This window comes from Salmo salar, chromosome 27, assembly GCF_965601325.2.
Source record: "Salmo salar chromosome 27, fSalSal1, whole genome shotgun sequence".
NCBI classification, from domain to species: Eukaryota; Metazoa; Chordata; class Actinopteri; order Salmoniformes; family Salmonidae; genus Salmo; species Salmo salar.
The window spans coordinates 38426345-38570523 of record NC_138317.1 but is presented as its reverse complement, the minus strand read 5'-3'; the positions used below and the strand labels follow the sequence as shown (position 1 = coordinate 38570523).

General features: G+C 43.2%; 8 protein-coding genes across 19 annotated transcripts in view; 3 read left to right on the top strand and 5 right to left on the bottom strand.

Annotated features, from left to right (window-relative positions):
* Positions 1-2922, bottom strand: part of LOC106589016 (uncharacterized) — a 94480-nt gene extending 91558 nt beyond the window's left edge. For 3 of the 5 annotated variants that reach the window (XM_014178647.3, XM_014178650.3, XM_014178649.3), the window contains exon 1: positions 2512-2922. In XM_014178647.3, coding sequence (XP_014034122.3) covers positions 2512-2566 — 55 coding nt within the window. In that variant the 5' untranslated portion in view covers positions 2567-2922. The remainder of the gene's footprint in view (positions 1-2511) is intronic. The other 2 variants (XM_014178648.3, XM_014178651.3) reach the window with 1 other exon arrangement.
* A 15080-nt stretch (positions 2923-18002) lies between these two features.
* On the top strand, positions 18003-23587 carry LOC106589015 (chromatin modification-related protein MEAF6). 2 transcript variants are annotated; one of them, XM_014178645.3, is made up of 8 exons: positions 18003-18273; positions 18780-18895; positions 19000-19087; positions 20836-20881; positions 21016-21205; positions 22163-22192; positions 22989-23022; positions 23122-23587. In XM_014178645.3, the coding sequence occupies exons 1-8, from the start codon at positions 18184-18186 to the stop codon at positions 23134-23136; spliced, it is 609 nt and encodes a 202-aa protein (XP_014034120.1). In that variant the 5' UTR covers positions 18003-18183; the 3' UTR covers positions 23137-23587. The 2 variants fall into 2 exon arrangements, with proteins under 2 accessions (XP_014034120.1, XP_014034121.1); XM_014178646.3 differs by lacking the exon at positions 22163-22192.
* An 8907-nt stretch (positions 23588-32494) lies between these two features.
* Positions 32495-82963, bottom strand: LOC106589012 (four and a half LIM domains protein 3). 4 transcript variants are annotated; one of them, XM_014178638.3, is made up of 6 exons: positions 82759-82963; positions 40592-40771; positions 38757-38931; positions 35915-36084; positions 35592-35778; positions 32495-35106 (listed from the first exon to the last, which is right to left on the bottom strand). In XM_014178638.3, the coding sequence occupies exons 2-6, from the start codon at positions 40745-40747 to the stop codon at positions 34946-34948; spliced, it is 849 nt and encodes a 282-aa protein (XP_014034113.1). In that variant the 5' UTR covers positions 40748-40771; positions 82759-82963; the 3' UTR covers positions 32495-34945. The 4 variants fall into 4 exon arrangements, with proteins under 4 accessions (XP_014034113.1, XP_014034112.1, XP_014034111.1 ...); XM_014178637.3 differs by lacking the exon at positions 82759-82963 and adding an exon at positions 67477-67656 and having other exon boundaries at positions 40592-40839; XM_014178636.3 differs by lacking the exon at positions 82759-82963 and adding an exon at positions 67477-67656.
* Positions 82964-84181: 1218 nt separating this feature from the next.
* Positions 84182-87369, top strand: LOC106589014 (c-Myc-binding protein). Of its 3 annotated transcripts, none has more exons than XM_014178639.2 (6): positions 84182-84281; positions 84389-84531; positions 84882-84954; positions 85991-86039; positions 86763-86892; positions 87092-87369. In XM_014178639.2, exons 2-6 carry the CDS (start codon positions 84517-84519, stop codon positions 87134-87136), a joined length of 312 nt encoding a protein of 103 aa, XP_014034114.1. In that variant the 5' UTR covers positions 84182-84281; positions 84389-84516; the 3' UTR covers positions 87137-87369. The 3 variants fall into 3 exon arrangements, with proteins under 3 accessions (XP_014034114.1, XP_014034116.1, XP_014034115.1); XM_014178641.3 differs by having other exon boundaries at positions 84193-84293; XM_014178640.3 differs by having other exon boundaries at positions 84212-84531.
* A 1475-nt stretch (positions 87370-88844) lies between these two features.
* On the bottom strand, positions 88845-90507 carry LOC106589002 (gap junction alpha-9 protein). Its single transcript, XM_014178619.3, has one exon. The coding sequence runs from the start codon at positions 90505-90507 to the stop codon at positions 88954-88956; it is 1554 nt and encodes a 517-aa protein (XP_014034094.1). The 3' UTR covers positions 88845-88953.
* A 5753-nt stretch (positions 90508-96260) lies between these two features.
* On the bottom strand, positions 96261-102521 carry LOC100379101 (akirin 1(2a)). Its single transcript, NM_001172484.1, is given in 5 exon segments — positions 96261-96330; positions 96419-96490; positions 96754-96885; positions 98494-98640; positions 102260-102521. Coding segments are annotated over 5 exon segments (564 nt in total). The 5' UTR covers positions 102462-102521; the 3' UTR covers positions 96261-96319.
* Positions 102522-108508: 5987 nt separating this feature from the next.
* On the bottom strand, positions 108509-115912 carry fusip (FUS-interacting serine-arginine-rich protein 1). 2 transcript variants are annotated; one of them, XM_082969946.1, is made up of 6 exons: positions 115731-115912; positions 111558-111661; positions 110517-110621; positions 110120-110297; positions 109924-109980; positions 108509-109643 (listed from the first exon to the last, which is right to left on the bottom strand). In XM_082969946.1, exons 1-6 carry the CDS (start codon positions 115793-115795, stop codon positions 109337-109339), a joined length of 816 nt encoding a protein of 271 aa, XP_082826072.1. In that variant the 5' UTR covers positions 115796-115912; the 3' UTR covers positions 108509-109336.
* Positions 115913-123908: 7996 nt separating this feature from the next.
* Positions 123909-127501, top strand: LOC123730990 (MAM domain-containing glycosylphosphatidylinositol anchor protein 2-like). The gene has a single exon (XM_045709844.2). The coding sequence runs from the start codon at positions 123923-123925 to the stop codon at positions 126170-126172; it is 2250 nt and encodes a 749-aa protein (XP_045565800.2). The 5' UTR covers positions 123909-123922; the 3' UTR covers positions 126173-127501.
* Positions 127502-144179: the final 16678 nt, after the last annotated feature.

The window sequence follows — 144179 nt, the reverse complement described above, 5'->3', positions numbered from 1 at the left end:
CCTGTCACAGTGCTGGGGATCAAATCAACGCCTAGCCACAGGATAAGAGAAACAGGGTTCTCCTGTCACAGTGCTGGAGGTCAAAACAACACCTAGCCACAGGATAAGAGAAACAGGGTTCTCCTGTCACAGTGCTGGGGATCAAATCAACGCCTAGCCACAGGATAAGAGAAACAGGGTTCTCCTGTCACAGTGCTGGGGATCAAATCAACGCCTAGCCACAGGATAAGAGAAACAGGGTTCTCCTGTCACAGTGCTGGGGATCAAAACAACGCCTAGCCACAGGATAAGAGAAACAGGGTTCTCCTGTCACAGTGCTGGAGGTCAAATCAACGCCTAGCCACAGGATAAGAGAAACAGGGTTCTCCTGTCACAGTGCTGGGGATCAAATCAACGCCTAGCCACAGGATAAGAGAAACAGGGTTCTCCTGTCACAGTGCTGGGGATCAAATCAACGCCTAGCCACAGGATAAGAGAAACAGGGTTCTCCTGTCACAGTGCTGGGGATCAAATCAACGCCTAGCCACAGGATAAGAGAAACAGGGTTCTCCTGTCACAGTGCTGGAGGTCAAATCAACGCCTAGCCACAGGATAAGAGAAACAGGGTTCTCCTGTCACAGTGCTGGGGATCAAATCAACGCCTAGCCACAGGATAAGAGAAACAGGGTTCTCCTGTCACAGTGCTGGGGATCAAATCAACGCCTAGCCACAGGATAAGAGAAACAGGGTTCTCCTGTCACAGTGCTGGAGGTCAAAACAACGCCTAGCCACAGGATAAGAGAAACAGGGTTCTCCTGTCACAGTGCTGGAGGTCAAATCAACACCTAGCCACAGGATAAGAGAAACAGGGTTCTCCTGTCACAGTGCTGGAGGTCAAAACAACACCTAGCCACAGGATAAGAGAAAGTCTGTGACAATGACGATGACGCAAGCATTCTCTCCTGAATCTCAGCGTCCGGACAGTGTTGACCACAGTACCGTGCTTCTGGAATGATGAAGAGCTGAATCTCAGCGGTTCTGCCTCCATCAAGTGCCTGCCTTCCTCATCAAGAGGAAGAGCAGGGTTACCCTTACCAGCCTCCAGAGACCAAACCATCCACAAGGCTGGTGGAGGGGTAGACTAGAGGAATACAACAGTGGATTACTGTACATCTCAATATGTTAGCCTATTGTTCACACCATCAAATCACCAGTCAAACACAAATATTATTTCAAGGCATTATGATGGCCAAGATAACAGCCCTCACTGCTAGCTCTGGTCCATGACTAGAGGGTTTAATCAGACCAGGCCAGACCACTGCTAGCTCTGGTCCATGACTAGAGGGTGTAACCAGACCAGACCACTGCTAGCTCTGGTCCATGACTAGAGGGTTTAATCAGACCAGACCACTGCTAGCTCTGGTCCATGACTAGAGGGTTTAATCAGACCAGGCCACTGCTAGCTCTGGTCCATGACTAGAGGGTTTAATCAGACCAGACCACTGCTAGCTCTGGTCCATGACTAGAGGGTTTAATCAGACCAGGCCACTGCTAGCTCTGGTCCATGACTAGAGGGTTTAATCAGACCAGACCACTGCTAGCTCTGGTCCATGACTAGAGGGTTTAATCAGACCAGACCACTGCTAGCTCTGGTCCATGACTAGAGGGTTTAATCAGACCAGACCACTGCTAGCTCTGGTCCATGACTAGAGGGTTTAATCAGACCAGACCACTGCTAGCTCTGGTCCATGACTAGAGGGTTTAATCAGACCAGGCCAGACCACTGCTAGCTCTGGTCCATGACTAGAGGGTTTAATCAGACCAGGCCAGACCACTCCTAGCTCTGGTCCAGGGTGAACGTGCACTACGCCTTGGACCAGAGCTAACTGACTGCATGGGCCAGGTTTGCTGGTGGAATATTATTGTTTGTTACCAAGGTGCTGGTCTGCTATGGTAATCTATTTTGAGGTATAGGGTTTGACGCTGACAGCAACTGGACACTGTAGAGACACCAGCAGATTTCCAAAGTCAGGTTCATTTGATAACGGCATTGTTTGTGGTGGCTGGTGCTGGATTGGTTCATTGGTAATGGATGGTAATAAAACATACACATAGTTTGCAGTATTGAAAGCTGTCAGGGCATTTTGCACTATTATGAACATGCATCTTTCTGGTCATTTAATCGGGATAGCAGGTGGCCAAATGGCAACAAAAAAAACAGCATTGCTGCTTTGGTGAAAAAAATGTCTGTTAGGAATAGTAGGCTATCAATCAATAAGATATCAATTACGTTGTTTTTTAAAAATTCATGTTTATGTTAATGCCTAATCAAATGGTGGCCTGTTGATTTGATTGAACAGATCAAACAGAATGCTTTGGCATGCGCAGGCATACCTATCTTATCAACACGTCCATGAATACCAACACATTTACTCCCCACTGTTGAAATATATTTGATTGTTAATTTGATCCTTTAGCACCGCATTAAGTGTGGCTAATGTGTCCTATGTAGGCTAGTATAAAATAACTTACATGTATCTGTTATTGTCCGTTTCTCCTCAAGATCGTTGTATTCCATTTTTTCCATTCAAGCGATTGTCAGTCCCTTTCCAGTTGCAGTCATTCCTCAAATATATCGAAGGACAGGAGGGAAAAAAACTCTCTGTATACTCAGATCACCAACATGCTCTTCGTAAATCCAAGAGGGAACGGTAGGAGAATAAAATAATAGAACTAGACAGAAAAACGGGTGATAAAAATCACGATGACAAGTAGTCTATGTACGTCTCTATAATTTACTCTTGAACTACAGACCCTGTCACTGTCAGATCATATTGTATGACAAATGAATATCAACAGAGTTGACCAACGAAAAAGTCCGAGCTAGGCAGACTTAATCGTAGCAATAGGACTGCTTGTCGAAGATCTGTGCCGGTCAGCCGCCGCCTGCCTCTCTGATTGACTGGACCATCTATCTTACCGGGGGTAAGCACAACCCGGTGCACCTACTCATCAAAATCATTTAACCGACAAAATGTTACCAACTGTTAAACACGTCTCGATAATTGATTTACAGTTGCATTTTTGTATACTTGCAGTATATGGGTTTTTACGGGGGAAATGGGAGAATATATCGAGCTTGCATAACAATGATCCCCCTGTTAGAAATGGTTGCAGCCATCAGATATACACGCTGAACACTCAAAGCAACGTATCTATCCAAGGAGCCCACAGAAGTCTGCTATAGCCATAATAACAGTTTAGTGCAGCATTATAAACATGTCATTCATCAAAAGAGGGTTCTTAACATGATCTCTTGATTTCAGATAAGCTGACCGTTGCAGTTGGACCTGCATGTTTTCTCATTTGGGTTGCTCTTTATTTTTTATGTGAGGCAATCAATGGATGGAACGAATAGCCTGACGTGAATCATTTCTGTTTTAATTCATTCAGTCTGTAGTTTGACACTGTGACAAGGTCATTTATCCTGCAGGCAGAGGTTGGAGTTTGGTGTCTATTTTCCTAATAGGTAAGGCAGGGTGAGTGAGTTAGGCCTGGAACAGCCCTGTTACACAAAAACACAATACAAAGAGTGGAACTTCTACTGGATTCACTTACTTTTGCGACTATGTTTAGACCTACTAAAGCACTCTGAAGAATAGCCTATTATACATTTTTGGATGGGATGGAAAATTACAGTACATCACATGACCAAAGTAAGTAATCATCAGTATTGTAACACCATAAAACAATGGCCTACTTCAATGTCTCCATTATAGATTGTTAGTCCAATGATATTTGCCCTATATTCTGAAAACAATCTCCCCGTGTGGTTTGGTCCCTTGTGTAAAAACTATTAGTCTGTGTATGGAGGACTTAAAACAATTTTTTTGTTCCAACCACTTGCCCTTTTACAACGCTTTTAATTCAAAATGAGGTAAATTACAGATGTTTCAAGATAATCTTCATAAAGTATGTCTCTGTACATCCATGTCTCATACAGTAATATAATAAATAATACTATATGTCATTTACCAGAGGCTTTTATCCAAAGCGACTCAGTCGTGCATGCATACATTTTACGTAGAGTGGCCCCAGCATCATTGGTAGGATTTGTCTTATAAACTGTAAAGATTGATATTAACAACTGCCTGTTAGATGTACATGATGTATGGCAGTATTCTAGTGTAAAATCATAAACCAGTACACAGGATTGCTATTACTAATAGTATAGAGATTCACCTTCTCTTCGCCTTTGTAAAACATTCTGCATTTTGCATCAACACCATGCAGCAGTAGACTCTGCTAAACCCCTGCAGACTCGGAGAATAGGGACAGTTCATGTAACATGTCAGAGTGTTGAGGTGTTGAGACACAAATAAAAAATGCATGACCCACTTAGCGCAGTACAGCAATACAAATATTCCAGAAAGTGTTTACAAGCTTGAGAATCGGAACTAAGGGCAACATCTCAACAAACTATCATGGTCTAAGCGCACCAAGACAGTCGTGAAGAGGGCACAACAACACCTTTTCCCCCTCAGGAGACTGAAAAGATTTGGCATGGGTCCCCAGATCTTCAAAAAGTTCTACACCATCGAGAGCATCCCGACCGGTTACATCACCGTCTGGTATGGCAACTGGTCGGCATCTGACTGTAAGGCGCTTCAGAGGGTAGTGCGTACGGCCCAGTACATGACTGGGGCCAAGCTTCCTGCCGTCCAGGACCTATATACTCGGTGGTGTCAGAGGAAGGCCCAAAAAATTGTCAAAGACTCCAGTCACCCAAGTCATAAACTGTTCTCTCTGCTACTGCATGGCAAGCGGTACCGGAGCACCAAGTCTAGGTCCAAAAGGCTCCTTAACAGCTTCTACCCCCAAGCCATAAGACTGGTGAACAATTAATCAAACCCAACAATGCAGTAATCAATATCAATAATATAAATTAATTGTGTTCGGGGAGGATGTTGCTGATCCATCTACTGAGTACTAGCCATAGAAATATAATTACAAGAAAGGGCAAAGCCCATCAGACTGCAGCAATTTACTTTTGTAGTGATTACATGTCTATGGTACTGCCTCTCTCAAACCCATCAACAGCCTATCTTAAACCCAAGGCTAGCAGCACCGGCATCCATAATGGAATTGGTTTTATTAGTATGAATTAAACCACAGTGCCTGTGAGGGAGAAATACATGATTTAGTGGCGCAGTAATGAGCTTTTGAGAAGCAGCAAGGGCTAGAAGTAGGAGCTGGGGGAATGGTCAGTCAATCACCCACGCCCATCCAGGATGAGGTAGGACCAGGCTCGATTGTTAAATAGTCTCTCTCTCCCTTTCTCTCCCAATTCAATTCAAGGGGATTTATTGGCATGGGAAACACATGTTAACATTGCCAAAGCAAGTGAAGTAGATAATATACAAAAGGGAAAATAAATAAACATAAATATGGATTGTATTTACAATGCTGTTTGTTCTTCACTGGTTGCACTTTTGTTGTGGCAACAGGTCACACATCTTGCTGCTGTGATGGCACACTGTGGTATTTCACCCAGTAGATAAGGGAGTTTATCAAAATCGAGTTTGTTTTCAAATTCTTTGTGGATCTGTGTAATCTGAGGGAAATATGTGTCTCTAATATGGTCATACATTTGGCAGGAGGTTAGGAAGTGCAGCTCAGTTTCCACCTCATTTTGTGGGCAGTGTGCACATAGCCTGTCTTCTCTTGAGAGCCAGGTCTGCCTACGGCGGCCTTTCTCAATAGCAAGGCTATGCTCACTGAGTCTGTACATAGTCAAAGCTTTCCTTAAGTTTGGTTCAGTCACAGTGGTCAGATATTCTGCCACTGTGTACTCTCTGTTTAGGGCCAAAAAGCATTCTAGTTTGCTCTGTTTTTGTCAAGACTTCCGCCGAAGTTGTACCCTCTCCTTGTTCGGGGGGTGTTTGGCGGTCGATGTCACCGACCTTCTAGCCATCACTGATCCATTTTTCATTTTCCATTGGTTTTGTGTTGTCTTCCATCACACCTGGTTCCAATCCCATCAATTACATGTTGTGTATTTAAACCTCTGTTTCCCCTCATGTCCTTGTCGGTGATTGTTTATTGTAAGTGTTTGTGTATGTCTGTACTGGTGTGCGTCGGGTTATGTTACCCATTGATTTTTATTATTATGTTTTCCGGTGGGTTTTTTGTAAATAAACTGCGCCGTTGGAAACAGTTATTTCTCTCCTGCGTCTGACTTCTCTGCCGCCAGTTAAACACCCTCACAGTTTTTAAAAAATTCTTTCCAATGTGTCAAGTAATTATCTTTTTGTTTTCTCATGATTTGGTTTGGGTCTAATTGTGTTACTATCCTGGGGCTCTGTGGAGTCTGTTTGTGAACAGGGCCCCAGTACCAGAATCTTCTCCAAGTTCATCTCTCTGTAGGTGATGGCTTTGTTATGGAATGTTTGGGAATTGCTTCCTTTTAGGTGGTTGTAGAATTTAACATCTCTTTTCTGGATTATGATAATTAGAGGGTATCAGCCTAATTCTGCTCTGCATGCATTATTTGGTGTCTTTCTCTTTCTCTCTCTGTCTCTATCTCTCTCTCATACACTACAAGGCACTTATACATATGTACGGCTAGTTAAAACATTATGCGGCCGTGTTTTCAGGTTAATTAATACATTCCATAATTTCCTTCATTCTTCTCTTATTTATTGCTCCCTGAAAGTTCCTGTTTGAGAATACTGTATATTCATAGAATACTGTATATTCAACAATGCAGTGCATTAAACCACGCTCCAATTCATGTTTGTGCTGTCTTCAGTATGAAAATAGAATTGATAAGTCATGATTCCTGAGGACTTGTGTCCCCTGCTGATACAAACAGCCATTACGTAGCCAAATCTTCCTCAAATCATCCCATTTATGTTTTAACAGCTATACAAAAGGAAGATGGATACATGAATGGGTTCTTTGTTGAGCTGATGATGATTTTAAGACACTGACGACGATGTTAAGTCACTGAGGATGATGTTACGTCACTGATGACCATGTTAAGCCGCTGATGACCATGTTAAGCCGCTAATGACCGTGTTAAGACACTTATGACCATGTTAAGACACTTATGACCATGTTAAGACACTTATGACCATGTTAAGACACTGATGACCATTTTAAGTCTCTGATGACCATGTTAAGACACTTATGACCATGTTAACCCACTAATGACCGTGTTAAGTCACTGATGACCATGTTAAGTCACTGTTGACAGTGTTAAGTCACTGATGACCATTCTAATACACTGATGACGATGTTAACCCACTAATGACCGTGTTAAGTCACTGATGACCATGTTAAGTCACTGTTGATGGTGTTAAGTCACTGATGACCATTCTAATACACTGATGACGATGTTAACCCACTAATGACCGTGTTAAGACACTGATGACCATGTTAAGACACTGATGACCATGTTAAGACACTGATGACCATGTTAAGTCATTGATGACGATTTTGAGTCAATGATGACAATGTTAGGTCACAGATGACCATGTTAAGTCATTGATGACCATGTTAAGTCACTGATGACAATGAAAGAATAACCATCCTACATGTAGGTTCCGCTTGTGCTGAATCTCCATCCACTCATCTATCCCTCCAGTCGTCCACCTATCCATCATTTATCCCATCCATCCATCCACCCATCCATCCATCCAGGCTATTGCACATTCATAATTAAAGCACAGCTACCAAACTCAACCAATCAAAGCCTCTCACAATCCCATCAGGAGGCAAATCACAATTAACAATAAAACAGAGGTTGTAATTTTGTTAACCACATCAAAGCACTCTGAGATGGAATAAAATCATGTCTCCACGCTCCAGTAAGTATCTCTGGCACTTCTGAAACGTCTTATGCAAATCGCTATGAAATAATAGCACCATATTGTGCCCGTAATCCACTGATGTACTGCCAAGTCACAGATATAAGATTAGGTTGACGCAATTAGCTCTACCATGAATATGACTGAAGATGCCCTCAGCCACCCCATCACATTAGCACCATTCTGTGGATACTCCAAAATGATGAATCCCACAATACATCTCTCGTTCCTTTTGTTTTAGCTGATAACTATCAGTAACTTCAGAGCCAAATCTAATTAAAGTGATGAATTAAGGGGTTATTGCTCTTTTTATTTTATAAAACCTCGTAAATGTACTTTCCTTCGTTTCAAGAAAGAACGGTTATTGGCTCATGCTGAATATGTATCATGCCTGTCAGTGCTCTCATGTTTATTTATTTATGTTTATTTATTTATTGGCTAAGAAGTATCACAAAAGAGAGTGAGATTACAGATATCGGCGTTAAATTGTAATTAGGTTTAGGGTCAGTAAGGTGTCTCACTGCACACCTACTTACCATACAGTACCAGTACATGCGGATAGATCTCACAAGAATACGCAGACATTCCCAAATGCACACAAGCACAACAAAAGGCTGTCTCAGCAAGGGCCCCTTTGAATGAACATGCTTATACTTGCCCAATTTGACTACAAGCTATAATGGAGCTCAGACAGCTCCGATAAAGCCAGAGGTATGTGTTCCAGTGTCTCCCTTTGGCACTTCAACTATAACACTAGTGGCTTCAGACAACAGCAGTTGGTTCAATAGTTTAAATGTCAGGAAATAAATCCACCGGGGGCAGCTGAAATCAAGGTCAGTCAGAGTAGGTAATGCCTCCTCTCTTGAGACCCCCAGACCTCAAAGCTTCCTAAAGGTCTAAAACCTACTCTCCAAGTTTTTATTTTACAAGATTAATTTGTTTTCCTAAAAGTTTTTCAGACCAGTGGAAGACGAGAGGAGTAACAAAAGCAGGGAGCTCAGACAAAAGCCTTGTTTTGGGAGTGAAAGTCATAAACTGTGGTTTGGTTTTACAGGGAGTGTTTTACGTGGACTGAATATTGAATTGTCTGAATATACAGCATCTGCAGCTGTTCTCCACAGTCTCACCCCTTCATACAGACCCCCTACCAGTGTCTCACCCCTAATACAGACCCCCTCCCCAGTGTCCCACCTCTTATACAGACCCCCTCCCCAGTGTCTCACCTCTTATACAGACCCCCTACCAGTGTCTCACTCCTAATACAGACCCCCTCCCCAGTGTCTCACCTCTTATACAGACCCCCTCCCCAGTGTCTCACCTCTTATACAGACCCCCTCCCCAGTGTCTCACTCCTAATACAGACCCCCTCCCCAGTGTCCCACCTCTTATACAGACCCCCTCCCAGTGTCTCACTCCTAATACAGACCCCCTCCCCAGTGTCCCACCTCTTATACAGACCCCCTCACCAGTGTCTCACCTCCTAATACAGACCCCCTCCCCAGTGTCCCACCTCTTATACAGACCCCCTCCCCAGTGTCCCACCTCTTATACAGACCCCCTCCCCAGTGTCTCACCTCTTATACAGACCCCCTCCCCAGTGTCCCACCTCTTATACAGACCCCCCCCCGTGCCACCCCGACCCCCTCCCCGTGTCTCACCTCTTATACAGACCCCCTCCCCAGTGTCTCACTCCTAATACAGACCCCCTCCCCAGTGTCCCACCTCTTATACAGACCCCCTCCCCAGTGTCTCACCTCTTATACAGACCCCCTCCCAGTGTCCACCCTATACAGACCCCCTCCCCAGTGTCCCACCTCTTATACAGACCCCCTCCCCAGTGTCTCACCTCTTATACAGACCCCCTCCCCAGTGTCTCACCTCTTATACAGACCCCCTCCCCAGTGTCTCACCTCTTATACAGACCCCCTAACCAGTGTCTCACCTCTTATACAGACCCCCTCCCCAGTGTCTCACCTCTTATACAGACCCCCTCCCCAGTGTCTCACCTCTTATACAGACCCCCTCCCCAGTGTCCCACCTCTTATACAGACCCCCTCCCCAGTGTCTCACCTCTTATACAGACCCCCTCCCCAATGTCTCACCCCTAATACAGACCGCCTAACCAGTGTCTCACCCCTAATACAGACCTCGTCCCCAGTGTCCCACCCTTTGTACAGACCCCCTCCCCAGTGTCCCACCCTTTGTACAGACCCCCTCCCCAGTGTCCCACCCTTTGTACAGACCCCCTCCCCAGTGTCCCACCCTTTGTACAGACCCCCTCCCCAGTGTCCCACCCCTCAGCACGTCCCTAACAGTTGCTTTGGCTATGTGGTCTCGTGTGCCCAGCTGTTACTGGGGCGTACCGCTGACAGCACGAGGCCTAGCAGTTGTCAAGGACTACTGTACTATTACTGTGAATCCTCTCTACATTACTGGACAAAAAACCTGTGTTTCTTCTTAAGGATATATGGAAATACAATTACTGAATATATGGCTGCATCAAGTGAGTTGTATTTTTGTCTTTAGTCACAGTAAAACACATGCATACATGTAATGCATATAAAACCATTGTACCGAACCTTCCTCACATGCAGACCGAGAAACAAGCTCCCATACCAAGCCACTCAACCGCAATAACATTTTACACGAAGTACACTGATAAATATGCTGTGTTGTGTGAAATATAAGTGTTGTGTGAACACGTGCAAAAAGACCCATAGAAAAGCAATGTGAGTGTCTTCGGGTGCTTCATGTAGGAATCCAGTTCTTGGAGTGATTGTATAAGAAAGACCACTTTGATAACATGTCTGGTTCATAGAAAACCAATGAACAGAAAAGACATGAAGTTCAATCAATATCCTCTTTACTGAGATGTAAGTTAAACATTAGAATATCAATAATAATAGTCAAAACATTGTATAAAACACAAATGTATTATGCTCATACGATATTATTGGTTACAAGCGGATAGGAAAAGTGTCCGTTCTAACTGTGTGGCTTGGTCTGCATCCCAAATAGCACCCTATTCCCTATATAGCGCACTACTTTTGACCACAGCCCTATGGACCCTGGTAAAAAAAAGTAGTGTGCTACATAGGGAATAGGGTGCCATTTAGGACACAATCTAGGAGGATCAATGATGCAGTACCTGGACCTGGAATTCCCTGGCTTCACATGTCCTGGGTCCATCGACTTGTCCCAGAAGCAAACACAGCACTGGACATGAAGTGCTTGGCCGGGCCCCCGTACTTCACTACATCATCCTGCCCAGGGTCAGGCCTGTCTCCTCCTTGGACAGGGGTTAAAAGGCATGGAAAACCATTTAAGACCAGAGAGGTGTTGTCATAGAAACTATTGCTAGTCCTGGATCCGTATTCATAAAGCAAAGTAGGAGTACTGACCTAAGGTCAGGTCCCCCCCCCTGTCCATGCAATCTTATTCATTCTGATCTAAATGAAAAACTGATTCTAGATCAGCCCTCACCCTTATCAGATGTATGGTTTGAATAGCCTTGAATACTGTACATTCAGTGCTTTCGGAAAGTATTCAGACCCCTTGACTTTTTCCAAATGTTACGTTACAGACTTATTCTAAAATTGATTAAATAAATGTTTTTCCTCATCACTCTACACCCAATACCTCATAATGACAAAGTGAAAACAGGTTTATAGAATAGTTTTTTTGTTGGCAAATGGCTAAGGTGTATGTAAATTTGTATATACAGTTGAAGTCGGAAGTTTAAATACACCTTAGCCAAATGCATTTAAACTCAGTTTTTCACAATTCCTGACATTTAATCCTAGTAAAAATTCCCTGTTTTAGGTCAGTTAGGATCACCACTTTATTTTAAGAATGTGAAATGTGAGAATAATTGTAGAGAGAATGATTTAGTTCAGCTTTTATTTCTTTCATCACATTCCCAGTGGGTCAGAAGTTTACATACACTCAATTAGCATTGCCTATAAATTGTTAAACTTGGGTCAAACGTTTCGGGTAGCCTTCCACAAGCTTCCCACAATAAGTTGGGTGAATTTTGGCCCATTCCTCCTGACAGAGCTGGTGTAACTGAGTCAGGTTTGTAGGCCTCCTTGCTCGCACACACTTTTTCAGTTCTGCCCACACATTTTCTATGGGATTGAGGTCAGGGCTTTGTGATGGCCACTCCAATACCTTGACTTTGTTGTCCTTAAGCCATTTTGCCACAACTTTGGAAGTATGCTTGGGGTCATTGTCCATTTGGAAGACCCATTTGCAACCAAGCTTTTACTTCCTGACTGATGTCTTGAGATGTTTCTTCAATATATCCACCAAATCTTTCTTCCTCATGATGCCATCTATTTTGTTAAGTACACCAGTCCCTCCTGCAGCAAAGCACCCACACAACAGGATGCTGCCACCCCGTGCTTCACGGTTGGGATTTTGTTCTTCGGCTTGCAAGCATCCCCCTCTTTCCTCCAAACATAACGATGGTCATTATGGCCAAATAGTTGTATTTTTGTTTCACCAGACCAGAGGACATTTCTCCAAAAAATACAATCAAGCAGTTGCAAACCGTAGTCTGGCTTTTTTATGGCGGTTTTGGAGTAGTGGCTGCTTCCTTCCTTCCTTCCTTCCTTCCTTCCTTCCTTCCTTCCTTCCTTCCTTCCTTCCTTCCTTCCTTCCTTCCTTCCTTCCTTCCTTCCTTCCTTCCTTCCTTCCTTTCAGGTTATGTCGATATAGGACTCGTTTTACTGTGGCTATAGATACTTTTGTACCGGTTTCCTCCAGCAACTTCACAAGGTCTTTTGCTGTTGTTCTGGGATTGATTTGCACTTTTCACACCAAAGTACGTTCATCTCTAGGAGACAGAATGCGTCTCCTTCCTGAGCAGTACGACGGCTGCGTGGTCCCATGGTGTTTATACATACGTACTATTGTTTGTACAGATGAACGTGGTACCTTCAGGCATTTGGAAATTGCTCCCAAGGATGAACCAGACTTGTGGAGGTATACAATTTTTTTTCTGAGGTCTTGGCTGATTTCTTTTGATTTTCCCATGATGTCAAGCAAAGAGGCCTGAGTTTGAAGGTAGGTCTTGAAATACTTCAACAAATACACTTCCAATTGACTCAAATTATGTAAATTAGCCTATAAGAAGCTTCTAAAGCCATGACATAATTTTCTGGAATTTTCCAAGCTGTTTAAAGGCACAGTCAACTTAGTGTATGTAAACTTCTGACCCACTGGAATTGTGATACAGTGAATTATAAGTGAAATAATCTGTCTGTAAACAATTGTTGGAAATATTACTTGTGTCATGCACAAAGTCAATGTCCTAACCGACTTGCCAAAACTATAGTTTGTTAACAAGACATTTGTGGAGTGGTTGAAAAATGAGTTTTAATGACTCCAACCTAAGTGTATGTAAACTTCCTACTTCAACTGTATATATATATATATATATGGGGGATACAACCATCCCAGCTCTGCAGATTTTGCTGCGAAGAGACAGAATCATTAGATCATTTGTTTTGGTACCAGCCATATATAGCTTGTTTTTGGTCACAGGTTCATGAATGGATGAAAGATTGTAACATTTACTTGGAGCTAACTCTGCAGATAGCACTGCTGGTAGATTTAAAAAGTCATAGTCAATCCATTAATAATATATTAATACTGTTAGCAAAAATGTGTATCTTTCTTTTACAATCTGTAGAAACTATGAGAATAGAAAGGTTCAGAATTTTTGTAAAACATCGCAGCACAGTTGAAAATATATGGCAAATATAAATCAAAACTGGATGGTGTTATGAGATGTTTTATTTTTTTATTTAACCTTTATTTAACTAGGCAAGTCAGTTAAGAACAAATTCTTATATACAATGACGTCTACCAATGACGTCTTATATACAATGACGTGTTAACTGCCTTGTTCAGGGGGAGAACGACAGATTTTTACCTTGTCAGCTCGGGGATTTGATCCAGCAACCTTTCGGTTACTGGCCCAATGAACCACTAGGCTATCTGCCGCCCCAGAGATAGATGGGAGGGGTTGAGTGGAGCTGAAGGGTGGGACTAAAAATAACAAGATAACTAATGTAAAATATACTGTGTCCCTAAAATGTATATTGTAGGTATAAGCTGGAAGTAGAAGCCTAAGTGTTGTTGTCCATTAGTTTAATCCAATTAAGGGAGGGGTGGTAGGGTTAGGGGAAAATAATAGATAATCATATATATATATTTACAAAAAACATATATGAGGATTGGAAATAATGCGGACAATTACATAGATGGAAGCCACAATATATCTGCAATATTAAAGCTGATCTACTCCGTAAAAAAAATTAAAAAATAAAAAATAAAGATGGAGGTCGTGATTAGGGTAGCTTTAACATGTCTGACCTGGGATGCAAAGCCTCCTGTTCCTTTCTTTGAGGACGGGCTGCTGATTTCAGCAGGCCTTTGAGAAATATGTGCCTGGCCCTGGGTTTTCATTCTGAAAACTAAATGTAAAAATCACATCTTACTTTCACAATTCATTGGTTGGTTCATGTATTAATTAGCTGGAGGGTAGATTGACTTATTGGTTGACATATCTACCTGACTGTCTTCTGAAAATAACCTCTTCCCTTCTTATCGACCTCATTGATGATCACCAGTGTTTGGTATTTGGTGGGTATTGATGAAATGTATTCTAGATGTTTGCCGCCTAGATTAATGTAAAAAGCGATAGCAGAAGTCTGAGCATCATTTAGATTTACAAGGGATGCAAGGTAAAAAAAGGACACTTACTGTCATTCTCTGTGTATTTTTTCCCATCATTTAGCTAAGAGACTTTCAACACAACTGGAGGGACAGGTGCCTGACATGTATTGCATCGCCTGACAATCCCCAGCTGTGCTCTGGACACCAGTTCACACCATGTGAACTGATTGCCCCCCATCTATCTTCAGAGCTCGTGCTGCTAGGTGACCTAAACTGGGACATGCTTAACACCCCAGCCATCCTACAATCTAAGCTTGATGCCCTCAATCTCACACAAATTATCAATGAACCTACCAGGTACCACCCCAAAGCCATAAACATGGGCACCCTCATAGATATCATCCTAACCAACTTGCCCTCTAAATACACCTCTGCTGTTTTCAACCAAGATCTCAGCGATCACTGCCTCATTGCCTGCACCCGTAATGGGTCAGCGGTCAAACGACCTCCACTCATCACTGTCAAACGCTCCCTGAAACACTTCAGCGAGCAGACCTTTCTAATCGACCTGGCCCGGATATCCTGGAAGGATATTGACCTCATCCCTTCAGTAGAGGATGCCTGGTTATTTTTTTTAAATGCCTTCCTCACCATCTTAAATAAGCATGCCCCATTCAAGAAATTTAGAACCAGGAACAGATATAGCCCTTGGTTCTCTCCAGACCTGACTGCCCTTAACCAACACAAAATCATCCTGTGGCGTTCTGCATTAGCATCGAACAGCCCCCGTGATATGCAACTTTTCAGGGAAGTTAGAAACCAATATACACAGGCAGTTACAAAAGCCAAGGCTAGCTTTTTCAAGCAGAAATTTGCTTCCTGCAACACAAACTCAAAAAAGTTCTGGGACACTGTAAAGTCCATGGAGAATAAGAGCACCTCCTCCCAGCTGCCCACTGCACTGAGGATAGGAAACTGTCACCACCGATAAATCCAGTATAACTGAGATTTTCAATAAGCATTTTTCTACGGCTGGCCATGCTTTCCACCTGGCTACCCCTACTGCAGTCAACAGCACTGCACCCCCCACAGCTACTTGCCCAAGCCTTCCCCATTTCTCCTTCTCCCAAATCCAGTCAGCTGATGTTCTGAAAGAGCTGCAAAATCTGGACCCCTACAAATCAGCCAGGCTAGACAATCTGGACCCTTTCTTTCAAAAATTATTTGCCGAAATTGTTGCAAGCCCTATTACTAGCCTGTTCAACCTCTCTTTCGTGTCGTCTGAGATTCCCAAAGATTGGAAAGCAGCTGCGGTCATCCCCCTCTTCAAAGGGGGGAACACTCTTGACCCAAACTGCTACAGACCTATATCTATCCTACCCTGCCTCTCTAAAGTCTTCGAAAGCCAAGTCAACAAACAGATAACCAACCATTTCGAATCCCACCGTACCTTCACCGCTATGCAATCTGGTTTCAGAGCTGATCATGGGTACACCTCAGCCACACTCAAGGTCCTAAATGATATCTTAACCGCCATCGATAAGAAACAATACTGTGCAGCCGTATTCATTGACCTGGCCAAGGCTTTCGACTCTGTCAATCACCACATTCTCATCGGCAGACTCAACAGCCTTGGTTTCTCAAATGATTGCCTTGCCTGGTTCACCAACTACTTCTCTAATAGAGTTCAGTGTGTCAAATCGGAGGGCCTGTTGTCCGGGCCTCTGGCAGTCTCTATGGGGGTGCCACAGGGTTCAATTCTTGGGCCAACTCTTTTCTCTGTATACATCAATGATGTCACTCTTGCTGCTGGTGAGTCTCTGATCCACCTCTACGCAGACGACACCATTCTGTATACTTCTGGCCCTTCTTTGGACACTGTGTTAACTACCCTCCAGACGAGCTTCAATGCCATACAACTCTCCTTCCGTGGCCTCCAACTGCTCTTAAATACAAGTAAAACTAAATGCATGCTATTCAACCGATCGCTGCCTGCACCTGCCCGCCCATCCCGCATCACTACTCTGGACAGTTCTGACTTAGAATATGTGGACAACTACAAATACCTAGGTGTCTGGTTAGACTGTAAACTCTCCTTCCAGACTCACATCAAACATCTCCAATCCAAAGTTAAATCTAGAATTGGCTTCCTATTTCGCAACAAAGCATCTTTCACTCATGCTGCCAAACATACCCTCGTAAAACTGACCATCCTACCGATCCCCGACTTCGGCGATGTCATTTACAAAATAGCCTCCATACCCTACTCAATAAATTGGATGCAGTCTATCACAGTGCCATCCGTTTTGTTACCAAAGCCCCATATACTACCCACCACTGCGACCTGTACGCTCTCGTTGGCTGGCCCTTGCTTCATACTCGTCACCAATCCCACTGGCTCCAGGTCACCTACAAGACCCTGCTAGGTAAAGTTCCCCCTTATCTCAGCTCACTGGTCACCATAGCAGCATCCACTTGTAGCACGCACTCCAGCAGGTATATCTCTCTGGTCACCCCCAAAGCCAATTCCTCCTTCGGCCGCCTCTCCTTCCAGTTCTCTGCTGCCAATGACTGGAACAAACTACAAAAATCTCTAAAACTGGAAACACTTATCTCCCTCACTAGCTTTAAGCACCAGCTGTCAGAGCAGCTCACAGATCACTGCACCTGTACATAGCCCATCTATAATTTAGCCCAAACAACTACCTCTTCCGTACTGTATTTATTTATTTATTTATTTATTTTGCTCCTTTGCACCCCATTATTTATATTTCTACTTTGCACTTTCTTCCACTGCAAATCTACCATTCCAGTGTTTTACTTGCTATATTGTATTTACTTTGTCACCATGGCCTTTTTTGCCTTTACCTCCCTTATCTCACCTCACTTGCTCACTTTGTATATAGACTTATTTTTCTACTGTATTATTGACTGTATGTTTGTTTTACTCCATGTGTAACTCTGTGTTGTTGTATGTGTCAAACTGCTTGCTTTATCTTGGCCAGGTCACAATTGTAAATGAGAACTTGCTCTCAACTTGCCTACCTGATTAAATAATGGTGAAATAAATACATTAAAAAAAAATCTGTTTAGAAGGGAGGAGAGTTTGTAATGTCACCAGTGCTTGACTTGAACTGAAATAGGTACCTGTAATCATTTTGGGTGCCGGTACTGTTCATATTTATGTTCAGGAGCTTGAACTTCACAATACTTTTGTTGCTAATATTTTGATAAGAAATACAGGGGCTCAAGCAGTAGAACATGTGAGGTGCTGGTACCCAACTCAAGCAATGACTTCAACACCCTCATGCTGACTAAGTAGCAATTTGAATAGTAAATGTAGTCCGACTACGTTTACCAAATTCGCAAAGTAATCCTAGGATGCAACAAATTCATTCATACCACACTGCAAAGTTACTGTAGCCAGAAACAAACTTCCGAGTGTGGATACAACGTTTCCGCATTTGATCTGTTTCCATGACAACGAGTACTCGGTGAGAGCAGAGCGGCAGGAGAAGAAAAGGCATTTGGCTCGTTGCAAGACAAGCAAACGTACCAGTCATCTAGCGCCCACGTGTGGTGAAAATCCTTTCTTACCTATTTTACCTCGTTGAAGACGCGCAACTGTTTTGTTTTTCGGAGATTCATCATGGCGATGCATACGAAGGCGACACCGCCGCAAATTCCCGACACACGTCGAGAACTGTCGGAACTGGTCAAGAGGAAACAAGAACTTGCGGTAAGTTTATTAGCTGCTGTAGCTAGCTACGTTTCCGTATGAGTAAATATTTTGCTACATGCGTATTTGCTGCATCTTATGTTTAAGTTGCAAGGTAGCTTGCTAGTTAACTAGGCCGTGCTAGCTAACCTAGCTTAGCTACTACGACTAGGCCTCGGCTCTCTACTGCCGGTAAATATTTGTTTCTCGCTGATAAGATACGTTAGCTAACGTTACCACACAAATGAAACATTATAAAATGTAACTTAGTATGTGCTTTTATTCATCGTCATACATCCATATGTATTGCATTTTTACTAGATATATCAATGTTTATGTACAATGTCGCGTCGTTGGAGTTAGGTAGTAACTTTCTTTGCCCACAAGGTGCAGTCAAACCCTACTATGTTAATGCCCACATCACCATGGGCATGGCTGTGGTACTGTCTCTGGCTATATAGTAATTACACTTTGTCAGCGTCATACATTTGAAATGCAGTCTAATGCCTTTTACATACTTTCCACAGGAGACATTGGTGAACTTGGAAAGACAGATCTATGCATTTGAGGGCAGCTACTTGGAAGACACCCAGATGTATGGGAATATCATTAGAGGATGGGACAGATACCTCACCAACCAAAAGTAAGCAAGACATGGACCATGGCTACTCAGATATAAAGTGTTGATATTGAATCATCTTGCCTCTGTTTATGATCTATTTACTCTGTTTTGTATTGTTCTGTCAGAAATTCTAACAGCAAGACAGACAGAAGAAACAGAAAGTTCAAGGAGGCAGAGCGTCTGTTCAGCAAGTCTTCAGTCACTTCTGTAGCAGTGAGTGCTTCACTCTATTTTCTGCCTGTCCTCAGTGTTTTCCTAGGCCATTTATGCTCTCATTATTTTCCTAGGAGGCCATCGGTCCTCTCAGTATTGTCCTAGGAGGCCATCGGTCCTCTCAGTATTGTCCTAGGAGGCCATCGGTCCTCTCAGTATTGTCCTAGGAGGCCCTCTGTCCTCTCAGTATTTTCCTAGGAGGCCATCGGTCCTCTCAGTATTGTCCTAGGAGGCCCTCTGTCCTCTCAGTATTGTCCTAGGAGGCCCTCGGTCCTCTCAGTATTGTCCTAGGAGGCCATCGGTCCTCTCAGTATTTTCCTAGGAGGCCATCGGTCCTCTCAGTATTTTCCTAGGAGGCCATCGGTCCTCTCAGTATTTTCCTAGGAGGCCCTCTGTCCTCTCAGTATTGTCCTAGGAGGCCCTCTGTCCTCTCAGTATTGTCCTAGGAGGCCCTCTGTCCTCTCAGTATTGTCCTAGGAGGCCCTCTGTCCTCTCAGTATTGTCCTAGGAGGCCATCGGTCCTCTCAGTATTGTCCTAGGAGGCCATCGGTCCTCTCAGTATTGTCCTAGGAGGCCATCGGTCCTCTCAGTATTGTCCTAGGAGGCCATCGGTCCTCTCAGTATTGTCCTAGGAGGCCATCGGTCCTCTCAGTATTGTCCTAGGAGGCCCTCTGTCCTCTCAGTATTGTCCTAGGAGGCCCTCTGTCCTCTCAGTATTGTCCTAGGAGGCCCTCTGTCCTCTCAGTATTGTCCTAGGAGGCCCTCTGTCCTCTCAGTATTTTCCTAGGATGCCATCGGTCCTCTCAGTATTGTCCTAGGAGGCCCTCTGTCCTCTCAGTATTGTCCTAGGAGGCCATCGGTCCTCTCAGTATTGTCCTAGGAGGCCCTCTGTCCTCTCAGTATTGTCCTAGGAGGCCCTCTGTCCTCTCAGTATTGTCCTAGGAGGCCATCGGTCCTCTCAGTATTGTCCTAGGAGGCCCTCTGTCCTCTCAGTATTGTCCTAGGAGGCCCTCTGTCCTCTCAGTATTGTCCTAGGAGGCCCTCTGTCCTCTCAGTATTGTCCTAGGAGGCCATCGGTCCTCTCAGTATTGTCCTAGGAGGCCCTCTGTCCTCTCAGTATTTTCCTAGGATGCCATCGGTCCTCTCAGTATTGTCCTAGGAGGCCATCGGTCCTCTCAGTATTGTCCTAGGAGGCCCTCTGTCCTCTCAGTATTTTCCTAGGATGCCATCGGTCCTCTCAGTATTGTCCTAGGAGGCCCTCTGTCCTCTCAGTATTGTCCTAGGAGGCCATCGGTCCTCTCAGTATTGTCCTAGGAGGCCATCGGTCCTCTCAGTATTGTCCTAGGAGGCCATCGGTCCTCTCAGTATTGTCCTAGGATGCCCTCTGTCCTCTCAGTATTGTCCTAGGAGGCCCTCTTTCCTCTCAGTATTGTCCTAGGAGGCCCTCTGTCCTCTCAGTATTGTCCTAGGATGCCCTCTGTCCTCTCAGTATTGTCCAAGGAGGCCCTCGGTCCTCTCAGTATTGTCCTAGGAGGCCCTCTGTCCTCTCAGTATTGTCCTAGGAGGCCCTCTGTCCTCTCAGTATTGTCCTAGGAGGCCATCGGTCCTCTCAGTATTGTCCTAGGAGGCCATCGGTCCTCTCAGTATTGTCCTAGGAGGCCCTCTGTCCTCTCAGTATTGTCCTAGGAGGCCATCTATGATTGTAATAGCGTGTAAATGCTGACCAACTTTTTGTCTTTGTTGAACAGGCTGTCTGTGCACTTGGCGGGATACCAGATCACATGAATGAAAAGCGTAAGTATATGGCTCAGCCATCTCAAATGGATAAACTTTTGTTTGCCACAGTGCTAACTGAATGTAGCCTACTGGTATGTGAGGGAGTTGAGCTCCAAGGTGGCATGTCGCTTTCCTGTTGCCTGGCCCTTCAGGTGAGCCCGGCAGTGGGACAGAGAGCGACACATCCCCAGACCTCCAGAACCAGGAGAACGAGCCCAGTCAGGAGGACACGGAGGACGCAGACGGGGCCTTGCAGGACCTCAAACCCCAGAAGGCTGCCTCGTCCTCCTCCGGAAGCCACCACGGGAGCCACAAGAAAAGGAAGAACAAAAACAGACACAGGTACTCGACCCTAAACGCAGTTGCTGGTCTAGACTAACTCCCAGGGCACGTTCAGCAGAACACAACGTTGTGGAACGTTCGGATAGAAATATGCATTGTAGAACAAACGTGCCTTTCTGACATGTAGAATATGGAATCAAAGTGGGTCTATTAACGTCATTTCTATCTGCAATCGTTGGCTACTGAACATGGCCCTGCTATCAAGTCTGAAATATGTGCAAGTGTATCTCTCTTGCGCGCAAGGTAACTTTCTTAAAAAGTTGTCTGGGAGGGTCAGATTGATTGGCTGTACTACTGTATAAACGTCAGTTTGATTGGCTGTACTACTGTATAAACATCAGGAGGGTCTGTTTGATTGGCTGTACTACTGTATAAACATCAGGAGGGTCTGTTTGATTGGCTGTACTACTGTATAAACATCAGGAGGGTCTGTTTGATTGGCTGTACTACTGTATAAACATCAGGAGGGTCTGTTTGATTGGCTGTACTACTGTATAAACATCAGGAGGGTCTGTTTGATTGGCTGTACTACTGTATAAACATCAGGAGGGTCTGTTTGATTGGCTGTACTACTGTATAAACATCAGGAGGGTCTGTTTGATTGGCTGTACTACTGTATAAACATCAGGAGGGTCTGTTTGATTGGCTGTACTACTGGTTTATAGCAAGTGGCTTAGTCTGTTTGTATTGGAGCTGGAATGTGAGGACTTTTCCAGCTGTATTAACTCATCACACCAGTTCCTAGCCACATTGTGTTATGTTGTATGTAGACTAATAAAACCACCATATATTTAGACAAAATCATCTCAATAACTTAAATGAAAAGACAAAATATTGTGTTAGCTAGTTCAATTATTAACAAGCCTGTATTTTCCAGATACAAAAGCATCCCTTTAGAGTGAGTCAGGCTGGTGTACTAATTACTACTGCTCTCTACTTCCCCTAATGCTGCCCCAGCCCTTCTGCCATGTTTCATTATGACTTTGAGTAAGTCTCAAATTTTACTTCCTGCTTCCTGTGGTGATACATCCAGCCCCCTGCCTGTGTCCCAAATGGCACCCTATTCCCTATATAGTGCACTGCCTTTGACCAGAGCTCTTTTGACCCATAGGGCTCTGGTCAAAGTAGTGCCCTATGTCAGGAATAGGGTTCCATTTAGGGGACTACCCCTGCCTTCTCTGACCACATCCTGACGTTCCCACTCTCTCTCTCCCTCAGCGCTCTATCTGCTTCTGTCACAGTTAATGCGGCATCATAGCAAATCTATCATTACTACATGTCCAAATCTTTGGTTCTATCCCAAATGGCATCCTATTCCCTATTTAGTGCACTACTTTTGACCAGGGCCCATATAGGAAATAGGGTGCCATTTTGGAGACGCACCCTTCATTTCTCAAATAATGCATTGAATCTAATAAAGTATTAGCCCCTAGCTTCTGTAGACTCAACGCTAAAATCTGTAGTGTTTTGAGTCATAGGGGCATAAACACTACTTCTTTAGAAGCACAGTTTATTTCTTGACCCTGGTTTCATTCCATAAAGGTCCCGTTCCCTTAATCCAGTTCTGAAAAAGTCTGCTCTTCCTGCCAAAATGAGATGGGAAGCTCACAGGTTGAGTAAAAACCCACCAGGCTTTCATATGCTTCTTTAGTTGTCTCCTTGTGTGTTGCTTGGTCTCTTAGCTTGAGTAACTGTTGTGGTGCTTGTTGTCTCCATGGTTACTCGTGTTGTATTTAGTGAAACCTGAAAGACCCGTCGTAACTCTTGCTTCTTTTGTTTTTAGATTCGACATGAAGGTGAACAAAAAACCAAGAGCGGTAAGCTATTGGAATGTTATGTTGTCTTGAGCTTCCAATTAAGCAATATGTGATTTTAGAACTATTTAAACTTCTGTTTTTAATTCTGTTGTTCCACAGGACTATTCAACTTGATGATGAATGGGGCTGTTAAGCACTTCAGACCAGAACTGGTCACACAGGAGAAGTCTACAGTGAAGTAGAGAGTCACTTCTCTGGGCTTTGTGAACTTTATATGCCTTATGTTAACTGACTTGGTTTCTGCTTTGTGTATACTGCATGAAATGTTGACCCTCCCACCTGCTCCTGGAAATATTTGTGTTTCATGATTTTCCTGCAGAAAAGTACAAGGTGTGTTATTGCATGTTACTCAATACCCAGCTGGGGTTATTGTATAGTGTGGAACATTCTATATTTATCATGTAACTTCACATTACTGCTCTTCTTGTGACAAAAATAATCATTCTTTTTTTGTCCTTGTGTAGTTTTGTAGCTCTAGAATATCCCAGCTTCTGTTTTTTTTAAATTTTATTTTGAGATTTGTTGAGCATAAAATTGTAATAAAACATTGAAATGATAAATATTACTATATATAGTTGTTTATGGTAAAAATCTAAATTTGTGAATGTCTAGCCCACCAGAAGCATTGAAAATGACTTGCTGTTAATCAAAATGTAATCTCCGTCTTTAGTCTGCACTCTTCAGTAATCATCTAGCAGGGAAATCAACAGGGAAGCTAGTTTATGACCAACATCTGTGTCTGACAGCATCTACTGCCTGGTTTCATTGTGGCTTCTTCATGACCCTTTTACCTGCCAATGTGCTCAGATGAGGCCCTCTCTCTAGTCCACCAGCTTATTGGCTGAGTCTCAAATGGCTCCCTATTCCATTTATAATGCACTACTGGTGACGTTTCAGTGAGATCATGGAAATAGTTTTTAGTACTGTGTTCACCTTCAAACAGCTTTATTCTGACTCCCCCAAGTACGATTAAAATAACTCTGTTTACACACAAAGATATGACGTCATTATGGCATTCCTATGGTGGCAGTTTCAGAGATTAGAGTTTGATTTTTGAACAGTGGCAGTTAAAGTGAACCAGGGGGCAACAGGATGACAACACATGACCCATGCCATGTTGGGGAGCAGTGAACTATATGTAGTTTAACTAGTCATTGAACTACATTTTACAGTAGTTTGGTGGTACTTGAACTAAATTCAAATCTTAGTAGTTCACTTTTGTTGTGTAGCTAACTACTAGAACTACACACTTTTGCAAAAGGAAAATCAAATATGGCTGAAGTAGGCAATCCTTTATTTTTCGGCATCATACCTGCCTAATTCTCACTTGAAACATTGTTTTTGTGTTTAAATTACACATTCTGTTAACATTTGACCCTAGTGTGATCTGTTCTTGGAATTTGTAGTCTGACATTTTAAGAATTAGATATCATACTTTTTCATGATGTAGTGAACTACTTTTTCAAAGCAACTTTAAGTAAACTACATTTTTCTTAAGGTTAGCTTTAGCGTAGCTTAATGTCTGCCAGTGAGATGTAAATGTTAGCTTGGAAATCTATATTTTAAGAGTAGCTTCTCCAACACTGGTCCCATGCTATTTCTAGAAAGTTCCCTGTATGCGACCAGTACTGATCAGGTGTGTAGTATTGAAATAGTTTGGTGAATACAGACAAAGCTGTCATTTTGATCATCCAAATAACAATATAGTATTATGTCTATTTCAAGTAGATATGCTTATTAGTGAATACTTTATTGTCAGTATGCAATACAACATTCCTTCACTAGGTAGTGCTACTTCACAATGTGTATTTGACAGTACTCAAAAGCATTGCCTTAAATGTCTCAACCACAGGCTTTCCCGTATCATAAACAAAGTCCTAACCCGGTCCCACAGTGACTACTAGGACTATGAGTCATAAGTGGGTTGTTAAATCTGCCATCAATCTATCAAATGCATGGTTTATGCTGTTCTTTAATTCTCTGTAAGGCCAAAGATCCTCAGATGAATGGGGTGTTTGTCCTCCAAACCTGTATTCTGCCATGCCAACAGTATGATGTCCCCAAGGCACACTTAAAGACCTTTACGACCAGGGCTTTTGGGCTTGGCTCATGGATATCTGTGTACATCCCAAATACACTACTATTGCTCCCTATTTAGAGCAGTACTTTTGATCAGGCCACATAGGGCTCTGGTTAAAAGTAGTGCACTATATAGTGTACTACTTTTGACCAAAGCACTATTGGCCCTGGTCAAAAGCTGTGCACTATATAGGAGATAGGATGCAAACTGAATGGTTCCAAGCATCATCTCACTGGAGAAACCCAGGCAAAGCCAAACTTCTGACAAGCAAGATGGAGAGGCTGTCTGGAATTACTCAATCCCTGTTTCACGCTGTTCTCCTGCCACACATTTTACAGTCACATTTCATTTGGAATGTACTATAGCATTAAATTGTATTTGTCCTCTCGTTGACGCTACTTTCCACAGTTAGGCCTACCACTCCTCTTGGATTTGGGTGTTGTTGATGTGTGGGGGGATTTACGTAATAAGGATTTGGGGTTTTCTCTAACAAATTGTATCCTCTAGCTCTTACCCCAATCATAATCACTCATAAAGAATAATGTTGCATTTCAAATGACATACTTCTTTCCATTCTCTACTGAACCAGTCTCCCCTCCCTGTTTCTTCCCACGTCTGTTGCCATGGAGTCTGACATGAGCAGCTTGTGATTAGAGCAAGTCACATTTCAGTCCATGATTCAGTCGTGTCATATGTAGGTACAAAAGTTACTCAGTTCTACTGTAGCAATATGATCTGGCAGCTGTTTACTGTAACAATATGATCTGGCAGCTGTTTACTGTAGCAATATGATCTGGCGGCTGTTTACTGTAACAATATGATCTGGCAGCTGTTTACTGTAGCAATATGATCTGGCTGCTGTTTACTGTAACAATATGATCTGGCAGCTGTTTACTGTAGCAATATGATCTGGCAGCTGTTTACTGTAGCAATATGATCTGGCAGCTGTTTACTGTAGCAATATGATCTGGCAGCTGTTTACTGTAGCAATATGATCTGGCAGCTGTTTACTGTAGCAATATGATCTGGCAGCTGTTTACTGTAGCAATATGATCTGGCAGCTGTTTACTGTAGCAATATGATCTGGCGGCTGTTTACTGTAGCAATATGATCTGGCGGCTGTTTACTGTAGCAATATGATCTGGCGGCTGTTTACTGTAGCAATATGATCTGGCTGCTGTTTACTGTAGCAATATGATCTGGCGGCTGTTTACTGTAGCAATATGATCTGGCGGCTGTTTACTGTAGCAATATGATCTGGCGGCTGTTTACTGTAGCAATATGATCTGGCGGCTGTTTACTGTAGCAATATGATCTGGCGGCTGTTTACTGTAGCAATATGATCTGGCGGCTGTTTACTGTAACAATATGATCTGGCGGCTGTTTACTGTAACAATATGATCTGGCGGCTGTTTACTGTAGCAATATGATCTGGCGGCTGTTTACTGTAGCAATATGATCTGGCAGCTGTTTACTGTAGCAATATGATCTGGCGGCTGTTTACTGCTCCATAAAAAAAAAAAAATCTGATCTGATCAATGGATTGTGTAAATCAGCTTGAAAAATACACATGCACTACAGGTTCAGGGACAATTGTATTTTGATTCCATACAGTTCAGGAAATTCATGAACTGAAGAATCCTGATGGAAATTCTGGGACTGAAAGTTTCCTGGAACGACTGGTATAATTGGTTCTAGTGAACTCTCCCATGACAAACTTAACATAAGTGTTAGCTAAATGAAGTAGCTGGCCAGCATGCACTTGAGATTTGATTCTGTGTTGTGAGGTTAATTCCAGTAGCCTACAGCATATTGTGCTGTATCCTGTTATAGACCCAGTGTAATCATGTTAGGCCTGTATCTCAGTGATGTTAGGACTTGTATCTCAGTGACGTGAGGCCTGTATCTCAGTGATGTTAGGACTGTATCTCAGTGATGTTAGGACTGTATCTCAGTGATGTGAGGCCTGTATCTCAGTGATGTGAGGCCTGAATCTCAGTGATGTGAGGCCTGTATCTCAGTGATGTGAGGCCTGTATCTCAGTGATGTTAGACCTGTATCAGTGATGTTAGGCCCAGGGGCAGAAATCCCGGGGGGGACGGGGGGGACACGACCCCACCATCCTGGGAAAAATATGATTTGTCCCCCCCAATATATCACTGAAACATAACTATGTAATTTAAATAATATTAATAATACGCAATGAAAGCAATTGTGCTGATTATAGACACTTAATAGCGCGTTTTTAAGTTTCAAAAGATTGCGACCCCCCCCCACCCTTTGCCTCACAATGGTTTGATCCACTGGCAAGGTAACAGAGGGGTCGTGTCTACTGTCTGAAAGGCACTCGATGAACGTAACTGACGTGAGGTTAATCCAGTCAATCGCGCACACACACTAGCTGAATATGCAGAGCTAGCGCGCAAATATTAACTATTAAGCTAGCTAGTACCTATTCCATTTATGTGGCGTCGTCAAAGATGGAATCTTTGCTATCGTCAATTCCAAGATCAGCATGCAGATGATGTAAGTTAGTGCTTCAAAGTCCCTGTGATAAGGTTAGCGATAAACTGAAGTCCAAACTGAACAGAACTACACTCTCTTCTACCATTGTCTTAAATATATTTAATGGTCTCGTTGCAAAAGCTAAATTGTCGCAAGGGAACTTTTATTTATTTTATTTCACCTTTATTTAACCCGGGTAGCAAAGATTATAGCAAACACCACTGAAACTGAATTGGTGCTCGCTAGCTTTGCAAATTCAGCTATTGTTGGAAGCCAGCCAATATGAAACAAACTATTAAAATTACAAAAGGTTGCAGCATATGTGTAAATGGTGAACTAATACAGCTGTCAACTCTTGTCATTTTAATCCGTTTCACATTTGCTAGCTACCTTTTAGATCGAAGCCCAAATAGAATGATAGAAGATGATAGAAGCCCATCTCCTACTGTAAATAACCTACACACTGTGTGTGTGTGTAGCCAGCCAGGTAGAAAAATGGCAGAAAAATAAAAGACGGACATCAGAGTATTTTTCAATACACCAAAACGCATAGTAAGAACCCTAGTAGCCTAATATCTCAAAGACTAGTTGATAAAATGTTCATAAGAAAGAAATGAAATTCTAATGGAAATGTTTCACAATGATGTCATTAGGCAGAGCAGTCAACAGATGGCACACAGACAGCAGAGTTGGGGACAGATATGCAGGGACAGACTGGCAGAGACAGGGAGTCTCAGGTAAGTTTGTTGAGTCTTTGTTTGGCAACATTATGAAAGGTTCTCAATTTTTTTGACTTGTAAAATAGGAACATAATTGGAAAATGCCATGGATACCCCCACTCTCAACTTAAACTGGTGACTGAACTAAGATTTCTTAAAGGCAATGGTATTGCTGTTGTGATTAGTTGTGTAGTTTTGGGTACCGGTAGTTAGGAGTACGGCAAACACCTTATTTCTTTGGTTCCTCAATATACATTTACCATATTACAATGTAGGCTATGTGTTACAGCACTACTTTTGGTGTCCCCCTCAGGAATTGCTCTTGAGAAAATTTCATGTAATTGTCCCCTCCAAAGTTGATATCAGATTTTCGCCCCTGGTTAGGCCTGTATCTCAGTGACGTTAGGACTGTATCTCAGTGACGTTAGGCCTGTATCTCAGTGATGTGAGGCCTGTATCTCAGTGACGTGAGGCCTGTATCTCAGTGATGTTAGGCCTGTATCTCAGTGATGTGAGGCCTGTATCTCAGTGACGTTAGGCCTGTATCTCAGTGATGTGAGGCCTGTATCTCAGTGATGTTAGGCCTGTATCTCAGTGATGTGAGGCCTGTATCTCAGTGATGTTAGGCCTGTATCTCAGTGATGTGAGGCCTGAATCTCAGTGATGTGAGGCCTGTATCCAGTGATGTGAGGCCTGTATCCAGTGATGTGAGGCCTGTATCAGTGATGTTAGACCTGTATCTCAGTGATGTGAAGCCTGAATCTCAGTGATGTTAGGCCTGTATCTCAGTGATGTTAGGCCTGTATCTCAGTGATGTTAGGCCTGAATCTCAGTGATGTGAGGCCTGTATCAGTGATGTGAGGCCTGTATCAGTGATGTGAGGCCTGTATCTCAGTGATGTGAGGCCTGTATCTCAGTGATGTTAGGCCTGAATCTCAGTGATGTGAGGCCTGTATCAGTGATGTGAGGCCTGTATCAGTGATGTTAGGCCTGAATCTCAGTGATGTTAGGCCTGAATCTCAGTGATGTTAGGCCTGAATCTCAGTGATGTGAGGCCTGTATCAGTGATGTTAGGCCTGAATCTCAGTGATGTGAGGCCTGTATCAGTGATGTGAGGCCTGAATCTCAGTGATGTGAGGCCTGTATCAGTGATGTTAGGCCTGTATCTCAGTGATGTGATGGCCTGTGGGTGGTGATTTGTTTTGCAGCTGCCACCAGCAGAACTCTGTTGACTAGACATGCGTCCCAAATGGCACCCTATTTCCTATACATTCCCTATAAAGTAGTGCAGTAAATAGGGAATATGGAGCCATTTGGGATGCATAGTAGTTTTCAATGGGGCCTGTTCACTGCATTAGTCCCCAGTCCCAGATCTGATGCACAGATCTCAGTGGGTAGTGTGGCCTGGCTGATAGCCCTCGTGGGACCAAACAGGGTCAGCCGTATTCCAGAAGTCATGGGAAAAGCTACATATAAAAACAACAGTGCCCTTGATTTCATAGATTGTCTAATCAGATAGGCTTTTGTTGAGGCTTTTGTGTCGCAGTTGGTGTTTCTGGGTCCAAATGGATTATGGGAACAAAACAAATCTGTTTTGAATGATAGTTGCATGATCTATTACACTGTTGCGATCCACTGCTAAGACACCTGCGAATGATGCCATGCGTACGTATGGCTGGGACTATACCACGCGCCTCAGATTGAATCCCTACCTAAATCCTGATTATCAGTCCCACCCCAATTCTTGACCGATGTGTACACACTGCATTGATCTGGGTGCTGATACTGGTCCGCTGGTCCCAGAGGGTGTATCCTCAAGCACATGCCCTTGTGACTTCATAGGTTATAGCCCCTCACTTACTGTGAACCATAGTTTAATTTACTACAGACACACGGCTGTCAATCCTGTTATTAATGTGTGAATAGTGTTGTGTTTTGCTATTGACTCCAGTGACCAACAGATCTCTTTTTAAAGAGATTATCCAGTGGCTTTGTACTGTGCATTCGGAAAGTATTCAGACACCTTGACTTTAATTTTTTTACTCAAATATGACATTTACATAAGTATTCAGACTCTTTACTCAGTACTTTGTTGAAGCACTTTTGGCATCGATTACAGCCTCGAGTCATCTTCTTGGGTATGGCACTACAAGCTTTGGCACACCTGTATTTGGGCAGTTTCTCCCATTCTTCTCTGCAGATCCTCTCAAGCTCTGTCAGGTTGGATGGGGAGTGTTGCTGGACAGCTATTTTCAAGTCTCTCCAGAGATGTTCGATCGGGTTCAAGTCCGGGCTCTGGTTGGGCCACTCAAGGACATTCAGAAATGTCCCGAAGCCACTCCTGCGTTGTCTTAGCTGTGTGCTTAGGATCATTGTCCTGTTCGAAGGTGAACCTTCGCCCCCAGTCTGAGGTCCTGAGCGCTCTGGAGAATGTTTTAATCAAGGATCTCTCTGTACTTTGCGCCGTTCATCTTTCCCTCAATCCTGACAAGTCTCCCAGTCCCTGCCACTGAAAAACATCCCCACAGCATGATGCTGCCACCACCATGCTTCACCGTAGGGATGGTGCAAGGTTTCCTCCAGACGTGATGCTTGGCATTCAGGCAAAATAGTTCAATCTTGGTTTCATCAGACCAGAGAATCTTGTTTCTCATGGTCAGAGTCCTTTAGGTGCCTTTTGGCAAACTCCAAGTGGGATGTCATGTGCCTTTTACTGAGGAGTGGCATCCGTCTGGCCACTCTACCATAAAGGCCTGATTGGTGGAGTGCTGCAGAGATGGTTGTCCTTCTGGAAGGACACCTCCCTGACCAAGGCCCTTCTCCCCCAATTGCCCAGTTTGGCTGGGCAGCTAGCTGTAGGAAGAGTCTTGGTTGTTCCAAACTTCTTCCATTTAAGAATGATGGAGGCCACCGAGTTCTTGGGGACCGTTAATGCTGCAGACATTTTTGCCTCAACACAATCCTGTCTCGGAGCTCTACAGACAATTCCTTCGACCTCATGGCTTGGTTTTTGCTCTGACATGCACTGTCATCTGTGGAACCTTATATAGACAGGTATGTGCCTTTCCAAATCATGTCCAATCAATAGATTTTACCACAGGTGGACTCCAATCAAATTGTAGAAACATCTCAAGGATGATCCATGGAAACAGGATGCGCCTGAGCTCAATTTCAAGTCTCATAGCAAAGTGTCTGAATACTTATGTAAATAAGGTATTTCTGTTTTATATTTTTAATACATTTGCAAAAATGTAAAAAAAAAACTGTTTTCAGTTTGTCATTATGGGGTATTGTGTGTAGATTGATGAGGAACATTAAAAAACAAAAAAACTTTAGAATAAGGCTGTAACATACATAACAAAATGTGGAAAGGTGGAAGGGTTCCGAATACTTTACGAATGCGCTGTATGTGCAGATATGTGCACCACGTCATCGCTTTCTCTCTCTGCTGTGCTGTGGGTGCATCATGTGCATCTTGCTAGCTGTCACTCATATGGCAACGGGCTGAAGCACATTGGTTGAACTTAAATTGCTAGGGGGCTGGCCCAAGTGGGGAAAAATTTAGGGGAAATGGCACAGCACATCTTCCATAAAAACTGTAGCTTTCATACTAGGGATTTTGTGGCTAATAAAAGTTAGACAGTACTTCTGTTCATAGATTATGCATGTATGAACTACACATCGACGCATCCAGCCCACAGCAGGAGGTTTAAAAAAAGACTAGTAGTCGCCAGCATGTCTTTAACTGTTCTCTGTGTAGTCTTCTAAGGTACACATGGAGAGTATGGGCTTTTCCATAGTGCCTTACAGTTTCCATAATGCCAAGGCTTTAGCAAGTAACTTATTTTGTGATAGAAATCCAAAACAATGGGCGCAAATATAGAACCTGTTATGGAGTTTGAGGAAGATTACATTCCAGACTAAATAAAGATTCAGTCAGCCTTCTGGGACAGTTTGCCTGTGTTGGTCTGCCTGAACCTTCACTGGATTCCAGGGAGTGGGCACTGGACACCACCCTGGCCTGGCATCACATTGGCACCGCCACCCTGGCATTACCATTGTAAAAATGATCAAATCTGTTCACACCAGGGGTTAAGTAAGGAAAGTATTAATGTGTTATGTACGCAGTTGTCCAGGCTGTTCTCATTGGAAGACAACACACCTCAAAGAAGCCTTATAAAGTTTTTATTTTGGCCCACCTTTACAGACACAGTATTCTGACCCAGTTGTGTTATTATTACAGTACATACTGGATTGGTTTAGAGTTGTAATATTACTGGTTACAATACAGCAAACAAAGGAAAGAAAGTTATAAAAGAATACAAACAAATATAATTGACAAGCTGAGCCCTTATTACATTTGAATACTGTTTGATACTTTTTGATATAGCTGCAATAAAATACAGCTGTTAAGACACTATTTAGTTCAGACTGTATGTGCATCATTAATGCCATATTTCAGCAGAGCTCATGTCAGCTGCATTAATATGTAAGCTCCTTTGGGATAAGAATAGGTCATGTATTCTTAGAAGTGCTCTAGCGCCTCCTGTTGGGGGCCGGGAGCATTGCACGCTGACACAGTCCCCAGGTGTACAGTGTTTCCTCTGACACATTGGTGCGGATGGCTTCCGGGTTAAGTGGGCATTGTGTCAAGAAGCAGTGCGGCTTGGTTAGGTTGTGTTTCGGAGGACGCACGGCTCTCGACCTTCGTCTCTCCAGAGTCCGTACGGGAGTTTTTGCATTGAGACTGTAACTACCACGAAATTGGGAAGAAAAAGGGCTAAAAAATATTTTGGGTAAAAAATAAGTGTTTACATTATAAATATATTTCAATTGACTTTTTATGTTTGAAAATCAGATTAACAGCATAGACGTACATGCAACACTGAACAAAAATGTGTATTATATATTTTAAGATATATATACAGTACCAGTCAAAAGTTTGGACACACCTACTCATTCAAGGGTTTTTCTTTATTTGTACTATTTTCTACATTGTAGAATAGTGAAGACATCAAAAGTATGAAATAACACATATGGAATCATGTAGTAACCAAAAAAGTGTTAAACAAATCAAAATATATGTTATATTTGAGATTCTTCAAAGTAGCTACCCTTTGCCTTGATGACAGCTTTGCACACTCTTGGCATTCTCTCAAACAGCTTCATGAGGTAGTCACCTGGAATGCATTTCAATTAACATGTGTGCCTTGCTAAAAGTACATTTGTGGAATTTCTTTCCTTCTTAATGCGTTTCAGCCAATCAGTTGTGTTGTGACAATGTAGGGGTGGTATACAGAAGATAGCCCTATTTGGTAAAAGACCAAGTCCATATTATCGCAAGAACAGCTCAAATAAGCAAAGAGAAACAACAGTCCATTATTACTTTAAGACGTGGTCATTCAAACTTGGAAAATATCTTCAAGTGCAGTCGCAAAAACCATCAAGGGCTATGATGAAACTGGCTCTCATGAGGACCGCCACAGGAAAGGAAGACCCAGAGTTACATCTGCTGCAGAGGATAAGTTCATTAGAGTTACCAGCCTCAGAAATTGTAGCACAATAAATGCTTCACAGAGTTCAAGTAACAGACACATCTCAACATCAACTGTTCAGAGGAGACTGTGTGAATCAGGCCTTCATGGTTGAATTGCTGCAAAGAAACCACTACTAAAGGGCACCAATAATAAGAAGAGACTTGCTTGGGCCAAGAAACACAAGCAATGGACATTTGAACGGTAGAAATCTGTCCTTTGGTATGATGACTCCAAATTTGAGATTTTTTGTTCCAACCACTGTGTCTTTCTGAGATGCAGAGTAGGTGAACGGATGATATCCACATGTGTGGTTCCCACCGTAAAGCATGGAGGAGGAGGTATGATGGTGTGGAGATGCTTTGCTGGTGACACTGTCTGTGATTTATTTTGAATTCAAGGCACACTTAACCGGCATGGCTACCACAGCATTCTGCAGCGATACACCATCCCATCTGGTTTGAGTTTAGTGGGAGAATAATTTGTTTTTCAACAGGACAATGACCCAAAACACACCCCCAGGCTGTGTAAGGGCTATTTGACCAAGGAAAGGGATGGAGTGCTGCATCAGATGACCTGGCCTCCACAATCACTCGACCTCAACTCAACTGAGATGGTTTGGGATAAGTTGGACCGGAGAGTGAAGAAAAAGCAGCCAACAAGTGCTCAGCATATGTGGGAACTTCAAGACTGTTGGAAAAGCATTCCTAATGAAGCTGGTTGAGATAATGCCAAGGTAAAGGGTGGCTACTTTGAAGAATCTCAAATATGAAATATTTTGATTTGTTTATTCCATATGTGTTATTTCATAGTTTTGATGTCTTCACTATTATTCTACAATGTATAAAATAGTAAAAATAAAGAAAAACCCTTGAATGAGTAGGTGTGTCCAAACGTTTGACTGGTACTGTATATATTTAGGGTGATGTAGTATTAAATATAGGTTGAGGTTTAGAGGCTCTCTTAATTAACTGTATGATAGGTGGTCACGGTGGTCATGTCACCACTGTCTGTTACAAACAGGATAGCTATAACTGTACATTTGTGATTGGTCAGGCACAGTTGAAGGACAGAGACAATGATTCTCATTGGTCTTCTTGGTCGTTGTTGCAGTCTCCGCAAAGGATCTGGTCCCGGTCAGGGAAGAAGCCGGACCCAACAAGAGAGACAGAGCAGTGGGAACACTTGAAGCAGGGCTGGTGCCACTGCCGATCCTGGAAAGAAACGTACTTCCCCTCGCCAAACCCTGGAGGGAATAAAACACTTAGCATGTATAGTAGCATACAAGTATGTCCCAAATGGCACCCTATTTCCAATATAGTGCACTACTTTTGACCAGCGTCCTATGGGCCCTGGTCAAAAGTAGTGCACTAAAAAGAGAATAGGATGCCATGTGGGACGTACCCTATGTCTACATAGAGAACTTTGACTCTCACCTGGATTGACAGGTGTGCAGTAAGAAATGACATTCTGAACATTAAGTCATGTGGGTAATTCTACGGTTGGCTGCAATACCAGCCAGTTCTCTGTGTTCCATTGAAACACTGGCATTCTAAAACAGCCACAGGCTCTACCAGTATATTTCCAGTATGTCTGTGCTATGGCATGCAGGGCGTCTTTGCCTGGGCTGGTACTTAGTGCCACGGTGTAAGTGCAGTATTTAGGGAATAGGGTGTCATTTGAGTGTTTGAAATCAACCCATATTATCTAGTGAAATGGAGAAGACATGACCTGTGATGGGCGAGTTACAGGAGGCACACTTCTGTGTGTAGAGGCTGCTGAAGCACTTGACGCAGTAGGGCGTGTCTCCCTGGGAGGTGAAGGGCTGGCCGGCCAGTGGGCTCTTACAGCCCGTGCACACCAAACACTCCTTGTGCCACGTCTCGTCTTTGTAGCTGACGCCCCCTGTCACCAGCACCTACGCAGGATACATACCCATCAACCTTACTGACTTGATCTGACAAAGTGGTTTCACAACAAACCCATCTACTACCGTGAGAAGGACAATAACAGTGACAGGGAGAGGATGTTGATTGGAGGAGACCCTGGTTCACCTTTTTGCAGTGGCTGCATCGCGGGGTAAACCTGCCCTCGTAGCAGGGTACACAGTAGTAGTCGTCTTTGTCGGGGATGAAGGACTGGCCACCGATGGGCTTCTCACAGCCATGGCACACAAAGCAGTCCTCGTGCCACGCAGAGCCCCCATACTCCAACTTCTTTGAGCCTGCCAGAGGGAGAAGGAGAGAGAGAGAAGGGGAGAGAGAGGGGGAGGGGAGAGACAGAGAGAGATGGAAAGAGACAGAGACAGAGATTGAGACAGAGAGAGACATAGATTGAGACAGAGACATAGATTGAGACAGAGACAAGAGATTGAGACAGAGACAGATTGAGACAGAGACATAGATTGAGACAGAGACATAGATTGAGACAGATTGAGACAGAGACATAGATTGAGACAGAGACATATATTGAGACAGAGACATAGATTGAGACAGAGACATAGATTGAGACAGAGACATAGATTGAGACAGAGATTGAGATTGAGACAGAGACATAGATTGAGACTGAGATTGAGACATAGATTGAGACAGAGACATAGATTGAGACAGATTGAGACAGAGACATAGATTGAGACAGAGACATATATTGAGACAGAGACATAGATTGAGACAGAGACATAGATTGAGACAGAGACATAGATTGAGACAGAGATTGAGATTGAGACAGAGACATAGATTGAGACTGAGATTGAGACATAGATTGAGACAGAGACATAGACATAGTTGAGACTGAGACAGAGACACAGACCGGTTTGGTATAATTCACTCTGTCTGCAAGAGTCATCACCTGTGTAGTCATCACAACTACAGGTTTGTGTGCCATGTCAGCCACTTCTGGGTTCTGGGTTAGAATGTCAAACCTCAGTATTGTGTAATCTCCTGGCTCTGACACCTACTGCTATAGCTGGTTCTGATTGAGGACCTTACTACTGATAAATGTGTTTGTTTTTTATGACCGTGGTTTTCTTTCTGCTTGCATTTTGGATTTATATTATGATGTGTATTTTTTGTATTTTTTTGTAATTCAGGGCTCATATACTTTGTTCTCAGTATGACTATCTGACAAAATCAAGGTTAAATAAAAGGTCATCTTTTTTTTTTAACCAAACCAGATAATTCAGTAAAACCTGAACCTGTTTGTGCACAGACACAATATACCTCCCAGTCATCTCTGATAACATAAAGCCATTTAGTCCTGACTTGCTGTAACAACATCCATCCGTCCAGTCCTGATTTGCTGTAACACCATCAATCCCTGACTTGCTGTAACACCATCCAGTCTGACTTGCTGTAACACCATCCAGTCCTGACTTGCTGTAACACCATCCAGTCCTGACTTGCTGTAACACCATCCAGTCTGACTTGCTGTAACACCATCCAGTCTGACTTGCTGTAACACCATCCATCCCTGACTTGCTGTAACACCATCCAGTCCTGACTTGCTGTAACACCATCCAGTCTGACTTGCTGTAACACCATCCAGTCTGACTTGCTGTAACACCATCCAGTCTGACTTGCTGTAACACCATCCAGTCCTGGCTTGCTGTAACACCATCCAGTCTGACTTGCTGTAACACCATCCATCCCTGACTTGCTGTAACACCATCCAGTCTGACTTGCTGTAACACCATCCAGTCTGACTTGCTGTAACACCATCCAGTCTGACTTGCTGTAACACCATCCATCCCTGACTTGCTGTAACACCATCCATCCCTGACTTGCTGTAACACCATCCAGTCTGACTTGCTGTAACACCATCCAGTCTGACTTGCTGTAACACCATCCAGTCTGACTTGCTGTAACACCATCCATCCCTGACTTGCTGTAACACCATCCATCCCTGACTTGCTGTAACACCATCCACTCTGACTTGCTGTAACACCATCCAGTCTGACTTGCTGTAACACCATCAAGTCTGACTTGCTGTAACATCCAGTAATATTATTCATACTTTATTTAAACTTCTGACTTTAAGTGTCTCCAACAAATAAACACTTCCTCCAAGTAGGTAATAAAAGTAGCCAAAATAAACAGCGAGCCATGCCTATGGAAACAAACATCAGATCTCTTAATCATTGCCTTTGTTTGACGAGCCTTGGGAACTGAAATGTGCACGTGGGGAGGTCAGCCAGTGCAATCGCAATTGGCTGCATTTTTAAGAGGGGCGAGGGGGCAGTGTAGAGTTTAACTGCGTTAGACCACAGAAACAAGCCAAAACAACAACTCGGTGCTCAGTTGTACAGAAACTGTGGAGAAATAACCCCCAACCTGCCCTGTCCAGATTGAATCCTATCATTTCCAGCGTCTGCTGGTGGTGGAACGCTGCCATGCCGTCACAAAGACCGTTGGGCCAGAATTCAACTGAGAGGTACTTGCAGACAATCACACTCACATCTAAGCTGTGTCACACCCAGCTCAACCACGAAAATACATTAGACTGGGTCCCAAATGGCACCCTATTCCCTATGTAGAGCATCACTTCTGACCAGGCCCATACGGCTATGTCTTCCCCGACTGCTTGTGAAAACTCCTCTATACTTGCGTGATGTTTACTGAGACAGAGCTGCGTACTCTATAGTCATGACAGTGGTTTCCCCAGGTATTAAACGTCTGTCAGTGATCGGTGTGAGAACAGCAGTTGAGTAACTGAGGCCAAAGCAGGCCATTTTTTATGCCACAGCAACTATGATGGATAGGTAACCAGGGCAGCGCAGTTCAGCTCGGCTCAGCTCGGCTCAGCTCAGTAGGGTGAAAGGGTGTTGTCATGTATCCCCACACGTTTTGGGGAGTTTCGATGTTTCTGCTACTCGAGGGAAGCAGTAGCAGGTGTGGGTACCTGGCATGATGGTCTTGTCGCAGGCCACACACTTGGACGAGAACTCATTGCGGTAGCAGTCGTTGCACAGCAGCGCCTCCTCCTGGCTGGTGAAGGGCTCGTCCGCCAGCGAGCGGTCACAGCGGAAACAACGGAAACAGTGTTCGTGGTAGTGCCTGTCCTCGTAGAACAGCTCCTGGAGAGGGAAAGGGAGAAAGGTAGTTACTGGTAATTACTGATGGGAAACTCAGCAGTTACATTTTCAGCAGTTAAATGCAACAACAAAACACATTATTTATAAAAAGCAAACTATTCACAAGTTATTTTAACACGGTAAACATGACAGCTGTACTTTTAGTTTATGGTTGATGCAGCTTGTTGGCCATTAGCCAATAAGCATTGCTCAACGAGTTTAAAGCATGTGAATGCATCCAACTGGTATTTGTGACTTTACAACTGGTAATTAACAGCTTCCTACTTGGTCATGAACACAGCATTATAATCCGTAAAATTGGGATTGAAAGACCATTCACATCAGTTGTGGCTGGTGGGCAGAGATATCGTTCCATACCTTTCCATTCCTCCATTCCATTAAAATGAGCCCGTCCTTCTATATCTCTGCACACCAGCCTCCGCTGATTCACATTCATAAATGATGTTAATCTGACAAGGAGCTAGACTAGATCTGTTAACAAGGAGCTAGATTAGATCTGTTAACAAGGACCTAGATTAACAAGGAGCTAGATTAGATCTGTTAACAAGGAGCTATATTAGATCTGTTAACAAGGAGCTAGATTAGATCTGTTAACAAGGAGCTAGATTAGATCTGTTAACAAGGAGCTAGATTAGATCTGTTAACAAGGAGCTAGATTAACAAGGAGCTAGATTAGATCTGTTAACAAGGAGCTAGATTAACAAGGAGCTAGATTAGATCTGTTAACAAGGTGCCAGATCAGATCTGTTAACAAGGAGCTAGATTAACAAGGAGCTGGATTAGATCTGTTAACAAGGAGCTAGATTAACAAGGAGCTAGATTAGATCTGTTAACAAGGTGCCAGATCAGATCTGTTAACAAGGAGCTAGATTAGATCTGTTAATAAGGTGCTAGATTAGATCTGTTAACAAGGAGCTAGATTAGATCTGTTTAGAAGGAGCTAGATTAACAAGGAGCTAGATTAGATCTGTTAACAAGGAGCTAGACTAGATCTGTTAACAAGGAGGTTTTACGGCATAACTCTAACTTCAATATAAACCATTTGAGTAAATATTGAAACAGTGTCCATAACCAGCACTTTTGTTCCAGGTCAACCGTAGTGCAAGCAAACACTGTTAACACACATCGCATGATTAATGTCTCACATTATGTTCTGGGTGAAAACTATATATAATAATCCATTAGATCTGACACGAACCAGTACAGGGAATGGGACAGAGAAGGATGAGGGCCAAAGCTAACAGAACCTTGATTTACTGCGCCCCTCCAAAGGGAGTCTATAACTCAGGGGTCACCCGTGCCCCGTGGCGCCTGAGGGTGTTTCCTCCAACCCTATGTTTTCATTTGACTAACTAAAAGGCTTTAATGTCTGGCTGGAGGAACTCAAAGGGGATTTGCAGACGTCTTGGTATTCGACAAAGAGCAGGAAAGTTATGTTTTCCAAAAACTCCATCTGCTCTTTAGAATCCACTATAGATAACCACAAGGACAAACACACACACACACACACACACACACACACACACACACACACACACACACACACACACACACACACACACACACACACACACACACACACACACACACACACACACACACACACACACACACACACCCACAGGCCCTTGTATATACTTACCCGTGCGTTGTGTGTGATGAGCTCCTTGCACTCCTGACATGTGTTGGCATACAGACGGTCATAGCAGGGGATGCAGTGGGGAACGTCCTCCACCTGAATGTATTTGCGCCCGTACAGGGACTCCTTGCACTCGCCACAGTCAAAACGGTCACTCATGTTGTCTTATTTCTGATTCACTTCCTGAAGTCAAACATCACAACCACAGTGAAGGGGCGTTAGCTGAGAGAAGGAGAGGAATCAGGACAGCGCTGGAAACATGTGAGGGCGGAGGGAGTAGGGAGTACAGGAGAGGGGGGAGAGAGAGAGAGAGAGAGAGAGAGAGGGGAAAGAGAGAGGGAGGGAAGGGGGAGTGACATGTTGACCAGACCGAACACGCATGTTGATTTTGTCCCCCCACACCAGACGCGATCAGAACAAGTAGGTTGAAATATCAAAACAAACTCTCAACCAATTACATTAACTTGAGGACAGGTCGATAAGCAAACATTTATGGCAATTTAGCTAGCTAGCTGAAATGGACTATATCCTCTACTCCGACAATTAATCCACAGATTAACGGGTAAACTGAGTTTTAGGAGATGGGAGTTAGAGATAGAAAGAGGGAGAAAGAGAGAGAGAGAAAGAGGGAGAAAGAGAGAGAGAGGAAGAGGGAGAGAGAAAGAGAGAGAAAGAGGGAGAGAGAGAGAGAGAAAGAGAGAGAGAGAAAGAAAAAAGGAGAGAGAGGGAAGGAGAGAGAGGGAAGGAGAGAGAGGGAAGGAGAGAGAGGGAAGGAGAGAGAGGGAAGGAGAGAGAGGGAAGGAGACAGAGGGAAGGAGAGAGAGGGAAGGAGAGAGAGGGAAGGAGAGAGAGGGAAGGAGACAGAGGGAGAGCCAGCAGATACAGGGGAAATGAGTTAGAGAGGGAGCGAGAAAGAGAGAGAAATAGAGAGAGACAGCAGATACAGGGGAAATGAGTTAGAGAGGGATAGAGAAAGAGAGAGAAATAGAGAGAAAGAGAGAGACAGCAGATACAGGGGAAATGAAGGCCTATTAACTTTTATTGCTCTCTGATTAGAGATGAAGATAGAGAATAGAGGTTTTAATGGGATTGAACTGTCACACACAATCTAGTAATGTTTCTTTTGTTATCAATAACAAACCCATTTGGATCTGTGATTAACAGGAACCCTGAGAACATGAAAACAAATGATGAGAGAGAGAGAGAGAGAGAGGGATATGCGTCAACAGCAACCTTGGGAAAATCCTCTGCATTATCATTAACAGCAGACTCGTACATTTCCTCAGTGAAAACAATGTACTGAGCAAATGTCAAATTGGCTTTTTACCAAATTACCTTACGACAGACCACGTATTCACCCTGCCACTCTAATTGACAAACATACAAACCAAAACAAACGCAAATTGGCACGAGGGCCTGCTATACAAATTGACGGAAAGTGGTGTTGGGGGAAAAATCCCGAAAAGAGCCGTTAAAGTCTATAACCACCTAAAAGGAAGTGATTCCCAAACCTTCCATAACAAGGCCATCATCTACAGAGAGATGAACCTGGAGAAGAGTCCCCTAAGCAAGCTGGTCCTGGGGCTTTGTTCACAAACACAAACAGACCCCACAGAGCCCCAGGACAGCAACACAATTAGACCCAACCAAATCATGAGAAAACAAAAAGATCATTACTTGACACTTTGGAAAGAATTAACAAGAAACAGAGCAAACTAGAATGCTATTTGGCCCTAAACAGAGAGGACACCGTGGCAGAATACCTGACCACTGTGACTGACCCAAACTTAAGCAAAGCTTTGACTATGTACAGACATAGTGAGCAGAGCCTTGCTATTGAGAAAGGCCGCCGTAGGCAGACCTGGCTCTCAAGAGAAGACAGGCTATGTGCACACTGCCCACAACATGAGGTGGAAACTGAGCTGCACTTCCTAACCTCCTGCCAAATGTATGACCATATTAGAGACACATATTTCCCTCAGATAACACAGACCCACAAAGAATTCAAAAACAAATCCAATTTTGATAAACTCCCGTATCTACTGGGTGAAATACCACAGTGAGCCATCACAGCAGCAAGATTTGTGACCTGTTGCCACAATAAAAGGTCAACCAGTGAAGAACAAACACCATTGTAAATACAACCCAGATTTATGTTTATTTATTTTACCTTTTGTACTTTAACTATTTGAACATCATTACAACACTGTATATAGACATAATATGACATTTGCAATGTCTTTATTATTTTGTAACTATTGAGTGTAATGTTTACTGTAAATGTTTTATTGTTTATTTCACTTTTGTTTACTTGCTTTGGCAATGTAAACATATGTTTTCCATACCAATAAAGCCCTTGAATTTAAATTTGATTGAGAGTGAGAGTCCTTCCCATGGAAAAACTAGAAATGTAGAAAGAGATATATTCTACAGAACACACTTGTATCCACAGAGAACGAGAAGAGGCTGAGTATCATCTTACCTTTATTTAACTAGGCAAGTCGGTTAAGAACAAATTCTTATTTTCAATGACGACAGATTTGTACCTCAGGGATTTGAACGTGCAAACTTTCGGTTACTGGTCCAACGCTCTAACCACTAGGCTACCCTGCCGCCCCATCTTCCATCTTTCATGGAAGAGTTATGACCAATACCAAAGTAAATCAGTAACGATATGGTTTCCTTTTTTATGTCGTAGCTCCTCTGGTGAAAATGATCAACGTGTGCTTTTCTCTCCTCTCCTTATTGTAAGAAAAGCCCCTATGGCAGTTTGGCATTGAGAAACAACCACTAAATAATATGAATGGTAGAGTTCTGAGCTGCCGGATGGTGTTTCAAAGGGTTGCTGGAGAGGGTACTGCTGTACCTTAAAGGAACTAAGGAAAACACTTAACACTATGGATAGGATGAACTGTAATGTCCCTGAGTGGAAAGCTGTCTTAGACACACATTACTGCTGTATACAAAATAGACACTCAACATGATTCATAGATGGCACGTTACCCACGTCTTACATATTGTTCATGTCTTGTAAAACCAAATCCATCATCCATATTGCACACTGAACTGACACATTCTGTTAGTGGCGTACTTACTGCTAGAATATGTGACCCCAGGTCCAATACATGTGACCCCAGGTCAAATACATGTCACCCCAGGTCCAATCCATGTGACCCCAGGCCCAATACATGTGACCCCAGGTCAAATACATGTGACCCCAGGCCAAATACATGTGACCCCAGGCCAAATACATGTGACCCCAGGCCAAATACATGTGACCCCATTAACAAAGGGTGGGGAACAGTCTGGGAAACAGAGAAGGGGTTGTATCTGTAGCTTTTCCTATGGAACAGGAAGGGCCGATAGGGCCCATTAGGATCCATACTGGCAACATTACAAATGGCACCATATTCCCTTTATAGTAGTTCAAAGTAGTTCACCGCAGGAATTACATGACTGACAGAAGGTCTGAAGAGTTTAGGTATCACCGGCTCAAGGAAACAATGTCAGGAACATGGCATTGACAGAGACTAAAGGCAGACACAAATGTTTCTCTTGGAAGCCGTTTTGTTTATAATATTTTCCCTCTTTTCGGGGCAAAGAATACCCTTGAACTGCTTTCAGAATGTCAAAAAGTGTTGAGCGAGGAGGAGGAGGGGGGTTGTGGGTTCAGTGACGTGCCGCTGAGAAACAGACGGTGGGTTTTTAAAGTGACGACCCTGGGGGTTGTGGGTTCAGCAGCTCCCACCGAGCAGACAGACCTGACGTCACAGCCTTACAGGCTCCATGCCAAAGTGGTGACTGAACCCAGGAACAGGCTGCGTCCCAAATGAAACCCTATTTCCTATATAGTGCACTCATTTTCAATCAGGGCCCATAGGGCTGTGGTCTAAAGTAGTGTACTATGTAGGGAATAGGGTGTAATTTGATACGCACAACCTGGTGCTCCTAATGAAGCCGACTTCATTTGTTGGAAATGCATTAGGACAAACGGCCGTGTCTTGATAATGGAAAGGGGGGGGGGGGGGGGTCAACCTGCCCATGAAAGGAATCCCATCCAACAGTTAATGTTCTGTTTTCCAGGTACTGAGGTAAATGTACTGGAAGCCACGAGTTATTTGCATCTGGTCCATTAAGCAGTCATCTCAGCAGTGAGTGGGATTTACGTGCCATTAAAATGAAAAGCCTCAGACTTTATTTACCATTCTGAGCCCCTGTTAAACACCACGGTAAGCAAACAAGAAAGAAGAGCTGGTGAAAGATCAACTCCTGTTTTATCCACCTTATTTGTCTATTTTGTTTATTATCAAGCAACTGAAACTTGGTTGAGTAGCCCCTACAAAATGTCATAGCAGCAGAGCATTTGGAATGGGAACATTCAGCCATATCCTTTCCCATGAGCTAGACTGCATCAGCCTGAAGAAGGTTGAGGCTTTACAAGTTCAAAGGCAAATGGACGGAACCCAAAACAGACACAACTCCATCACACTTCATGTCTGTTTCATGCCTGTTTATTGTCAGAGCAGTGGAAATCAGCTTGACTTCCCCAGCTAATGTCTCTCAAGAGGTTTATATTCTAGTCCATACATCCCTGGACTGAACACTACACTGACACAATGGCCGTTCTTCCAGACATACTTCCTCATTCTACAGCTCTCTGAGGGCCCCGGCATGACATCTGCAAATATATTCTTTGTACTCCAGCTGTTGTGTTGCTGAGCACAGACATTATGACATTCCTTTGTACCAAAAAAATAACATATTGGAAATACAAACCCTGGCCTTTCTGTTGGATGATCTAACTCTATTGAGTCTACCCACCCACAGACAATAGCTTCGTTTAATTCAGTTTCAGCTGATTTATACAATGTCCAGACTGTTCTGTTATAGTAATAACTACTGTACTGTGGGGGAGATGACTGACCCTGAATGAGCCACGTCAGTGGTTCATCATCATTATGACTGGGGGTGGAAATACACACAAACGTGACCTGGGTATAGAAACAGTTTAGAGGGAATGTCTCAAAGATATATAGAGAATAATAAAGAGAATTGACTGAACAGCACACACACACACACACACACACACACACACACACACACACACACACACACACACACACACACACACACACACACACACACACACACACACACACACACACACACACACCACACACACCACACACACACACACTAAATATGTTGGCTGGCATGATTGTTTTCAGCCACAGATGGGTTGAACACATCCTTCTACATGTGTCTTTCTTCCAACCAACTGAAACCACATAAAATGTATCTGTGTCTCAGCGTTGCGCTCCCAGTGAGATGTTAAGTCAAACAAAAAGCCATCAGTGGGAGACGTGTTTTTCTCTCCTAGCACGCTGCTGTTATAACTCCGCTTTTCACACTGGCCAGGAGGACACATGGGTATTCTTCAGTGATATATTGGTTGCGCTGGCTGGTAAAAGATTAATCGGAGTCATCGACTCTGAAGGCTTTGTACTGTGAGCCAGACAGCAAAACTCTCTCTCTCTCTCCCTGTCTCACACATGGCCCAGCGACAGACCAGGCCTCGTCTCCCACATGGCCCAGTGACAGACCAGGCCTCGTCTTCCACATGGCCCAGCGACAGACCAGGCCTCGTCCCTCACATGGCCCAGCGACCGACCAGGCCTCGTCTTCCACATGGCCCAGCGACCGACCAGGCCTCGTCTCCCACATGGCCCAGCGACAGACCAGGCCTCGTCTCCCACATGGCCCAGCGACAGACCAGGCCTCGTCTCCTACATGGCCCAGTGACAGACCAGGCCTCGTCTTCCACATGGCCCAGCGACAGACCAGGCCTCGTCTCCCACATGGCCCAGCGACCGACCAGGCCTCGTCTCCCACACGGCCCAGCGACCGACCAGGCCTCGTCTCCCACATGGCCCAGCGACCGACCAGGCCTCGTCTCCCACACGGCCCAGCGACCGACCAGGCCTCGTCTCCCACATGGCCCAGCGACCGACCAGGCCTCGTCTCCCACATGGCCCAGCGACCGACCAGGCCTCGTCTCCCACATGGCCCAGCGACCGACCAGGCCTCGTCTCCCACACGGCCCAGCGACCGACCAGGCCTCGTCTCCTACATGGCCCAGCGACCGACCAGGCCTCATCTCCCACACGGCCCAGCGACCGACCAGGCCTATCTGAACCAGTTGGAAGTGTGTGAGCCTTGAGTTAGTTCTGCAGGGTGCTCTCTCTGCCATGAGTTAGCTCTTTGGACACTGTGTTAACTAACCTCCAAACAAGCTTCAATGCCATACAACACTCCTTCTGTGGCCTCCAACTGCTCTTAAACGCTAGTAAAGCCAATGTATGCTCTTCAACCATTCGCTGCCCACACCCGCCCGCCCGACTAGCATCACTACTCTGGACGGTTCTGACTTAGAATATGTGGACAACTACAAATACCTAGGTGTCTGGTTAGACTGTAAACTCTCCTTCTAGACTCATATTAAACATCTCCAATCCCAAAATTAAATCTAGAATCGGCTTCCTATTTCGCAACAAAGCCCCCTTCACTCACGCCGCCAAACATACCCTCGTAAAACTGACTATCCTACCGATCCTCGACTTCGGCGATGTCATTTACAAAATAGCTTCCAATACCCTACTCAATAAACTGGATGTAGTCTATCACAGTGCCATCCGTTTTGTTACCAAAGCCCCTTATACCACCCACCACTGCGACCTGTATGCTGTCGTCGGCTTGCCCTCGCTAAATACTCGTCGCCAGACCCACTGGCTCCAGGTCATCTATAAGTCTATGCTAGGTAAAGCTCCGCCTTATCTCAGCTCACTGGTCACGATAACAACACCCACCCGTAGCACGCGCTCCAGCAGGTATATCTCACTGATCATCCCCAAAGCCAACACCTCATTTGGCCGCCTTTCATTCCAGTTCTCTGCTGCCAGTGACTGGAACGAGTTGCAAAAATCACTGAAGCTGGGGACTTATATTTCCCTCACTAACTTTAAACATCAGCTATCTGAGCAGCTAACCGATCGCTGCAGCTGTACATAGTCCATCTGTAAATAGCCCAGCCAATCTACCTACCTCATCCCCATATTGTTTTTATTTCGTTTTCTGCTCTTTTGCACACCAGTATTTCTACTTGCACATCACCATCTGCTCATCTATCACTCCAGTATTAATCTGCTAAATTGTAATTACTTCACTACTATGGCCTATTTATTGCCTTACCTCCTCACACCATTTGCACACACTGTATATAGACTTTCTTTTTTCTAAATTATGTTATTGACTGTACGCTTATTTACTCCATTTGTAACTCTGTGTTGTTGTTTGTGTCGCACTGCTTTGCTTTATCTTGGCCAGGTCGCAGTTGTAAATGAGAACTTGTTGTCAACTAGCCTACCTAGTTAAATAAAGGTGAAAAAAATTTGTTCATTCTGCAGGGTTCTCTCTCTACCATGAGTTAGTTCACAGGGTGCTCTCTCTACCATGAGTTAGTTCACAGGGTGCTCTCTCTACCATGAGTTAGTTCACAGGGTGCTCTCTCTGCCATGAGTTAGTTCACAGGGTGCTCTCTCTGCCATGAGTTAGTTCACAGGGTGCTCTCTCTACCATGAGTTAGTTCACAGGGTGCTCTCTCTACCATGAGTTAGTTCACAGGGTGCTCTCTCTGCCATGAGTTAGTTCACAGGGTGTTCTCTCTACCATGAGTTAGTTCACGGGGCCCCACCGGGTCCGGGTGCTCTCTCTGCCAGGGCCCGGGGCCCACCTGAGTTAGTTCACAGGGTGCTCTCTGCCTGGGCCGGGTGCCCCACCATGAGTTAGTTCACAGGGTGCTCTCTCTGCCATGAGTTAGTTCACAGGGTGCTCTCTCTACCATGAGTTAGTTCACAGGGTGTTCTCTCTACCATGAGTTAGTTCACAGGGTGCTCTCTCTACCATGAGTTAGTTCACAGGGTGTTCTCTCTGCCATGAGTTACTTCACAGGGTGCTCTCTCTACCATGAGTTAGTTTACAGGGTGCTCTCTCTACCATGAGTTAGTTCACAGGGTGCTCTCTCTGTCATGAGTTAGTTCACCGGGTGTTCTCTCTACCATGAGTTAGTTCACAGGGTGTTCTCTCTGCCATGAGTTAGTTCACAGGGTTCTCTCTCTACCATGAGTTAGTTCACAGGGTGCTCTCTCTGCCATGAGTTAGTTCACAGGGTGCTCTCTCTGCCATGAGTTAGTTCACAGGGTGCTCTCGCTGCCATGAGTTAGTTCACAGGGTGCTCTCTCTGCCATGAGTTAGTTCACAGGGTGCTGTCGCTGCCATGAGTTAGTTCACAGGGTGCTCTCTCTGCCATGAGTTAGTTCACAGGGTGCTCTCTCTGCCATGAGTTAGTTCACAGGGTGCTCTCTCTACCATGAGTTAGTTCACAGGGTGCTCTCTCTGCCATGAGTTAGTTCACAGGGTGCTCTCTCTACCATGAGTTAGTTCACAGGGTGCTCTCTGCTGCCATGAGTTAGTTCACAGGGTGCTCTCTCTACCATGAGTTAGTTCACAGGGTGCTCTCTCTACCATGAGTTAGTTCACAGGGTGCTCTCTCTACCATGAGTTAGTTCACAGGGTGTTCTCTCTACCATGAGTTAGTACACAGGGTTCTCTCTCTACCATTAGTTAGTTCACAGGGTGTTCTCTCTACCATGAGTTAGTTCACAGGGTTCTCTCTATACCATGAGTTAGTTCACAGGGTGCTCTCTCTACCATGAGTTAGTTCACAGGGTGCTCTCTCTGCCATGAGTTAGTTCACAGGGTGCTCTCTCTGCCATGAGTTAGTTCACAGGGTGCTCTCGCTGCCATGAGTTAGTTCACAGGGTGCTCTCTCTGCCATGAGTTAGTTCACAGGGTGCTCTCTCTGCCATGAGTTAGTTCACAGGGTGCTCTCTCTACCATGAGTTAGTTCACAGGGTGCTCTCTCTGCCATGAGTTAGTTCACAGGGTGCTCTCTCTGCCATGAGTTAGTTCACAGGGTGCTCTCTCTACCACGAGTTAGTTCACAGGGTGCTCTCTCTACCATGAGTTAGTTCACAGGGTGCTCTCTCTGCCATGAGTTAGTTCACAGGGTGCTCTCTCTGCCATGAGTTAGTTCACAGGGTTCTCTCTCTGTCTGCTCTGTGTGTGTGTTTATTTTCCCATCTGGTTTTATGCTGTATAACCCAGAACGTTCCATGATGAAACCCCTGGTCTGTCACCTACGAGCGAGAGAACAGAGAAATTGAATAATCCTTCAGTAGTGTGTAGGTAGCCTACTTCCTGGATCATTACATTACATTCTTCCTAGGATAAAACTGTTCATCAGTATTATGTGAGAACCACCGGGTAGTCAACATGTGTCCTGTTTCTTGACACAGTAATTTCATGTTCTAAGAAAGGCTTTTTGACTTTGGTCTCATAATGAGGGTCCTCGATCTGGTACAGTAACACCCTAAAACTGCAGTGGTCTCAGACCATATGAAAACAGTAAGAAACAGTAGCAACAGGACAATGGGTCAACTGTTATTTAATAGTTACCCTACTTCACTTTAATATTTATTCACAGATTAGGCTATCGGTGGGATGACTGCTCCTCTCTCCTTTATCCCAGTATAAAGAGATGACTGCTCCTCTCTCCTTTATCCCAGTATAAAGAGATGACTGCTCCTATCTCTTTTATCCCAGTATAAAGAGATGACTGCTCCTCTCTCTTTTATCCCAGTATAAAGAGATGACTGCTCCTCTCTCTTTTATCCCAGTATAAAGAGATGACTGCTCCTCTCTCCTTTATCCAAGTATAAAGAGATGACTGCTCCTCTCTCTTTTATCCCGGTATAAAGAGATGACTGCTCCTCTCTCCTTTATCCCAGTATAAAGAGATGACTGCTCCTCTCTCTTTTATCCCAGTATAAAGAGATGACTGCTCCTCTCTCCTTTATCCCAGTATAAAGAGATGACTGCTCCTCTCTCTTTTATCCCAGTATAAAGAGATGACTGCTCCTCTCTCCTTTATCCCAGTATAAAGAGATGACTGCTCCTCTCTCTTTTATCCCAGTATAAAGAGATGACTGCTCCTCTCTCCTTTATCCCAGTATAAAGAGATGACTGCTCCTCTCTCCTTTATCCCAGTATAAAGAGATGACTGCTCCTCTCTCCTTTATCCCAGTATAAAGAGATGACTGCTCCTCTCTCCTTTATCCCAGTATAAAGAGATGACTGCTCCTCTCTCCTTTATCCCAGTACAAAGAGATGACTGCTCCTCTCTCTTTTATCCCAGTATAAAGAGATGACTGCTCCTCTCTCTTTTATCCCAGTATAAAGAGATGACTGCTCCTCTCTCTTTTATCCCAGTATAAAGAGATGACTGCTCCTCTCTCCTTTATCCCAGTACAAAGAGATGACTGCTCCCTCTCTTTTATCCCAGTATAAAGAGATGACTGCTCCTCTCTCCTTTATCCCAGTATAAAGAGATGACTGCTCCTCTCTCTTTTATCCCAGTATAAAGAGATGACTGCTCCTCTCTCTTTTATCCCAGTATAAAGAGATGACTGCTCCTCTCTCCTTTATCCCAGTATAAAGAGATGACTGCTCCTCTCTCCTTTATCCCAGTATAAAGAGATGACTGCTCCCTCACTCTTTTATCCCAGTATAAAGAGATGACTGCTCCTCTCTCTTTTATCCCAGTATAAAGAGATGACTGCTCCTCTCTCTTTTATCCCAGTATAAAGAGATGACTGCTCCTCTCTCTTTTATCCCAGTATAAAGAGATGACTGCTCCTCTCTCTTTTATCCCAGTATAAAGAGATGACTGCTCCTCTCTCTTTTATCCCAGTATAAAGAGATGACTGCTCCTCTCTCCTTTATCCCAGTATAAAGAGATGACTGCTCCTCTCTCCTTTATCCCAGTATAAAGAGATGACTGCTCCTCTCTCCTTTATCCCAGTATAAAGAGATGACTGCTCCTCTCTCTTTTATCCCAGTATAAAGAGATGACTGCTCCTCTCTCTTTTATCCCAGTATAAAGAGATGACTGCTCCTCTCTCTTTTATCCCAGTATAAAGAGATGACTGCTCCTCTCTCTTTTATCCCAGTATAAAGAGATGACTGCTCCTCTCTCTTTTATCCCAGTATAAAGAGATGACTGCTCCTCTCTCTTTTATCCCAGTATAAAGAGATGACTGCTCCTCTCTCTTTTATCCCAGTATAAAGAGATGACTGCTCCTCTCTCTTTTATCCCAGTATAAAGAGATGACTGCTCCTCTCTCTTTTATCCCAGTATAAAGAGATGACTGCTCCTCTCTCTTTTATCCCAGTATAAAGAGATGACTGCTCCCTCACTCTTTTATCCCAGTATAAAGAGATGACTGCTCCTCTCTCTTTTATCCCAGTATAAAGAGATGACTGCTCCTCTCTCCTTTATCCCAGTATAAAGAGATGACTGCTCCTCTCTCCTTTATCCCAGTATAAAGAGATGACTGCTCCTCTCTCTTTTATCCCAGTATAAAGAGATGACTGCTCCTCTCTCTTTTATCCCAGTATAAAGAGATGACTGCTCCTCTCTCTTTTATCCCAGTATAAAGAGATGACTGCTCCTCTCTCTTTTATCCCAGTATAAAGAGATGACTGCTCCTCTCTCCTTTATCCCAGTATAAAGAGATGACTGCTCCTCTCTCCTTTATCCCAGTATAAAGAGATGACTGCTCCTCTCTCTTTTATCCCAGTATAAAGAGATGACTGCTCCTCTCTCTTTTATCCCAGTATAAAGAGATGACTGCTCCTCTCTCTTTTATCCCAGTATAAAGAGATGACTGCTCCTCTCTCTTTTATCCCAGTATAAAGAGATGACTGCTCCCTCTCTTTTATCCCAGTATAAAGAGATGACTGCTCCTCTCTCCTTTATCCCAGTATAAAGAGATGACTGCTCCTCTCTCTTTTATCCCAGTATAAAGAGATGACTGCTCCTCTCTCCTTTATCCCAGTATAAAGAGATGACTGCTCCTCTCTCCTTTATCCCAGTATAAAGAGATGACTGCTCCTCTCTCTTTTATCCCAGTATAAAGAGATGACTGCTCCTCTCTCTTTTATCCCAGTATAAAGAGATGACTGCTCCTCTCTCTTTTATCCCAGTATAAAGAGATGACTGCTCCCTCTCTTTTATCCCAGTATAAAGAGATGACTGCTCCTCTCTCCTTTATCCCAGTATAAAGAGATGACTGCTCCTCTCTCCTTTATCCCAGTATAAAGAGATGACTGCTCCTCTCTCCTTTATCCCAGTATAAAGAGATGACTGCTCCTCTCTCCTTTATCCCAGTATAAAGAGATGACTGCTCCTCTCTCCTTTATCCCAGTACAAAGAGATGACTGCTCCTCTCTCTTTTATCCCAGTATAAAGAGATGACTGCTCCTCTCTCTTTTATCCCAGTATAAAGAGATGACTGCTCCTCTCTCTTTTATCCCAGTATAAAGAGATGACTGCTCCTCTCTCCTTTATCCCAGTACAAAGAGATGACTGCTCCCTCTCTTTTATCCCAGTATAAAGAGATGACTGCTCCTCTCTCCTTTATCCCAGTATAAAGAGATGACTGCTCCTCTCTCTTTTATCCCAGTATAAAGAGATGACTGCTCCTCTCTCTTTTATCCCAGTATAAAGAGATGACTGCTCCTCTCTCCTTTATCCCAGTATAAAGAGATGACTGCTCCTCTCTCCTTTATCCCAGTATAAAGAGATGACTGCTCCTCTCTCTTTTATCCCAGTATAAAGAGATGACTGCTCCTCTCTCTTTTATCCCAGTATAAAGAGATGACTGCTCCTCTCTCTTTTATCCCAGTATAAAGAGATGACTGCTCCTCTCTCTTTTATCCCAGTATAAAGAGATGACTGCTCCTCTCTCTTTTATCCCAGTATAAAGAGATGACTGCTCCCTCTCTTTTATCCCAGTATAAAGAGATGACTGCTCCTCTCTCCTTTATCCCAGTATAAAGAGATGACTGCTCCTCTCTCCTTTATCCCAGTATAAAGAGATGACTGCTCCTCTCTCCTTTATCCCAGTATAAAGAGATGACTGCTCCTCTCTCTTTTATCCCAGTATAAAGAGATGACTGCTCCTCTCTCTTTTATCCCAGTATAAAGAGATGACTGCTCCTCTCTCTTTTATCCCAGTATAAAGAGATGACTGCTCCTCTCTCTTTTATCCCAGTATAAAGAGATGACTGCTCCTCTCTCTTTTATCCCAGTATAAAGAGATGACTGCTCCTCTCTCTTTTATCCCAGTATAAAGAGATGACTGCTCCTCTCTCTTTTATCCCAGTATAAAGAGATGACTGCTCCTCTCTCTTTTATCCCAGTATAAAGAGATGACTGCTCCTCTCTCTTTTATCCCAGTATAAAGAGATGACTGCTCCTCTCTCTTTTATCCCAGTATAAAGAGATGACTGCTCCTCTCTCTTTTATCCCAGTATAAAGAGATGACTGCTCCTCTCTCCTTTATCCCAGTATAAAGAGATGACTGCTCCTCTCTCCTTTATCCCAGTATAAAGAGATGACTGCTCCTCTCTCTTTTATCCCAGTATAAAGAGATGACTGCTCCTCTCTCTTTTATCCCAGTATAAAGAGATGACTGCTCCTCTCTCTTTTATCCCAGTATAAAGAGATGACTGCTCCTCTCTCCTTTATCCCAGTATAAAGAGATGACTGCTCCTCTCTCCTTTATCCCAGTATAAAGAGATGACTGCTCCTCTCTCTTTTATCCCAGTATAAAGAGATGACTGCTCCTCTCTCTTTTATCCCAGTATAAAGAGATGACTGCTCCTCTCTCTTTTATCCCAGTATAAAGAGATGACTGCTCCTCTCTCTTTTATCCCAGTATAAAGAGATGACTGCTCCCTCTCTTTTATCCCAGTATAAAGAGATGACTGCTCCTCTCTCCTTTATCCCAGTATAAAGAGATGACTGCTCCTCTCTCTTTTATCCCAGTATAAAGAGATGACTGCTCCTCTCTCTTTTATCCCAGTATAAAGAGATGACTGCTCCTCTCTCTTTTATCCCAGTATAAAGAGATGACTGCTCCTCTCTCCTTTATCCCAGTATAAAGAGATGACTGCTCCTCTCTCCTTTATCCCAGTATAAAGAGATGACTGCTCCTCTCTCTTTTATCCCAGTATAAAGAGATGACTGCTCCTCTCTCTTTTATCCCAGTATAAAGAGATGACTGCTCCTCTCTCTTTTATCCCAGTATAAAGAGATGACTGCTCCTCTCTCCTTTATCCCAGTATAAAGAGATGACTGCTCCCTCTCTTTTATCCCAGTATAAAGAGATGACTGCTCCTCTCTCTTTTATCCCAGTATAAAGAGATGACTGCTCCTCTCTCTTTTATCCCAGTATAAAGAGATGACTGCTCCTCTCTCTTTTATCCCAGTATAAAGAGATGACTGCTCCTCTCTCTTTTATCCCAGTATAAAGAGATGACTGCTCCTCTCTCTTTTATCCCAGTATAAAGAGATGACTGCTCCTCTCTCTTTTATCCCAGTATAAAGAGATGACTGCTCCTCTCTCTTTTATCCCAGTATAAAGAGATGACTGCTCCTCTCTCTTTTATCCCAGTATAAAGAGATGACTGCTCCTCTCTCTTTTATCCCAGTATAAAGAGATGACTGCTCCTCTCTCCTTTATCCCAGTATAAAGAGATGACTGCTCCTCTCTCCTTTATCCCAGTATAAAGAGATGACTGCTCCTCTCTCTTTTATCCCAGTATAAAGAGATGACTGCTCCTCTCTCCTTTATCCCAGTATAAAGAGATGACTGCTCCTCTCTCCTTTATCCCAGTATAAAGAGATGACTGCTCCTCTCTCTTTTATCCCAGTATAAAGAGATGACTGCTCCTCTCTCTTTTATCCCAGTATAAAGAGATGACTGCTCCTCTCTCTTTTATCCCAGTATAAAGAGATGACTGCTCCTCTCTCCTTTATCCCAGTATAAAGAGATGACTGCTCCTCTCTCTTTTATCCCAGTATAAAGAGATGACTGCTCCTCTCTCTTTTATCCCAGTATAAAGAGATGACTGCTCCTCTCTCTTTTATCCCAGTATAAAGAGATGACTGCTCCTCTCTCTTTTATCCCAGTATAAAGAGATGACTGCTCCCTCTCTTTTATCCCAGTATAAAGAGATGACTGCTCCTCTCTCCTTTATCCCAGTATAAAGAGATGACTGCTCCTCTCTCCTTTATCCCAGTATAAAGAGATGACTGCTCCTCTCTCCTTTATCCCAGTATAAAGAGATGACTGCTCCTCTCTCCTTTATCCCAGTATAAAGAGATGACTGCTCCTCTCTCCTTTATCCCAGTATGAAGAGATGACTGCTCCTCTCTCCTTTATCCCAGTATAAAGAGATGACTGCTCCTCTCTCCTTTATCCCAGTACAAAGAGATGACTGCTCCTCTCTCTTTTATCCCAGTATAAAGAGATGACTGCTCCTCTCTCTTTTATCCCAGTATAAAGAGATGACTGCTCCTCTCTCTTTTATCCCAGTATAAAGAGATGACTGCTCCTCTCTCCTTTATCCCAGTACAAAGAGATGACTGCTCCCTCTCTTTTATCCCAGTATAAAGAGATGACTGCTCCTCTCTCCTTTATCCCAGTATAAAGAGATGACTGCTCCTCTCTCTTTTATCCCAGTATAAAGAGATGACTGCTCCTCTCTCTTTTATCCCAGTATAAAGAGATGACTGCTCCTCTCTCCTTTATCCCAGTATAAAGAGATGACTGCTCCTCTCTCCTTTATCCCAGTATAAAGAGATGACTGCTCCCTCTCTCTTTTATCCCAGTATAAAGAGATGACTGCTCCTCTCTCTTTTATCCCAGTATAAAGAGATGACTGCTCCTCTCTCTTTTATCCCAGTATAAAGAGATGACTGCTCCTCTCTCCTTTATCCCAGTATAAAGAGATGACTGCTCCTCTCTCTTTTATCCCAGTATAAAGAGATGACTGCTCCTCTCTCTTTTATCCCAGTATAAAGAGATGACTGCTCCTCTCTCCTTTATCCCAGTATAAAGAGATGACTGCTCCTCTCTCCTTTATCCCAGTATAAAGAGATGACTGCTCCTCTCTCCTTTATCCCAGTATAAAGAGATGACTGCTCCTCTCTCTTTTATCCCAGTATAAAGAGATGACTGCTCCTCTCTCTTTTATCCCAGTATAAAGAGATGACTGCTCCTCTCTCTTTTATCCCAGTATAAAGAGATGACTGCTCCTCTCTCCTTTATCCCAGTATAAAGAGATGACTGCTCCTCTCTCCTTTATCCCAGTATAAAGAGATGACTGCTCCTCTCTCTTTTATCCCAGTATAAAGAGATGACTGCTCCTCTCTCTTTTATCCCAGTATAAAGAGATGACTGCTCCTCTCTCTTTTATCCCAGTATAAAGAGATGACTGCTCCTCTCTCCTTTATCCCAGTATAAAGAGATGACTGCTCCTCTCTCCTTTATCCCAGTATAAAGAGATGACTGCTCCTCTCTCTTTTATCCCAGTATAAAGAGATGACTGCTCCTCTCTCTTTTATCCCAGTATAAAGAGATGACTGCTCCTCTCTCTTTTATCCCAGTATAAAGAGATGACTGCTCCCTCTCTTTTATCCCAGTATAAAGAGATGACTGCTCCTCTCTCCTTTATCCCAGTATAAAGAGATGACTGCTCCTCTCTCCTTTATCCCAGTATAAAGAGATGACTGCTCCTCTCTCTTTTATCCCAGTATAAAGAGATGACTGCTCCTCTCTCTTTTATCCCAGTATAAAGAGATGACTGCTCCTCTCTCCTTTATCCCAGTATAAAGAGATGACTGCTCCTCTCTCTTTTATCCCAGTATAAAGAGATGACTGCTCCTCTCTCTTTTATCCCAGTATAAAGAGATGACTGCTCCTCTCTCCTTTATCCCAGTATAAAGAGATGACTGCTCCTCTCTCTTTTATCCCAGTATAAAGAGATGACTGCTCCTCTCTCTTTTATCCCAGTATAAAGAGATGACTGCTCCTCTCTCTTTTATCCCAGTATAAAGAGATGACTGCTCCTCTCTCTTTTATCCCAGTATAAAGAGATGACTGCTCCTCTCTCTTTTATCCCAGTATAAAGAGATGACTGCTCCTCTCTCTTTTATCCCAGTATAAAGAGATGACTGCTCCTCTCTCTTTTATCCCAGTATAAAGAGATGACTGCTCCTCTCTCCTTTATCCCAGTATAAAGAGATGACTGCTCCCCTCTCTTTTATTCCAGTACCGACACCCCCAATGTGAAGTGGCTGATGTCCTGACGGATCACAAAGCGCTGTTAGCTGCCTGCACGCACACAAACCAAAATGAACACTACTGGCATTCGCATTTGTTGTCTTTGCTCTCATCAAATCGATATGCAATTTCTGTTTGTTTCAACATACCCAAACGGGATGTTTTGAGACACTGAGTGCTTGATTGTCAACCAAGCCCAACATTCCTTGACCAATGTCCTTCTGAGGTCACTTGAAGCAATGTGTTGAAAAAAGACTGCATTGCACTGGGAAACACACTGGGCGATGATGATGATGATGATGATGATGATGGCGTAGCAAATGAAGACAAGTGAAGACTTACCTAATCTTCATTCTTATCTGAATTTACTTACAAGCACGGACTGATTCATGTCTCCACCTGCTCGTAGGGTAGTAATCAAAATATCCGTTGCTGACATTAAAACAGAAACCCTGATCCTGTAATCTTTCACCTGCCCACTGAGGAACATTAAAAGCTAAATTAATGAGAGGCTACGTGCTTGGCTGTGTTTAGCTTCGGCTTCCAGCTGACCGTTTATACTCTGCAGAGAACAATGCAAGCTGCAACTGAAAGAATTCTTAGAACCACGTCCCTCCTACACCACCTCTGGTGCCAAACCAGATAACAAATAAAGATATCACTGTGTCAAGGCCTTCTTCGCTCTGAAAGCCTGAGCATAATCTGGTGCTGAAGTCGGTCTAGTCAAGCTAACGAAAAAGAGCATAAAGTTAGAAGAAATCTAAAGAAAAATATTTTGAAATTAGGAATATAGCATGTATAAATCAATACTGTATACATCTATACTGTATACATCTATACTGTATAAATCAATACTGTATACATCTATACTGTATAAATCTTTACTGTATAAATCTATACTGTATAAATCAATACTATATACTGTATACATCAATACTGTATACATCTATACTGTATAAATCAATACTGTATACATCTATACTGTATACATCTATACTGTATAAATCTTTACTGTATAAATCTATACTGTATAAATCAATACTGTATAAATCAATACTATATACATATATACTGTATACATCTATACCGTATACATCTATACCTTATACATCTATACCTTATAAATCTTTACTGTATAAATCTTTACTGTATAAATCTTTACTGTATAAATCTTTACTATTCTTCATGTAGTCATAGATAGCCGTGGAATGAAGAGGCAAGATACATCTCTAGAATCTTCTTCTCGAGCAAAGTTACTTGTGGCAACAGGCTGATTCATTTAGATAATTTTTCTGTGGAAATTTGACCAAAGAAGAAATAAACAAAAGTTGTCTTGATCCGCACAATCAGCAGTCAGTCATTATCCAAAACAAATATGCTTGTCCAATGTAAACACATTTTTCCCAACAGATAGCTGCTGGTAGCCAGTGGAGCATCCATCCAGCCATCCAACCCCAGGCCCCGGGTGTTAATGTTCTCAACTCTGTTTATTTTCCCAGAGCCCCAGGCACCCCTATGGCCTGTTGTAACATCTCCATGTGTAAGGGAGAGAGACGGGGGAGAGAGACGGAGGAGAGAGACGGGAGAGAGACGGGAGAGAGACGGGGGTGAGAGACGGGGAGAGAGGGAGAGAGAGGGAGAGAGACGGGGGAGAGAGACGGGGAGAGAGGGAGAGAGACGGGGGAGAGAGACGGGGAGAGACGGGGAGAGAGGGAGAGAGACGGGGGAGAGAGACGGGGAGAGACGGGGGGAGAGGGAGAGAGACGGGGGAGAGAGACGGGGAGAGAGGGAGAGAGACGGGGGAGAGAGACGGGGAGAGAGGGAGAGAGACGGGGGAGAGAGACAGGGAGAGACGGGGAGAGAGGGAGAGAGACGGGGAGAGACTTGACTTTTTGTCTTTCTTTAATGATACATCCTCATTTCATTAAAACAAATATCCCTTGTGCTGCATACTCACCTTGCCCTCTACCCCACGATACAAAACAACATCACATTAACCAAAACCTCACCCCTTCTACAACCGTATATCCAACCTATCTTCCCCAGCTATACAGACAGCCCCCCAACACACCATATCTCCTGAAACATCTTCCCCAGCTATACAGACAGCCCCCCAACACACCATATCTCCTGAAACATCTTCCCCAGCTGTACAGACAGCCCCCAACACACCATATCTCCTGAAACATCTTCCCCAGCTATACAGACAGCCCCCCAACACACCATATCTCCTGAAACATCTGCCCCAGCTATACAGACAGCCCCTCAACACACCACACCTTATCCCCTGAAACATCTTCCCCAGCTGTACAGACAGCCCCCAACACACCATATCTCCTGAAACATCTTCCCCAGCTATACAGACAGCCCTCCAACACACCATATCTCCTGAAACATCTTCCCCAGCTATACAGACATCCCCCCAACACACCATATCTCCTGAAACATCTTCCCCAGCTATACAGACAGCCCCCCAACACACCATATCTCCTGAAACATCTTCCTCAGCTATACAGACAGCCCCCCAAACACACCATATCTCCTGAAACATCTTCCTCAGCTATACAGACAGCCCCCCAAACACACCATATCTCCTGAAACATCTTCCTCAGCTATACAGACAGCCCCCCAACACACCATATCTCCTGAAACATCTTCCTCAGCTATACAGACAGCCCCCCAACACACCATATCTCCTGAAACATCTTCCCCAGCTATACAGACAGCCCCCCCAACACACCATATCTCCTGAAACATCTCCCCCAGCTATACAGACAGCCCCCCCACACACCATATCTCCTGAAACATCTCCCCCAGCTATACAGACAGACCCCCAACACACCATATCTCCTGAAACATCTTCCCCAGCTATACAGACAGCCCCCCAACACACCATATCTCCTGAAACATCTCCCCCAGCTATACAGACAGCCCCCCAACACACCATATCTCCTCAAACATCTTCCCCAGCTATACAGACAGCCCCCCCAACACACCATATCTCCTGAAACATCTTCCCCAGCTATACAGACAGCCCCCCAACACACCATATCTCCTGAAACATCTCCCCCAGCTATACAGACAGCCCCCCCAACACACCATATCTCCTGAAACATCTCCCCCAGCTATACAGACAGCCCCCCCAACACACCATATCTCCTGAAACATCTCCCCCAGCTATACAGACAGCCCCCCAACACACCATATCTCCTGAAACATCTTCCCCAGCTATACAGACAGCCCCCCAACACACCATATCTCCTGAAACATCTTCCCCAGCTATACAGACAGCCCCCACAACACACCATATCTCCTGAAACATCTTCCCCAGCTATACAGACAGCCCCCCAACACACCATATCTCCTGAAACATCTTCCCCAGCTATACAGACAGCCCCCCAACACACCATATCTCCTGAAACATCTCCCCCAGCTATACAGACAGCCCCCCAACACACCATATCTCCTGAAACATCTCCCCCAGCTATACAGACAGCCCCCCAACACACCATATCTCCTGAAACATCTCCCCCAGCTATACAGACAGCCCTCCAACACACCATATCTCCTGAAACATCTTCCCCAGCTATACAGACAGCCCCCCAACACACCATATCTCCTGAAACATCTTCCCCAGCTATACAGACAGCCCCCCAACACACCATATCTCCTGAAACATCTCCCCCAGCTATACAGACAGCCCCCCAACACACCATATCTCCTGAAACATCTTCCCCAGCTATACAGACAGCCCCCCAACACACCATATCTCCTGAAACATCTTCCCCAGCTATACAGACAGCCCCCCAACACACCATATCTCCTGAAACATCTCCCCCAGCTATACAGACAGCCCCCCAACACACCATATCTCCTGAAACATCTTCCCCAGCTATACAGACAGCCCCCCAACACACCATATCTCCTGAAACATCTTCCCCAGCTATACAGACAGCCCCCCAACACACCATATCTCCTGAAACATCTTCCCCAGCTATACAGACAGCCCCCCAACACACCATATCTCCTGAAACATCTTCCCCAGCTATACAGACAGCCCCCCAACACACCATATCTCCTGAAACATCTTCCCCAGCTATACAGACAGCCCCCCAACACACCATATCTCCTGAAACATCTCCCCCAGCTATACAGACAGCCCCCCCAACACACCATATTTCCTGAAACATCCCCACACTTTTTATCATTCTATAGAAGTGAAACTCCACCCTAAGGCGCGCAGAGACCATCCCATTAAACACTAGTAAAGGGTCTGTTATCCCTCCACCTTTGACCCTGTTCCTGCTTGTTAGACAAATAGCCAACTTTGCCTGAGCAAATAGAAAATTCAACAACACATATTTGGCATTTTCCTTATTTGAATACCTGTATCCCATTATGAACACCCCAACAGTAAAAACCTCCCCCAACCTCCCACACAGACATTCCAACAGAGACATTAGTGACATTAACCTGGTGTACACAGACATTCCAACAGAGACATTAACCTGGCGCACACAGACATTCCAACAGAGACATTAATGACATTAACCTGGTGTACACAGACATTCCAACAGAGACATTAACCTGGTGCACACAGACATTCCAACAGAGACATTAATGACATTAACCTGGTGCACACAGACATTCCAACAGAGACATTAACCTGGTGCACACAGACATTCCAACAGAGACATTAATGGCATTAACCTGGTGCACACAGAAAACACATGATGCACAGTTTCACTCATGACACAGAAAGGACACCCCTGTCCGACTCCCGGGTCGTTCCGTGCCAACCAGCTGTTAGTGGCCAGGGCTCCATCTAAAACCCTCCACTGGAGGTCCCCTGAGATGTTAGTCCTGTTTGTTGTGCCAGGACTTCCGGGGTTTTCCACCCCTCCTCTCCCAGCAGTCTCAGGTCACCCAGCCTTTGTAAACCCCCTGCCATCAGTTGCCTCTGCAGGGTGGCCGACTGAACCGATCTCAAAGGGATGGCTGGGTTGTGGAAGATAGGCTCCTCCCACACCCACAGCCCAGGCTCCATACCTCCTTCTCGTGTGGGCCTTAGCAGCTGCCAGGCCCTCAGCACCGCAGAGTAGAAATCTGAGAGACCTGCTGTACTCAGCCTCTCCAGCTTCATGAGGAACAGCTGCCGGTCCAACCCTAATCCGCCAGCTCTCCTCAGCAGCGCGCATGCTGGTTCCTTCCAGCCAACATCAGTATGGTACAGCAGTCACGACAAGTCCAAAATGTCCCTGACTAAGAACAAGTTGTCAGTGATTGAGCATCCCGGTACACAATATGTCTGGTCCTTGTGTACTATAGAGTCCAGACGGGACTTCAGTCTGTTAGCGAGGACCTTGGCAAATATCTGGTAGTCCGCACAGAGCAATGCCACAGGTCTCCAGTTCATAAGTTCACAGAAGTGCCCTTTTTTGGGCAGGAGAGTCAGAGCCGCCGAACGGCAGCTCATTGGCAACTCTCCTACCCCGACTCATTCACGCAACATGCAAAAGAAGTCCTGTCCAATTATTCCCCAGAATTTTTCATAAAAATCCACTGGGAGTCCATCGACCCCCGGTGCACGGCCGGGGGACATCTGGGTTACGGCCTCTGCCAGTTCATGGGACAACAGAGGAATGTCCATTTCATCCCTCTGTGCCAGAGAGAGCTTAGGGAGTCCTGCGAACAAGACCTGAGCACACATAGGATCACACAGTTCTTCCCTATTCAACTCAGTATAAAACTCCACAGTCCGATCCCGCATCTCACCCACCACAGAGGTCACCCGCCCATCAGACAGCCGTAGACAACCCTTGGCTTCACTGCTCTGTCTTTCCAAACCAAAGAAGGAGCTGGGAGCATCCATCTCCTTGAGCATGGAGAACCTAGCTCTTACAAGTGCTCTCTTTGCTTTAACCAGGGAAAAAACTGCCCAGGTCCCTACGTAATTCAGCTAAATTAGCCTGGAGGCTACATTGCCTTGCCCCACCATCTCTACCTCCACTTCACTGATACTAAGAGTCAATATTTGCAGTGTTGACCCTTCTTTTTCAAGACCTCTGCAATCTGCCCTTGCAAGCTATCAATTAACTTCTGGGCCACATCCTGACTGATGGCAGCCCATTCTTGCATAATCAATGCTTGAAGCAGATGCTAAACTACAGGACTGTTTTGCTATCACAGACTGGAACATGTTCCCGGGATTCTTCCGATGGCATTGAGGAGTACACCACATCAGTCACTGGCTTTATCAATAAGTGCATCGAGGACGTTATCCCCACAGTGATACCGCCCAAACAGATCCACTAATGATGCAATCTCTATTGTACTCCACACTGCCCTTTCCCACCTGGACAAAAGGAACACCTACGTGAGAATGCTATTCATTGACTACAGCTCAGCGTTCAACACCATAGTGCCCTCAAAGCTCATCACTCAGCTAAGGACCCTGGGACTAAACACCTCCCTCTGCAACTGGATCCTGGACTTCCTGACGGGCCGCCTCCAGGTGGTGAGGGTAGGTAGCAACACATCTGCCACGCTGATCCTCAACGCTGGAGCCCCTCAGGGGTGCGTGCTCAGTCCCCTCCTGTACTCCCTGTTCACCCACGACTGCATGGCCAGGCATGACTCCAACACTATTATTAAGTTTGCAGACGACACAACAGTGGTAGGCCTGAACACCGACAACAACGAAACAGCCTATAGGGAGGAGGTCAGAGACCTGGCCGGGTGGTGCCAGAATAACAACCTATCCCTCAACGTAACCAAGACTAAGGAGATGATTGTGGACTACAGGAAAAGGAGGACCGAGCACGCCCCCATTCTCATCGACGGGGCTGTAATGGACCAGGTTGAGAGCTTCAAGTTCCTTGGTGTCCACATCACCAACAAACTAGAATGGTCCAAACACACCAAGACAGTTGTGAAGAGGGCACGACAAAGCCTATTCCACCTCAGGAAACTAAAAAGATTTGGCATGGGTCCTGAGATCCTCAAAAGGTTCTACAGCTGCAACATCGAGAGCATCCTGACTGGTTGCATCACCGCCTGGTACGGCAACTGCTCGGCCTCCGACCACAAGGCACTACAGAGGGTAGTGCGTACGGCCCAGTACATCACTGGGGCTAAGCTGCCTGCCATCCAGGATCTCTACACCAGGCGGTGTCAGAGGAAGGCCCAAAAATTGTCAAAGACCCCAGCCACCCCAGTCATAGACTGTTCTCTCCACTACCGCATGGCAAGTGGTACCGGAGTGCCAAGTCTTGGACAAAAAGGCTTCTCAACAGTTTTTACCCCCAAGCCATAAGACTCCTGAACAGGTAATCAAATGGCTACCCGGACTATTTGCATTGTGTGCCCTCCCCCCCCAAACCCTCTTTTACGCTGCTGCTACTCTCTGTTTATCATATATGCATAGTCACTTTAACCATATCTACATGTACATACTACCTCAATCAGCCCGACTAACCGGTGCCTGTATATAGCCTCGCTACTGTTATGGCTTCGCTACTGTATATAGCCTTGCTACTGTTGTTTATATGGGGACAGCCAAAGAACCCTGTTGGAACCCTTATTTCTAAGAGTGTACCCTCTCAGGCAGTTGCTGGGAAAGACTCCATCTCTAGAAGTCCTGCCAACCGTCTGGCACAGCTTCAATGATTGTACACAGAACCAACCTTCCCCAATGAGAAGAATGTCAGGGGAGTGAACCAACCTTCCCCAATGAGAAGAATGTCAGGGGAGTGAACCAACCTTCCCCAATGAGAAGAATGTCAGGGGAGTGAACCAACCTTCCCCAATGAGAAGAATGTCAGTGGAGTGCCACTGTGGTCAGAATGGGGCAGAATCATGTGGCTGCAATGTTAGGATTAAAAAAAGCTAACAAAATGCTTTTTCTACCATCACCCCTCTGTTCTAAAAATGGCTAATTCCTCTTTTCCTACAAATAATGACTGAGTTCTTTCTGGCTGCCACCACATTTCTGCGGGTTATTCACAGGGAAAGACTCCTCACAAAAAAGCCAATTGTTTAAATAATGAAACCAATATGTGTACAGTTGGACCAAAGTGGATCGAATGAAGGTGATGATTTATGAGATGGCTACAACTGTTTTAACTGTGATGCTGATAAGGCCAGTAAATCACACAAAAGTAAAACAGTAGAAAACAAAACTATTGTATTCTTCCTAGTAGACAATAACGCCCCTATACTAGTCAGGACACTGTCAATCAAGCTCTTACTTTGAATGATCCAGTAAATTAGGGTTTCCCTACTGGTGGCCTGTGGATCGAATCTAGTTTATGATCCCTGTCCAACAATCTATCCAGTTTAGAGCCCTAGGAATATGTGCAACAGGACAAGGTCTCCCCTATACTAGTCAGGACACAGGATAGACAGTCTATACAGGATAGAAAGTTTAAAGAGAGATAAAGAGGACATTTAACCATTTGTTGGCTGAGAGAAAAAAAATGGAGAGAGAGAGAGAGAGATTTGTGACCTGTTGCCACAAGAAAAGGGCAACCAGTGAAGAACAAACACTACTGTAAATACAATCCATATTTATATTCCCTTTTGTACTTTAACTATTTGCACATTGTTACAACACTGTATATAGACATAACGTGACACTTGAAATGTCTTTATTATTTTTGAATTTTTGTGAGTGTAATGTTTACTGTTATTTTTGTATTACTTATATCACTTTTGTTTATTATCTATTCCACTTGCTTTGGCAAGTGAAATATGTTTCCCATGCCAATAAAGCTCTTTGAATTGAATTCAGAGAGCATGAGGCCTAAATAGAGGGAGAGAGAGAGAGCATGAGGCAGAGAGAGAATATGTAAGAGAGAGAGAGACTGTTTATTTCACTTTTGTTTATCCATTTGACTTGCTTTGGCAATATAAACATATGTTTACCATGCCAATAAAGCCCACTGAAATGAATTGCGAGAGAGGGGTTATGAGGAGGAGAGGAATAAGTTACATGATCTGCCTGTGTCTTGTGTAAAACAACACCAAATAAAATGTTCCTTCTAAAGAGCACTGCATCTGCTTCGTTTTCAACCCGCATTCATATCACTGATTTGGTATCACACCCACACCACTGTCTGCGGGGGTCAACGGTAGGGACGTTTTTAGATTTTAGGGATACAGATTTTCAACCTAAATTCCGTTTCCACTTCAAAACGGATCTCGGGACTCAGGAGTCTTTTTCCGCCCGAGTTACTGACTCAGACAGGTGTCTCCTGACAGCTGTGATAGATAGGATATCTTTGTGTGTGTCCACATTTCTTGACCTACAAAGCCACGCGAATATCTGTTCTCTTGATAAAAACACACAGGTTACCTTTCCCAATTTATGAAAGTAGTTAACATATTTGGTATATGTTATCTGATAAATATCAACGGATGAACGGTGAATCGATTCGCATGACTGACGCTGCATTATCGAGGTTCTTTCTTTGCCCGAAATAAGGCAATTCACGTTTTAAATCCAATACTGATAATATCGACTCCTATAAGTGTGTTATTATTCGTTATTAACACGTGCACAAATGTCAAATATCTTACCAGCAGCAGCTCTTTGCGTGTCAGGGAACTTTGCGAAATGTCGTCCCTTGGTTTCAGTCACCAACCTGTGGCTTGCAGTTTTTCTCCGGCAGCTGAATTGACTCCAAATGATGGTCAGTCAAGATCCCACTCCTCCGACGAAGTGGCGCACCCTCCTCTACTTCAACCACTATGAAACGCATTGTGTAGCCTAGCTACTACCTCCCCATGCGCAACAGCATCAATCAAACCCGTACAATCCCGCCCAATAAATGTCCCTCCTCGCTCTACTGCTGAAGCATAGGTAACAGGAAACTCATCATTATGAGACAGTAAGTCATCATTATGAGTCAGTAAGTCATTATTATGAGACAGTAAGTCATTATTATGAGACAGTAAGTCATTATTATGAGACAGTAAGTCATCATTATGAGACAGTAAGTCATCATTATGAGACAGTAAGTCATCATTATGAGACCGTAAGTCATCATTATGAGACAGTAAGTCATCATTGAGACAGTAAGTCATTATTATGAGACAGTAAGTCATTATTATGAGACAGTAAGTCATCATTATGAGACAGTAAGTCATTATTATGAGACAGTAAGTAATCATTATGAGACAGTATGTCATTATTATGAGACAGTAAGTCATTATTATGAGACAGTAAGTCATTATTATGAGACAGTAAGTCATTATTATGAGACAGTAAGTCATCATTATGAGACAGTAAGTAATTATTATGAGACAGTAAGTCATCATTATGAGACAGTAAGTCATTATTATGAGACAGTAAGTCATTATTATGAGACAGTAAGTAATCATTATGAGACAGTAAGTCATCATTATGAGACAGTAAGTCATCATTATGAGACAGTAAGTCATCATTATGAGACAGTAAGTCATTATTATGAGACAGTAAGTCATTATTATGAGACAGTAAGTCATTATTATGAGACAGTAAGTCATCATTATGAGACAGTAAGTCATCATTATGAGACAGTAAGTCATCATTATGAGACTTTTTTATTTTTTTTATTTTATTTTAACAGTAACATGCAAAACAGAAACATAACAGCCAGAGGGATTACAAAGAAATGAGAAAAAAAGAAAAAAGTTTTCCAAATCAGATAAAAAAATTAAGAAAAGGGGCTTTTTCTTCATAAATTTTGATTTGTGTATGAAATATTTTCCTAATAAAATAAAGAGATTTATGACATACTCACGTTCAATTGTGTAATCAGTGTAGTAAAATAATATGTCAAACTTGAGGCCAAGATGTATTTTTACATCAGTCCAGAACACTTCACTATATAAACAATTACAGAATAAGTGTTCAATAGATTCAGTTTCTAGTTCACAAAAACTGCATTCACTGGTAACATCAAGTATATATTTAGAAATCAAGCTATTACACGGATAGAATCTATGGATTATCTTAAAGGAGATCTCCTTTACTTTATTGGTCACCATAAATTTGTGTGGAGTGAGCCAAGCACGGTGCCAGTTTACAGCAAACGATGAAGCCCAACAGAATATCGCAGAGGGAATAGACTTCCTGTAGAAAATATCCCTTAATAAAACGATTGTTGAATTTCGTATCTAGTAGACCAATGCCATTCACCTGAATATCGCTTACAATCGGAGATATTCCAAAATATGCATTATTCTGAAGTAAAGTTTTTATCCCACTAGGTAGAGCTTTAATATCAGTGTCATATTCCTTGCTTGAAACCTCAAAGTTGTATCTTTCCATAAATTCTCTCCGTGTAAATAGATTCCCACTAATATTAACTAATTGGCTGACAAGGACAATGTTTTTCGAGAACCATTTATGGTTAAATAACATCTTGTTTCTATATAATATCGACCCATTGTTCCATATAAAACATTTATGATGAGGTGAAAAGTTGTGTTTATACAACAAAGCCCAGCACATTAAAGCCTGCTTGTGAAAATCTGCCAGTTTCACAGGAAGTTTACCCACAATATATGGACATTGTAGTAAAAAATTAAGCCCTCCGAGCTTCTGAAAAAGAAAATGAGGTATAATATTACAGAAACTATGAGGATTTTTTTATGTATTTTTTAATCCAGTTGACCTTTGATATCTGATTAAAGAGAGTGAAATCTAAGACATTTAGACCGCCATCACAAACCCTGTTGGTGATAACATCTCTTTTTATCTTATGTGGCTTGTTTTTCCATATGAAGTTGTACAAAAGCCTAAGGTACAGCATGAGACAGTAAGTCATTATTATGAGACAGTAAGTCATCATGAGACAGTATGTCTGTCACGAATCCCACCGAAGGTGGCTCCCCTGCCTGCTCGGGCGGCGCTCGGCGGTCGTCGTCGCCGGCCTACTAGCCGCCGATCCTTTTTTCCTTTTCTGTTTGTAATGTCTTATTGGTTGCACCTGTTCCCTATTTGTGTATCTTGATTTGTGTTTATTTAAGCCAGTTTAGCTCGCCCAGGTTTGTGCGGGATTATTTTATGTCAGTGTGCTTTTTGGATGTGCTGGCTATTTCGCCTTGATTTTCTTTCCGGACTGTGTGCCCGTTATTACTGGGTTGGTCATTTTGTTCACGCGCCTGTTGTGTTGGCGTTGACCGTTTCGTACCGGAGAAAATAAATCCATTATTTCCTTACCTCTGCTCTCTGCGTCTGACTCCTACCACCACTCCTAGCAATTCGTGACAATGTCATCATTATGAGACAGTAAGTCATTATTATGAGACAGTAAGTCATTATTATGAGACAGTAAGTCATCATTATGAGACAGTAAGTCATTATTATGAGACAGTAAGTCATTATTATGAGACAGTAAGTCATCATTATGAGATAGTAAGTCATTATTATGAGACAGTAAGTCATCATTATGAGACAGTAAGTCATTATTATGAGACAGTAAGTCATCATTATGAGACAGTAAGTCATCATTGAGACAGTAAGTCATCATTATGAGACAGTAAGTCATTATTATGAGACAGTAAGTCATCATTATGAGACAGTAAGTCATTATTATGAGACAGTAAGTCATCATTATGAGACAGTAAGTCATCATTGAGACAGTAAGTCATTATTATGAGACAGTATGTCATCATTATGAGACAGTAAGTCATTATTATGAGACAGTAAGTCATCATTGAGACAGTAAGTCATTATTATGAGACAGTAAGTCATCATTATGAGACAGTAAGTCATCATTATGAGACAGTAAGTCATTATTATGAGACAGTAAGTCATCATTATGAGACAGTAAGTCATCATTGAGACAGTAAGTCATCATTATGAGACAGTAAGTCATCATTATGAGACAGTAAGTCATCATTGAGACAGTAAGTCATTATTATGAGACAGTAAGTCATCATTATGAGACAGTAAGTCATCATTATGAGACAGTAAGTCATCATTGAGACAGTAAGTCATCATTATGAGACAGTAAGTCATCATTGAGACAGTAAGTCATTATTATGAGACAGTATGTCATCATTATGAGACAGTAAGTCATCATTATGAGACAGTAAGTCATTATTATGAGACAGTAAGTCATCATTATGAGACAGTAAGTCATCATTATGAGACAGTAAGTCATCATTGAGACAGTAAGTCATTATTATGAGACAGTAAGTCATCATTGAGACAGTAAGTCATCATTGAGACAGTAAGTCATTATTATGAGACAGTAAGTCATCATTATGAGACAGTAAGTCATCATTGAGACAGTAAGTCATTATTATGAGACAGTAAGTCATCATTATGAGACAGTAAGTCATTATTATGAGACAGTAAGTCATCATTATGAGACAGTAAGTCATTATTATGAGACAGTAAGTCATCATTGAGACAGTAAGTCATTATTATGAGACAGTAAGTCATCATTATGAGACAGTAAGTCATCATTGAGACAGTAAGTCATTATTATGAGACAGTAAGTCATCATTATGAGACAGTAAGTCATCATTGAGACAGTAAGTCATCATTATGAGACAGTAAGTCATCATTGAGACAGTAAGTCATTATTATGAGACAGTATGTCATCATTATGAGACAGTAAGTCATCATTATGAGACAGTAAGTCATTATTATGAGACAGTAAGTCATCATTATGAGACAGTAAGTCATCATTATGAGACAGTAAGTCATCATTGAGACAGTAAGTCATTATTATGAGACAGTAAGTCATCATTATGAGACAGTAAGTCATCATTATGAGACAGTAAGTCATCATTGAGACAGTAAGTCATCATTGAGACAGTAAGTCATTATTATGAGACAGTAAGTCATCATTATGAGACAGTAAGTCATCATTGAGACAGTAAGTCATTATTATGAGACAGTAAGTCATCATTATGAGACAGTAAGTCATTATTATGAGACAGTAAGTCATCATTATGAGACAGTAAGTCATCATTGAGACAGTAAGTCATTATTATGAGACAGTAAGTCATCATTATGAGACAGTAAGTCATCATTGAGACAGTAAGTCATTATTATGAGACAGTAAGTCATCATTATGAGACAGTAAGTCATCATTGAGACAGTAAGTCATTATTATGAGATAGTAAGGCATCATTATGAAACAGTAAGTCATCATTGAGACAGTAAGTCATTATTATGAGACAGTAAGTCATCATTGAGACAGTAAGTCATCATTATGAGACAGTAAGTCATCATTATGAGACAGTAAGTCATCATTATGAGACAGTAAGTCATTATTATGAGACAGTAAGTCATCATTATGAGACAGTAAGTCATCATTATGAGACAGTAAGTCATCATTGAGACAGTAAGTCATTATTATGAGACAGTAAGTCATTATTATGAGACAGTAAGTCATCATTGAGACAGTAAGTCATCATTGAGACAGTAAGTCATCATTATGAGACAGTAAGTCATCATTATGAGACAGTAAGTCATCATTATGAGACAGTAAGTCATCATTGAGACAGTAAGTCATCATTGAGACAGTAAGTCATTATTATGAGACAGTAAGTCATCATTATGAGACAGTAAGTCATCATTGAGACAGTAAGTCATTATTATGAGACAGTAAGTCATCATTATGAGACAGTAAGTCATTATTATGAGACAGTAAGTCATCATTATGAGACAGTAAGTCATCATTGAGACAGTAAGTCATTATTATGAGACAGTAAGTCATCATTATGAGACAGTAAGTCATCATTGAGACAGTAAGTCATTATTATGAGACAGTAAGTCATCATTATGAGACAGTAAGTCATCATTGAGACAGTAAGTCATTATTATGAGATAGTAAGGCATCATTATGAAACAGTAAGTCATCATTGAGACAGTAAGTCATTATTATGAGACAGTAAGTCATCATTGAGACAGTAAGTCATCATTATGAGACAGTAAGTCATCATTATGAGACAGTAAGTCATCATTATGAGACAGTAAGTCATTATTATGAGACAGTAAGTCATCATTATGAGACAGTAAGTCATCATTATGAGACAGTAAGTCATCATTGAGACAGTAAGTCATTATTATGAGACAGTAAGTCATTATTATGAGACAGTAAGTCATCATTGAGACAGTAAGTCATCATTATGAGACAGTAAGTCATCATTATGAGACAGTAAGTCATTATTATGAGACAGTAAGTCATCATTATGAGACAGTAAGTCATCATTATGAGACAGTAAGTCATCATTATGAGACAGTAAGTCATCATTGAGACAGTAAGTCATCATTGAGACAGTAAGTCATTATTATGAGACAGTAAGTCATCATTGAGACAGTAAGTCATCATTATGAGACAGTAAGTCATCATTATGAGACAGTAAGTCATCATTATGAGACAGTAAGTCATTATTATGAGACAGTAAGTCATCATTATGAGACAGTAAGTCATCATTATGAGACAGTAAGTCATCATTATGAGACAGTAAGTCATCATTGAGACAGTAAGTCATCATTGAGACAGTAACTCATTATTATGAGACAGTAAGTCATCATTATGAGACAGTAAGTCATCATTGAGACTGTAAGTCATCATTATGAGACAGTAAGTCATCATTATGAGACAGTAAGTCATTATTATGAGACAGTAAGTCATCATTATGAGACAGTAAGTCATCATTATGAGACAGTAAGTCATTATTATGAGACAGTAAGTCATCATTATGAGACAGTAAGTCATCATTATGAGACAGTAAGTCATCATTATGAGACAGTAAGTCATCATTGAGACAGTAAGTCATCATTATGAGACAGTAAGTCATTATTATGAGATACGTTTAGGCAATCTGTATCATTTGAATCCAATGTGCTCTTTGCATCAGGCCCTCCTCAACTTTCAAGGATAACCTTATGTATATGCTATAGTCAATCTCACGTGTGTGTGTTTGTTTGTGTGTGTGTGAGTGTGCATGAGAGAGAGAGAGAGAGAGAGAGAGAGAGAGAGAGAGAGAGAGAGAGAGAGAGAGAGAGAGAGAGTTTGTGGTGATATTGTTCCATATTAATGGAATGGACAGTTTTGTTGATGTGAGTTGGTGCCTGTTTGATGACATCTAGTTGACATGAGATTTAATTAATATATTTTTTGAATTTTAAATGATTAATATATAACCATTGATTCTTGAAGATTGTAACTTGGAAATGCCTCATGATAAACGGCCTTACCCCAAAAGTCAGATTGTTTGGGGGGTGGCGGTAAATGGGCCTCCATAAGTAAATTCAAATGGCACAGGCAAACAAATCTTTACTGAGCTTTTCGTTAACTTGAAAAGTGTTTCTTTAGCCAACATATCAATGTTATCACTGTAGAAGCTGCTTTTGACTTGAATGTGAAAAAGTCAAACACAAAACAGAACTCTATAGGCTTCTGTATAGGCTACTTCTGGATCACTGACTACTCATCAAACTGTTTGTTCTTCGTCCCTGTTTTCTGTTAGCCTGAGTGAATGAGTGCCAGTCTGTACTATCGTGTCAACTCCCAATTGACATGCCATGTTTTGCTTGACCATGACCAATGGAGTTGCCAAGAGCACAAGCAGATCTGGGACCAGGCTGTATGTCGCACTAATATTGATTAATAAGAAGCTGATTGGGTAAAAACTGAAGCAGTGAACTACCATAAGGCTTTACTTTGTGTTGTCATTCATTCAGACTAATTTAGGGTTCCTTACCGACTTAATCACCAGATTACATTCTCTGCGGTCACAAGAAATTGCTGGTCCCTGAAAAACTCTAGCAAGCAAGATATCTTTTTTCCCCAAAAATGTTTACCTCCCATTTTCCACCACTCCAAACTGCAGGTCTGGGGTTGATTAGAGAGTTATGTTCAATACATTGTGGCTTCATCCTGCCACTACTCATTAGGCATGACAAAATGTATGAGCACATGTGGAGTATTAACAAAGCTTTGTGTCACATACATATTTCAACCTATTTATCTTGATAGTTTACCCTGTACTGTTAAAAGGCTTGTGGATATGCCTCAGGGGGTTCTAGAATGTTTCAATTATTTTAAAAAATGGGGGGTGGGGGGGGGGGTCACATTATGCAATGTAATAATGAAACATTCTCTATGGTTGATACCAACCACCTGACCTAATCCTTCCCAACGTCAGAAGATCTACCTGAAGGACACTAACGCATGGCTCATTCATTTTGAACATTTTCAATGTAACATTTAACTAGACAAGTCAGTTAAGAACAAATTCTTATTTACAATGATGGCCTACACAGGCAAAACCCGGACGATGCTGGGCCAATTGTGCGCCGCCCTATTGGACTTCCAATCACGGCCAGTTGTGATACAGCCTGGATTTGAACCAGGGTGTCTGTAGTGACGCCTCAAGCACTGAGATGCAGTGCCTTAGACCGCTGCGCCACTCGGGAAACCCATACATAGACACAGTTGAAGTCGGAAGTTTACATACACTTAGGTTGGAGTCATTAAATCTCGTTTTTCAACCACTCCACAATTATTTATTTTTTAAGAAACTACAGTTTTGGCAAGTCAGTTAGGACATCTACTTTGTGTATGACATAAGTCATTCTTCCAACAATTGTTTACAGACTGTATCAGAATTTCACTGTATCAGAATTCCAGTGGGTCAGAGGTTTACATACACTAAGTTGACTGTGCCTTTAAACAGCTTGTAAAATTCCAGAAAATAATGTCATGGCTTTAGAAGCTTCTGATAGGATAATTGACATCATTTGAATGAATTGGAGCTGTACCTGTGGATGTATTTCAAGGCCTACCTTCAAACTCAGTGCCTCTTTGCTTGACATCATGGGAAAATCAAAAGAAATCAGCCAAGACCTCAGAAAAAAAATTGTAGACCTCCACAAGTCTGGTTCATCCTTGGGAGCAATTTCCAAACATCTGAAGGTACCACGTTCATCTGTACAAACAATAGTACGTAAGTATAAACACCATGGGACCACGCAGCCGTCATACCGCTCAGGAAGGAGACACTTTCTGTATCCTAAAGATGAACGTACTTTGGTGCGACAGGTGCAAATCAATCCCATAACAACAGCAAAGGACCTTGTAAAGATGCTGGAGGAAACAGGTACAAAAGTATCTATATCCACAGTAAAACAAGTCCTATATCGACATAACCTGAAAGGCCGCTCAGAAAGTAAGAAGCCACTGCTCAAAAAACGCAATAAAAAAGACAGACTACGGTTTGCATCTGCACATGGGGACAAAGATCATACTTTTTGGAGAAATGTCCTCAGGTCTGATGAAACAAAAATAGAACTGTTTGGCCATAATGACCATCATTATGTTTGGAGGAAAAAGGTGGAGGGTTGCAAGCCGAAGAACACAATCCCAACCGTGAAGCACAGGGGGTGGCAGAATCATGTTGTGGGGGTGCTTTGCTGCAGGAGGGACTGGTGCTTTGCTGCAGGAGGGACTGGTGCACTTCACAAAATAGATGGCATCATGAGAAGAAAAATTATGTGGATATATTGAAGCAAAATCTCAAGACATCAGTCAGGAAGTTAAAGCTTGGTCGCAAATGGGTCTTCCAAATGGACAATGATCCCAAGCATACTTCCAAAGTTGTAGCAAAATGGCTTAAGGACAACAACGTCAAGGTATTGGAGTGGCCATCACAAAGCCCTGACCTCAATCCTATAGAAACTGTGTGGGCAGAACTGAAAAAGCATGCGCGAGCAAGGAGGCCTACAAACCTGACTCAGTTACACCAGCTCTGTCAGGAGGAATGGGCCAAAATTCACCCAACTTATTGTGGGAAGCTTGTGGAAGGCTCCCCGAAACGTTTTACCCAAGTTAAACTATTTAAAGGCAATGCTACCAAATACTAATTGAGTGTATGTAAACTTCTGACCCACTGGTAATGTGATGAAAGAAATAAAAGGTGAAATAAATCCTTCTCTCTACTATTATTCTGACATTCACATTCTTAAAATAAAGTTGTGATCCTAACTGTTTTTACTAAGATTAAATGTCAGGAATTGTGAAAAACTGAGTTGAAATATATTTGGCTAAGGTGTATGTAAACTTCCGACTTCAACTGTACATAGAGTAAGGTCACCAACGTTGAGACAAAGTCACAGGTAGAGTAACACTAGCTAGGTTTCCATCTGATTGGTGACAGATTTATGTGAATATTCTAAAATATAATTTAGAAAATATGCACATTATCCCACCAGTGGTGTGTTCCCACCAAATTGACTTGCTGTTGATAAAAATCTGTGAGTGATGACATAGTGCACACAAAATGTACTTTTTCACTTAAGTTTTCACGTACGGAATAAAAATCTAAAGTTCAATGTGTTTCCATCACATTTTCAACTCTATTAATGGTTTTGTCATAAAAACTGTGCCCATTTTGGTCTTGGCACATGTTCTCTAGCCAAGATACAGTATGGGTAGGCTGTGGGAGTAAATTTACTTCGATATTATGATTATTATATCAATATTTGTGCATAAAAGGCGTTTCCACAGGCATAATTAATCTTACAGACACAAAAGGATCTCACCATGTTGACTGAAAAAAAATGACATTTACGTCATTTAGCAGACGCTCTTATCCAGAGCGACTTATAAATTGGTGCATTCACCTTAAGATATCCAGTGGAACAACCACTTTACAATAGTACATCTATATCTTTTTGGAGGGGGAGGGTAGTGCCCTTCTTGGGTGTAGGGCCTGATCAGAGCCTGAAGGTACGGCGGTGCCGTTCCCCTCACAGCTCCGTAGGCAAGCACCATGGTCTTGTAGCAGAATGATCTGTTGGCATTTGTAAAATTGTACCGAAACTTCCTGTTTCCATCACAGCTGTCGTTTTTTACATGGTATGTCTTTACTCGCATAAAAACTGTGGATGGAAACTTGATTTTTACGTAGGTTTCCATCCAATTAACGACAGATTTTCATGCAAATATGATAAAAATCTGCATAAATTAAATATGCAAATGTTCCCACCATTTATTTGTTAACAATAAATTGACTTGTCTGTCCGTGATGACGTAGTACAAATAAACATAACATTTCCTGTTAAATTCCCATGTACCAAATAAAAAATACAAGTGAAATGGGTTTCCATTTCTATTTCAACTCTTCTGATGGTTTGTTTTGTCAAAGAATGTAGCGTTATATAGCGAACGTATCCACTCTGATATTGATTGGCATTTGCTCTCTAGTCAACAGCTCGCAGATACAGTGCTGGTATAGCCTGCAGGAGATTATTACGGCAGCCAAGCGTCGATTATCATGTCCCCAGAATAAAACCTTTGATATTTATTGGAAAGTAGCATGAAGCTCATCTTGCATTTCCCCACCCTGTGAAGTTAACAGTAATTGATTTAATCTGTAGCCTAATAAACGGCACGTGTTCCCGAGTCGTAGTGGGAGGACCACACCCCGTCATCGCGTCACTCACTTCAATAAGATGGTCATTATTTGTGCGCGGTGGCGTTTTCACCCCCAATTTCTCGCATCATTAATTTTACCGACACAATAACATCCCACCTTGTCTAGCGTATTTTTTTTGTCGACATTTGGAAAGTTTACCGAAAAGATTTTCTGTATTCATCAGGACTGTCGTGACACTTTTTAAAATGCAATATGTACTTTACGTGCATAAAACGATTGGATGGTAACCTGGTTACAGACATCATACTCTGCTTTTCCTTAGTAGATCAATAGTGTCATGTACTGCTCCCAGTGACACACCAACAGTGCCATGACGAGCCAAAACAAACTTGATATCCTCCATTTAGGCAAGTTGCTTGTTGTTCTAACCTCTGAGGAAATGTTGTTTTGTTCAAGACAATACATTTACTATATGATCCGAAATGGTAGACTGGATGCTTAAAACGGTAACGTTACAGTGATGAACGACAATATTCAAATGAAAAAAAATCTTTAATGCTTCACACAATTTCTGAAAAATATTGTGGGAGACATTCACATTTCCCTTGTAATTCAAACCCTTTAAATGCTTAATTTACTCACAATTTTTTGATATAATAAAAAAATTAGTATTTATAACCTTATGACATCTGACAACATATTAGATATCATTCACTCCGTTTGCACTCAAAAGCAAAACAAAGCAATGCAAGCATAATCTCACAATGGTAGAACCAGCAGAATCAACCCAATGGGTTGTCAGATGAATGACAAACCATTTAATCAAAATGGTGGTCCTGAATGGCACCCTATCCCCTATATCGGGTGGGCGATTCCAGTTGTTAGGGTTGAACTGGCTATTTGTATGCATAACTTATATAATATACTGGGGAAGCTATGCTAAGTACATAAACTACGGGTAAATCAACTGTTGAAGACAAGAAGAACTACAACAGGCAACAGGAAGTGCGTCACGACGCTGGGACCTGCCTGCACGCCGACGTTAGGAGGAGCAAGTTTAAACCACGCTCCTCCTCCCTCTGACAGGCCAGCATTGAGCGGGAACTATCTCTGTCAGAGTATAAAAGCGAGAACAATAGGATGTGTCGTTCTCTTCTCTGTTTGCCCTGCGAGGTAAAACAGCGAGACCGTATATACGAACCACCCATTTACCACACACGTGTTTGCATTAATTAAAGTACAAATAAATCAGAAGTTACTATGTGCTGACTATTTTGTTCTGATACCAGAAACGAACTGTCGCAACTTTAACACAGTCCTGATTGGCATCACAGTTTTGCCCCAGCTAACACACCTGACTCCAATAATCACCTAATCATGATCTTCAGTTTAGAAATATATATTTCACTATATATTTTACCTCTTGGGGATGTCATTCGAAAACATAATGTTACATTTCACTGCTATGCGGATGACACACAGCTGTACATTTCAATGAAACATGGTGAAGCCCCAAAATTGCCCTCGCTAGAAGCCTGTGTCTCAGACATAAGGAAGTGGATGGCTGCAAACTTTCTACTTTTAAACTCGGACAAAACAGAGATGCTTGTTCTAGGTCCCAAGAAACAAAGAGATCTTCTGTTGAATCTGACAATTAATCTGGATGGTTGCACAGTCATCTCAAATAAAACTGTGAAGGACCTCGGCGTTACTCTGGACCCTGATCTCTCGTTTGAAGAACATATCAAGACTGTTTCAAGGACAGCTTTTTTCCATCTACGTAACATTGCAAAAATCAGAAACTTTCTGTCCAAAAATGACGCAGAATAATTTATCCATGCCTTTGTTACTTCTAGGTTGGACTACTGCAATTCTCTACTTTCCGGCTACCCGGATAAAGCACTAAATAAACTTCAGTTAGTGCTAAATACAGCTGCTAGAATCCTGACTAGAACCAAAGAATTTGATCATATTACTCCAGTGCTAGCCTCCCTACACTGGCTTCCTGTTAAGGCAAGGGCTGATTTCAAGGTTTTACTGCTAACCTACAAAGCATTACATGGGCTTGCTCCTACCTATCTTTCCGATTTGGTCCTGCCGTACATACCTACACGTACGCTACGGTCACAAGACGCGGGCCTCCTAATTGTTCCTAGAATTTCTAAGCAAACAGCTGGAGGCAGGGCTTTCTCCTATAGAGCTCCATTTTTATGGAATAGTCTGCCTACCCATGAGAGAGACGCAGACTCGGTCTCAACCTTTAAGTCTTTACTGAAGACACATCTCTTCAGTAGGTCCTATGATTAAGTGTAGTCTGGCCCAGGGGTGTGAAGGTGAACGGAAAGGCTGGAGCAACGAACCGCCCTTGCTGTCTCTGCCTGGCCGGTTTCCCCTCTTTCGACTGGGATTCTCTGCCTCTACCCCTATTACGGGGGCTGAGTCACTGGCTTACTGGTGTTCTTCCATGCCGTCCCTGGGAGGGGTGCGTCACTTGAGTGGGTTGAGTCACTGACGTGATCTTCCTGTCTGGGTTGGCGCCCCCCCTTGGGCTGTGCCGTGGCGGAGATCTTTGTGGGCTATACTCGGCTTTGTCCCGGGATGGTATGTTGGTGGTTGGAGATATCCCTCCAGTGGTGTGGAGGCTGTGCTTTGGCAAAGTGGGTGGGGTTATATCCTACCTGTTTGGCCCTGTCCGGGGGTTCATCGGATGGGGCCACAGTGTCTCCTGACCCCTCCTCTCAGCCTCCAGTATTTATGCTGCAGTAGGTTATGTGTCAGGGGGCTAGGGTCATTCTGGAGTATTTCTCTTGTCTTTTCCGGTGTCCTGTGTGAATTTAAATATGCTCTCTCTAATTCTTTCTTTCTTTCTCTCTCTCGGAGGACCTGAGCCCTAGGACCATGCCTCAGGACTACCTGGCTTGATGACTCCTTGCTGTCCCCAGTTCACCTGGCCGTGCTGCTGCTCCAGTTCCAACTGTTCTGCCTGCAGCTATGGAACCCTGACCTGTTCACCGGACGTGCTACCTGTCCCAGACCTGCTGTCCCAGACCTGCTGGAACCCTGACCTATTCACCGGACGTGCTACCTGTCCCAGACCTGCTGTTTTCAACTCTCTAGAGACAGCAGGAGAGGTAGAGATACTCTCAAAGATCAGCTATGAAAAAGCCAACTGACACGTACTCTTGTGTTGCTGACTTGTTGCACCCTTGACAACTACTATGATTATTATTATTTGGCCATGCTGGTCATTTATGAACATTTGGACATCTAGGCCATGTGCTGTTATAATCTCCACCCGGCACAGCCAGAAGAGGACTGGCCACCCCTCATAGCCTGGTTCCTCTCTAGGTTTCTTCCTAGGTTTTGGCCTTTCTAGGGAGTTTTTCCTAGCCACCGTGCTTCTACACCTGCATTGCTTGCTGTTTGGGGTTTTAGGCTGGGTTTCTGTACAGCACTTTGAGATATTAGCTGATGTAAGAAGGGCTATATAAATAAATTTGATTTGATTTAATCAGCTGTGTTTGCTAGGGATGGAGAAACAGTGTGACACCAATCAGGCCCTCGAGAACTGGAGTTGTCCTCCCCTGCCCTATATAGTGCACTGCTTTTGACCAGGCCCTGGTCTGGTCAAAAAAGTAATAAAGAAAAACCCCTCTAAGCAGAGGAGGGTCACCTATTTTTGAATACATACAAATCTGAAATTATAGGCTGTATAGCCTTCTCAATGTTTGCCATGGGTAGTGCAACATCTAACTGTCCTAATAGTCTCACTTAAGCATCAATGACAAGATCAAAGCCCCCGTACCCCTGAAAATCATCTCTTAGTGGAAGGTAGGGTTAAAGTCCACCTGACCAGGCAAGTTCCAGATTTGGAATTTGACGAAAGAGCTGCTGGAGATGTAATCATTGTAGATTTTGTTGGTGCTCTCCAAGAACAGTGTGTCGTTTGGCGACATCTTGTGGACTACAACCTGAATAGTGGAGCACAATAGACAAAGCGAATTTATGCTTGATCCGAAAATGTGGTCGGAGGCTTCGTGTAGCGGGTGTGACGCAATTGCGTATACGCCAGAGACACGCAGTGGCCAAATCAAGCTCTGTACAGCGTCGCCGTGCCCTCTTAAATTTAGTGGAGGGCACCGTATAGCTCCGTATTGACATGATTGGCTGACGGTAGCTGGGGGCGGTAAGTCCTGTACAAACACACTTCCATCACCGTAACTCTGTTCCGCTTAAGTGCAAGAAGTAGGACGGCCCTCACGTCTGCATCGCAGTAAATGCTGTACGGCCACTTCAGACATCAGATTAACAATACAGAGCATTTTAGTGTAGATGACTTGACTAGCTAGTTTATCAATTTGTGTCGTGTGCCATGCATAAACATTATAGTTTGTATGACTAGGCGGCAACGATGCACAGATGCACAGGGTCATTGTATAACTAACTACCTGAACTAGGAACACAACAAACCTTTTGAATGTACGATGTACCACTTCTCCGCAGTCCTTGGTTTACTGTCACCTAACGTGTTCTCGATATCTGGTTCCTCCACTCCGTAGCCTTAATCCTTTGGGAAAGATTGTACACCACCATAGTTCCCTGCCAGCGCAGGATCTTCGTACTGAATCGACATTTGCCTGAAATCTGCCAGCAGCTGTTAAATCCACTGATCAAATTCAATCGTGTTTAGCAAACTAGCAGCACTGGTTTAGTTGACAACCAAGTCGTGACTTGAAAATATATTCTAGTGTTGTTATGTGGTGTATTCACTACGAAATAAACACCAGCATTTTAGTGCCAAAGTAAACATAATTCATTTACACTGAAATTCTGCCTGTCAACTCAGGTCGTCACTAATCACAAAATCATATTTACGGTTAAAGCCCGCCTATGTTCATGTTTTAATGTCACATGAGCAGGTACAGTGGAATACATTTCTTGTAAACTCAAAACCCAGCAATGCAATAATTAACAATGTAATACTAGGAAAAAACAGTAAGCATACTATATACACAGGGTCAGTTCAGTACCACATTTACAACGTGCAGAGATACTGGAATGATGGAGGTAGATGTGTATAGGGGTAAGTGACTGGCAACAGGATATAAAGACCTATTGGGACGGGATTAGTTTTACTTAGTTCGAGTAATATAATTATGTACACGAGCACAAAACACCAAATCTGTCATTTTAGTCCCGTCTGAATCTGCCATGTCAATAATTGTTACACGGCAGGAGAGTAACAATTCCAGACAGAATAACCTAATCTAACCTAACTCCAAAATCCTCTGATAATACTGGTCCTGTGCGAATCCACATCCCTGTGTTTTGAGAGAAATATGTCTGAGTTTGACAAGTGTTGCTCGCAGTTTGAGCAAAAAAAACAATAACTGATCGGATAAATTTAACAAAGTGCTGCTCATAGTTTATATATGAAGGGCCTACATGTATCAACTTTCGCTGTGAATGCTTTTGTTAATACGTTATGTGCGAATGAATTGAACATCGCCAAATGCATCATAAAAAAATATTGCGCCTATTTAATGCAACCTTTGCTGTTAGTAGATGGCAAAGCAGCATACAATTTGGAAATTACAAATTCACTTTCTTATTCATAGCCTAAAATCGTATAGCAAGTGCGCTGTTTAGCACTAAGCCTAACCTTAACCCTAACCTTAATCACACTGCTAACATTATGCCTAACATTAAATGAAGACCTAAAAGATAAAAAAAAAAAATCATGAATTTTTTCCACATAGGAATTTTTATTTTTTTTAAACTTTGTGGCTGTGGTAACTAGTGACAACTGTTAATTTGCCTGTTTCGTCTAATTCCTCCCTCAATCTCATTGGTTCTCCAGCTAAACGCTTGTTTCACTACATGGCCATGAGATGGCGCCAAATATATAGCTAGGGGTTTTGCCTAATGCCTTTACACAAGTAGCTCAGTTTCAGTTTCATTTATTTCAATAACAAATAGTGAAGTTAAGTGAAGTAACCGACAGAGTAAAGAAAAGTCCATCATTATCATCAATCATTGACATTTTATCCCATAATTCACAGTTCAGCTAATTATTGTTGTTGTCGTTTTGTCGTTATAGCAACCGGACCACTGAGGGAGGAATTGCTTTGTGGCAGTCAGAGGCTCTAGGTCTTGTCGGCTGTTGACTTGATAGCTAGCTAATTTACTAACGTTAATCATCATAACGCTACATATCTGTTCGCAATAATGGCCCATTACAGAGTAAGTATACGAAACTTTTCTTTAATGAACTTCAAACACGAGTGGTTTGAAGATATTTCTTTCATGTCCTATGTTTTCACTTGTTACTTTGTAACTAAGTTAGCTAACTAACTGCATTCATTGATTACTTTGTATCTTGGGTAGCTCTCATTAATTGGAATCAGCAGTATGGTTGTGCCAGTTAAACAATTCGTTTTCAAAGTTTATGGTTAACCAGGCATATTTTTTTAAATTCTGCTTACCTGCCTGGAAACTTTCAAAAGAAACTGAAGTAGAGTTATCTAGTTACAGCTTTATGCAAAAATGTTTTGTTAGTCTTTTGATTCTTCTCATCGTTGTTTATTTCACAGGCTTCAGAGTCCAAGAGAGAACAATTTCGAAGGTATCTAGAAAAAGCTGGAGTTCTTGACAGTCTCACCAATGGTAGGCCTCTTTCAGAAATTGAAGAACATTACTGGCAAAGTTTCTTTAAAATGCATAAAGTCTAACGTTTCTCATGCGGTATACTTTGATTTTGTACCTCATGTTCATCATTTTGATTCCAAATCCTAACCACTTGCATAGTCTATAGCAGGGGTGTCAAACATAGGCGAGGGTGTCCAATATGGCCCGTACGTGATTTGAGTTACAAAAAAACTCAATACACTTTAACATTTTAGATTGACATTTTAGTCATTTAGCATAAAATCTTATCCAGATCAACTTACAGGAGCAATTAGGGTTAAGTGCCTTGCTCAAGGGCACATCGACAGGTTTGTTACGTAGTCGGCTCAGGGATTCGAACCAGTGACCATTTGGTTACTGGTCGAATGCTCTTAAAGGGAAACTTCAAAAATGTTCAACATCATAGGTACTCCAGCACTACCCCGACATCAACATATGTGAAAAAGGTAGATAAGTGTTTACAATGACATCATCGGTGTGTATGGGGTGATTTTGACCAATTATTAGTAGGCAAATTGGTTGATGTAATTGAAAAACATATCTTTCTCATTCATAATCTCCAGCACCACCTCAACATTAACATATGTGAAAATGGCGTATTTCTATGTTTTGTAGTAAAAAAACAATGAAGTAGACATGAACAATGTTTTCCCTTTAACCGCTAGGCTACCTACCGCCCATGACAAAAATACACCAAAAAACTAATCAAAACTGTGTATACATTTTAATCCACCTACATTCATACAGTTTCTTGACTTTGTCCAGCTTGCTATAATCACCGAAATGAAAACTAGACAGTCAGAAAGCATCAAATACAAACAGCGATAATTACTATTTTTTTTTGCTATTTTTCACGGTGAGGATATATAACTCATATTCAGTGAGGCCCTCCAGACCTTGTTGAAGAACGAATGCGGCCCCCAGGGCAAAACCTGTTTGACACCCCTGATCTATAACAAAACTTTGACCCGCATATCACCACCAATATCCATAACAATTGTATTGCTGTTTGCAGTGTTGGTCGCCCTGTACGAGGAGACAGATAAACCTAATAATGCTTTGGAGTATCCTTTTGTCTTGGTTTGATTAATATTCCAATATGATGACAACAACCATGACCACCGTCTCTACTGATCCCGTTGATGCAGATGTCGCTTGCTGATTCAGGTAGTCACTCATGGCGTTGGGCAGAGAAAATACATCGCCCGAAAGCTGATGACTACTGGCCCCCTGGTGCAAAACGATCAGGCGTTGACTTTGTGTAAATTACAACATCCTCGTCTAAAAGTGTCTTTGTTCATGTGACGTCTTTTAAAGGCTCTTTTTCTTATTGGTCTATTAGCTAATTTACCATCTGGTGATGTCACCAGGCAGGCCAAAACTCCATCCCACCAAAACAGGCTGACATTTCAGGTGGCCTTTTCAAACAGCTCTTACACGAAAAGGGCATTATCATAATTCTCACAAGTTCACAGCATTATGCCAACCTCATAGTGTGGAAATATATGAAACACAGGAAAATCACATTTTTGACTGCACTGGGCCTTTTTAAAGAGAGTTTAGGGTGTGCAGTGGCTGGCCGGAGTGATGGTGCTGCCCCCCCCCCCCCCCGGACCGGTCTGGTGATATGGGTTCAAACCCTGATTATGCCACTTTACATTCTATGCACCAGCAGCTCTCCATTCTATGCACCAGCAGCTCTCCTCTATCTCCTCAATCGCTTCTCGTTCACTGTAGCTATCAACAACAACAACAAGAGTTTAGACTAGCCTTCACCTAAACCCTAGCTTTCTAAAGCATCACCTTGGTGTGGCTGGTGCTGAGCCAGCAGATGCGGAGGCCCTTCGTCTGGAACTAACTGAGCTACAGCAGAAGTGGGATCTGCTCATGGAGGAAAACAAAGACCTCCGAAACAGGGTCAGAGAGAATTGAACATTTTTCCTAAATTCAAGTGTTTGTTTCCCGGACCCAGATTAAGTTTAGATTCTCCATTGATCTTGTTTTTTAGCCCAGAAATAGGCTTAATCTGTATCCGGGGAAACCACCCCCAAATACCCCAAAAATATCTAATCTCGGTACGCTGCAAATACCAGACTTTTTCTACCTTGTTTTACAGCTTCTGCAGTATGAACCAGCACCCGAGGATGGAGCAGCAGAGTAGCGGAGTTAGTTGAATTGTTCTTTCTGTCCACTGTTTTGAGAGAAAAAAAGGCACTTCTAAAGCTATTATTTCTTAGTAGTATTATATGACACTATACCCAAGGATGGAAGAACTGTTAATTACAAAAGCAATGTATTTTTGTTAAGTAGTATTTTCTGTGTACAGACACTTGTTCAATCTAAAGTGTCAACTATTTCTCTCCAATTAAGTCAATAAACACTTTTCAGCAAATATTCCTCATGCAAAGTTATTGTGTTGATGTATCTCTAGATGAAATTCCCAACTGATCCTTGCCTATTCATTTAAATGCTACACACACAGGGTCACCGTGACAACAGGCCTACTACTTCTGGTCCAGTATGGGGTTAGCATTCAAAGCCAATGTTCTTGCCTGTTGCTGTTTAGGATTTATATTTTTATATCTTGGTAAACTAATTATGTTAAAATATCATCTCATTAGTAATTCAAGAATATTAGTACTTTATTTTATCAAGTAAAATTATACAATTGTGAATATACAAATCAATGTATGATGTAGTGTTCAGTAAAAATAAAGTACAATTTCATTTAAGCAATAGGCCTGTACAAAATCAGTCCCATTTCCTCCCAATCAAAATGTATCATTTACTTTGTCAAATGATTAGTGGGCTTTGTGCCACAATAATATCAATGCTTTTTCAGGATGGAGGACATCTGCAGTATCCCGACCTGAAAGAAAACAGAACAAGTTGAAAATATTATGTAACTTGTTTATCCAAATACTACATTGTTGTTATAGTAGTTCAATTATAGTTGAACTGAAATAAGCTGTTGCTTTGTTATTAGTTGGATAGTTGAAATAAAGTTGGCCAGTAGCCTATATCATGAGCAAAGAAACTGTCAACTGGACTGATACTAAAATAGATTGTTGTCATGTCACTGGGAAAATGTCCTCTGATTAGATTGGTAGCTAGTGAACTCCAGCCACCAATTTAACTTGCAAAGTGAAATTCACTTCGTTATTGTGCTTTTTAAAAGTACAATACCTTAAATACAATATTGAGGAAATCATGCTTTGAAACTTTTTCCTTGTTAACACATTCTTTCTAATGAATATCATTGATTGAGTTTTGGGTTACGTAATTGCGAATTACAGCCTAAAGGATATAGATTTTCTGATTCTGCTTTCCATTGCTCTTGGTTCATTGCTGTAAGCCTTGCATTTATATGCACGCAATGCAATGAAAGTCCTTCAAACTAAAACAGACCTGTCAACAATGTCTGTTGTCTTTTATCTAGATTTACTAAGCGTTTTCCATTGCAAAATTCTGCTTTGCTTTTTGTCTTCTGAAAATAACAGGTGCAAACTTGGTGCATAAAACAGACTCTGACTAAATGCATTGTGGCCTGGGCCCAGAGTAGTTTATATTAACGTTAATACTGTGTACTCAACTTCACTGACAGAAAAACATCACTGTCTCAAGAACTGCAAATCTATGGAAAATTATAATTTCTTAGGTTACACTTCAGGGCACACCTTAGCTAACACCGTAACAGTATACCCTGAAGCATAGCCTATTTTTTTCATTTAACCTTTATTTAAATAGGCAAGTCAGTTAAGAAAAAATTCTTATTTACAATGACGGCCTACCCCAGCCAAACCTTCCCCTAACACGGACAACGCTGGGCCAATTGTGTGCCACCCTACGGGACTCCCAATCACGGCTTGTTGTGATACAGCGTGGAATCAAACCAGGGTCTGTAATGACAGCTGCGCCACTCGGGAGCACTAACGTCGTAACAGTTTCTTGTGACATGATGAGATAAGGTAATAAACCTTAGATCTGCAGGTCGCCTGGAGCTCGCCTGCTGCTGCCGTTACTTGCCGGTGACATTCGGCGGTTGGGAGAGCAGACGGGAGGGCTGTTGCCATCGCGGCTGTGCCGAGACACTGAGCTCAGTTCTCCTATTGAGTCCTGGCTCTGGGGCCTGCTCAGTCTCTTGGTGTCCGGCTTAGAGAAGGCCCTGGCTCGGCTGGCAGCAAAGCTACAGCGTGGCTTCATGCTTATAGTCCCAGGGAAGGAGTCCCCACTGTCTGAGCCATTCCCCTCCACCACAGTGGAACAGTTCCAGGGGGCACTGACCCTCCGTGGTTTTCTTGCAATGACCGAAAGGGTCGGGCATGAGGAGGCATCCATCAAGGGTAGCACGGGTAGGGTGGGGTACTCAGAGCCCCGTGACCCTGTGAAGTCCATGTGGTGGGTAAGAGGATCTACATGGTGGGGAAGAGGATGCACGACAAGGTCCTCTGGCTCATCCTTCTTGTCCACAAGGGCAGAGCGTGTCGTCTCACGGTTGGTGTTCTTTGAGTTGCTGTTGTGCTCAGGACTTGGCAGTGCCTCCTTACTGGCTTTATTGTGACTGTCTGTACATGGCTTGATACCAGGGTCCACCTGAATAGGAACAAAGGCAGAGGAGGCATTGAGGAGGGAATGCGTCGGTCCGTTGCCCTGTTTCTCTATCAGGAGTGTGTACCCACTGGGTCCGCTGGGGATAACAGGCTTGCAGTCCCCAGAGGTTCCCCCCATGTTAACTTGTTTGACGTCAGAGTTTCTTTCCGATTTGCTATGGTAGTAGTCATCCTTCAGGTGTGGGTGGTAGGCCAGGATGCCCTTCTTGAGCTTCCTGTAGCTCAGGTGCGTGATCTCCAACAGGCTGAGGAAGAGGGAGACGGCAGCGATGCCCTGCATGAACATCATGAAGACAGTCTTCTCCGTGGGCCTGGAGACAAAGCAGTCCACCACGTTTGGGCACGGCTCCCTCTCGCACTTAAACAAAGTGTCCAGGTGATGGCCGTAGAGGAGGTACTGGCCCATCATGAAGCCCACCTCCACCACAGAGCGGGTGACGATGTGGGCCACATAGGTCTGTAGCAGGGACCCTCTCAGCGGGGCCTTATTGAGCTTCCCCAGATCTAGCTGTCTCATCTCCCTCTCGATACGTCTCCGCACCTCGATCAGCTCCACGGCCACTGCCTCCAGCTCCCGACGCAATGCTGCCCTGTTAGTGTGGCGCGTCTTCTCCAGAGCTCGCAGCTGGTAGATGGCGTGGCCCATGTAAACCAGAGAGGGTGAGGAGACGAAGATGACCTGCAGCACCCAGTAGCGGATGAGAGAGATGGGGAAGGCTCGGTCGTAGCACACGTTGCGGCACCCTGGCTGTTCGGTGTTGCAGATGAAGTCGGTCTGCTCGTCGTTCCACACGTCCTCTGCAGCGACGCCAAGCACCAGCATCCGGAAGATGAACAGGATGGTCAGCCAGATCTTTCCCACCATGGTGGAGTGGATATGCACTTCCTCCAAGATCCCACCCAGGAAGTTCCAATCTCCCATCTTCACGCGGGTTTTGCTAATTAATGGGGAAAATTATATGTTAAAAAGCAGAACATATGCAAAAAGGAATGTCAAGATGAAGTGTATAGTGAAGTCAATAATAATACATGGACAAACAATGTTTATTATAAAGCAGAATTGATGATGATGATGATATAAAAAGGGGCAATCTGCCATTCCTACATCCATTTGGGATTTCTAAATTAAGGATATGTACCCATTGATTCTTTAAGAATATAACTTAGAAATTCCTCATGAGCTTAGTTCAACTCTCGTACCCTGTCAGAACCCCAAATATAAGCTTCTTTTACTCCTAACTTTGTTATTGTTTCAACTGCTGATTTTGTCTCTTTAATAATCATTATAATATCACTTGCTAATCAAGGACTAATGATAACCATTAGTCCTAATTGAATGATCATTAGGTCATACAATATCAACTGAAATAATAATTGACCAGTTACAGAAAAAAATTATCATCCCCCACAATATGCAAATGATATGAATCAGAATGCAGTGGTCTTTGTGAGTTTAAATCAGGAGGCCTCTGGTGGGAAAAATAAGTTAAAACTCAATCTAAAATCACATAAGTAAACTTACCTTTCATTGGGGAAATCATATGTACATAAACAGACATTTTAGAACAAAATATTTGGACGTTTGATACAATCCTGTGCTCATTGTCAATCTCCTTATCTTCTTAGTAAACCATAGGATACCCAGCCCAGAACTCCACAGCTGATTAAATGAAAATGAAACAAAAAGCAGCCCGTTGGCCTGGGTTGGTGAGAACTATATAGCCTGCCAAGAGAAATCAATTCTACTATTAGTTGTCATTTACCTTGCAGCAGTATGAACGGACTGCCGGTGGTGGGGTGCCCTGCAGGTCATCGGGTAATAGGGGACCGCCAAAATATTCAATCGTTTGTCTATTTGTGGCTGCTCTCAGAGGACCTCAAAACCCTGTGACCCTCGGTGGCGCTCTACCCTGTGATGCCTGTAGTGGAATATGATGTGGTCTGTCTGATACACAGACACTGAGCCAGAGCACTGGCTTACCCCCTTTTTGCCCCAGTGGCTCTGAGTGCATCTCAACGGGGAGCCAGCAGTTAAAGTAAAAATCTATTAGGTCAAATATATCTGAAGTGGATTGATATGCCTGCCAGTGGTTACTAAGTGGTGTCTACTTTGGGAATAAGTACAAAACAATTAGGAAACTATTCATTCCCATTTTTCATCAAGTCACTGTATTCATGCGTCAGAATTGTGTTACCGAATTACTCAATTTGGAGAATGACAGTTGGATCAAACTCAAATCTCAATTAACTACTGTCGGTAATCAATTGCAGAATGTGTGAATTTCTTGATGTTTCATAGTGAGACGGACTGAATAGGAAAGCTAATTTTCTTTTATTTATCCATGGGCCATGATAAGTTATTCATCATTGATAACCACACACCGTCAATCAATAACCTTTGGCCTTTTGGAATGAACCTTTGAAACCTACAACAGATGAAATAATACTCTGTATCAGTTATTAGTACCATATATTATGCAATATGTTTTCCTTATACATAACGGTAGATTGTTCCTTAGCACTGTTCTTAAACACAGTTTTAACGCCACAAAACTGGCACAATAGATGCATTTACACAGACCAATTTAGATTTTTTTTCCCCAAAAATGATTGGTCTTTTGACCAATCAAATCACGTCTTTTCCCAATAATTTGGCAAAAACATCAGAATTTGGCTGCTTGTGTAAACGAAGGCATAGCCATGGAGATTTCAAAGCTGCAGGTTACAATCCTGTCCAAAAGACACGCAGGAATGGATTGTCTGTCGTCTAATTATCTTGGCTGTAAATAAACTGTTACAAAATTGTCCATATTAATCCAAATATAATTTCTCTTACCTTGTTCTGATATGCAATGTCAGATTATTGCTAAATCTGTTCACAAGCAGCTGGCTATTTGGCACTTCCAATGAAAGGGATATTCCGAGTCATTAAGCAGCTATATCGCTGAACTCAATAAACCCTGTCCAATAATTGCCTATAGTTTTGCCTGTAGTTTTGTTAATACTGACCCTTCTGTCATCACTATTGGTCTCTATGCCCTCTGCCATGACCTTGAGCCCAATCAACCTACTATACTACACCTGTACTACTCCACGCCAACATTGGGATTTTAACTTTTATAAATGTTGTTTCCTCTCATTGTAAGAAATGATTGTATGCTAAAATGTGAGTGTAAAAACAAAGCACATTTTATAAATGAGGCCTCTGGCTTGAAATACTTCTTGTTGCAATCTCACTGTCATTCCGTGTTCACTTCCTGATTCAAGGGATTCGGGGGCCTAGATTCAGTTGCTCTTCACATATACAAATACAAGTCAAAGTGAATGCATGCCATGTTAAATGATATGAGAGTCTAGAGTGCTTCCACCATGGTACACTATACTTTTCGATCAGTGCTTTTTCGCCGTACTGGAGATCAATCGGTCATGTCCGATTTTATACATGGATGACTCCCTGTGAATCTAATTAAGTTGATCCCCCCCAGCTATTGCATGCTTTTTATTCAATTTACAGGAAATCAATAGCTATGGCTTGTTAGAAGGTTAGGTTTGCATCCCAAATGGCACCACATTCCCTATATAGTGCAGTACTTTTGACCGATGGGCCCTGGTCATAAAAGGAATAGGGTGCCATTTTGGACGCATCCTTGGTTTTGTTTACTGTGGCCTGTGCCCTAGGAGTACTAGTTGAACCAGCCAAGGAGTACTAGTTGAACCAGCTAATCCAGGCCCTTGTTGAGTTTCAATGAAGTTGGGACACCCTTGTTGAGTTATGAAACATGTAGCGTCTAATTCATAATTCCTTAATGCTTGCTCTATTTGTTACTAAAGTCAATAAAGTCAAATTACTATTTGTAGTTGCTGTCCATGAAGTCTGTCAGGATGTCACTGGCTGTTTGAGCTTTCTCTACTATTGTCATTCTCATATAGCGGCATTGGAGTTGGCTAAAACAGAAACTGGTCAAACATCATTGTGATTGGTGGAGACTGGAGCTACAGTGCCTTCAGAAAGTATTCATACTCCTTGACTTATTCAACATTTTGTTGTGTTGCAGCCTGAATTCAAAAAGGAGTTAATGAATTTTTTGTCTCACCCATCTACACACGATACACCCATAATGACAAAGTGAAAACATTTGGCAAATTTAATGAAAAATCTCATTTACGTAAGCATTTACATAAGTATTCACAGTTTGTCAATTTGGGACATTGAAATTAGGGAAAGGGGGATACCTAGTCAGTTGTACAACTGAATGCATTCAACTGAAATGTGTCTTCCGCAACCCCTCTGAATCAGAGAGTGGCAGAGGGCTGCCTTAATCGACATACGATGTTACATTTGGTATGGTTACTTAAGGCAAAAACGAAAGATGGGTGGGCATATAACACGAGCGTCTACTTTTTAGCTATTTTGCAACTACTTAGCATGCTAGCTAACACTTTCCCTAACCCTTTAACTACTTAGCATGCTAGCTAACCCTTGCCCTAACCCTTTAACTACTTAGCATGCTAGCTAACACTTTCCCTAACTACTTAGCATGCTAGCTAACCCTTGCCCTAACCCTTTAACTACTTAGCATGCTAGCTAACACTTTCCCTAACCCTTTAACTACTTAGCATGCTAGCTAACCCTTACTCTAACTCCTAACCTTAACCCTAACACAGCTAATGTTAGCCACAACAAATTTGAATTCATAGCATATCATACGAAATGGATGGACATCCACATTAATACATACCATACAAAACGTAACATATCATACTAAATGGAGTATCTCGGATTTAGATAAAGAATAATGCAAAATGCTATGAGACCAGGTTTGTTGTTGGTTTAATTGTGAAGCCAGAGGAAATGGAATTCTCTCTCCCATACCAGTTGTTCTTGAGTAGCTTGAGTAGTTTCTAGCAATCATAATTGTGTACTTCGACAGTACATTGAATATATTGGACCCTTTCGATACTAGAAATCTTTAAAGTATTTCTGGTACTGTGTTTCATGGACTGATATTCTCCATAGTTATGAAATGTTTTGTTTATTCTGTTCAAAATGCTACATCAATGCTGTCCCCTGGTACACTATTTTCATTTGCTACAAATGTAACACTTGTGCCGACTCGTATTAGGCTTAATGTCCTCTAATTTAACTCACAAGAACTACATTCAAAATGATTCCCTTCAAATCAAGGCTTTATTCAACAATGTTATAATTGTGTACAGCAAAACTGAGCTCAAAAGAACACATTGTTACATGTAGGACAATAAAAAAAATGATTGGGTATTTTTGATTAAAAGTTCATAGTAAGATCTTGTAGAACTCAATCCACAACCACACAATTAGAGAATCAAGTCTTCGTCTGTTTAAAGAAATGGTCATATTTCATGATGCATTTAATGGCACTTCCTAATGGTAAGCTTGCACCCTATGTATATAGCTTGTATAGATGAACATTAGCTCATGCTTGAATGATGAAAATCAGTGTTGTTTCAACCCAAAGCCGTCCGTTAAAGACATACATTCACTGTATTCAGTAGTACGATGTAAAAGGACTACATAACCCCTCCAGTCCTAATCACAGGCTTTACAGAACACACCAGTATTATAGGATCGCCTAACTAATACCCCCAAAACTACTCATTTAATAGGGATATCAAGTAGTACATTAAGAGTTTATAAATCATATGCAGAACATTCAATAAAATGAATATACAAAAAAAGAGAGTACAGGGGACCAGCTACAGATTCAAAACTTTGAGAAGGCCACTACAATGAGTGTGGTTCCCTTACAAATCTCTCAAGGGCCCAAGTAATATAGATAACAGAATCAAGTCTATACAGCCCCCTTACAAAAAATTTTTTAAAAAAGGACTGCCGTTTTGAAACTGCAGTCAACTGTGGGTATTTTGGACACAGTAATTTCAGAATAACTGCAGTTATACTCTGGCCGCAGTCTTTTTTCTTGAGGGGTGTTTTATTCCAAACCAAGAGAGGATAGTGCAGTTTCCCACATTTCATTCTCAAATGAAACAAAGCCTCAACCATAGTCTATCCCTGTAAAAAGGATCTTAACCAGTCAACAAATGAGCCCTTCCATTCATGGTATTCTTGGGAGTAATAGCCTGCATATTTTATAAAGAGCTTAGTATAAAGACACATGCTTTGCTGGAATCTCAATTGCAGCATAATCAGGTAAAATGTCTGAACAAGAACCCTGCAAATTCCAAACAGATTCTCATGGGGTTGACATTATCAGTTTCTGGAAAGGGTAGATCAATTGAAATATACAAGACAAGGGAATCAGCCATGTACAAAAAATGTTTCAAGAAAAGCAAAACTACAATTGACTGTCTGTAGTACACTGAAGTAGTACACTGAAGTACTCCTGTATAACATCAAATACAGTTTAGATAAAGCAGAAAATGGCAAATAACTTTAATTTGTAAAAATTAAAAAGAGAACCACATTTTCAAGTATGGTTGGTGAAAAGTGAGGATTCATGCTGCAGCAGTGAGTTTGGGAGGTTAAATAGAAGTCACATCAGCCCAGCTTTCTACAGCACTGAAAAAGGAAAGTCAACCATCCATCTCACAAAAAAGAGCACACCCACAAGTACAACTCAGAACATTGAGTGTTAAAAGTCAAAGAAAATCATAGCACTGAAGTAGTGAAGAAAAACATGGAGACAGGCGAGCAGCAGTCTAGACGTGAGAGCAGGTAACTTCCTATTTAAGATAGTTCATGAGACATCTGAAAAATAAGAACATGTTGATTAAAAACAGGCCCTGCAGAAACATGAGGATAAAAGTTAACGTGTTAGGATAACGTTGGAACTCACAGCTGGAGGGTCTGGCGCCATATTGTCTCATGATCTGGTCATGTGTGAACTTCACAAACGATTCATATTGTTCTGGGAAGGAACCAAAAACATCAAATTATCTATGGAATCAAAAGTATTAAACTGAGCTGTCTGACCATGAGATGTCAATCTGGGCCCGTATTCCTAAAGCCTTTAAGAGTAGGAGAGCCGATCTGGATTCAGGTCCCCCCTGCCCCTTATGTAATCTGATTAATTATGGTCTAAAAGGTGAAACTGATCCTAGATCAGCACTCCTACTCAGATGCTTCATGAATCCTGGCTCATATCTGTAAAGAGGAAGTCACTCAGTATACCTGCCAGTTTAGTGTTTAGGATTTGCTCATACTCTTCACGGATGTTCTCGTCATGGTCCTTGAGAATCCGTTCACACAGAGAGCCAACCTGGTGCAGTGTGAAACAGGGCTGGTCCCTCTTCACAGAAGACCCTGGAGAAACCATAACATGACAAGGAATGATCTTTGGCCCGACAACTGCACATGCAAAATCCCAAATGGCACCCTATTCCTTTTATTGTGGACTACTTTTGACCTGGGCGCTACATCAGGAATAGGGTGCCCTATGGATGGATGTTGAAACATCTAGAATAAACACATGCAGAAGCAGGTAATCGTGAGTCCTCTTTTCTTAACAAATTAACTCTGGTGGCTCTTATTCCCCACACCAAAAACAAGACAGCACAGTGCGTGTGTGTTATTCATCCCTACAGAGACAGCACAGTGTGTGTGTGTTATTCCTCCCTACAGTGAGAGACAGCACAGTGTGTGTTATTCATCCCTACAGAGAGACAGCACAGTGTGTGTGTGTTATTCCTCCCTACAGTGAGCGACAGCACAGTGTGTGTTATTCATCCCTACAGTGAGCGACAGCACAGTGTGTGTGTTATTCATCCCTACAGTGAGAGACAGCACAGTGTGTGTGTTATTCATCCCTACAGAGACAGCACAGTGTGTGTGTTATTCCTCCCTACAGAGAGACAGCACAGTGTGTGTGTGTTATTCATCCCTACAGTGAGACAGCACAGTGTGTGTGTTATTCATCCCTACAGAGACAGCACAGTGTGTGTGTTATTCCTCCCTACAGAGAGACAGCACAGTGTGTGTGTGTTATTCATCCCTACAGTGAGACAGCACAGTGTGTGTGTTATTCCTCCCTACAGAGAGAGACAGCACAGTGTGTGTTATTCATCCCTACAGTGAGACAGCACAGTGTGTGTGTGTGTTATTCATCCCTACAGAGAGAGACAGCACAGTGTGTGTGTTATTCATCCCTACAGTGAGAGACAGCACAGTGTGTGTGTTATTCATCCCTACAGTGAGAGACAGCACAGTGTGTGTGTGTTATTCATCCCTACAGAGAGAGACAGCACAGTGTGTGTGTTATTCATCCCTACAGAGAGACAGCACAGTGTGTGTGTTATTCATCCCTACAGAGAGAGACAGCACAGTGTGTGTGTTATTCATCCCTACAGTGAGAGACAGCACAGTGTGTGTGTTATTCATCCCTACAGTGAGAGACAGCACAGTGTGTGTGTTATTCATCCCTACAGAGAGAGACAGCACAGTGTGTGTGTTATTCATCCCTACAGAGAGAGACAGCACAGTGTGTGTGTTATTCATCCCTACAGTGAGAGACAGCACAGTGTGTGTTATTCATCCCTACAGTGAGAGACAGCACAGTGTGTGTGTTATTCATCCCTACAGAGAGAGACAGCACAGTGTGTGTGTTATTCATCCCTACAGTGAGAGACAGCACAGTGTGTGTGTTATTCATCCCTACAGAGAGACAGCACAGTGTGTGTTATTCATCCCTACAGTGAGAGACAGCACAGTGTGTGTTATTCATCCCTACAGTGAGAGACAGCACAGTGTGTGTGTTATTCATCCCTACAGTGAGAGACAGCACAGTGTGTGTGTTATTCATCCCTACAGAGAGAGACAGCACAGTGTGTATGTTATTCATCCTTACAATCATTTATTTGCCATCAGATGCTGACAGCATCTCCTTCAGCTTGGTGGGAGTGCATGAAAACACACCTGGTTGGGCGCTTGGTGCCATGAAGCCAGGGCTTTGGCCTGGGCCATCACTTAGACTCTGGGACTGGCTCTGGTTGAAGGCCCCCTCAAGCTGCCGCCTCCTCTGATAGCGGCTGTATTCTTGCCTAAGATTCTGGACAATCTGCTCTGTGGAGATGAGAAACAGCAAACGTCATCTTAACATGATTGGCGTATCCTGGAATGAGTGTTCCTCATTCCAATAACCCAGGCCTCCCACATGTCTCTCGGTTGTGTGATAAAACATGGTCACACATGCATGCAACTAATCAACCCATCATATTTTCAATATGGTAGGTGGATGGATGTATAAATGACTTCCTAGCAGTGGTGTAAAGTACTTCTGTATTTTCTGCTTACAAGCTAAAGCAGAAAACACCAGTGACTCGCTCAATACGGAAGTGGCCAGATGAGGTGGATGCTACGCTGTAGTACTGTTTTGCTAGCACAGATTGGAATATGTTCCGGGATTCATCCAATAGCATTGAGGAGTATACCACCTCAGTCACCGGCTTCATCAATAAGTGCATTGACGATGTCGTCGTCGTCCCTACAGTGACCATATGTACAGTACCAGTCAAAAGTTGACACACCTACTCATTTCTGGGTTTTTCTTTATTTGTACTATTTTCTACATTGTAGAATAATAGTGAGGACAAAAAAACTGGACCGTTCGTACTACCCTCTGTAGTGCCTTGCGGTCGGAGGCCGAGCAGTTGACATACCAGGCAGTGATGCAGCCAGTCAGGATGCTCTCGATGGTGCAGCTGTAGAACTGGGGGCAGCCCATCAAAAGTCCAGGATCCAGTTGCAGAGGGAGTTGTTAAGTCCCAGGGTCCTTAGCTTAGTGATGAGCTTTGAGGGCACTATGGTGTTGAATGCTGAGCTGTAGTCAATGAATAGCATTCTCACATAGGTGTTCCATTTGTCCAGGTGGGAAAGGGCAGTGAAGAGTGCAATAGAGATTGCATCATCTGTGGATCTGTTTGGGCGGTATGCAAATTGGAGTGGGTCTAGGGTTTCTGGGATGATGGTGTTGATGTGAGCCATGACCAGCCTTTCAAAGCACTTCATGACTACAGACGTGAGTGCTACGGGGCAGTAGTCATTTAGGCAGGTTACCTTTGCTTTCTTGGGCACAGGGACTATGGTGGTCTGTTTTAAACATGTAGGTATTTGGCCTAGGACCCCAGATCCTCAAAAAGTTATACAGCCCAGCAATGAGAGCATCCTGACAGGTTGCATCACCGCCTAGTATGGCAACTGCTCGGCATCTGACGGTAAGGTGCCACAGAAGGTAGTGCGTACTGCCCAGTACATAACTGGGGCCAAGCTTCCTGCCATCCAGGACCTACAGTTGAAGTCGGAAGTTTACATACACTTAGGTTTGAGTCACTAAAACTCGTTTTTCAACCACTCCACAAATTTCTTATTAACAAACTATATAGTGTTGGCTAGTCGGTTAGGACATCTACTTTGTGCATAAGTAATTTTTCCAACAATTGTTTACAGAGATTATTTCACTTATAATTCACTGTGTCACAATTCCAGTGGGTCAGAAGTTTACATACACTAAGTTCACTATGCCTTTAAACAGCTTGGAAAATTCCAGAAAATTATGTCATGGCTTTAGAAGCTTCTGATAGGCTAATTGACATCATTTGAGTCAATTGGAGGTGTATTTCAAGGCCTACCTTCAAACTCAGTGCCTCTTTGCTTGACATCATGGGAAAATCAAAAGAAATCAGCCAAGACCTAAAAAAAAAAATTGTAGACCTCCACAAGTCTGGTTCATCCTGGGGAGCAATTTCCAAACACCTGAAGGTACTACGTTCATCTGTACAAACAATAGTACGCAAGTATAAACACCATGGGACCACGCAGCCATCATACCACTCAGGAAGGAGACACTTTCTGTATCCTAAAGATGAACGTACTTTGGTGCGAAAGGTGCAAATCAATCCCAGAACAGCAGCAAAGGACCTTGTACCAAAGTATCTATATCCACAGTAAAACAAGTACTATATCGACATAACCTGAAAGGCCGCTCAACAAGGAAGGAGCCACTGCTCCAAAATCACCATAAAAAAGCCAGACTACGGTTTGCAATTGCACATGGGGACAAAGATCGTACTTTTTGGAGAAATGTCCTCCGGTCTGATGAAAGAAAAATAGAACTGTTTGGCCATAATGACCATCATTATGTTTGGAGGAAAAAGGGGGAGGCTTGAAAGCCGAAGAACACCATCCCAACCATGAAGCACGGGGGTGGCAGCATCATGTTGTGGGGGTGCTTTGCTGCAGGAGGGACTGGTGCACTTCACAAAATAGATGGCATCATGAGGGAGGGAAATTATGTGGATATATTGAAGCAACATCTCAAGACATCAGTCAGGAAGTTAAAGCTTGGTCACAAATGGGTCTTCCAAATGGACAATGACCACAAGCATACTTCCAAAGTTGTGGAAAAATGGCTTAAGGACAACAAAGTCAAGGTATTGGAGTGGCCATCACAAAGCCCTGACCTCAATCCCATAGAAAATTTGTGGGCAGAACTGAAAAAGTGTGTGCGACCAAGGAGGCCTACAAACCTGACTCCGTTACACCAGCTCTGTCAGGAGGAATGGGCCAAAATTCACCCAACTTATTGTAGGAAGCTTATGGAAGGCTACCCAAAACTTTTGAGCCAAGTTTAAAAATGTTTTAAAGGCAACGCTACCAAATACTAATTGAGTGTATGTAAACTTCTGACCCACTGGGAATGTGAGGAAAGAAATAAAATCTGAAATAATTCACTCTCCTATAATTCTAACGTTTCACAGTCTTAAAATAAAGTGGTGATCCTAACTGACCTAAAACAGGGAATTTTTACTAGGATTAAATGTCAGGAATTGTGAAAAACTGAGTTTCAATGTATTTGGCTAAGGTGTATGTAAACTTCAACTGTATCTACTAGGCAGTGTCTGTTAACAATTAATCAAAAGGCCACCAGGACAATTTGCATTGACACCCCCTTTGTTTTTACACTGCTGCTACTCCCTGTTGATTATCCATGCGTAGTTACTTTACCCCCTACCTACATGTACAAATTACCTTGACTAACCTGTACCCCCGCACATTGACTCTTACCCTAACCTCATTGTTAGTGTTACTTTTTTTGGGTAAATATTTTCTTAATTCCATTTCTTTAACTTCATTGTTGGTTAAGGGCTTGTAGTAAGCATTTCACGGTAAGGTCTACACCTGTTGTATTAGGCGCATGTGAGAAATAACATTTGATTCGATTTTTGATATGTAAAAACATTTAGGCATATACTCAAGTAGAATTTTACAAGGTGACTTTCACTTTTACTTGAGTCATTTTCTATTTAAAGTTATCGTTACTTTTACTCAAGTATGACCACTGGGTACTTTTCCCACCCACCACTGTTTCCTACCTAGGTGTTGTCATCAACTAGAAACTAACTTGCATAGTTAGCTAAAGTTAGCAAGGATAAACATGTTACAATCAGGGCTGGGTTCATTCTGGCAAACATGTGAGTTTAGACTAGTGGGTAGCGTTTGCTAATAACTACATATTATATTTGTATGCCTTTTACATCATAATGATCTTGTCTTGCTTCAATATAGGCCTACTAGCTACAGCCTTTAAAAAACAGGGTAATTATTATTAGATAGATAGCTTATTTTATTATAGACGCTGGCTACAATGGTCATCCATCCAGCTCAATTCGGGCAACCGACTAACCTGGGGTGAGCCTGTGTTCCCCTCCACAAGTTGATTGGGGTGACATCGTACTGTCACCTGTAGCAGACAGCTGGTTGCATCGCTTTGGGGACGGGGCGACCGGAGTCCCTGGCAGATTGCTGCACCTTCGCCGTTTTGGAGATTGAGGGCTGTGAAGGGCCTCAAACTCCATTGAACGCTTCAAAGTAGCTGCGCACGCCATGGTAGATAACTTATTTCAGAAAACAACGTTTTTTGGGGGGAGGGGGTCGGTCAAAATGTAATGCTAATAGTAACGAGTAAATGAAGATTTGGCTGTCCGTCTTGCGCTTTCTTGTGTTGTAATTTATTGTCGGTGTCTGTTAAATCACTTGCTTGCTAAACAACAACGTTCAAATGGCGTCTTCTTCCATCTAACGTTAGTTTTTAAGGCAGATGTCACACCTTGAATTGCCTTTACCGCCACTTACTGGACGGAGTTCAGACGGAGGGAAGAGGGAAGGTGAATTTTGCTTCCTTTTTAGTTAACACAGCTAGCTAGCTGACCGATTTAAGTCATATCTTTACTTTATAAAATTAAACTTGTTTTCTTTTAACAACCAAAATGCTTAGTTCAACGTTAGCTAGCTAATAATAGGCGATTTAGCTTGTTAATTTAGCTGCCCGCTCCTAGTGTTCTACCAAAGCCATGTAGCTAGCTAGCTAATGCTAATTAGTAATTTAAAAACCTGTTGAGGACGGACGTTCAGCTAATAATTTAAATTTCTCAAACATACGACTATTTTACACCATTTTAAAGATACACTTCTCCTTAATGTAACCACATTGTCCGATTTCAAAAAGGCTTTACAGCGAAAGCAAAACATTAGATTATGTTAGGACAGTACATAGACAAACAATAACCACACAGCCATTTTCCAAGCAAGGAGATGTGTCACAAAAACCCAAAATACAGCTAAAATGAAGCACTAACCTTTTACGATCTTCATCAGATGACACTCATAGGACATAATGTTACACAATACATGTATGTTTTGTTCAATCAAGTTCATATTTGTATCCAAAAACAGCATTTTACATTGGTGCGTGATGTTCAGAAAATGTATTCCCACCAAAACTTCCGGTGAATGATCACATTAATTTACAGAAATACTCATCATAAACTTTGGCAAAATATATAACAATTATTTAAAGAATTGTAGATACACTACTCCTTGATGCAACCGCTGTGTCAGATTTCAAAATAACGGAGAAAGCACATTGTTCAATATTCTGAGTACATAGCTCAACCATTAATGCAAGCTATACAGCTACCTGCCAAGTTCTGGCATCAACAAAACTCTGAATTAGTGTTATAAATCATTCCTTACCTTTGCTGATCTTCGGTGGAATGCACTCCCAGGACTCCTATTTCCACAAGAAATGTTTGTTTTGTTCAAAATACTCCATATTTATGTCCAAATACCTCAGTTTTGTTCGTGCGTTCAGATCACTATCCAAAGGCATAATGCGCGAGTGTAAATCGAGACACAAAAAGTCCAAATGTTCCATTACCGTTCGTAGAAACATGTCAAACGTTGTTTACAGTCAATCTTTAGGGTATTTTTACCGTAAAAATGTGATAATATTCCAACCGGACAATAGCGTATTCATTCCAGAAGGAAAAGAAGGAACGGCGTGCTCGCGGGCTCGTGCATAACCAAGCCCTTTGTCCATAGGCAGTCCACTCATTGACTGAGCTACTATTCTCTGCCCAGTAACAGGGAAAGGATGAAACAACTTTCTAAAGGCTGTTGACAGCCAATGGAAGCCTTAGGAAGTGCAACGTGACCCCACAGACACTGTAGTTTCGATAGGGATTCAAAAGAAGTACTACAATTCTCAGATTTCCCACTTCCTGGTTGGATTTTTCTCAGGTTTTTGCCTGCCATATGAGTTCTGTTATACTCACAGACATCATTCAAACAGTTTTAGAAACGTCAGAGTGTTTTCTATCCAAATCTACTAATAATATAACATATCTTACCTTCTGAGTCTGAGTAGGAGGCAGTTTAATTTGGGCACGTCTTTCATCCGAACGTGAAAATACTGCCCCCTATCCTTAACAGGTTTTAATAACATCTATATGAGCTATGCTAGCATTAGCTAATGTTACCCAAAGATTATGGATACACTGACAAGATACATGTCTCTCCGCCCTAACAATGGGGGTCGTTGTCCACATGGCTCAGTGGAGGAGAGATTGACTTAATCACTACTTGTTTTTTTAAGAAGTGTTGACAATCTGCATATACCGAAATGTCTGTTTAAACTACTAGCACACAGCTCAGACACCCATGCATACCCCACAAGACATACCACCAGAGGTCTCTTCACAGTCCCCAAGGCCAGAACAGATTATGGGAGGTGCACAGTACTACATAGAGCCATGACTACATGGAACTCTATTCCACATCAGGTAACTGATGCAAGCAGTCCAATCATATGTTTTTAAATAAAAATACACCTTATGGAAGAGTGGGTACTGTGATGCACACGAACGCTAGTACACGCACTCTACATACACGTACATTGTAATATTGTTGTATGGTGTTATTATACATTTTGTATTGTAGATATGTAGTGGTATACTAATGTTATATGATGTACTGTTTTATATTTTGTTTCATGTGTAATGTGTAGACTGGATTGTTTTATGCCTTAATGTGTTTGGACCCCAGGAAAAGTAGCTGCAGCAGGCAGCAGCTAATGGGGATCCCTATTAAATACAAATCCAAAAACGTATCAAATAAGCCATACATTTTTTGTTGATCAAATTCGACATTCTCATTGACCACCATACAAAAACTCCTTGCTTGGTTGGCGAAACAAGGAAAAAACGCCACCTGCTGGAGAGAGACAGATTTTCCGCTGAGTTGGGCCTCTCTTCATCCTCTGCGTTACCTCGTTAGTCTGGGTCGTCACTTTTTCGTCACTAGTTACCACAGCCACAAAGTCATAATTCATCGCTAAATCCCGTGTATTTCTAAAATGTATCTTCTTAAAATCACATTTTAACCTTGACCGAAACCTTAAACACACTACTAACCTTATGCCTAACCTAAAATGATGACCAAAAAATGCTCATGAATTTTTACCATAGTCAATTTTGCCTTTATGGCTATAGCAACTAGTGACAAATAACCATCGGTCTGGAAATCATTGGTCTGGGTCGCATAGCTAAAGTCAATAGACTGCACTAACGTTAGTTCATCATGAAATGATTGACTTGCTATTATTAACTTCAGCCGCTCATTGATTCACTTTCCAGGTACAAAGTTGGCTAGTGTTTGCGGAGGTTGACTGATGTTCAACACAGAAAAACACAAACACCATAATAACATCAGTACAGAACAAAGCAATGGCATGTGTCATAACAAAGGGTCACTCTCTACTTGGTTCAGAGCCATAGGCCAGTATCTTTAACATCTCTGAACTGGTTAGTTAGTCAGTGATGCTTTTGTATCCAAGCAGGTTTTTGTTTAAATTTTAAATCTTTAACCAGGTGACAAAGTAAAGTCAGCATGGTAGGACCATGTCAACACGCAGCAGAGCAGGGGCAAGGTACCAATCCGTGACCACCATGGACATGCAGCATCAAGGAGCAGTGGAACAGGATGAGGTTCAGGGGCAAGGTACCAATCCGTGACCACTATGGACATGCAGCATCAAGGAGCAGTGGAACAGTTACTGAGGTTCAGGGGCAAGGTACCAGTCCGTGACCACCATGGACATGCAGCATCAAGGAGCAGTGGAACAGGATGAGGTTCAGGGGCAAGGTACCAATCCGTGACCACCATGGACATGCAGCATCAAGGAGCAGTGGAACAGTTACTGAGGTTCAGGGGCAAGGTACCAGTCCGTGACCACCATGGACATGCAGTTTAACAGTTACTGAGATTCATCCTGATTCTGCTCGCAAGAACATTACAATCAGTTGATTCACAACTGAGCACATTGGAAGAAAACTGGATAGCTTTGTTGGAAAGATGTCTCAAAGTATATCTCATTTGAATAATCTGGTCAATTGCCAATATAACTACATTGATGAATTGTAGAACAAGTGGGTGTGACACATACAGTACAACCTTTCATATATCAATGCTGTATAAACACCACATCATTTGCTAAGAAGTTGATGAAAACTGAGCAAAATTGGACATACTGTAGAACAATGATTAGGAGTACTGTTATCTGGACCCCCCCCCCCCCCCCCCCCCCCTTCATGGTTATAGTAAAATGTGTGTACAACACAGCAGGCTCAGTTATACTTGTGTTTTTGGGGAGTCAGGGCAGTAGAAGGAAGCAGCAGTCAGAGCAGTAGAATGAAGCAGCAGTCAGAGCAGTAGAATGAAGCAGCAGTCAGAGCAGTAGAAGGAAGCAGCAGTCAGAGCAGTAGAATGAAGCAGCAGTCAGAGCAGTAGAATGAAGCAGCAGTCAGAGCAGTAGAATGAAGCAGCAGTCAGAGCAGTAGAATGAAGCAGCATGCAGAGCAGTAGAATGAAGCAGCAGTCAGAGCAGTAGAATGAAGCAGCAGTCAGAGCAGTAGAAGGAAGCAGCAGTCAGAGCAGTAGAATGAAGCAGCATGCAGAGCAGTAGAATGAAGCAGCAGTCAGAGCAGTAGAAGGAAGCAGCAGTCAGAGCAGTAGAAGGAAGCAGCAGACTTTATGAAGCAGCAGTCAGAGCAGTAGAAGGAAGCAGCAGTCAGAGCAGTAGAATGAAGCAGCATTCTTTAAGAAGCAGCAGTCAGAGCAGTAGAAGGAAGCAGCATTCTTTAAGAAGCAGCAGTCTTTATGAAGCAGCAGTCAGAGCAGTAGAAGGAAGCAGCAGTCTTTATGAAGCAGCAGTCAGAGCAGTAGAAGGAAGCAGCATTCTTTAAGAAGCAGCAGTCTTTAAGAAGCAGCAGTCTTTAAGAAGCAGCAGTCAGAGCAGTAGAAGGAAGCAGCAGCCTTGTTGTATTAAGTCTGCAGTCCCTCTTGGTTGCCCTGCCTCATTGTTACTAACCTGGTCCCGTATCAGTTTGTGCTCTTGCCTACTCCATTGTTTGGCATTAGTTGACAAGGGAGCAGAAACAGACCGACACCCAGGCTATATTGTTACTGCTTGTTCTATGAAGTAATGGAATAATGCACATACCAAGCTTTGGTGCTTAATAGAGCATCTGATCTCAAAGTTGGAGGAACTATTTTGCTGTAAAGTGGTTTTCTACCACAGCAATACTACTTAGTTTCAACTGTTTTTGTTGCTGTCTGTACCAGAGTGTATTATGTAATATTTCCACCAATTTAATTGTTATTTCTTGAGAACTGTCATCAATTTCTGTGGAAACAGTGCATTCTGTGCACCCCCTTCTTGGGCCTTTTATACACAGCAATCGTAATCATGAAAAGTATGAGCAATGATCTGGGAAAACTATGCACAGACAGGATGAAAATAGATTTTCTTTTGTATTGGAAAAAAATGCAGGACTAAATGTAAGTCGTATAGAGTATCTTTAAATCCAAAAGCTGAGAATGTTAAAATTAGCGTTATGATTTAACACCCACAGTTGATATGGTTACCTTACACATTCCATTGCGAAATTTAGTATTTTAGGTACCAAAACTTACAAGTTAAAATTGGAATCAAATGGAACATGTAAGCTATTGAGTGGAATATTTGATATATTTTTTTATGTTTTGGTTACTTTGCTGTTGTTCCAACTGTTCAGCTCAGTTTAAAGTTTATGGTTCATACCAAATTCAAATCCTATTCTTTCTCATTTTATCCATTCAACCTATATTGATATAGATTTTTTAATTAAGCTTGTGTGACCTTTATCAAGATGAAAATAATTTCCTCCCAAATCATGTGTATGGTATTAGAATTCAAGGTATTTTGTGTATAGTGATACTACAGAATGAAATATATTGCTAGGTACAGATATCCTCTGCTTTTAGTTGATATCTCAGTAAGACTGGTGATTCCACAGCGGTTTGAATTCTAAAACATCCCACATGCAGAAACGCAAGCAAACAATGTCTGATAGAATGCCACCCAAACTAGATAGCTACCATTCATTTTTACACATTTATTACTCAAGATACAGTTGCATATACAGTGGAGTATAACTGATATTTAGAAGGAAGGAAGACTACACTTCTTGAGTTGCTGTCGAAGGAAACAGATTATAGAATAATACAAGCCACCATAGGAACCGTTGAGTATGAAGCACTAACACAGAGAGAAGGATCAAGGTCATGTTTTTATGTCAGAAAACAATACAAAATACAACAGGCTGTGTCAAAACCATAGCGACTAAAGCAAACTTAGAAACCTTCAGTTGACAGGACGACACTACTGAAACGATTTAGAATTCCTGGAAGGCATGGAAATTAGGGCTATCAGAATGTATTAAATCAAAACAGGACTGCAACATGGGCCTGTATCGCTGAACAAATCTTCACACAAAAAAAAAAACAGCACTAGAAAATGAACTGTGGCTAGTGGCTCTTATACAGGCCACGTAACTTACACTACAAATCATCCCAACTGTGTGGAACGGTGTCCAATCTACCCGACTAGATAGTCAAGGTAATAATTTTAGTGACCAGGGCCAGGATTCAATCTGATCAGCCCTTTTCGGCTATGCAACTTTTTAAAAAAAGCAATGTTTCCTCGTTTGCCGAGACTGCATTCATAGTAAACGCTGCATATGTTGACTCAATCGGAAATTACCTTTAAAATGTAATGTGTTATTACACAAATCTACCACTGATGGGATGCAATCCTGGCCTTGATCTTGGCTTGTACAGTACTTATAGCCCTGGGTCTTATGAAAGACAACCCTTTTACATAAGATATAATGACTAGAAACAGAGGGTGTAAACGGCAGGACATTTCTGGGATTGATGGATTTAAAAACAGAAGGATACCATGTTTGTCTTTCCTCAAAGAAAAAAAACGGGGGGAAAAACTAAGGAATATCATTTTAGCAAACAAACCAACCAACAACTGTTCCATGAACATTCAATTATCCAGCAAGACACAACTACTGTCAAAAAGATCCAACAAACATGTTTAGTGTCCCCCTGACTTGCGTCCAGTCCAGGACCTGGAGCGAGAGCGGGACCGTGAGAGGGAACGGGAACGTGAGCGGGACAGGGAACGCATACGGGACGATGCCTCATCCCGAGGTTCATAGCCACCGGGGGCTTGGTGGAAGTCGCCATCTTGTGGGCTCAGGGATTTGGAGTGGGAACGAGACTTTCCTCTGGACTCCCTCTGGGCCCTGGGCCTGGATCTGGAGTGAGAAGGGGAGCGGGACTGGCTGTGGGGGGAGTGCCCAGGAGGGGGTCGTCTGTGGTCACGTGGGGGTGGTCTGTGCCTGCGTAAAGAACAAACCATTGGATTATTAGAATCACGCTTCCACTGATGAAGACAGCAAAAGTGACAGAAGATCACAGCCAACTAATGATTGATAAATTAATTGAAAGTGCCCAGAACATGGCTTTGTGTACCTCCCAAATGGGTCCATATTCCCTATATAGTGCACTACTTTTGACTAAAACCCAATAGGTCCTGGTCAAAAGTAATGTACTACATAGGGAACAGAGGTGCCATTTGGGATGCAATCATTGTCAGTGGTTCAGCTGTGAAGGACCCACCTGTCGTTTTCCGGGCTCCTGCTTCTTCCTCTACCACCGTACATCCTTCCACGGGAGCTGGGTAACAAAACTATATTGTCAAGCAGAATGTACACAGCAGAACTGACATTTTGTAGAAGCTTCGCAGCTTGAAACCCCCCCACCCCATGGAGTTATTTGAAGCATGCTAGTTGGAAAACACTAGAAAGGGCCTTACTCTCGGGGACTCTCAGAGCGTCTGGGCCGGCGCTCGTAGGATGGGCTGCGTGACCTGCGTCTTTGGTAGCTGCGGCTGCGAGAGCGCCTACGACGGCTGTCCCGATCATAATCACGATCATCATGCCGCGAAGAGCTGCGCGAAGATCCCCCCTCTTTCCCTTGCATCTGATTGGGTGCTGTGACGTAAAAATAAAAGGGTGCTTGGGTAAAGAGAAAAACCCAACTAGCAGACATACAGTACCTAGTGCTTTAGCTCTACTTAAAAGTATTACAGTTGCACCACGTCAGGTAGAAAATACATGTATTTGAACTTACAGCTGAAAGTAACATCAGTAAATTGCTCAATATGGTACATAGTTACTTCAGCAAACAATAAATTGGGGTAACTGTCTTACTCTTTCGATCTCCCTGCGCGAACTGGATTTCAATCTGTCGGCCACACACCCACTTCCTGTCCAGGTTGTGAAGAGCATCTTCTGCGTCGCGCACATCTTCAAACTTGCTGAGCTGTTAAGGTTCTTACCTTGTGGTCTTATGTGGTTAAATTCTTTTCAGCACAACTGTTGTAATACAATGCATCTTCTGCTACTTAATCAAAAGGGAAGCCATATTGGCTGACAGTATAAAGCTAAACGTAGGTTCTGGAACACAATTGTTAAGTGCATGTTGGGTTCTTCTGATGATTAAAGATGAGGCAAACATGTTTCAATAATGTGTCGCTAATTTTATGGCTTTTACCAAGTAACCAATACTGCTTCAGTTTCAAATGATATTGTTGAAGGCAAAATATATTGATAAGAGTACAATTATAATTTCTTAGTTCAATTAAGAATCAAATTTAGCATATTGGCTATGTATTGATTGCTTTTCCTGTAATATATTTGTCGATTCATTTTTTTTTTTTTGGAGGATACAAAATAATTCAGGTTTGTTACCTTAAACACGATCGACTTTGACTTACATCTTGATCTTTAAGCTCTTTAACCGCCTCCCAGAAGAACTTGGTTTCCTGCTTGTCTTTGCCCTTTAAAATCTCTTCCCTTTGCCTCTTTCTTTTGATGACATATCCAAGCCTCGACTCCGTCCCCTCTTTCCTTTGTCTCTTCAAGCTTTAAATTCTCTTTCTTTTTCAACCTTTCTCCCTCTCTCTGTTTCTTGCATCCTGGCGGTCTTTTGCTGCTTGTCTTTAGATCTACTCTACACCGGACTTTCCACAACAACTGGATACCTTTACATTTTCTGGGGCAACAGAGAAATGTAAGTTAGATATTAAAAAGTTCTTCAGCGTGTACATACAGAAACAGTCACAGCAAATCAATTATACAACCAAAACTCAATGCTTGAAGACACTGTCTGAGAAAGCATGTTAAGTTTACACCACATTCAAAATTACAACACAGATTTCATAACTCTCACTGTAGAAGGGAAAGGATATTGAATATATGCAAATCCTCTCGGTCGGCGTGAATAGAAGTCAAGTGGAATGTAGACATCTACTACAGGCCCATAGCGACCAAACTCACGCCGCAAATCCTCAGGCCTGAATACCGTAAATAGATAGAAATTTCACTTCAATGACCTGGAGGAAAAGTCTTAAGTTCCAGAATAAAGTGGCACCACCATGGGAGCCACGGACAGACCGCTGAGACCGGTGGCTTCTGTTGGGCAATATGAAGATACCACTTCTTTGCATTAAAAACACAATTGAAACTTTTTTGAAGTTCATGCACACTCTGAAATGTATCTTAGTTCCAAGAATGGTTCAAATTCCCTGTGTTAGTAGCCCAAAGGCCGGCAGATCGCGATATTTAGTCGTTTCAGCTTACCGGCCAATGGGAATATTATGCAGCCAGCTATACACTCGTATCCCCTGTGAATTTTAGGATAAAATAATGAATTTGGCCTTTACTACTATTGCACATACATACGCATTGAATAACACATTCATAAAATGGCAACAAAGAAATGTCTTTGCTCTATCTAGGAGGAGATAAGGGAGCTCAGGATTTATTTTTTAATTAAACATACATAGTACCAGTCAATAGTTTGGATACACCTACTCATTCCAGGGTTATTTATTTATTTTTACTATTTTCTACATTGTAGAATAATAGTGAAGACATCAAAATTATGAAAATACTCATATGGAATCATGTAGTACCCAAAATAAAAGTGTTAAATAAAAATATATTATATATTCTTCAAAGTAGCCACACTTTGCCTTGATGACAGCTTTGTACTCTTGGCATTCTATCAACCAGCTTCTCCTGGAAAACTTTTCCAACAGTCTTGAAGGAGTTCCCGCATATGCTGAGCCCTTGTAGGCTGATTTTCCTTCACACTGCGGTCCAACTCAATTAGGGTGAGGTCGGGCGATTGTGGAGGCCAGGTCATCTGACGCAGCACTCCATCACCCTCCTACTTGGTCAAATAGCCCTTACACAGCCTGGAGGTGTGTTGGATCATTGTCCAGTTGAAAAACAAATTATAGTCCCACTAAGCGCAAACCAGATGGAGTATCACTGCAGAATGCTGTGGTAGCCATGCTGGTTAAGTGTGCCTTGAATTCTAAATAAATCACAGACAGTGTCACCAGCAAAGCATTCCCACACCATCACACCTCCTCCTCCTCCATGCTTTACGGTGGGAACCACACATGCGGAGATCATCCGTTCACCTACTCTGCGTCTCACAAAGACACAGCGGTTGGAACCAAAAATCTCACATTTGGACTCAGACCAAAGGACAGATTTCCACCGGTCTAATGTCCATGGCTTGTGTTTCTTGGCCCAAGAAAGTCTCTTCTTATTGGTGTCCTTTAGTAGTGGTTTCTTTGCAGCAATTCAACCATGAAGGCCTGAATCATGCAGTCTCCTCCGAACAGTTGATGTTGAGATGTGCCTGTTAGTTGAACTCTGTGAAGCATTTATTTGGGCTGAAATTTCTGAGGCTGGTAACGCCAATGAACTTATTTCCTGCAGCAGAGGTAACTCTGGGTCCTCCTTTCCTGTGCCGGTCCTCATGAGAGCCAGTTTCATCATAGCCCTTGATGGTTTTTGCGACTGCACTTGAAGAAACTTTTAAAGTTCTTGACATTTTCCGGACTGACTGACCTTCATGTCTTAAGAAATGATGGATTGTCTTTTCTCTTTGCTTGTTTAAGCTGTTCTTACCATAATATGGACTTGGTCTTTAACCAAATAGGGCTATCTTCTGTATACCACCCCTACCTTGTCACAACACAACTGATTGGCTCAAACGCATTAAGGAAAGAAATTCCACAAATTAACTTTTAACAAAGTAGGTTCATTGAAATGCATTCCAGGTGACTACCTCGAAGCTGGTTGAGAGAATGCCAAGAGTGTGCAAAGCTATCATCAAGGCAAAGGGTGGCTACTTTGAAGAATCTCAAACATAAAATAAATGTAGAAAATACTAAAAATAAAGAAAAACCCCGGAATGAGTAGGTGTGTCCAAACTTTTGACTGGTACTGTTTGTATGTATATGTATTCCCCTTCCCATGTTTAACCCTTTTTTGGGTAGGTACAAAACCACATCCATACTTGCATGTATTTTTTATTTTTTTAAACCAGTACTGGCTACCTTCAGACGAGTCCCGTGACACTTGTGGGGGTCGTAGAGCAAAACGGAGACGTGTTTGTGAGAATCTCCCTTTTCCACAGTGGGGTCACAGTTAGTAGCCCAAATGCTACCAACAGAAGTTGACACACAGACTTCAGACCTGTGACAATTGTGGGGGCCGCAGAGCCAAACCGTTCAGACGTCTTTGTGAGAAGACTGATTTTCGGGATGTCTCTTGGTCTGACAAACGTCACTGTAGCTCGGCTATCTACCACCGCAGATGCGGAAGGCCGCCTATTGATATGCAGCTCATGCAAAAAAAAAAAATTCTAACTTAAACTGACGGATATTGATGGATTTATTTTTATTATGTTACTTGACGCACCAGTGCGGCAATAGACTTGCAGCAGTCTCTCCCCCCTGTTCTGATAGTTTCAATGACATGTATTCGATTTGTTAGCATGAACTCATTTACAGAACAATATTCAGTTTTAATATGATGAAACATTTATGAAGTGAAATTATCATGTTTAAATGAGATTTAGAGTAGAATAAATAGATTTTTACCCCACATTAATTCATGTAATGATTGTTTTGTTTACAGGTTTATTAAGTGATATGTTCATAAACTTGTGCAATCTGAAAAGTGTAATTAATAGTAAATGAATATACCCTTTTTTATGGATCTGAATGCTGCCACTAATAACCCCATTTCTCTCTCACTATGCCTGAGGAAACCCTGGCCTGATGATTCCTGGCTCTGCATGTCACCAATACACCTGGTTGATCTGCCTATCCCATGCTGCAGGCTAGCTGGCTTGCCCTGGACTGATCTGACTACCATACCTCTTACCACCACATCCCTTGACTGCCTAAAACATTAAAGACCACCTGTCCTTACAGTCTTGAAGTGTTCGCACCCTGTATTCATTATAGGTTTAGGCTGGATATCTGTAAAACACTGACAATTCCTGGTGTAAAAAGGGCTCTACAAAATAAATGTGATTGATTGAAGTGTGCCGCCTTCCATTTCCTGATACATAAATCAGATAAGATTGACATACCATATATGTTAAATCAAATAACTAATTTGAATATGTAAACAGACAATAAGCTGGACTGTGCATTATTTGAGGAGACAGTATACTGGTCTTGGTGAGGAAATGGTGATAGTGTGATGATGATGATGACTGGGTGATATGGTACATGATATTATATTAAAGGATTTCTGGAAACACAATTTATTTTGAAACTATCATACCAGTTGTGGGAAAACAGACTGCTGCAACATGATTGGTAGAACGGGATACGCAACATCCGGGACTAGCATCAGCATGGTAGTGGGAAATGGCGTTTCATTAAAGTATGCATATTTTCAGCCTTGTCGCCATGAAATCGATTATCGACGACTTTTCTGCCTGAATTGAGAATGTTTAAAGTACAAACCGGTCCACGGGGGATATGAGTGTATAGTTAGTTGGCTGCATAACGTTGCATTCCCCTTTGGACGTTAAGATTAAACCTCAGTATCGCCACCTGTCTGCCTTTGGCCTACTGTGTTACTATGTGTAGGCCTGTGTATGTAGTGTTGTTTTTGCAAATAAAATACCTGGCTGTTACCTAGATAGAATGACATGTTCCCCCTAACAGTCATATGTTTAAGCCATTTATATTAGAATTCCATAAAGCAAAAGCGGAGTTTTTTTCCCACCGAAGTGTGGACCGGAAGCTACAGCAAGCTAACGACGTTAGCTCATTAGGCAGGGCAACTAACTAATTCGAACTATTGCCAGATTGATATAGCTACAAACGTATGTTTCAATCTGATCTAATGATATTAGCTTTCTTTTGATTTTTATGGACTAAGATTTGAGTCTAGCCACCTCGGGTCTAGCTACCCCGGTAAGGTCAAGTCAGGCCGAAGCGCGTGGCTAGCCGATTAGCATTGGGCTAATGTTAGCTAGCTCGGGGCGTCAAATTCTTTAGTTGACTCGACTAGGGGGATATGTTCAAAATGTGTACTCACCTGGATTCATCGGAAATGTTCCTAATGAAAAGCGATGTATTTGGAGGTCTCAAATATCTGGCCATGCTCAAAATATTCAGCAAGAACGCAGCTTTACAGCAAATATTTATGCTATGTTTTGGCTTTACGCGCAGCCAGAGATTGTGGCGCAGCTACGTGGAAGAAGGAATGCGCAGGCGCGTCCTCTACTTCGCAGAAGTGAAAGCACAAACAAAATCTGCAACATCTGCTGTTTTTATTTAAAATTGTGTATAACCAGAGAGTCAGATGAGCCCTGCATGAACACATAAATAAACAATTTAGGTGGCGTTATCACAGCATGCTGAGGAAGCAGCAATATCCCTACTGTAGGTACTGAGTCGGTGGTTTTGTTAGAGTAACATAAAATAATCTCGGTGGGTTTTGTTTCAGGTCCCAACTAGGTAGGCTACCTGAAAACTGCCTGTAATTATGACAATCTTTGAGGTAAAATAATAATACAATTCTAGAATTTTGTATCATTACTGCCTGCATTTTGAGGCGTTGAGCCAGTAACCGAAAGGTTACTGGATCAAATCCCAGAGCTGCGAAGATAAAAACAAGTTTGTTGTTCAGCCCCTGAACAAAACACTGTTTCCCTGTAGGTCGTCATTGTAAATATAAATGTATTCCTAACCGACTTGCCTAGTTAAATAAAAAACTCCATGCTTGCATATTTTTTTTATTGTGTTGGCCTGGGCACTCTGGAGCAAGTTTCATCAAGGATCTCTCTGTACTTTCCTCCGTCCATCTTTCCCTCAATCCTGACTAGTCTCCCAGTCCCTGCCGCTGAAAAACATCCCCACAGCATGATGCTGCCACCACCATGCTTCACCGTAGGGATGATGCCTGGTTTCCTCCAGACGTGATGCTTGGCATTCAGGCCAAAGAGTTCAAGCTTGGTTTCATCACACCTGAGAATCTTGTTTCCCATGGTCAGAGTCCTTTAGGTGACTTTTGGTAAACTCCAAGCGGCTGTCATGTGCCTTTTACTAAAGAGTGGCTTCCGTCTGGGCACTCTACCATAAAGGCCTGATTGGTAGAGTGCTGCAGAGATGGTTGTCCTTCTGAAAGGTTCTCCCATCTCCACAGAGGAACTCTGGAGCTCTATCAGGTTCATGGTCACCACCCTGACCAAGGCCCTCATCCCCCAATTGCTCAGTTTGGCTGGGTGGCCAGCTCTAGGAAGAGTGTTGATAGTTCCAAACTCCTTCCATTTAAAAATGATGGAGGCCATTGTATTCTTGGGAACCTTCCATACTGCAGAAATGTTTTGGTACCCTTCCCCAGATCTGTGCCTCGACTCAACCCTGTCTCGGAGATCTACAGAAAATTGATTGATATTTGCTCTGACATGCACTGTCAACTGTGGGACCTTATATAGACAGGTGTGTGCCTTTCCAAATCATGTCCAATCAATTGAATTTACCACAAGTGGACTCCAATCAAGTTGTAGAAACATCTCAAGGATGATAAATGGAAACAGGATGCACCTGAGCTCAATTTCGAGTCTCATACCAAAGGGTCTGAATACTTATGTAAATAAGGTAGCGGTTTTTTATTTTTAATACATTTGCAAAGATTGCCAAAAACCTGTTTTCACTTTGTCATTATTGGGTATTTTGTGTAGATTGCTGATTTAAAAAAAAAAAATCTATTTTAGAACAAGGCTGTAGCATAACAAAATGTGGAAAAAGTCAAGGGGTCTGAATACTTTCCAAATGCACTGTATATTTAGGTTAAAATAAATTGTCTTCCTTTATTACTATCGATTGATCAAAAGCTCTCATCATGGATCAAATAAGTCCATCGGAAAATGTAAAAGGTAGTTTCGCTTCAGACCCCTTGTGAGGATCATGATAAATTCCTGGAGCTCCCACCTCTCCTTTAGCATCTTGACCCTAGTCACTGGGGTCAAGATGCTCACAACAGACCATAGCAAGTATCCCTGAGGAGTAGCCTCTGGAAGTCTGCCACCACATCAGCCTGCCTGTGGACACCCAACCAGAGGTGTGGGCTGAGCAGTGGCAAACATTACACTAAACTACACAAAACAATGCATTAATACGTTTACGCCAGTACCTCAGGAAAAAGGGAAAGGCCTGCCTCCTCTGTTAGCCAACTTGCCATCTTAGTGGAGTCTGCCACTAGCACAGTCAGTGTAGGCAGCTCAGCTATCCCCACTGAGACCGTGTCTGTGCCTCGATCTAGGTTGGGCAAAACTAAACATGGCGATGTTTGCTCTAGCAATCTCACTGGAATAAAGACCTCCTCCATTCCTGCCATTATTGAAAGAGATTGTGATACCTCACATCTTAAAATAGGGCTACTTAATGTTAGATCCCTCACTTCCAAGGCAGTTATAGTCAATTAACTAATCACTGATTATAATCTTGATGTGATTGGACTGACTGAAACATGGCTTAAGCCTGATGAATTTACTGTGTTAAATGAGGCCTCTCCTCCTGGTTACACTAGTGACCATATCCCCCACGCATCCTGCAAAGGCGGAGGTGTTGCTAACATTTACAATAGCAAATGTCAATTTACAAAAAAGAAAGACTGCATTTTCATCGTTTGAGCTTTAATCATGAAATCTATGCAGCCTACTCAATAACTTTTTATAGCTACTGTTTACAGGCCTCCTGGGCAATATACAGCGTTCCTCACTGAGTTCCCACTTCTAGATTAGACTACTGCAATGCTCTACTTTCCGGCTACCCGGATAAAGCACTAAATAAACTTCAGTTAGTGCTAAACACGACTGCTAGAATCCTGACTAGAACCAAAAAATGTGTTCATATTACTCCAGTGCTAGCCTCTCTGCACTGTCTTCCTGTGAAGTCCAGGGCTGAATTCAAGGTTTTACTGCTAACCTACAAAGCATTACATGGGCTTGCTCCTACCTATCTTTCCGATTTGGTCCTGCCGTACATACCTACACGTATACTACGGTCACAAGACGCAGGCCTCCTTATTGTCCCTAGAATTTCTAAGCAAACAGCTGGAGGTAGGGCTTTCTCCTATAGAGCTCAATTTTTATGGAATGGTCTGCCTATCCATGTGAGAGACGCAGACTCAGTCTCGACCTTTAAGTCTTTATTGAAAACCCATCTCTTCAGTAGGTCCTATGATTGAGTGTAGTCTGGCCCAGGGGTGTGACGGTGAACGGAAAGGCACTGGAGCAACGAACCGCCCTTGCTGTCTCTGCCTGGCCGGTTCCCCTCTCTCCACTGGGATTTTCTGCCTCTAACCCTATTACAGGGGCTGAGTCACTGGCTTACTGGTGCTCTTCCATGCCGTCCCTAGGAAGAGCACCAGTAAGTGGGTTGAGTCACTGACTTGATCTTCCTGTCCGGGTTGGCGCCCCCCTCGGGTTCGTGCCGTGGGGGAGATCTTCGTGGGCTATACTCGGCCTTGTCTCAGGATAGTAGGTTGGTGGTTGAAGATACCCCTCTAGTGGTGTGGGGGCTGTGCTTTGGCAAAGTGGGTGGGGTTATATCCTGCCTGGTTGGCCCTGTCCGGGGGTATCGTCGGACGGGGCCACAGTGTCTCCCGACACCCCCTGTCTCAGCCTCCAGTATTTATGCTACAATAGTTTATGCCGGGGGCTAGGATCAATCTGTTATATCTGGAGTATTTCTCCTGTCTTATCCGGTGTCCTGTGTGAATTTAAGTATGCTCCCTCTAACTCTCTTTCTCTCTTCTCTCAGAGGACCTGAGCCCTTGGACCATGCCTCAGGACTACCTGGCCTGATGACTCCTTACTGTCCCCAGTCCACCCAAGTCCACATGCTGCTGCTCCAGTTTCAACTGTTCTGCCTGCGGCTAAGGAACCCTGACCTGTTCACCGGAAGTGCTACCTTGTCCCGGACCTGCTGTTTTTGACTCTCTCTCTCTACCGCACCTGCTGTCTCTAACTCTGAATGATTGGCTATGAAAAGCCAACTGACATTTACTCCTGAGGTGCTGACCTGTTGCACCCTCTACAACCACTGTGATTATTATTATTATTTGACACTGCTGGTCATCTATGAACGTTTGAACATCTTGGCCATGTACTGTTATAATCTCCACCCGGCACAGCCAGAAGAGGACTGGCCAACCCTCAGAGCCTGGTTCCTCTCTAGGTTTCTTCCTAGGTTCCTGCCTTTCTAGGGAGTTTTTCCTAGCCACCGTGCTTCTACACCTGCATTGCTTGCTGTTTGGGGTTTTAGGCTGGGTTTCTGTACAGCACTTTGTGACATTGGCTGATGTAAAAATAACTTTATCAATACATTTGATTGATTGATTGATGCAATTAAACAATGCTTTGTAATGCTCTCTAGTGTCTCCTGGCTAAACAAGGGGATTCATGCGGAGTCATTCCTAGGTCTATGGTCGATCATGCAGAGTCATGCCTAGGTCTATGGTCGATCATGCAGAGTCATGCCTAGGTCTATGGTCGATCATGCAGAGTCATGCCTAGGTCTATGGTCGATCATGCAGAGTCATGCCTAGGTCTATGGTCGATCATGCAGAGTCATGCCTAGGTCTATGGTCGATCATGCAGAGTCATGCCTAGGTCTATGGTCGATCATGCTGAGTCATGCCTAGGTCTATGGTCGATCATGCAGAGTCATGCCTAGGTCTATGGTCGATCATGCTGAGTCATGCCTAGGTCTATGGTCGATCATGCAGAGTCATGCCTAGGTCTATGGTCGATCATGCCACATACAATACATTCACTTCAGTTTTAATGTGTATGTAGTTCTAAAATCATTTATACACAGTGTGGTAGAAACACAGACGACATGTTCAATAATTGATAAATTACCGTAAACTTCCCCCCAATCCATTTCAGTGATTTCGGACTCCTTTCCTATACTGAATGAGTTGGTGACAGTGCGGAGAGGAGAGGAGTCTCAACTCTTGATGGTGAAGTCGTCACCCTTCTGCTCAATGATTGTGGTTGGCTTGAGACCCCTGTGCATCTTGACAAGCATCTCAGGTACAGCTGAAGCACATAATAGAAACCAAAGAAAAGTCATTTATAAGAGTACAATACACACTCATGAACATCTTCTCTGACTTCTCACCCATTGCTTTAAGAAACTCCTCATGGTTCCCCTGACTGTGGATCTTCCATGTTCCATTGAATACCCATGTCTAGCTCAGTGGACCTGTTGGCTCCTTCAGTATTGTGACTAACAGCAGGCAGTAGTTTAACCTTGAGGCAAATCAAATGGATGGTAAGTCCATATGTTGTGACAGGTGTCTTTATTAAGACAGAACTCTCCCCTCCCACTTTCTCTCTCCCTTTATCCCTCTCACGCACACATACTGGTCACTATCACTAGAGAGTTTTTTTTTTGGGGGGGGGGGTGGGGGTGAAGAAGTGCTGAAATCCATCAGAGACATTTAAATGATCTGACAACACAAATAACTGGCAAGGGCAGAAAACCATACACCGAGAAATGTTTTCTATTTTCTTGTCATAGCAGAACATTTTAATGCACATTGGATATTTCACAGATAAATATTGACACTCAAACAACTGAGTTCTGAAGTTCTGGTCACTTAGTATTTTCTTCACAGATGAAAAGAAGTAGATGGTTATAGGTATTCACTGTTGGCTTCTGATGATTCACAGAAAATGCTTTCTGAGTGAAGACACATTGTCAATTGCAAGTCAGAGATATGTCTCACTGACTAATGTGGCCATCCATCTCCTGCAGTTTAATACAAGTGACTCGGGCTAGAAAGCATCTCCTGCAGTTTAATACAAGTGACTCGGGCTAGAAAGCATCTCCTGCAGTTTAATACAAGTGACTCGGGCTAGAAAGCATCTCCTGCAGTTTAATACAAGTGACTCGGGCTAGAAAGCATCTCCTGCAGTTTAATAGAAGTGACTCGGGCTAGAAAGCATCTCCTGCAGTTTAATACAAGTGACTCGGGCTAGAAAGCATCTCCTGCAGTTTAATACAAGTGACTCGGGCTAGAAAGCATCTCCTGCAGTTTAATACAAGTGACTCGGGCTAGAAAGCATCTCCTGCAGTTTAATAGAAGTGACTCGGGCTAGAAAGCATCTCCTGCAGTTTAATTGTTTTTAGCCTTTATTTAAGTCAGTTAAGAACAAACTCTTATTTTACAATGACGGCCTACCCCGACCAAATCCTCCCCTAACCTGGATGATGTTGAGCCAATTTTGCACTGCCCTATGGCACTCCTGATCATGGCTGGTTGTGATACAGCATGGGATTGAACCAGGGTCTGTAGTGATGCATCTTCTGCAGTTGAATCGGCCCAGAAAGGGAGCTTTTGTCTCTCTGAGGGCCAGGCCTCGGAGATGAAATCATAAGAGGAGAGAGCAAAACACAGTGTTTGCTTCCGGAACACAATAGGAAGCAAACACTGACACATTCTATACAATAGTGTTATGTTTTACATTTAAGTCATTTAGCAGGCACTCTTATCCAGAGCGACTGCATACATTTATTCATACTGGTCCCCCATGGGAATTGAACCCACAACCCAGGCATTGCAAGTGTCATGCTCTACCAACTGAGCCACTAGTGGAAAGCACAGAGAAATTAAGAAAATAGCACACATAAAATAATATATTTTCCTTCACTCTTTCTGCAGTATGTATTCTTTAACGAGGCAAGTCAGTTAAGAACCAATTCTAATTTACAATGACAACCAAAGCCTAAGCCGGACAACACTGGGCCAATTGTGTGCCGCCCTATGAGACTCTCAATCACAGACGGTTGTGTTACAGCCTGGAATCAAACCAGGGTCTGTAGTGACACCTCTAGTAATGAGATGCAGTGCCTTAGACCACTGCGCCACTCGGGAGCCCAAATATGGCCATAGACATTGATGATATCAGAGAACCCTGTGGCAAGTCAACAGTGTTGCTCCTGAGCCTGTAAAATAAAAGTATAATCCCATCTTTAACTGCAAGAATCAGACAATGATTTCCATTCTACAGTACATGAAGTTGGTTTTCAGGTTAGGCCCAGCTTAGTGGCTGTTGGATGTTAGATTAGATTAAAATGTATATTGCTGGAGAATAGTCATAGGAGAGAGGGAGCTGTGTGATTACAATTGTTTCTACCAACGTCCTACACTCAGGGATTGAACCCCAATCTCTGGTGTGGAGCAGTATATGTGCATTGAGCCGTTAGCATTACCGCTAGGCGTTAATGCTAGGCATTAGCGCTAGGCTCTGCACAGGTACTACAGTCTTATAGGTTAACTTCATTCCATGCAACTACTTTCAGATCTTGGCACACTAGATTCATATTACAAAACGGATTTTAGTAGCAAGTTAAAGTAGCAACTGAAGAAGATGCTGACATCAAAATGTGTACACTTCCTGCTATGGAAAATATGTTCACACTTCTAAGGACGCCTGATCACGCAGTGCTTTGGACCTCTGTGTGAGAACCAAGAAGCCTAAGGAAATGTATAGAATGTAAATACGTTTTTTTTTAAAAAGGAAAAATGTGCACGAGCACACGCACACACACACGAAAAGACAAGTGAGATGACTCGATCTTTATCAAAGTTGTGAGAACAACACATGTTGTGAAATTACTCAACAGGAACTAACAACAGCAGCATTGTGTTAGACGTTATAGATTAGGTCTTCAGCTCTGTTAGGGTCACTCTCTGGTAAAGGAGCAGTTGAATATAGCTTTTTGAATAAAAATAGTTATAGCTTCACTAATGTTTGTATAGGACCTGAACATATTCACCTCAACCCCCTAGAAAGAATAACGCGATCAACGTGATTCCATAGTCAACAGACTGTAAACTAGGCCTTCAAGTTGGTCATATTTAGTCATTTCCTCCATGTAGTCATCATATAGTACTTTATACTTTTATGAGTTTACTTATACTCTATAAGTCCTTGGGTATGTGTATAGGCTACCCATATGCATATCTGTACATATACATGGATGTTAATGTGGGCCTAACTGCATGCAACATAACTCATTGTGGCCTCAATGTCCACCCTGTAAGATACTTATCTTGATAAACACTTCAAAAGTTATTCAGATCTGTATCAGGAACTTAGGCTCGTCCTCCTTTAGGTATTAAGACCCATTCTCAACACTTTGTTCGACTGCACTGCCAGTGAGCTTTCTTTCACATTCTAACTGATGTCCATCACATTGGCAAGAGATATGTTTGCAGGACTACTCCTCTTTATATCCAGTCTGTTGGCTGTAGATGCAATGAGTTGCGATGAGAAGAACGTTTGTGCTTTAGTGGGATCGTCAGTGAACATGAGCTGCAATTTCTCAAATGATGATGACAATTTGTTGTCAGATATTAGAAATGTATTCTGGTTTAACAATGACAACAAGAAGAAATGGAAGGACAAGACCATTCCCGAGGACTTGACAGATGACAAAGCGTATTCCGGACGTTTTAAGTGGGTGTTTAATATTTCAGGACGGTTTATAAAGCCCAACGCCTCCTTCTCTATCACGAAAACTCTCCAAGTCAAAGATCTAAGAAAGAGTGACACCGCTGTCTATCGCGTTATGGTTCCGTCAGAGAACTCCGGATGGAAGTTCATCAAAACTGGAATCACTGTTACTGTCACAGCTCTTAAGGTGACAAAGGATACAACCACTGTGAACAAAGGACAGAAGGTAACACTGACCTGTAGCACCACTTGTACTCTGAGTGACAATCTCAAACCCAACTACATCTGGTACAAGAACGGACAACAGCTTACCAACGCAAAGACCCTGGATGTCAACCTGTACCTAGACCCAGTCAGCAGTCAGGATGCAGGCAGTTATATCTGTGCTGTAAAAGACAGTGAGAAGCTCCACTCCCCTGCACTCTGTCTCCTTGGTAACTGTTGGGATGTGACACACCAACACAAGACCATCTGCGCCTTCGCCGGGACGAACATTGAACTCCGTTGCAATTACACATACCCCAGTAATCAAACCATCACAGACAAAATCTGGTCAAAATCTGGTGTCAAATACTTGGACTACAATGACCGCGTAGAGTACCGTGGTAAGAAGGAAAAAGATTGCACCCTGCGAATCACAGACCTGAGAGAGAGTGACTCTGGTTATTACAAATTCACATTAAAAACACAGGGGGTTCCAAAGTACAGTGATCCATTTGGGGTCAAACTGTCTGTCACAAACTTACAAGTAGAAGTTACTCCTCCTGTTGCAAAGGAGGGAGATCTAGTCATTATCTCCTGCATGACCTCTTGTCCAAACTTCAGTGACTTACTTTTGTACAAGAACAACGCCTCTGCCACTGCCACTGGCAAGTCCAAGACAATGATCCTTGATGCAGTCAGCAGTCAGGATGCAGGCAGCTACTTCTGTGTTGTAAGAGGCTTTGAGGATTTTCCATCCCTTGCTGCTACACTGGTTGTGAGATATGGCCCTAAGAACACTTCAGTGTCCGTTAGCGGTGAAATAGAGGAGGGCAGTCTAGTGACTCTGACCTGCAGCAGTGATGCCATCCCACCAGTGAAGTCTTACACTTGGTACATGAGAAATGGGACTGAAGTGACCGTCTTACAGACAGGAGCAGGAAGAGACAAGTACATCATCCCCAGTGTCAGTCTGGGAGACAAGATCCAGTACTACTGTAGGGCTGAGAACAACATGGGAGCTCAGAACTCTACTGCCTTGGACCTCAACACAGGTGTGTTTTTTCCAGGGTCTGTCTTGGCTTCTGTACTGGGGGTGGTTGGGGTTGTCCTGGCTGCTAAAGCTTCAGTCCTCATCTACTGTACACTGAAGAGGAGACGCACAGCAGGAAGTGGTGTCAGAGGAGGAAGGGGTGTCAGACCATGTAGTTGTGTCAGAGGAGAAAGTGATGTCCGAGGAGGAAGTGGTGTCAGAGGAGGAAGGGATGTCAGAGTAGTAAGTGATGTCAGAGGAGAAAGTGATGTCAGAGGAGAAAGTGGTGTCAGAGGAGGAAGGGATGTCAGAGTAGAAAGTGATGTCGGAGGAGAAAGTGGTGTCAGAGGAGGAAGGGGTGTCAGAGGAGAAAGTGGTGTCAGAGGAGGAAGGGGTGTCAGAGGAGAAAGTGGTGTCAGAGAAGGTTGTGGTGTCAGAGAAGGAACTGGTGTCAGAGGAGGAAGTGGTGTCAGAGGAGGAAGTGGTGTCAGAGGAGGTTGTGATGTCAGAGGAGGAAGTGGTGTCAGAGGAGGTTGTGATGTCAGAGCAGCCACACAAACCATCTATTATGCCAATTACGATTCCTCAAACTCAGATGTGAGTGAGACGACCAGCGCCTGTATCTATGAAACCATTGATGATATACACCTAGACCCTGATGAGTATAATGACATACAGGATGACGACTACACAGGTCTTCAGAGAGATGCTTGCCCATCCTTGTATGACACCATCCCCGAGAAAGCGTCACCACAGGACCTGGAATGAAGGGTTACCTACAACACCAAACCAAAGCTAGGCCTTACAGCTTTTTTATGCCATTGGCTTTGTTACAGAATCCCCCTGCAGAGGGCATTGTGGGACTCATTTCCAGCCTGCTTGTTGTTGTTTATGTCTGGCTGGCGACAGGTAGTTTAGCTCCCCCTCACATGAGTGATAAGATCACCTACAGCTCGTGGCTTCAGCCAATCAGACTGTCCCCATGCACACCATACTCTGCCCATGCACTGATCATGTGTAAGGGAATTTTAATGTTTGTGCTTTTCTTATAACTCATTTCTGTGTTGTATTCATATGCTGTTCTAATAACCAATTTCTGTATTCATGCAAGTGGCTGACTGTACAAATCCTCACTTATCATTATCTGCAATTTGGCAGTACGCCCAGACGTTGTTTTGAGAAGGAACGAAATATATCTCAGTTTCAAGGTCTCAGCTTAGAGAGGAGAGGAGAAGCATCGTGAGGTGTTGGTCTGTCACATGTTATGAACCAGTATTGGTCGGTCACATGAATGGAACAAAACAGTAATGATTCATTAATTATGCTAGATCATGCAAATATATTTTGTCTGTTTATAGCCATACATAAGACAGCTGCTGGCACTGCCCAGGGAGAACTTCTGATTGACATGTGTACTATGGTGCATTGAGTTGGTTGGAACCTCTCCAGCACGCTGACAATAAACAATGATTCATATAAGATTGACTTAGAGTGTTCCTGTGTAAGAATTTCCACGACACATGCATCCTGTGATTGGTCAGATGCTCCTAGCTAGCCCAGCACTGGCCAGTCAGGTCCGTTGCACGCTCTCTGAAGCTTCTAAGTATTAGCAGGGCATGATGGGTGGACACCTGGGATGCGCGATTACAAAGTCAGTTGTTGCTGTTGTTATCATTGCAGTATGAGTAGCAGTATTCTATGTAGTTCTTATTCCTGTTGCTATTATGTTACTACTGATATTGTCTGCTATGGTTAGTCACTGTTTACTACTTCCTGTTTCCTATATATTTAAATTCAGTCCTTGCTCTTGTGTGTTGCTGTGCAATAGCGCCTACTATTTCTATAATATACAGTCCTTGCCATTATTCTTACTGTGCTGTTGCCATGCAAGTCATTCATCTGGTGTTACGATGGAACACATGGTTAATAGGTCATTGTTCTTCTATCACATCTCCCATTCTACCCTACTCTACAAATATCTATTCAGGCCAGTGTATTTATGTCCTGTATAGCATATTCATTATGTCTCTGCTTCTGTCCATTACACAACCATCCCCATGTTCATCTTCCTCAGTGTGTTTAAATAAAGTTCCTGTGTGGTAATTCTTGGGCTTCTTTACTCCACTCTAACATGAGACGGTGTCAGTAGGTCACACAGCAGTAAAATACGTAGTGCCAGGTCACTCTCTTTCAGGCATGTTGAATATAATGATGTAATGCTATGTCTGGTTGGATGTGAGGTTCTGTTAGAGCATGGGATTAAGGGTGATAGGGGGGTTCTGTTAGAGCATGGGATTAAGGGTGGTGGGGGGGGGGTTCTGTTAGAGCATGGGATTAAGGGTGGTGGGGGGGGTTCTGTTAGAGCATGGGATTGAGGGTGGTGGGGGGGTTCTGTTAGAGCATGGGATTAAGGGTGGTGGGGGGGTTCTGTTAGAGCATGGGATTAAGGGTGGTGGGGGGGGTTCTGTTAGAGCATGGGATTAAGGGTGGTGGGGGGGTTCTGTTAGAGCATGGGATTAAGGGTGGTGGGGGGGTTCTGTTAGAGCATGGGATTAAGGGTGGTGGGGGGGTTCTGTTAGAGCATGGGATTAAGGGTGGTGGGGGGGTTCTGTTAGAGCATGGGATTAAGGGTGGTGGGGGGGTTCTGTTAGAGCATGGGATTAAGGGTGGTGGGGGGGTTCTGTTAGAGCATGGGATTAAGGGTGGTGAGGGGGGGTTCTGTTAGAGCATGGGATTGAGGGTGGTGGGAGGATTCTGTTAGAGCATGGGATTAAGGGTGGTGGGGGGGTTCTGTTAGAGCATGGGATTAAGGGTGGTGGGGGGGTTCTGTTAGAGCATGGGATTAAGGGTGGTGGGGGGGTTCTGTTAGAGCATGGGATTAAGGGTGGTGGGGGGGTTCTGTTAGAGCATGGGATTGAAGGTGGTGCGGGGGTTCTGTTAGAGCATGGGATTAAGGGTGGTGGGGGGGTTCTGTTAGAGCATGGGATTAAGGGTGGTGGGGGGGTTCTGTTAGAGCATGGGATTAAGGGTGGTGGGGGGGTTCTGTTAGAGCATGGGATTAAGGGTGGTGGGGGGGTTCTGTTAGAGCATGGGATTGAGGGTGGTATTGGGGAGGGTGTGAGGTTCTGTTAGAGCATGGGATTGAGGGGGGTATTGGGGAAGGTGTGAGGTTCTGTTAGAGCATGGGATTGAGGGTGGTATGGGGGGAGGGTGTGAGGTTCTGTTAGAGCATGGGATTGAGGGTGGTGGGGGGGTTCTGTTAGAGCATGGGATTGAGGGTGGTGGGGGGGGGTTCTGTTAGAGCATGGGATTGAGGGTGGTGGGGGGGTTCTGTTAGAGCATGGGATTGAGGGTGGGGGGGTTCTGTTAGAGCATGGGATTGAGGGTGGTGGGGGGGGTTCTGTTAGAGCATGGGATTAAGGGTGGTGGGGGGGGTTCTGTTAGAGCATGGGATTAAGGGTGGTGGGGGGGTTCTGTTAGAGCATGGGATTAAGGGTGGTGGGGGGGTTCTGTTAGAGCATGGGATTAAGGGTGGTGGGGGGGTTCTGTTAGAGCATGGGATTAAGGGTGGTGGGGGGGTTCTGTTAGAGCATGGGATTGAGGGTGGTATTGGGGAGGGTGTGAGGTTCTGTTAGAGCATGGGATTGAGGGGGGTATTGGGGAAGGTGTGAGGTTCTGTTAGAGCATGGGATTGAGGGTGGTATGGGGGGAGGGTGTGAGGTTCTGTTAGATCATGGGATTGAGGGTGGTGGGGGGGTTCTGTTAGAGCATGGGATTGAGGGTGGTGGGGGGGTTCTGTTAGAGCATGGGATTGAGGGTGGTGGGGGGGGGGTTCTGTTAGAGCATGGGATTGAGGGTGGTGGGGGGGTTCTGTTAGAGCATGGGATTGAGGGTGGGGGGGTTCTGTTAGAGCATGGGATTGAGGGTGGTGGGGTGGTTCTGTTAGAGCATGGGATTGAGGGTGGTGGGGGGGTTCTGTTAGAGCATGGGATTGAGGGTGGTGGGGGGGTTCTGTTAGAGCATGGGATTGAGGGTGGTGGGGGGGTTTTGTTAGAGCATGGGATTGAGGGTGGGGGGGTTCTGTTAGAGCATGGGATTGAGGGTGATGAGGTTCTGTTAGAGCATGGGATGGAGGGTGGTATTGGGGAGGGTGTGAGGTTCTGATAGAGCATGGGATTGAGGGTGGTATGGGGGAGGGTGTGAGGTTCTGATAGAGCATGGGATTGAGGGTGGTATTGGGGAGGGTGTGAGGTTCTGATAGAGCATGGGATTGAGGGTGGTATGGGGGGAGGGTGTGAGGTTCTGATAGAGCATGGGATTGAGGGTGGTATGGGGGGAGGGTGTGAGGTTCTGATAGAGCATGGGATTGAGGGTGGTATGGGGGGAGGGTGTGAGGTTCTGATAGAGCATGGGATTGAGGGTGGTATGGGGGGAGGGTGTGAGGTTCTGATAGAGCATGGGATTGAGGGTGGTGGTGGGGGAGGGTGTGAGGTTCTGATAGAGCATGGGATTGAGGGTGGTATGGGGGGAGGGTGTGAGGTTCTGATAGAGCATGGGATTGAGGGTGGTATGGGGGGAGGGTGTGAGGTTCTGATAGAGCATGGGATTGAGGGTGGTGGTGGGGGAGGGTGTGAGGTTCTGTTAGAGCATGGGATTGAGGGTGGTGGTGGGGGAGGGTGTGAGGTTCTGATAGAGCATGGGATTGAGGGTGGTGGTGGGGGAGGGTGTGAGGTTCTGATAGAGCATGGGATTGAGGGTGGTGGTGGGGGAGGGTGTGAGGTTCTGATAGAGCATGGGATTGAGGGTGGTGGTGGGGGAGGGTTTGAGGTTCTGATAGAGCATGGGATTGAGTGTGGTGGTGGGGGAGGGTGTGAGGTTCTGATAGAGCATGGGATTGAGGGTGGTGGTGGGGGAGGGTGTGAGGTTCTGATAGAGCATGGGATTGAGGGTGGGGGGGTTCTGTTAGAGCATGGGATTGAGGGTGGTGGGGTGGTTCTGTTAGAGCATGGGATTGAGGGTGGTGGGGGGGTTCTGTTAGAGCATGGGATTGAGGGTGGTGGGGGGGTTTTGTTAGAGCATGGGATTGAGGGTGGGGGGGTTCTGTTAGAGCATGGGATTGAGGGTGATGAGGTTCTGTTAGAGCATGGGATGGAGGGTGGTATTGGGGAGGGTGTGAGGTTCTGATAGAGCATGGGATTGAGGGTGGTATGGGGGAGGGTGTGAGGTTCTGATAGAGCATGGGATTGAGGGTGGTATTGGGGAGGGTGTGAGGTTCTGATAGAGCATGGGATTGAGGGTGGTATGGGGGGAGGGTGTGAGGTTCTGATAGAGCATGGGATTGAGGGTGGTATGGGGGGAGGGTGTGAGGTTCTGATAGAGCATGGGATTGAGGGTGGTATGGGGGGAGGGTGTGAGGTTCTGATAGAGCATGGGATTGAGGGTGGTATGGGGGGAGGGTGTGAGGTTCTGATAGAGCATGGGATTGAGGGTGGTGGTGGGGGAGGGTGTGAGGTTCTGATAGAGCATGGGATTGAGGGTGGTATGGGGGGAGGGTGTGAGGTTCTGATAGAGCATGGGATTGAGGGTGGTATGGGGGGAGGGTGTGAGGTTCTGATAGAGCATGGGATTGAGGGTGGTGGTGGGGGAGGGTGTGAGGTTCTGTTAGAGCATGGGATTGAGGGTGGTGGTGGGGGAGGGTGTGAGGTTCTGATAGAGCATGGGATTGAGGGTGGTGGTGGGGGAGGGTGTGAGGTTCTGATAGAGCATGGGATTGAGGGTGGTGGTGGGGGAGGGTGTGAGGTTCTGATAGAGCATGGGATTGAGGGTGGTGGTGGGGGAGGGTTTGAGGTTCTGATAGAGCATGGGATTGAGTGTGGTGGTGGGGGAGGGTGTGAGGTTCTGATAGAGCATGGGATTGAGGGTGGTGGTGGGGGAGGGTGTGAGGTTCTGATAGAGCATGGGATTGAGGGTGGTGGTGGGGGAGGGGGGGTAGAGAGTTGATTGTTTGATTTTTCCCTTTGCCTGTAAATTACTGAAAAGCCAAATAAAAAAAACTTGATTAAAAAAAGCATGAAATAATGGTGATTCATGTTTAATACATCTTCTTTGTGGACCCTATAGTAAAGTAATAACGCTTCACACTTTAACTAATGAATAACCAATGTGCTGTGACATTCATTCATTCTGTGACAGAGGCTGTAATCACATAGGACAGTTGTGACTTTACAGCTGTTCCTAGAATGCATTGGTCTCTGACAAATTCCAGAACTCAATCAATGTATATAATTTCCATGTTTGTAGTGTTCCGTAATCTGTCTGCAATCGATGCATTCTAAGTTATCTACATCAATTAGAATCAAAGATGTGATGGTGGTTCTCTTTTATTGATTTGTCCACATTCACAGGCAAGTGGATAGATTCTAGAACTGCCTTCCTGAAGACAGATCTCATTAGGCCTCATGTACAGTGCATTCACACCCTGTAACATGTACGCTGGGAGTCGGGAAGCAAATACAGGGAGTGAATTTAATAATAAATTAAACTAAACAAGAAACACGAGTAGTGTACAGACATTAAACACAGAAACAGAATCAATAACGCCTGTGGAAAGAACCAGAGGGACTGACAGATATAGGAGAGGTAATCAGGAAGGTGATGGAGTCCAGGCGAGTCTCATGAGGCGCAGGTGCACGTAACGATGGTGGCAGGTGTGTGCAATGATGAGTAAACTGGCGACGACGAGCGCCAGAGAGGGGGATTAGACGTGACAGTACCCCCTCCCTGACACGCGGCTCCAGCCGCAGGACCCCAACCAGAGGAATGGTCCCGAGGACCAGGAGTGGGCCAATCACTTCTGCTGAGGCGCGGGAACCTGTAGAGCCGGCTGAGGCGCGGGAACCTGTAGAGCCGGCTGAGGAGTGGGAACCTGTAGAGCCGGCTGAGGCGAGGGAACCTGTAGAGCCGGCTGAAGTGCGGGAACCTGTAGAGCCGGCTGAGGCGCGGGAACCTGTAGAACCGGCTGAGTAGCGGGAACCTGTAGAGCCGGCTGAGGAGCGGGAACCTGTAGAGCCGGCTGAGGAGTGGGAACCTGTAGAGCCGGCTGAGGCGAGGGAACCTGTAGAGCCGGCTGAAGTGCGGGAACCTGTAGAGCCGGCTGAGGCGCGGGAACCTGTAGAACCGGCTGAGTAGCGGGAACCTGTAGAGCCGGCTGAGGCGCGGGAACCTGTAGAGCCGGCTGAGGAGTGGGAACCTGTAGAGCCGGCTGAAGTGCGGGAACCTGTAGAGCCGGCTGAGGCGCGGGAACCTGTAGAACCGGCTGAGTAGCGGGAACCTGTAGAGCCGGCTGAGGCGAGGGAACCTGTAGAGCCGGCTGAGGCGAGGGAACCTGTAGAGCCGGCTGAGGCGCGGGAACCTGTAGAGCCGGCTGAGGCGAGGGAACCTGTAGAGCCGGCTGAGGTGCGGAAACCTGTCGAGCTGGCTGAGGTGCGGGAACCTGTCGAGCTGTGTTGGTTCCGTTTTTCTGTGCTCTGTTCTATTTACTTAACAAATAAGGAACACTCAAAATGTGCACTTATAAATCATAACAATTTTATTCAAAATACAGCTGTAGACAGAAGTCAAAGATCAAACATCACACATACAACTGATGTCTCTCATGAGTTCTACCCCAAAGGAAAAGTCCAAGTTGCTTTTATCATGCTTATAGTCAACCCCCTGTGATGTCACTGCATAGGTCATTACCTGCTACTCATCAGACCAAGCCCATGCATACACAGCTATACAAACTTGCAAGAGATACAATAGTTCCAGTGTTTTCTAAGGCCTCAGCAGTAAATGTCCACTCCCCCAAGTTGATTTGTAGAGTAATGTCTGACTAGCCTCTTATCTCTTCTACTCCCCTGCAGGGCTCTATGTTTATCTTTCAAGTGCTTTCTCACAGACCCCATGCAATAATTCATACATTTCTCAGACCATTTCTTTATAAGAGGCAGAGACTTAGAAAAGACTGTGGAACAATTCGAAAACCTTATGAATATATATTTTGTTCATCTGTAGTCTAGGACCCTATAAATGTAGAGGAGGAGGGGTCCCATAGCCCCTCCCCTTCTATTAATACAACATAAGCATAATCAATTATTATGATACATCAAACATTTGGTGCAGCCCCTATCATGACCCCAATTTGACCCCATCAGCTGGCAGAGGCGCGGGAGCCCGACGAGCCGGCAGAAGAATGGAAGCCTGACGAGCCACCCGAGGTTTGAGAACCTGTCGAGCCAGCTGAGGCTTACTTCGGCAGCCGCCCTTGGACCCCTACGTCAACAGTAAAAAAAGCATTCAAAAAATCCCTGTTGCGTCCCTTTGGTGAGGCGTTATTCTGCAACATGTACGCTGTGAGTCGGGAAGCAAGTACATTTAGTGAATTTAATAATAAAATGGAACAAAACAAGAAACACGAGTAGCATACAGATATTAAACACAGAAACAGAATCAATAACGCCTGGGGAAAGAACCAGAGGGACTGACAGATAGAGGAGAGGTAATCAGGAAGGTGATGGAGTCCAGGTGAGTCTCATGAGGCGCAGGTGCGTGTAACGATAGTGGCAGGTGTGCTTAATGATGAGTAAACTGGTGACAACGAGCGCCGGAGAGGGAGCGGGATTAGACGTGACACACCCCTTGATTTTTTTTCACATTTTGTTGTGTTACAAAGTGGGATTAAAATAGATTCAATAGTAATTTTTTTGGCATTGATCTACAAAAAATACTCAGTAATGTCAAGTGGAAGAAAACTTTTAACATTTATAAAACATTTATGAAACATAAAACACTAATATATTTAGATTAGATAAGCATTCAACCCCCATATATTGACATGTTATAAAACACCTTTGGTAGTGATTACAGCTGTGAGTCTTTTGGGGTAAGTCTCTAAGAGCTTTGCACACCTGGATTGTACAATATTTTCCCCATTATTCTTTAACAAAATTCTTCAAGCTCTGTCAAGTTGGTTATTGATCATTGCTAGACAGCCATTTTCAAGTCTTGCCACTCAGGAACATTCAATGTCGTCTTGGTTAGCAACTCCGGTGCAGATTTGGCCTTGTGATTTAGGTTATTGTCCTGCTGAAAAGTGAATTACTCTCCCAGTGTCTGTTGGAAAGGAGACTGAACCAGGATTTAATCTAGGATTTTGCCTGTGCTTAGGGGTATTCCATTTATTTTTATCCTAAAAAACTCCATAGTCCTTGCCGATGACAAGCATACCCATAACATGATGCAGCCACCACCATGCTTGAAAATAGGAAGAGTGGTTGGATTTGCCCCAAACATAACGCTTTGTATTCAAGACAAAAAGTGAATTTCTTTGCCACATTTTAGTGCAGTTCTTACTTTAATGCCTTGTTGCATACAGGATGCATGTTTTGGAATATTTTTATTCTGTACAGGCTTCCTTATTTTCACTCTGTAATTCAGGTTAGTATTGTGGAGTAACTACAATGTTGTTGATTCATTCTCAGTTCTCTCATATCACAACCTTTAAACTATTTTAAAGTCACCATTGGCCTCATGGTGAAATCCTTGAGCGGTTTCGTGAGTTAGCAAGGCTGCCTGTATCTTTGTAGTGACTGGGTGTATTGATACACCATCCAAAGCCTAATTAATAAGTTCACCATGCTCAAAGGGATATTCAGCGTATGCTTTTTTAAATGTTATTTTACCCATCTACCAATCGGTGCCCTTCTTTGTGAGGCACTGGAAAAGGGGTTGAATACTTATTGTCTCAAGACATTTCAGCTTTATTCATTTGTAAAAACTTATCAAATCAAAATTCCAATTTGACATTATTGGGTATTGTGTGTAGATCAGTGATACAAAATCTCAGACTGTAACACAACAAAATGTGGAAAAAGTCAAGGGGTGTGATTATTTTCTGAGGGTGCTGTAACTGTGGAAGATATGATTTCCTAGGTAATACAGTTGTAAAGAAATGTAATGAATAAACTATTAGGTAGTCCAACTCTAGCCCTAACCTTAACCCTTATCCCAACTCTAAACTTAACCCCTTACCCTAACTCTAGCAAGCAGTTGCTTATCAACAGATAGTCAGTTGCTTATTCGACAGATAGTCAGTTGCTTATCAACAGATAGTCAGTTGCTTATCGACAGATAGTCAGTTGCTTATCAACAGATAGTCAGTTGTTTATCAACAGATAGTCAGTTGCTTATCAACAGATAGTCAGTTGTTTATCAACAGATAGTCAGTTGTTTATCGACAGATAGTCAGTTGCTTATCGACAGATAGTCAGTTGCTTATCGACAGATAGTCAGTTGCTTATCAACAGATAGTCAGTTGCTTATCAACAGATAGTCAGTTGCTTATCAACAGACAGATAGTCAGTTGCTTATCAACAGATAGTCAGTTGCTTATCGACAGATAGTCAGTTACTTATCAACAGATAGTCAGTTGCTTATCAACAGATAGTCAGTTGTTTATCAACAGATAGTCAGTTGATAGTATGACCACCTGTAGAGCATCTACACATGGACAATCCTAATAAAGTGTGCCCAACTATGATAGATGGATGGAGCTCACCTCCTCTCCTGTTAGGTAGTAGGCAAAGAGCAGGCTACCTACGTAGCAGATAATCACTCCCAACCCTGTGAGAGAGAGGGGGGGGGGTTGAGAGAGAGAGAAAGCAAAAGAAAGAGAAAGAAAGAAAGAAAGAAAGAAAGAAAGAAAGAAAGAAAGAAAGAAAGAAAGAAAGAAAGAGAAAGAAAGAAAGAAAGAAGGGGGGTGAGAAATGGGGGGTGAGAGAGAGAGAGAGATTGCATTTCATTATAAACAAGGGATACTTCCTATTCTGTCGAGCTGTTGGAGGTCAAGCTCCAGGATGATTAAAGGATGTTTTTCCATTTTCTTCTCAGCGGGGCATAATCTCCATGTCTGTCACATGATTGATATGTACGTCCTGCATTCTCCATGTGACGTCACCTATCCACCTATCCAACTATCCACCTATCCACCTATCCAACTATCCACCTCCAACTATCCACCTATCCACCTATCCAACTATCCACCTATCCACCTATCCAACTATCCACCTATCCAACTATCCACCTCCAACTCGTCTGAATACACGCTGTTCTGGACTAGATTTACACAGCTGGCATATGTACAGTATATCAACATACTGACAACATTCATTAATAGGGGAAAAATGACCCACTTACTAGGTTGAGGTTCAGGTTGTTCTCTTCCCACTCCTTGGCCTCCTGGTATTCCTCCTGGTATTCCTCCTGGTATTCATCCAGCCCAGATGTAGAGAATATCATCGAGAGTCGACGATGGAGGCACCTCTTAGCCCACCTGTGACACCAAAACCACACACAGATCACAGACAAAACACACACACACACACACACACACACACACACACACACACACACACACACACACACACACACACACACACACACACACACACACACACACACACACACACACACACACACACACACACGTATTTATTATGGATTGCACTGCAGACCATAGTGTTGCACGGTATACCAAAACGAGGCTACATCTTGATTTACTCAGTTAATCAATAGAGATGTACCATTCCAATAAGTGATTACCATTATGTTGATATGTAGTTAGATCTGGGCTCCCGAGTGGCACAGCGGTCTAAGACACTGCATCTCAGAGCTAGAGGAGTCACTACAGACCTGAGTGGAACAGCGGTCTAAGACACTGCATCACAGAGCTAGAGGAGTCACTACAGACCTGAGTGGAACAGCGGTCTAAGACACTGCATCGCAGAGCTAGAGGAGTCACTACAGACCTGAGTGGAACAGCGGTCTAAGGCACTGCATCTCAGAGCTAGAGGAGTCACTACAGACCTGAGTGGAACAGCGGTCTAAGACACTGCATCTCAGAGCTAGAGGAGTCACTACAGACCTGAGTGGAACAGCGGTCTAAGACACTGCATCTCAGAGCTAGAGGAGTCACTACAGACCTGAGTGGAACAGCGGTCTAAGGCACTGCATCACAGAGCTAGAGGAGTCACTACAGACCTGAGTAGAATATAGTGCCCTTCGTTTGACCAGAGCCCATTGGGTAGTGCACTCCTTAGAGGATGGGGATAGGTTGCCATTTGGGACACAGAATTGTGAAATTCTATCAACTAGATTTAGCAATAGTTGTTGATTTTGTTCTGCTTCACGTTCATAACCATGGGAAGATGTTTGGGGGTAGGGGTGCATATTGGTTGAATGGTAAAATGACTTATTATACATGGAATGTTTACAGCCCGATCACTACAGTATGTAAATAGTAACCTTCTGCCAAGCTCCAGATACTAGGGTTGAGTCCTGAGTCACAAATTGAACCCTATTTTCTATACATTGTGTACTACTTTTGACCAGTATGTACTATGTAGGGAACAGGCTGCCATTTGGGACACACCCTAGTTGGCATCAGCCCCTCTCAGCTCCTCAGTCTTTGGAACACTGAGACCATTATCACTGCCAGGCAGTAAATACTCTCCTATTGGTTCACCGCTCCATTTAATAACATCTGTCTCGGTTTGGGTGATTAGGTTGTACGCTGAATCAGTGGCCCGGGTTGGCATAGAGTCAGAGACATTTGGCTGAGTAATATCTACACCTGCCAAAAGCACTGAAACTACCATTCGGCATCTATACCGAACAAAAATATAAAACGCAACATGCAACAATTTTACTGAGTTACAGTTCATATAAGGAAATCAGTCAATTAAAATAAATAAATTAGACCCTAATCTATGGTTTTCACATAACTGGGCAGGGGCGCAGCCAAGGGTGGGCCTGGGAAGGCCCACCCACTTGGGAGCCAGGCCCAGCCAGTCAGAATGTGTTTTCCCCCACAAAAGGGCTTTATAACTGACAGAAATAATCCTCAGTTTCATCAGCTGTCTGGGTTGCTGGTCTAAGATGATCCCGCAGGTGAAGAAGCCAGACATAACCATGCCAGCCCAGGACTTCCACATGTGGTCACGCAGTTGTGTGGCCGGTTGGACGTACTGCCAAATTCTCTAGAACGACATTGGAGGAGGCTTATGATAGAGAAATGAACATAAAATTATCTGGCAACAGCTCTGGTAGACATTACTAAGACTGCATGCCAATTGCACGCTCCCTCAAAACTTGAGACGTCTGTGGCATTGTGCTGTGTGACAAAACTGTACATTTTAGAGTGGCCTTTTATTGTCCCCAGCACAAGGTGCAGCTGTGTAATGATCATGCTGCTTAATCAGCTTCTTTATATGCCACACCTGTCAGGTGGATGGATTATCTTGGCAAAGGAGAAACGCTCAAGAACAGGGATGTAGCCTAGTGGTTAGAGCGTTGGGCCAGTAACTGAAAGGTTGCTGGATAGAATCCCTGAGCTGACAAGGTAAAAATCTGTCATTCTGCCCCTGAACAAGGCAGATAATCTACTGTTTCCTAGTAGGCTGTCATTGTAAATAAGAATTTCTTTCAAAAAATAAAAGTGTGCACCAAATTTGAGCAAAATAAGCTTTTTGTGCATATAAAACATTTCTGGGATCTTTTATTTCAGCTCATGAAACTTGTGACAAACACTTTTACATGTTGCGTTTATATTTTTGTTCAGTATATTAAAATGTCAGTTTTATGTATACAGTGAGTAGTTGAGTCAGCTACAGCCATCTCCCTGCCCTGAGAGCACCGTCATGGTTAATGGAAAATGCCTGTTAAAGGGGGTGGCTTGTGGCATTTGCCACGCGTCTGGAAATATACACTGAATTTTACACAGAATGGCAATATGGGGGGAAAAAAAACAGATCCCATCATGTTAACTTGAGTTGAATGGGGTTGATTGAAACAATCCAACATTTTACACAGAAACAGAGGCAGCAACCTGACTAACAGTATCACCTTAAAGCCAGCCTCTCCATACGTATACAGTGCATTCAGGAAAGTATTCAGACCCCTTAACTTTTCCCACATTGTTACGTTACAGCCTTAATCTAAAATGGCTTATATCCCCCCTCAATCTAAACACAGTACCCTATAATGACAAAAAATAAATTACATTTTTGCAAATGTATTACATTTATTAAAAATAAAACTGAAAATATCATATTTACATAAGTATTCAGACCTTTTACTCAGTACTTTGTTGAAGCACCTTTGGCAGCGATTAGAGCCTCAAGTCTACTTGGGTATGACGCTACAAGCTTGGCATACCTGTATTTGGGGAGTTTCTCCCATTCTTCTCTGCAGATCCTCTCAAGCTCTGTCAGGTTGGATTGGGAGTGTCGCTGCATAGCTATTTTCAGGCTGCCCCAGAGATGTTTGATCGGGTTCAAGTCCGGGCTTTGGCTGGGCCACTCAAGGACATTCAGATACTTGTCCCGAAGCCACTCCTGCGTTGTCTTGGCTGTCGGCTTAGGGTCGTTGTCCTCTTGGATGGTGAACAATCGCCCCAGTCTGAGGTCCTGAGCTCTCTGGAGCAGGTATTCTTCAAAGATCTCTCTGTACTTTGCTCTGTTCATCTTTCCCTCAATCCTGACAAGTCTCCCAGTCCCTGCTGCTGAAAAACATCCCCACAGCATGTTGTTGCCACCACCATGCTTCACCGTAGGGATGATGCTAGGTTTCCTCCAGATGCGATGCTTGGCATTCAGGCCAAAGAGTTCAAGCTTGATTTCATTAGACCAGAGAATCTTGTTTCTCATGGTCAGAGTCCTTTAGGTGACTTTTGGTAAACTCCAAGCGGCTGTCATGTGCCTTTTACTAAAGAGTGGCTTCCGTCTGGGCACTCTACCATAAAGGCCTGATTGGTGGAGTGCTGCAGAGATGGTTGTCCTTCTGGAAGGTTCTCCCATCTCCACAGAGGAACTCTGGAGCTCTGTCAGAGTGACAATGGGTTCTTGGTCACCTCCCTGACCAATGCCCTTCTCCCCCGATTGCTCAGTTTGGCCAGGCAGCCAGCTCTAGGAAGAGTCTTGGTGGTTCCAAACTTCTTCCATGTAAGAATGATGGAGGCCATTGTGTTCTTGAGGACCTTCAATGCTGCAGACAGTTTTTGGTACCCTTCCCCAGATGTGTGCCTCGACACAATCCTGTCTCGGAGCTCTAGACAATTCCTTCGATCTCATGGCTTGGTTTTTGCTCTGACATGCACTGTCAATTGTCGAACCTTACATAGACAGGTGTGTACCTTCCCAAATCACGTCCAATCAATTGAATTTACCATAGCTGGACTCCAATCAAGTTGTAGAAACATCTCAAGGATGATCATAGAAACAGGATGCACCTGAGCTCAATTCTGAGTCTCATAGAAAAGGGTCTGAATACTTATGTAAATACGTTTTATTTTGTTTTTTTTTGTATAAATTTGCATAAATGTCTAAACCTGTTTTTGCTTTGTCATTATGGGGTATTGTGTGTAGATTGATGAGGGAAAAAAATGTATTTAATCAATTTTAGAATATGGCTGTAACAAAAACATTTGGAAAAAGTCAAGGGGTATGATTACCTTCAGAATGCACTGTATGTCTGGTTCGATTTGTCCTAATCTGCACTGCCAACACCCAACAGTTTGATCAACTGAAGTGGTAGTGGAAAGAGCAGTGTGCGGGTCTTTTTAAAGATTTCCTTGTGCTTTTCCTATTTTCAACACTCACCACAGTGACAGCATCATTGAGAAGCGACTCCCCAAATACCAGGATGTGGACCAGTTCATTGACGTGGACCTTCTCGAACACAGCCAGCACGGCCACCGGGTCCACAGCCGAGACGATGGAGCCGAAGAGCAGGCAGGCCAACAGGTCCACGCTGGTCAAACCCACGCTCTCGATCTGGCACAAGGCATACAGCAATCCTCCCAGGAAGAAGGCATTCCACAGGGTACCTAAAAGAGAGAGAATGGTTTATTTCAATAAGGCGACATTACATGGTATTAATAGCAGCGAAGGCTGAATTATTTGGTACAATTTTCACAGGGTACCTAGTAGTAGTAGAAGTTCACTTTATTATCCCACAATGGGAAAATGGTAGCCTGGGTACCAGTCTGTTTGTGCCATCATGCCACTCCTTGACCAGGCTAGGAAATTGGTTTCTGGCAGTTTAAAAATACATGTCATGATAACATGAATCATAACAGCAGCAAATACGTCTGTATACAAATTACACTGGAGGGATGGGATAAAGTTCAACTCTTGTTGACCATGGCACTGTATTCCCTTTTTGTGGACTACTTTTGACCAGGGCCCATATAGTGCACTATATAGGGAATATTGTTCCATTTGGGACACAGACAGACAGTCTGGGGTGTGTTATGTGCATATTAAATATAATATGTGATATTTGTGTAGTGTGTATGACTTTTTCCTGGGACATACAAAGAGAAAGTACAGTGACAGGAAAGCCATGCAGAACTAGCTACACCCCTAGTGACCCCTACATTCCTCTTAACTCTGGCAAGAGCGTCTGCTAAATGACTTAAATGTAAATGTAAATGTAAGTCATGATAACTGCTCTCATCACTCTGAGAATGTCCATCCCAAATGTTTGACAAGTCATACCGTGTCTTCTCCCCATGTCTCCTATTACACTAGTCTTATGGAACTTGTCCTTCTGTTTCTAGTGGTGACTGGTGAGAGGGACACTTGCTTATAAAGTCCATGGGAATTAGATGCAGCGTCTCATGTTCCAAAGTAGGACTGGAACAATGGGTATATCCAATCCTGTGCCATATTGAACCAGGGCACTTTGTGGTCATAGTATGTTTATGGAATCATCCCACTTCTGCCATCAGTGTAGCAATTAGTAATAGGCTGGGTCTACCTCCTGTGTCCAAACTTCTTGGCAGGGACTTTTATGTACCTTTATTTAACTAGGCAAGTCAATTAAGAACAAATTCTTATTAACAATGATGGCCTACCAAATGGCAAAATGCATCCTGCGGGGACTGGGGCTGGGATTGAAAATAAGTTAAAAATACAGGACAAAAAACACACACCACGACGACAGACAACACTACATAAAGAGAGACCTATAAGATGACAACACACCACGGTAGCAACATGGCAACAACATGGTAGCAACACAACATGGCAACAACATGGTAGCAACACAACAGGGCAGCAGAACAAAACAGGGTACAAAAATGTTTGGGCACAGACAACATCACAAAGGGCAAGAAGGTAGAGACAACAATACATCACGCAAAGCAGCCACAACTGTCAGTAAGTGTCCATGATTGAGTCTTTGAATGAAGAGATGGAGATACTAAGTATGTTCATAACATTAGACTTCCTGTCTGAATGTGATGTATTGTATTGTAATAACGTCCCTATTGAACCTTCTTATCATCATCATCATCATCACCCCAGAGAAATGTGGGGGACATCCCCAGTGGATCATTGTAACATCTGACAAAAGCAAAAGCACTCACCGAGATTCATCAATAAGGCGAGGGAGGATCCATAGCGCGACCTCAAAAGGCTTTCGTACGTGTTCATAATTTACAGCGAGCACAGGAAATACCTTTTTAGTATTAGTGATATTAGTTAAATGGTAGATTTTCAGGGACAGAGGCTTCGTTAGGCAGTGCAATGCCCACGAACACAACCATAACTACCAGAAGGCCCCGGGGACAGCCAGGAGAGGCCCACGAGAATACTGGCATTTTAAATATGTTGATTATTGATCTCGTTAACTTCATCCTCTTCATCAACGCATCAAAGATTTAGGCATAAATTAAACTGTAACGGAAATGCTGCTGCCATGCTGCGGAGGCTGGAGCGCACTTTGATGCAGTGAGCGTAGCCTACGGACATCTTGACTAGAATTTCACGCGTAACTGTAAAGAAAACGGCGTTTAAAAGCTCTCTAATGATTGACAGTTATTAACCGACCCCAAGTATGGGTAACTGCATACTTGGGAGTGTGTCTGAAAGTGGGTTTTGCAAAATAAGTGGGTGGATCAGCAGCGATGGGTGTAAGTAACATCAGCGCTATAGCTAGGTCAGCTTAGTTTTTACAACTAGCGTAGCAGGTTAGGAGAAGGAGGTTAAGTTAGGGTTAGCATAATTCAAGTGTCAGGTTTGGAGAATGACGGTAAGGAAAAGGGTTAGGTTAGGCTTAGCTAAAATTCTACAGTTGTCAACAATCAACTCTGTGCATCCTAATCAGCCATGCAAAACGGTCATGAGTGGCAACAAATCTGCCCAATTAGCTGAATTGCTTTCCCTCCTCCTACCTCTGTTGATCCCTCCTACCTCTGTTGATCCTCCTACCTCTGTTGATCCTTCCTACCTCTGTTGATCCTCCTACCTCTGTTGATCCTCCTACCTCTGTTGATCCTCCTACCTCTGTTGATCCCTCCTACCTCTGTTGATCCCTCCTACCTCTGTTGATCCCTCCTACCTCTGTTGATCCCTCCTACCTCTGTTGATCCTCCTACCTCTGTTGATCCTCCTACCTCTGTTGATCCCTCCTACCTCTGTTGATCCCTCCTACCTCTGTTGATCCTCCTACCTCTGTTGATCCTCCTACCTCTGTTGATCCCTCCTACCTCTGTTGATCCTTCCTACCTCTGTTGATCCCTCCTACCTCTGTTGATCCTTCTACCTCTGTTTATCCGCCTACCTCTGTTGATCCCTCCTACCTCTGTTGATCCTTCCTACCTCTGTTGATCCCTCCTACCTCTGTTGATCCTTCCTACCTCTGTTGATCCCTCCTACCTCTGTTGATCCTTCCT

Excerpts from the sequence above, each read along its gene's own strand:
- LOC106589002 (XM_014178619.3), bottom strand. The coding sequence starts at position 90,507 with ATGGGAGATTGGAACTTCCTGGGTGGGATCTTGGAGGAAGTGCATATC.
- LOC106589014 (XM_014178639.2), top strand. Across the intron at positions 86,040-86,762 it reads AAACCTAATAATGCTTTGGA|CTTTCTAAAGCATCACCTTG; the intron begins GTATCCTTTTGT and ends CCTAAACCCTAG. Across the intron at positions 86,893-87,091 it reads ACAAAGACCTCCGAAACAGG|CTTCTGCAGTATGAACCAGC; the intron begins GTCAGAGAGAAT and ends CTTGTTTTACAG.
- fusip (XM_082969946.1), bottom strand. The coding sequence starts at position 115,795 with ATGGCCAGATATTTGAGACCTCCAAATACATCGCTTTTCATTAGGAAC. Across the intron at positions 111,662-115,730 it reads AACATTTCCGATGAATCCAG|GCCTGAGGATTTGCGGCGTG; the intron begins GTGAGTACACAT and ends TACGGTATTCAG. Across the intron at positions 110,298-110,516 it reads CGCGCAGGGAGATCGAAAGA|CACCCAATCAGATGCAAGGG; the intron begins GTAAGACAGTTA and ends TTTACGTCACAG.
- LOC106589012 (XM_014178638.3), bottom strand. The coding sequence starts at position 40,747 with ATGAGTGACCGTTTTGACTGTGGCGAGTGCAAGGAGTCCCTGTACGGG. Across the intron at positions 38,932-40,591 it reads TCATCACACACAACGCACGG|GAGCTGTTCTACGAGGACAG; the intron begins GTAAGTATATAC and ends TTCCCTCTCCAG. Across the intron at positions 35,779-35,914 it reads GATGCAGCCACTGCAAAAAG|GTGCTGGTGACAGGGGGCGT; the intron begins GTGAACCAGGGT and ends TATCCTGCGTAG.
- LOC106589015 (XM_014178645.3), top strand. The coding sequence starts at position 18,184 with ATGGCGATGCATACGAAGGCGACACCGCCGCAAATTCCCGACACACGT. Across the intron at positions 20,882-21,015 it reads AGATCACATGAATGAAAAGC|GTGAGCCCGGCAGTGGGACA; the intron begins GTAAGTATATGG and ends CTGGCCCTTCAG. Across the intron at positions 21,206-22,162 it reads AAGAACAAAAACAGACACAG|CCCTTCTGCCATGTTTCATT; the intron begins GTACTCGACCCT and ends ATGCTGCCCCAG.
- LOC123730990 (XM_045709844.2), top strand. The coding sequence starts at position 123,923 with ATGTTTGCAGGACTACTCCTCTTTATATCCAGTCTGTTGGCTGTAGAT.